This window comes from Patagioenas fasciata, chromosome 3 (genome assembly GCF_037038585.1).
Source record: "Patagioenas fasciata isolate bPatFas1 chromosome 3, bPatFas1.hap1, whole genome shotgun sequence".
Classification (NCBI taxonomy): Eukaryota; Metazoa; Chordata; class Aves; order Columbiformes; family Columbidae; genus Patagioenas; species Patagioenas fasciata.
Window position 1 is genome coordinate 51,294,229 of NC_092522.1, and position 121,896 is coordinate 51,416,124.

The 121,896-nt window shown below is 43.5% G+C and overlaps 1 protein-coding gene across 4 annotated transcripts; it reads left to right on the forward strand.

The window, feature by feature from the left end:
• Positions 1-77,380: 77,380 nt before the first annotated feature.
• FRMD1 (FERM domain containing 1) lies at positions 77,381-121,645 on the forward strand. 4 transcript variants are annotated; one of them, XM_065835592.2, is made up of 15 exons: positions 77,429-77,510; positions 86,989-87,130; positions 88,060-88,224; positions 94,088-94,178; positions 103,398-103,477; positions 105,595-105,671; positions 107,328-107,514; positions 110,030-110,185; positions 112,490-112,555; positions 112,764-112,832; positions 113,019-113,193; positions 114,866-115,201; positions 115,342-115,470; positions 116,193-116,272; positions 118,275-121,645. In XM_065835592.2, the coding sequence occupies exons 3-15, from the start codon at positions 88,129-88,131 to the stop codon at positions 118,560-118,562; spliced, it is 1,830 nt and encodes a 609-aa protein (XP_065691664.2). In that variant the 5' UTR covers positions 77,429-77,510; positions 86,989-87,130; positions 88,060-88,128; the 3' UTR covers positions 118,563-121,645. The 4 variants fall into 4 exon arrangements, with proteins under 4 accessions (XP_065691663.2, XP_065691666.2, XP_065691664.2 ...); XM_065835591.2 differs by lacking the exon at positions 86,989-87,130 and having other exon boundaries at positions 77,381-77,510; XM_065835593.2 differs by lacking the exons at positions 77,429-77,510; positions 86,989-87,130 and adding an exon at positions 77,625-77,643.
• The last annotated feature ends 251 nt before the right edge of the window (positions 121,646-121,896 follow it).

Genomic DNA, 121,896 nt, shown 5'->3' on the forward strand with positions numbered 1-121,896 from the left:
CCCTTGACAATTTATGCTTTCTGTGAAAATGACTGAGAGCAATAAGTAATTTCAATCCAAACTGAGCTCCTAGCTCGTTTACCTTTCCATCTGCATATCTTTTAAATTCTAATTATATGTAATCAACAGTTTAAGCAACATGATTCTTCTTGTAGTTGACAAATTTGGGGGTTCATTTTGCCTACTTTCAGAGATGTACATACCACTGAATATATACATTCTTTCACCTCCGAGGGTTTTACACCAGGTAATTACAACTTAGCTCAACTAAAAATGCTCTCAAAATAAGTACAGCGTCTTTTAGATCCATGAAGCTAATTTAAGAAGCCAGTGGGCATGATTAGGTCAGCCCAAAAATGAAAGCTGGCTGGGAACTAAACGGAAGGCCACAGATGCATGACTTTATTTTTGGCTGGACTTTCCCAGCAGGGTGTTTCTACATTACAGCAAAACTAATAATCCATCTGGGTGCAGAATGAGACAGATCATCCCTTTTTCAAAGTGACCAGAAAGGTTGTATTATGAGTGCATCATCCACATGTAGCCATCAAAAACAGGGCCTGATTTTTAGGGTTTCTGAGTATCCACCCTTTTAATCCCCTCTGCTCTTTGGGAGGAGCCCAACACACCAAAGAGGAGATGACTCACCTTGAAGGATCATCTACACTGACAGGGATGGAGACCAAGGCAGACCATTGATGTACCATGCCGCTAGATCTTCCTCATGTCTGTCAGGCCGCAGCAGCTGCTCCTACAGGGTGGGTGAGCCAGAACCAGAGGTGACCCTGGCATTGGCCATGCCCTCACCCATGGTGACCATCCCCTGAGGGCTGAACACAGCGGCAGAGCAAGAGCTGGTAACAGAGCCCATGGGCAGCCTCAGGCATGGTGAGGGAACAGGTTAGGTCCAGGGTCCAGCCAGGGACTCCAGCCAGGAGCTGCCAAGCCGTCCAGAGGTTGCCTATCCAAAACTCATAGTGACATTTTGATTCAGACTTAAAAAGAAAAAAAAATATCTGATTATAATTAACTGGTCAATGCTGAGAATCCATGAAATGAGGTTTCATTTTTTAGGTAACTTTTGAATGCACAGGTTAAAAGATAAACCTCAGACAACTCTCAGGATATTATCTTGCTGTTTGCAAGCTGTTTTTCACAGGCAGAGGTAAAAGCTCCAGCACTATTTCACTGCTCTTGGCAAACCAATTTTCGTCTTAAGAATCATAATTAACCCTCTGAATTTATGACAGTATTTTACATGTTGTAACTGGGGTGAAGACATCAACAGGTCTTCACAGCACTCCTTGCTTCTCAAGTATTGTGATCCTGATTCTACAGGTGAAGAGGCTGAGCATATTTACCTCAGCAGTTATTATAGCTTCAGAGAGTGAATCAGATCCCACCTCGTTAACCACCTATGGGTTTTGTCTACATCAGAATGACAGTACAGTGGGAGAATGTCAGGGAGGACATAAGTTAGGAAGCCAATTACTGTCCCATTTTTGTAATATGGACCTCTTCAAAAGACAAACTCAGCTTTTCACCTACAAAAGGGAATATAGTCACAACATTAGATTACCCTGTGAATCACATAAAGTACAAAGTGTTAGGTTGGTGAGCTCAGTTCTGTCCTCATACTCTAGACAATTCTTGCTGATTCTTCTCCAATACACTGGGATCTCATCTGGTGTTTAACATTTTTTTAATATAGCTAAAGAATTCATAAGTGATGAAGCTACATCCTGGCACAATGTACAAAATATGTACCTGCCATAAAATAGTAGTGTAATGAAAACATTCACGTATGTCTGACTATAATGTCTGAATAGAATATATGACCATGTTGAAAACAAATGTAGATGATATTTCGTGCATACTTCAGCTCAAATTTCCCTTCAGACAAAACATTTGCTGTTTATGAAGCTTGAAAAATAAAAACTTACGCAGTGGATGTTATGAAAGTCTGGTTCTCATTTCTATATGTCAGCTTTTCCACATCCATCAATTGTCCAGACTTGTTTCCACCGCACTTCCTTGGAGTATTCTTCCAATTCTGGGCTTGTCTGCACTTCTGATTAATACATATATGACTGAAAAAACTGACTTATTTTTAAGTATCTCAGTTCAGACTGAAGAGCATAACTGTAGGCATCTGAGCTTGAAAAAGATTGGCCTAAAGGCTGAAGCATTTCTGGGTTTGCTTAAGGGAATCAGTATGTTCACTATGCAGAAACATCTGCAGAAAACCTGTCTGATCACTTCAGGAGTGCTGAACCAGTTTTTCCTGGACTGGGCCAAGGAAGGTGACAAAAAGATTTTTGGACCCTTCCAAATCTGTGTCACGAATTATACAGTTAATCTATTTAGCGTAACAGGTAATTGACTTGAACCTTCCCTTGTGCATGGTCTGTGCACTGGGGCTGCTGCTCATGCCACCCGGTGTAGCACAGCTTGTTGCAGAGTCCCCAGCACCTGCCCCACTCATCTGGCAGGGACACCACAGTGGTCACTGGAGCTGTGGGGGACAGCCAGAACCAGGTTTACCTGCCACCCCACCTCCCCTTCCACTCTTCCCTGCCATAGTCTCGGCATCATTGGAACTCCTAGTGAAACACAGTGGGTAGCAACTGTAGCACCATGAGAAGGAAAAAAATCAAGTCCCTTGCTCCTCTACTACTCAGTCATGCCTAGGTCTGCACATCAGGAAGGTGAAAGCACCAAGGCATTTGCTCCTCTGTGAAAGCTTGGACCTGTGGGATTAAACAAAGAATAAGCTGGATCCAGTCAGAGCAGTCTCCATTAAAAAAGTTGGTAGATTATAGTGAAAGTGTTTAATATTGCACCTGACAAACCCATACATTTTTGCAACAGGCTATAAAACCAAAGCTCACAGCACCCATCCAATGCAATGGCCATGAGACTGTAGCATACTAAATGTTGCATTGTAAAGTAGGAAACGCTGCAGCCCTTGTAGGCCCCAGCTGAAAGAGCCTGAGGTAGATTGTCAGACTTCTAGGCTCTTTCCCACAAGAAAACAGCATTTGGTGGGTCAAAAGGAGGCCAGTGTGAGCAAAGTATTACCTGCGTTGTTTGGGTCAGCCCTGGCCTGACCTAGGTGCCCAGACTCTGAAACCATGCAATGGGTTCTCCTGTTGCTAATAATTTATAGTCACCCATCCATATCCTTGATTACATCCTGTTTGGACCTGGTTCTATGTATTTATTGCATCAGTGAGTTAAAATTATATTCTGACTAATATCAGTGGTAACAGGTAAGATGTTCCTACAACTATCATAAAGATGCTGTATACTTTTGACTGGGGAGAAGGACTCTGAAACCACGTGTCTATGATAAATTATGAAAACCCTTTGTGGTAAATTATAGGTAATATTTTGGGAACACTCTGGATGCTGAGAGGAAATAGCTCACTATCCACCAGAGCAGTAAGCAAGGAGAAAAATAATTATGCACTCAATCTTACTCCTGTTCATCAAGCAGCTTGACTTTTCAATATGAAGTCAGGCATCAGCTAGAGGGCACAGCAGAGTCTGGTTCTCCATGCCATTTCTGGAGCTGCAGCCAGTTAGTACTGACAATGAACTGCGACGTGTCTGCCTATACGGAACACTGGTGTGGTAATTTAGGTCTTGCCTGGAGGAATCCCTCATGATCGCAGGCTCCCTTTACTAAGCTCTCTACAGGTGCACACTATACATTAGCCCTTTCCACACAGATCTTCCTTACTAAAAATAACTGTATGGCACTTTATTACCTTCCTCCCAAGCAAATATGCTTAACATGGTTACTGTGTTTACTTAACTCAGTAACCTCTATGTGTACGCATGCAAATGATCCTGCATGGATAAGGTCATGTTTATGATGGTTGACATCCTCTTTGATCCTGTTTCAGGGATGATGGAGAATTTGGATGGTGCCTGGGATTTGTGTGATCACCTCTTAATTCTTTTTCTTATCCATCTTTGGCTCACCATCGGTGTGAAAAAAATCCAGTACTTGCATGATATCAGTTTGAGCTACTGTTTTCTCTCATGAACAATGCGTCCCTCACACCTGGGTGCAGGTGCTCCCAACGCTCCTTCAGTGACACCCTAACACTACAGTTCTTTTTCTCAGTTTTGTGTTTCTTTCATGGCCACTCACACCACCACCACAACCACTCTGATATCAGCAGATCAAATCGGGCAACAGCTGGCTTTTTCCAGGGAGTAATTTATTCTGATAAGAAAAATGATGGCTGTAAACAGAAAGGCTGTCCCGTCCTCAGCAGCTGCTGTTTCAGTTCATTTAGACAAGGGTTAGTTCATTTTTAGTTTCTTTCAAAAGTGATCTTCACTTCAACAAGCTTGTTTTTTTCACTTCCTTCCTAGTCTATGTCCTTGTGGTTCAACCAGGAATCCATAAATCTTTATGACCTCAGGCACTTCTCGTTCTGCTTTCACCAAGTGTTTATTTGTATGATAATAGTTCAATACCTTAAATCACTGCTAGGTCATTTATCATAATAAATGGCAGTTCTTTAATGTTATGTCCCTGTTCTCCCATCTTATCTGCAGGTTTTTTTTTTTTTTGGTACAGATTTTAATCTCTTAGATATTGCAGCCAGAATTTCCAAGAGAAATTTGTTATTTTTGTGCTTTTTAACTCAAAGAGGGTTCAGTATAGAGGTTTACAACAGGCTATAGGACAGCCCTACCATTATGCTACATCAGGCTGTATGAAAAACAGTTTAAAACACAGAAGTGCTGCAGCAAGGCTGCAGCTTCTCCCCATCTCCTACCTACAGAGGAAGACAGTGTGACCAAGAAAGTCTTATGAATGATCTGTATCATATTCTCACTTCCACAGGCAGTATCCACAAGAGATTCCTGGCTTACCAGGTATTGTCAGTAACTGCCAGGGACAGGTGGAGAACAATAAGTGATCCTTCCTAAAACTAACCAAGATTACTGAACATGTCTCTTGTTTCCTCATTTGAAATATTTCATGAGGAATTTCCTTGTCTGGGACCATGAAGAGTGATGCTCCTCTGAACACAAGGGAATGGCACAAGGAGAAGCTTATTAAGAAACATAGGAAGTTCATGATCATTTGGAAAAAAACACGGCAACAACCCACCCACAGCAGGAACTAACAAAATGCTTTTTCTCCCTTCTCCTTCTTCCATATTTGCAGCCACTGCATCTAACAGCTCCCTCCCTGCCCACCAGTGCAAGCATCTCACAGACAAATATGCCTTCATCACATCAAATTCCCTATCCACTGAATCTTCTCACAGTTTGTCATCAGTGGTGGCACTTTCCCAGACCCTGAGAGACAGAGCTGTGCTCAGTCTCTGGAGAGGTTCCCTGGTCCTAGTCTTCAACTCCACCTCTTAATTCAGCTGTGGATGCTTCAGCTTAATGAGTGATGTTCGTAAGAAGAGGTTGGTAAGGGCTGATGCACCACTGCTGACAATTTCTGCCATTCTGTAGTTTCCACTTGTCCCCAAAGATCTTGTCTATACCAGCTATTGCTGAGGTGACATCTGCTCAGAAAAGCACCTTGCCCTGTCTGCAGCCATCATGACTGTGACAGCAAAGCTCATCTGTGGGATTTGTCTTCTTTCATAGCAAAACATATGAGCCTGGTGAGCCACCACTGCAAAGGACCAGAGTGAAAATCTAAATGGATAATCAGGGAGTACGATCATGAGCCGCAGCCTGCCAGGACAGCAGAGCTATTCTGCCTCTACCGCAGACACGGGCTTTGGGGGAGGGAGGGAGGAAAGGGAGTATGGAGGGACACGGAAATCCTCCAGGAAATCACTCAACCTTAGGAGTGGCACCTCGCTCTTACCTGAGACCCTTTTTTCCTCCACTGGGCTTTGTAAGCCAGTTGGTTCAGCACTAAGGTAGCAGTTTCAGTTGGCTCCATGTGCATTGCAACAGGAACTCTGGAGAGTATCTGTAAATGCATTTCTTTGGTCCTTACCTGTATTTCTGCTCACTCCCCAGATGGCACAGAGAGATCCCTCCCCTCAGGAGCTGCAAGCCACAGGCCTTACCTATTTGCATGCTTTTTCTTCACTTTAACATGAGAGTTTGTTTGCCATATAATAAAGATGGACTTGACTAAAGCGTGTTTGGACCTGGACTAGTACGTCATTGCAACCCCTTGGAACTGGCAGCATTAGACAATCCTCCACACCCCAGGTGGATCTTCTCTTATTGGCCTAATTATACCTACTTTGCTATCCACTGCACTGACACGAATCATAAATGTGTTTATGGGCTTACACGCTGATGAGCTGCATAACTGAATTAGACACTGCTCCTTTTAGGACAGATTTTTCTCTGGTGAACAGTGCTGGCTGTTTCTGCTGCTAGCAGAGAAAGCACAACATGGCAGTCCTGCTCTGCTGCAGTGAGGGATGTCAAGCAGGCAACAGCACTGATTACACTTGCATGCTGTGTGAGGAGGGGCCATTTTAACAGCTGCATTTCACCTTCTCCTGAAAGGATTTTATCTTGAAAAATCAGTAGGGTTTCAAGATGTTAAAGCCCTGATTTCAGCTCTGTGGCATATGAAAGGGAGCAGATGGGCACCCCTTTTAGATACTTCCAAGCACCTAAAAAAACTTCACCTACTGCTTGTTGGCAAATGTCAACATGGTTAACCAGCAACCTGTAAATATTCACACTCCAGGGTCCAGGAAGAGCCCACATGTCTGCATATGGCTTCTGTGTCTTCCTAGAAGCCCCAGAAATAAAGGAAAGACTGACTCTTCTGGATGTAAAAAAGTAGCACTGTCCTTAGATGGCTGGAGGGAATGAGACGTACATCCACGGTGGGTCTGAGGCTGCTTCCCAGCTGATCATTCATGGAGGGTGTACAATGGAGAAATAATCACCACCAAGGAGCACACATCAGGTTTCCTGTGCACAGGACTAGCAACCATCAGCTCTGGGTCATAAGGGACATTTGTCTTTGTCTCTGTCTTCACTGAGGCAAGGCAGGGGGACAATTGCCTTCTGGAAGGAAGGAGCTTGGTAGGACGGCCACCAGCCTCCTTCCGTCTCCTTCCAGCAGAGTCCTTGCCATGCAGAGAAATACTAACAGGGACAACATCTCCTGAGACTCAGGCCCCTCAGTGAACATCTCCAAAGGGCCAAAACAGTTGATAAGCTCTTTTGTGGGTTAAGGGCCTGATGACAATGCTGCTCCTCATCCTTCCCTGAGCAGCTAGACCATGTAGCCACATGGTTTAGCAACTGGATCTCTTATTTTCTTTAAGAGGGTAAAGGAAGCTAACCAGCATATATCAGTTGTAAAAGGTTCGTGTATCAGTTGTCAAAGGCTTATGTTTCAAGATCTAGAGATGCTGTGGTAGAAGTCCAGCCTTGAGGGACACAAGGGAAAGGGACTCATTACATGAAAACTGAAGTATTTCAGGAGACCGGGAGTTACAAGTGTCAACACTTTTTTCTGTCACTCAATATTTGAATTCTCAGCAGTGATTTCAAGGTGAAAATATCTGAGGCCTATTACTTATTTCCTGAACAACTAATATCTCTTTATAAACACTCCTATTCAACACTGTTCCCATACATGAATACCCAGTAAAGTCTGGAATGCAAAGAACTGTGTCCACCTGAATAAGCCCTGACATTTATGTGTAGAGAAGTCTCTAAAAATCCCAAGCCAGGGCTTTCCAGAAACAGGGAAAGGAATGTAACCACTAAAACAGGGGTGTCAAACTAATTTTAAATTTAACTACTCCTGCCTTTATACAGTCCTAAAAGTACATTCAGCCCTTTGAAGGCAACCACGAGGTTGATGTGGCCCCTGGTGAAAATGAATTTGACATCCCTGCACTAAAAGTAAAGAAGGTGCAAGTGTTCTTCCCAAAATCTCAAAATACTTCAGTTTGCTCTCTATTGATTTATCAGTCGGCTTATAAAGATAAAAGATAATGAGACATTTTTTACAAGAGATATTTTAAATAAAGTTTTAAAAATCTATCATTCTTCTCTCCTATATCTTTCTGACATAAATATTACGTTTGTAAATCTAGATTGCAATAAAATCCTCTCCTAATTTATAGGACTGAGTCCCCAGAAGACACTGTTGCCTGTGAAGTTCTGCCAACTATCCATCTAAGCCTGGCACTCTGAGCATTTGACACCACTTCTTGTGGATTGCTCCATTCCTAAATGAGTTTTAAAGTGTTGTGCCTCTGGTGCTTTTTCATGAGCTTTCCTCAGGCACAGCTTCCATAGAGTTTTATTTAAAAAAAAAAAGCCCGCTTACATAGAGGCAATTTACCAGCCTCTAAAGAGAGGCATTTCCCATAATATCCTGCCCTATTTAACCATCCTTTTTGTCACCTTGATATTGAAAGCAAACAGAGAAATGCATGATTGGAATAATTTTTAACAAGCTGCCCTTACCAGTAAGTGAGTTTGACTCAAACTCACAAGTCTTCAGTGCTTGCACTACTGGCAAGCCTGGAATCTGAATCGTGAGACCAATAAATATTGTAAGATGATTCCCAGATCCAAAGACTCAGGACAGGCTTTGGGAATGAGAACTACCACAAGCAATGTACAAATTCTGCACTCCACCTTCCACAGAAGACAGGCTAGTTCCTAGCTTCCCTTGCTCATTTCAACTCTATGGCATTTAAACATCCTTTTAAAAATTACACAGTTCTTGCTGTTAAATTATGAATAAATAATATGACTTCTCCTGCCCTTTAAGAAATTTTTCATGTATATAACTTGCTTAGAAGAGCCATGACTTCTTATGGAAAAAAAATGTACTGAGAATTTATAGTCAATTTGATTCCGATCATTACCTATAAATGTCCTTTGATGTGACTGTTTCCTATATAATACTTTCCCATTAGTTCAGCCAAGGATCCAACTATCTTGGTTGATTAAGCTACTTATGATTTCACATCTGATTTTTTCTTTTTCTTCTTCTTCCTTGTCATACATCTCAACTTTACACTATCAGTGTCTAGTCCCTAATCAGTATGCTGAATAACATTCACTGAAAGCCTAGTGTCCACTAGACACCTGCAGACTCATCCCCATTCCTCTGTGGACCTCCCAGTTCACCCAAACCGCACTCTTTTGATAACTAGATGCTTCCTAACTTTCAAAGACCTTTTCTTCAGACAGCATATCTCCAACCTCTCAGAACGTCCTGAATGATGCTGCCTGATATGTCCCTCTGAAAAGCAGACAAAGCAACATTTTTCACATTATTCTCCCAGCTGGTTATTGAGTTGAAAGAAATGGAAAGGAATCTTGGAAAGCTCTACAGTTAGATTTTCCCCATGTGTTTTCTGTTCCCACTTTAATGGAGTTACCTCAGAAACGAACTGGCAGTAATAAATGTGATTTTAAGCCTGGAGTGAGGCTGACCTGCATGAGAGTGGAGGTGGTGCAGATCATCTTCTATTAACACATCACATCTAACTGATAAAAATAGGGGTGAGGGGGAAAGGGAAAGGGAAAGGGAAAGAGGGAAGGGAAAGCAAAAGGGGAAGGGGAAAGGGGAAAGAGGAAAGGGGAAGGGGGAAAGGGGAAAGGGGAAGAGGGAAAGGGGAAAGGGGAAAGGAGAAGGGGAAGGGGAAGGGGAAGGGAAGGGAAGGGAAGGGAAGGGAAGGGAAGGGAAGGGAAGGGAAGGGAAGGGAAGGGAAGGGAAGGGAAGGGAAGGGAAGGGAAGGGAAGGGAAGGGAAGGGAAGGGAAGGGAAGGGAAGGGAAGGAATATATAACATGCATTAAGGACCATGTTGTAAGGAAAGTGTTAGACGTTACCCGAAGTACCAGCTCACATAGATTATGTCAAAAATATCTCTTTTATGGCTTTATCGATTGTGATTAATCGAGACCTTTTTCACACAGGCTAAGCCTTCTGCCTACAGTGTGCATGGCAAAAGAGGCACATGGGCCACTTAAAATGCTGCCAGCCCAGGGGCAGGAGCTGGGGGCCAGAGTGTCCTGCAACATGCAGTGACCTGAGCGACTTCACACTGAGCGGGAGGTGGGATCTCAGGCCTTGCACAGAAGCAAGCTACAATATTATACCTCCAGCAGCTGAGAGTGGAATATTTTTTTGTGGAAGACGTCATCTCCAGAGTCCTTCCAAGTGCCTATGCATACACATAACCACTAATATTGGGAAAAAATATAGTCCCTTATACCACCTTAAAACCTTTTAAACCAGGTTTATGTCTGTCAAATACAGGGCAAATACATCATGTATAAGACAGCCAAGGAACATAAGGTTGATTGTCAAGTTATTATAATCCAGACTCTATTTTCTAACCTCTCACTTCTTCAGGAATGAACATCATAGTGTTACTCATGTCCCTTTTTTCCCCACTGAAGCCAATAGCAGCAAAACTCCTACTGATTTCAGCTGAAAGGACACTGCACTCGCATGGCTGATGAGTAAAGCTACACTACTAGTCTCAAACATCCAGCATTATCAACTCTCACATCTCTGCCACAAATCTCAGTATATTTAGGAAAGAAAGCTAAAGCTCTAACATTTGCATGATCAGAAGAGGAGTTCAGCTTTTGTTAAAAAAAAAGGAAACAGAAATGTAAGCTTGGCTTTCCAGGTTGCAGAGGAAAGCTAGAAAACATGAAGCACCAAACACAGTGACAAAAGTTTTTAAATTTCTTTCATGTGTCTTGATTTTTAGCTCAGTCTCATTAAGAGACCATGCGTAGAACTACAAAGCTCTGTCCTTAATGAATATGCGTGTGACAGACACTCAGTGAATAGTTTTCCCACTAAATAGCAGATTTTGGAAGTGTAACAAGAGCACCCTAATCACTGCTACCCAATTCAGTTTATGCATAGTGGCCAAACATCCTAGCATGACTGAAAACCCAGGCAGACCTTAGGAAGGGTTGAATGTTAGCAGCAATTAGAAAATGTATCTGGTTACAGTCTGTCTGTGTTCATTATATACCAATGATATTAATTCCCTAAGATCCCACTGCCTTATAAAATATTGAACACTTAATGGTAGGAAAACTGTTCCCATTAACATTTTTGTCCAGTCTGATTTTTACTGCCTTTTTATGCCAGTTCTCTTTAGACCACTTTGGCAGTAAATATCCTCCCAAAGACTTCTTATACTGCCACTGGAAGTGTAAAGAAGTCTGGCTGTAAATGAAAATCAGGTCCAGTGAGCCCAAACAGACATGCAAAAAAGAAACCAAATACTTTTAAGGTTTAATCACCTTTAGCATAAATCTACCCCATACAGGAACAATAACAGCATGTTTCCAGCCATCTAACACTGGATTGTTTTTCCAATTGTCCCCTTTAATTAGCCTTTCTGTCCCCTGGTGCTCTTGGTTTATTACTTCAGTTGTAAACAGGACATTATTCAAGACTGTTTCAGGCTAATTGCACTACAAATATTAAGAGTCTGGCTGTTAAGTGGTCATAAAAGAGTCTTTGTAACTACTGGACGGTTAGTAAAAATAATGAAATGCAATTGTTCCATGTAAATACAAGTGACTAGTGTAATATTTTGTAATTATGACTATTTAATTGAAATTTAGGTCCAACATTTCTGTATTTCTGGTGGTATTGCCATATTTGTAGCAACTGGCCTTTGAAAGTCAATTCTGGTTTTATTCCTCCACAAGGAATTCTGTGTTAGATTTAAGCCCAGGTACACAAACTGAATGCACCTAGACAACCTGTTGCCTTGAGAAACTCAGCCTTGTCTCCTCAGCATAAACATCTTACTTGGATGAACCTGAGTCTCAAAGATACTGACCACCCACAGAAGCTGTGAGCTCTACTGGTACTTAGCATCTCTGACAAGGTCTAAAGCTCCACTCTGCTGTAGAGAGACCTCCTGGCCTTCTGCCAGGGCTAAACTTGGTTAAGAGACAGTACTCCAGAGAACTTTTTCAGTAAGTTCTGGAGGAGGGTAACGAAGACATCCTGTGCCTGAACTAATCCAGTGTGTTCTGGGATCGTCAAACATGTTGGCATGGTGCAGGCACGGCCAGGTTTGCTCAACCCAGCTCCATCAGCTTTCATCTCACCATTCTTTGCAATGCTGTTGTATGGCAAACATAGGCTATGCTTTTTCTTAGAAGAATTCAGTGTGTTAGACAGCCAAGCAGTGTAGGATAGACAGACAGCTGTGTCACAAATTTCTTAGGCAGCAAAATAAATAGCCAGAGCCACAGACTAACGAGGATTCTGTGTTTTATAAAGCTCACTAACATGTGCTCCAGTGAAAAATGTAAATGCCAGCACTGTGATAACACAAGTAGTCAAATATACATTCCAGTAACTGTCACTAGTGAAAATTTTCTTCATGTGACCCTGCCTTAGAACAAATTAGTTGACAACTAATTATGTAGCGACAGCTCTTGAGTTCATATAATCCCTGTCAAATTGCACCAAATGAGGAGAGAGGACCACAAGTCATTATACAAACAAACAATTTAATATGTTGTTCTGTTGTATTTAACCCAATGCTGTTGCAAGCAGAATATTTCACTGAGTAAACCCAAGTATTTTAAACTAGAAACACAATCACATGAAAGGCTGGACAAATCCCCAAAATAAACATTTCTATTAGAGTCTTCATTTGTGAAAGGACTTGTTATAATGCTGACTAATTGGTTTGTAAATTTTGCTGTGTATTCTTTTTCTTATCTCACCTACATTTTGTTGGTAAAATCCAAACAAACATTAAGCTCTCAATGTAATCAACTAGTTGCTACAAGAAGCTGTGACCCTTTAAACTCCATAATCCTTACGGGTGTGGCAAACTCCTCTGTTGCATAAGACTTCTTTTTTAATTAGAATTATATTGAATGGACTAAAAATCCTGATCTCAGCTTCCAGTTACTATTCCCATGGAAAACAATATGGCCCATTCCCACTGCCTAGAGGAGGAGATTTTTGGCTTAGCACCTGGCCAAAGGTTTGATATCCAACAGGATGCAAAGTTAAGCCCATGCCCACAAGCTACTACAAAGTGAACCGAAGTGTGCTTATGAAGCCCGAAGTGCATGTGTTACATTTCTTTTGGGACTTCTTAAACAATCAATGGGCAATTCTTCAGACAGCTATCGCCACAAACCCTTCTGAAAGCAGAAATTGTCACAGAGACAGACAAAGTATCAGATCATTACAGTTTCGTGACTTGCATGATTTTCCACAGGAGTAAAATGAAACACCTCTAATCATCTGGGTCCAAGGGATCTGATTGCACAAGGAGGCTTTGTCAGGAGTGGGATTTGTGGCCACTCCTCTTCAGTCCCAAGCTAATGGCATAACCCACTGGACTGTCTTTCCTTACCCAGAGCTTGCCACTGAATTCTAGCTTTGGTATTGCTGTGGCAAGTACATTTAATAACTCTAAAATAAATTAATAAAGAACAGGATCTCCTGCAGAGTTCTCGTCTCTAATTAAGTGGTGGGGGGGGAAGCATGGAGTGCATTAAGAAATAATTGAAACAAAGAACCTTTCTTTTTTATCAAGCTATTTAGCATTTTGGCATCCCTCCAAATACATTTCCTATAATTGGAAACATTAAATTGCTTGATTTAAATCTGCAGCCCCCTTTCAAACACACGGTCACATTGAAGGATATGGCATTGTTCATGAGTCAGGCTCTAACAGGAGAACAAATTGGGAGGATATGACACTATGATGTTCTACCGAAAGAGCTAGGTGAGGGGTTTTTGCAGAGAGCAGTTGCTTTCCTGAAAAATATTGTTTCAGGGATATCCCTACATAATGCAAAACAAACCAAACAAACAAACAAGAAAAAAGAAAAAAAAAAAAAAGACAATGAGAAGAATTGGGGAAAAAAAAATCTGAACAATTTATCTTGACCTATCCATTTCAAAAGTGCAAAAGCATGTAATATTTTATCCAGACTAGGAAAAGTACTTTCCATTCTACCCTTTAACCTCCAAGACTAAACACTGTGCAAAATAAAATGAAAGGTATGAAAGAAATACATTAGTCCTACCTGGGTGATTTCCTTTTTCTTTAATTTCAGTTCCCCAGGAAAACTAAACATATTTTGTTTCAGGTAAATACAAAATGTTTTTCTTAGACAAACAAAAAGTCCATTGCTGCAGAGGTCTAAACCAGATACTAGTAAGAAACCTTTCCACTAATTCTCCAGGTGCAGTAATGTGCTGAAAGGTTTTTGTGTAAGCATGGTGCTGTTGTATACAATGGGATGCCTCCAGCATCCATTCAGTCACTGACTTCTCTATCTGTATTATGTGCCTTATTCCTTTGACTCATATTCTAAAGTTTGTGTCACGTACCATAATTCCTTTGGCTTTCTGTTCTACTAGAGGAAATAACATCAGCAAACTTCGACTTCCTCTATTTGCTCATGTACTGATTAGTAGCACAAGTTCATGGAATGGAGCAGGATCAGATGTGCCATTGCCATGTGATGTGGGGGAAAATGTCCTAGAAAGAGATGAAGTAGAGGGGGACAGGAGTCAAAGCTGTAGAAGAAAGATGCTGTGGAGTAACAGAGACAGGCTATAAATGCAGCCACATGAAGAGCAAAAAAGTCAGGGAAGTGTTTGTAAGTAAATATGGAAAGAGTGGGAAGAGTGAAGACAGAAACAGCAAGAAAGGCATGCACCCTTTCAGACAGATGGCCACAGCTTTGGCTAGTGAAACTTCAAGATGGATTTGCTCTGAACTGAAAGGGGAGGCTCAGCAGGGAAACATGCAGTCACCGTTTCTCTAGAATATCTCAGCAGTTATGGCCTCCCCAGCACATCACAAATGCTGTTTATTTGATGAAATTGTTGCCGGAAAATGAAGAAGTCTTCCTGCGAATGTGCACAGTGAGAAGCTGGTTTTGTAGCTAATTCATAAACCACATTGAGGAGAATTACGCTGTTTGTCCTAAAGTTTGGTTTTAGTGATTATGAAATGTTGCTACATTTTAACACTGTCAAGTCACCTAAAAGCATCTTTTAATGATTACTTACCATATCTCAAGAAATAGAACAAGTCACAAAACCTCCTATGTTTCTTATGAGATGGGGAAGCACTCCAAGAAAGAGGTCTGTGAAGGAAGCACTGAGAGAAGGAGATATGGCCTTCTTTACCTAAGCAAATTAGGTCAGATGTAGGTCTGGGTATAAATTAAATTTAAAATAAAGAAAATTTGACTATTTTCCTACAGAAAATCTTTGCAAGCTGAAGTCTCTGTCATAAAAAAAAAAAAAAAGAAAAAAAAAACTAAAAAATACTGTTGTCTTGGGAAAGGAGGAAGAAAGTTGCTTTGTGGTTGTACTCATTAATCAGCCTCAGGGATTACTCTCTCCAAGACCTATTCTGCTTCCTTTTACACATGAATTTGTTTTCAGAAAGGGATTTTCATTTCAAAACTGACATTGAGTAGCATTACTTGCTCAAAATAGTAATATTTTTTAAGTAGCCCCTTGAGTAAGGACATCAAGATTGTGTTGCTTTGGATCTCAAAAGTCAGGTCTTTAGTATGACTTTGCTTCTCTAATGCTTTTCTGCAGAGATTCATTATCTGAATTTTCATCTGAGTGAGCAAAAAAAGGTTATAATTCTTCAGAACTACAAAACTCAGGAGGACCAGAGCCTGGGCACCTCAGGAGATAGCTAATTGCTCACTAAGCTTTTCACCTCTAACTCTGATTATCGGCTGGTAGAGATCATAAAAATCCAGTAATACCTTAACTAATTATTTCTCTCTTAGCCCTTCATCTCATCAAAAAGATCTGGCTGGTCTGCTTCTTTGTCACTTCTCAGCATCTCAGATCCAGCTTCTGAGGTCTCCCTCACTCACGTACCAGCTGTTCCACCCTGGTACCTTGAAGAGGGGATGCTGTCTTGGTGGGTAAGGGTCACTGCTTGGAAGCCTGCTGCCCCTGAGGGCCCCTGTGCCTTCCAGCTGGGCTCATGACTGATTCTGAGAAGAAACATTAAAAACATTCACACCACCACAACATGCAGCTACTGGGTAGTTGCTAATCCATTAAGCATTTTGTTACAATCAAAAATACTACTACCTAGGGAAACAGCTGTGGAGTTTGTAAGAGCTGGACTCCCCATCTCAGAGCAAGGGCATAGCCAGAGAGACTGCACAGGAGCCAAACTCCCCTGCGACAGCACCCAGGGCTTTTTGTTCATTAAGTGAGGAGTCTGCTTCCCTGTGAGATTTTTAACATGCCACCATAGAGTTTCTCCAATACTTAGAAACAACAGTTATGAAACTGCATAGTCTACAGCTGAAGAAGAAAAGGTGCTTTATTTACTGTTATCCTTGCTTTCATCTTCCTACGTTGTGTTAAAATAAAAAGTATACAAGAGAACATATGTCAGAGACAGTTTTTCCTAAAATGGACCCACAATGCCCACACTTGTGAGATTCTTTGAATTTCAAAGAGCAACCTCAAAGGGCACCAGCAAGAAAAGATGATATAGTCAAATGGCTAAGACATAAATGTTTATAGTTCAAGTCCATATTTACACGTACATAGTAAGACATTTCAAATTGTGAGACATATTATCAGCTCAGGAAAAAAAAAAAAAGAGAGAATGACTGAGGAAATTATTTGGAAAGTGTCATTTTTTTCTATTCAAAGTTCATGAGAAGGAAAAGCCACTGGGCTTCAGAAGACTCCTAAGAACATCTTTAACAGTTCTGTTTTAAAAAATATTATGTTCTTCATATATGTGCTTCACCTTGTCACTTCTGTATGGTAGTGTTTTCCTACATACACTTTTAGATGAATACATGCTGTTTCCTAAGGTAATCCTACCCATGCAAAGGAAAAGCAATTTAGAATCTGTACTTAAATGTATGTCAGAGGAATATTTAGAGTTGTATCTATGATTAACTAAGCAAACAACTTGCTCCACTTGTCCAGGGCATCACTAATGATCTGGGGGTGTGGGAGTGGTAGAACAACCATGGTGCTGCATCTGCAGTGGGAGGACTGTGCTGTATTGTGGCTTGTCTCAAGCATCACATCAACATCTGGAAGATGTCACTGGTAGGAGTTCCTTGAAAAGATGGCAGGCAGATGCAAAATGTACCTTCAACTGTAGATTCCAGCCTTTCAAATGTTAGTAAGTTGAAGACTAAATTGTGTTTCTGGCTTAGGTCTATAGGGGGGGGGGGAAACACCAAAAAAAAAAAACAAACAAACAAAAAAAAACAACAAAAAAAAAAAAAAAAAAAAAAAAAAAAAAAAAACGAAAAAACCCACAGAGCAAAAACTGACCTTGGCTTAAAGCCTTAAATAAAAATTCCTTATATCCAGAAAAAGTAGAATGACTGTTTTTCTACTTTCCCTACATAAGCCTGTTTTCTCTAACCACTCCTAAATACGACACCTTAGGAGTACTATTAGAATTTTCTGTTAGAAATTATAATGAAATATATGACCTCTGCCTCTAACAGAGGTTATTCTGATGCTTAGTCTGGATACCAGAATATAGGTAAATGTGAATGCCCGGAATTGTTTCATTTGTTCATTTCAAACCTATCATTTGTCATCTTTCATCTTCTGTTTTAAGCCCATGCAGCTAAAAATACCCAAACACAAATAAACACAATTACTGAAGCAAGAAAAGCAGTTAATTTTTAGAGCAGAAAAATCCAGCCAATAAAGCATAAGTCATTCTGCGACTTCCACTGAAATACACTAATTCTATGATAGGAACTACATTGTCACCTGTGTATCAGTGCATCCAAGTTAAATCATCATCCTCTGATTCAGAAGTTTATTTAAACCCCGGAGACTGATGCTGCCAAAGGGGAAAGGGCTGCTGCCAAAGGGGAACAGGCATTATCCCCTTTAACAAAAATCTAATCAGATTTACTATTTGAGAGATCTTATTTATTATTTAATTAGATTAGGATCAGCTGCTCTGAAATAGAAATAAACAATTTCAAGGGTTAGTCTGCTTGATACTTTTCCTCAATTATGTTGTGTTGACAATGGGTGATATTAAATGTCAATATTAGTAGCTTCATTATTCAGAAAATCATGCATGAATGCCACCTCGACTGCTGGCACCTGAATATGAGTTTAAGTTGAAAAACTATGGTCACTTGTTAGTGCTGTTTGGGAGCACGCCAAATCATAAAATGGTCCCTTTGTTTCTAGTTGCTATTCTGCACTAAAAACAACCAGAAAATGAGTGAAAACTCAAGTACTTCTCAATCTATAAGCTGCTGGCAGTTGGAAGGATGCCTCTTGCACTGTGTATTTTGGAAGCTGGGAACATAACCACCAAGCATATAACAGTTAACTCAATTACTCAGCTGAACAAAGGTACTTTCTTATGACAATTTGCTTCCTTCTGATTTTACTTAGATAGGTTAACCACTCTGAAAATGTCTTTGCATACACAGATGAGATGGGTTTTTTAAAGTTCATGAGTGAAACAGAGCAGTGCTTTCAATAAAAATGATGTATTTTCAAACAGTGAATAATATTTAATGTATTTGCCTGTTCAGCAGAACTGTGGCTTATAAGAAAACATTTTGTCAAGGTGGTTGTGAGGGGGAGAAATTAAAAGGTTCATTTCTCTCTAAAAGCAACCTCTGCTGGGTTTACTGCAGGCTCCAGAAGAGAAATGCCTCTGTGGTGTACACATGCATGGGTGAGGAAAGGTGTCAACTCCCTTGTTCAGCTGTTGGCATCATGTCATTAATGGAGTACAACACTTTCTCTAGTTGACAAAAAGATTTCTTCTTCTATATTTGGAAAGTTAAGACTTAAGCTCAGATCTTCTCAGCTCACTTCTATGAAAAGCATGCTTTACTCCCACAGCAAGCTCTGGGGTAATGTTCCTTCCATTGCCAAGAAAGAGAGAAAGAAAGCAAGAAAGTAAGGAAGGCAGAAAGCAAAGAAGAATGTAAAGAAGAAAAGCATTATAGCCTTTTCGTAGAATTTCACAAATGTTTTGGAAGGTGTAATAAGTACAATATGTGCAGCTGCTGGCAGTCATCACACTGGTTAGTACAGGCCAAATCAGCTTAGAAAGTGATTGTGTAGACACTATAGCAGGAACAGCACAAGCTCTGCTTATTTGATGTTCCTGGGCTTTTGTTTTGTTTCTTAAGGAATACAAAAGGCACAGTCCACTTTTAGAGTGTGCCTTCATATTAAATTCATTTCAGAAGATTAAAGACATTGATGAGGTGATGATACAAGCGGGTATAACACCCTGACTCACAAAGGAAACCTGGGCAGAACCAAGAGCATGAAACCTGAGCCGGCAACACTAAACTGCAGCACTAAGGAACCTATTGGAAAGATTAGCAGAGAAGCCAAAAACTACCCAGCTCAGATGTAGTTCACATTGAGTCAGAAAAGGGAGATCAGATCTTCAGCAAAAGTCAATGAGAACAGCAGTCATTTTTCTATACCTCACTTTAAAGTGCAGACGAAGGACTAACCTACAAGAGGTCTTCTCCAGCAGTCCTTGTGCCCCACTTTCCCACTGAAATCAACACAGACGCCTCCCTAAAGAAGCTTTCAATTGCTTGAGGGAGTCATCAGAAACCAGTGCTCATGTCCACGTGATGACCCTGTTAAGTACCTGATGCAAATACAGCCAGAGTCATCTTCTACAAATCAGAAGAGTGAAAAATATCACCCAATAACACAAATCCCAAAGATCATCAAGTACATCAGCAGCAAAAGGCTAGAAGACAAACACAAGGGCAAGGATTTCAAAGCTAATCTCAGTGCATCCAAGACTCAAGATGTCCCTATCAACACACTATAATCTTCTCTCTTTAGATGCATCAGTCATGCTAGAAAATCAAAATAGGATAGATCAGGATTAGTGAGGGTATTTGTGACTGCTGGGGATACTGCAAACTTTTTCGTCTCCTGAGCAGTGTTTTACAAAGTAGACAGGATTCATCCAAAGGCAGTGATATAGCTGCAGGTAAACAGACCTTGTTTTATTTCAGTTCTGGGCAATAGACGTTACCAGCTTTTCATACAGGTATGCTTTACCATATGGGTGAGCTTATTCATTCCCCTATTTAATGTCCTGACATTCTTTAGAGACATGCAAGACATGCAGAACTCACCAGGACAGCCTGGATGCTGAGAAGCTAAATAAGGTACTTCATTGGGAGGAAGGGTACATGGTAGTTATCTGTGCCAAAATGAATTGGTTTGTTCGATTCACATACATAAAAACTCCTATTGAAGCTGATGACAATATTCCCATTATCTCAAACAGAAACACAATTGCACTTATTACAAGCTTAACAAGCAACACAATGTTGATTTTATTACTGAGTCAGTCAAGAACATATTATACTGGAGACAGCAATCTTCCCAGTGCAATGGCTTAGAGCCTTTCTAGAGTTGAAGGACATATAATGCACTTGGAATACAAACAATACAAAGATATTTTTTCCCTACAAAAATACAAGAGCTGTTTGGGATTCATAAATATATTCACAACTACCCATCACTTGTCCAAATTCTCATAAACATCAGCAGCCCAACCAGAATAACATCAATTTGAGTGGTATGCATTTATGTACAGTAATGTTTGTGAATGTTTCTTTTTATTGTAACCATATGTAGTCCCTGAATCTGATAATTTAGCTTTCAAAGAATGGTGGTTCTTGAAGCCAAGGCCAACATTTGTTGTTAAATTCAAAGATCCTGAAATGAAGGTATTAAAATTGTTTATGAGAGACCTGTTCATACAGTTTGTCGAATGTCTTCAACTTTTCATAAACAGGCAACTGCTGAAAGTGGTAGAAAGTCTCTTCCCAAAGAGTGGTTTTCAGCCCTCAGTGAAAAGAATACCAAAGCCTCCAGTGCAAAATTCAAGATGTTCTTTGTTCAAGAAGAATGCATTCTAGGCTTGATACATTGCTTAAATTTCAGCAAAAATATTGAAAACAGCAAAACAGAACATGTTTCAACCTGGAAAAGGAACTATTCTAGTTTTATGATTTGACTTTTGAAGAATGAGACATTCAGAACTAGTCCCCTCCATTTTTCAGCAGAAGCACCGTTCCAAGTGGACCAGGAATATTCAGTTCTTCTAATTTGCACCTAATTGGGTTATCTAGTGCTAAACCACAGAATGAAATACATGTATTTCTTCCAGTCTGAAAACAGCCCCAGGGAATCCAGTAAAGAGAGGAACCATTTTTAGTGCACCAAACATAAGAGCATATGGTTTATATTCCTTTCATTCTTAATGCATCTACACTAGTATTTCATTAACAGAAACCATCTTTGTGAACGAAGTTAAGTTTCTGAAGTATAACCAATTCATTTTTAAAATATCTTTCTCAGAAAAGAAGATGTCGTTTCAAAATTTAATTAGAAATCATGTATTTAGATGCAAGCTAGAACACTAATTTAAACATGTCACACCAAAATTAAAGCAAAACAGATCTTGACTGTTCTATGTTAGCTGCATGTTTGTAAGACTTTTTGGACCTGATTCAAGAAAGGACTAAAGTGTGTGTTTTCTCTCCTTTACTTGTGTGGGACTTCACATCACTTTTCCCAGTCCAACTTTGTTTCTTCCTTCCACTTTTCTGTGATTTCCTGATGTCTCCATCTGCTCTTCTGGGAAAAGTAACTATCCTGCACTCCTTGTCAAGAAAGTCTCCCAAGTACCTCCTCAGTCCTTTGTACCTATTGACTTGTGTTTGATGCTTCATCTTGGGATTCATGACTTAGTATCTGGGGCAGAATTAGACCCGGTATCTCCTTCTGAATCTGGCAGCTATTAGAAACACCAGATGGGATGAGACTTCAATACGTGCTTAATGTGAAACAGAGGAGAGAACTGTTAATTGAGGAAGGACTGCAGATCCATTTTCCTGTGTCACGAAGGTGGTCAATAAATCTCGTAATTCAAATGCTTTCACAAACAGTGTAGTTTCCAAAATGGAAATCCTTATAGCAGTACAGGGAAATAACTACTCTTAAATTAAGATGTCAAGCAAATGGGCCAAGCTGTGTGTCCATTTAAAGAAAGGTAAAGATCTCCTTTTGAAGGGATTATTATCTGGTGAAAAAAGACAACATCTAAGTAAAAAAATTGAAAACTTGATACAATCTTACCTGTGTTGCTAACCCCTTCTTTATTACATACAAGGGGTGTTCAAAGACAGCAACCATTCTCTAAATAACTTCAAAACTTATTACTTTCAAATAGAGGCAGGCACACCATCTTCTGTCTTCCTAACAAGCAGATAATCCTGTTTACCATCACCTGCCATGGAAACCCTGCATCACCACCAGACCTGTGCTCCCAGATGTCAGTCACTAGGAAGGCAGCCCTAGGCCACACTCCAGGACATTACAGGTTACATTCCACCTTTAGGCTGCACTGTGGGCACCTCTGCTATTTCAAGTTGTTTCTGAAGTTGCTAGGAGGTAATATTTCCAGCATCTGTGTTAAAGGGTCTTTTGATGTTTAAGTAATATTTTCCAGACAGTTCTTGGAAGCAGCATCTCCTAATCCTTCAAAAGGAAATGAAATTTTGGCTGCAGTGGAGAACAGAGGAAAATAGCCAAGGAGGACATGGAGGACAGGTGTTTATGAGCGAGGACCTTCTAGAAATGATATATTAATAAATGAGTGCTAAAATTCCCTTGGGCAGCCAGAAGGATTTTAGCAGCTTCCCAGACCTGCCTTACAGATGGAGCCCAAAATGATCTCTTGTGCTTTACCAGTATGCCAGCAAAGGCACCGAAGCACAGAGGTTTCGTGGAGATGGTCCTACCTTAGGGAAGCCCCACGGGGGGACACCAGCTCAGCTCCCTGCAGACAAACCTCACACCGCGCTCACAGCCTCAGACCCCCACAGCCCATTGGCATGCCGTGCTCCAGCACCCCAAGATCCCTGGGGTCTGCAGGTCCAGTGTAATGGCTCAGCAGGTAGCCCAAGGCCAGGGCTTCATCCATGCACACAGGGAACACATCCTGGATGGCTTCTAAAAGGAAAGCAAAACCTGAACCCAACAGGACTGAAATCACTCGTTGAACACAACGGCTTCTTTCCTTCCCATCTCTCTGCTGAACCCTGGGCTCAAGGTCTGAGGGAGCACACTCTGAATGAACACTCCACTGACTGGTAGCAGCTTTGGAGATAAACTGTCAATAGCTGGGGGAAATAAATGCTTAGAGCGGGATGCACGAAGGAAACCAGACAGCAAGTTTTGGATTCAGACTCATGACGAGCACAGGCAAGTAATTCAACTCACAGCAGCCAGCATGCCAAGGAGCTGCTTAGGTTAGCCACCAGAAATTCAAACAAAAAGGGCATAAACTTTACTGGCATAAACTTTGTGTTTTGGAAAGGAATTAGGTCTGGATTTTTGAAAGTATTTTGGCATCCAACAGCTTCGATGGGGCAAGGGGACAGTCCTTACCTCAAATTGCTCCGAAAGCTGTTTCCCAGGATTTTCTCCTGTGAAGTAGAAAATGCAGGTTTAAATCCTGTAAGATTTAGGAAGTACTTGAACCTGGGCTTATAGTCCTGTGACAAGGTGCTTTTCCTTCTGATGCTACTGGCTGCCCCATCAGTGCTTGTCCCTCGCCAAAGGGATGCTGTGCAGTGCTCACAACATTCAGCTTTTCTATGTGCCCTGGTGCTTGGCATTGCCAGTCCCCAAGCTGATCTGGTCTTTCTGACCCATATCTGTATCCTACACAGAGAGTAGAGTCAGCCCATATGATATTTTTCCTAGGACAGTCACTAGGACAGTTTCCTATGGTTACACAAGACACTGCAGCCCTAGACTTCAAAATCTCAGGGAAAAAATTAAAAACATAGAGTTTGAAGAGGAGAAAACAAACTTAAAAGGCTTCAGAAGTTGTTTGAAAAAGTAACTTCATGATGCTTGAGCAAATCTACAATGCTCTTCTTTATGACTCCCTTCTCATGCGCGAACTGCCACAAGCCATGCCGCAGACACCAGACCCCATGTGTTGCCAGGTGAGTTTGCACCCAGAAACCCTGGTCTGTGAGCTCCCCTGGGACCCACAAGTAGTGGCTGCTAAACACACCCAATGAATGAGGAGTGGCAGTTCCCCATTTAGCTACTTTTGCCTATTCAAACCTCCACATGCAAAGACTTCCTCCTTCTATTCATTCAACTGAAAGCTTTTATAAAATGATCAGGCAACCAAATAAAAGCGAGCAGCCTCTGCATGCTGCAGACTCTCTGAAACTCCCCCCAGTTTGTAAAAAAAACACAAATGTGTCTTACCAATGACGGGAGGAACGCCTTTCCCAGCTGTATGCCAGGGTGTGCTGAGCAATTACTGGAAAACACTGCAAGGCCCTTTTCAGAAGAACAGAGACCAGCTGGTCCTCTGAATGAGAAGGGAACGAGCTGACAAAAAAAGGATCTACACCAGAACAAAAGAAAAGGCAGCTGAGAAAAAAAGTCAGAGATAATGTTAATGAACTGATCTCCAGGCCTGGTGTGGAATACAGTTTCCTTCCTTGTGTGTCAGTGCAAAAAACTCAAGCAATGCACACCAACCTCATCCCCTTCCTGAAGTGGTTTGGGTGCAAAAAGCAGTGAATTACAGGTTCTTCAAAACGTCTCAAACAGTAACTTGGAAACAAGATTATTATAACTATGGCCAGTTTGTCTGAATCCCCTGGTACCAAAACACTATTTTGCATGGGAGCTTTCAGAGAGGATCTTGAAATGGGAAAATTTGCTTGAAAATCCTTTTTTTTCCCATGCTGTGGATTGGCTCCCTTGTAAGAGTGATGCCAGAGAGGCAACATCTACGGTGTTACCAGACTAAACCTGGCTGGGCAGGTTGTTTCAAAATAGTCTTCAAACTAGTGTTCCCATTTGCTTTTGACATTAACACAAATCTCTTTCCCTGGTGTCTGTCCTGCTGCAGAGCAGTTCAGCCGTGCCCTGCGTTTAGTCTGACACAATCACTTCTGCTGTAATACAGCATGGCTTGGAGCAGCTCTGGGTACTGAGGCTCTGGCAGGAGGATAATACAAAGGTGACAGCTGTAAATCATGCATGCTGCTCAGGATTAAAGTCCTGCTTATGCCCAATGAACTGTGCCAGAATCAGAGCATGTACTCCAATAACAGCCCAGGGCTCTTGACAAAGACAGGCTTAATGCTGCCTACTTGCTGCTCCTGTCTTGATGATGTTATGCTGTCCACACAGCTGCTGTACAGACAAACCATGAGACAGCAATCGCCATTAAAGCCCTCCAGCACCAAGGAGGAGGGAGAAAGGAGGAAGCCTGCCCCAGCTGCAGCGATGGGGCCAGGGAGGGAACTACAGAAAAAATTGAGGATGGTCCCTCTCCATGCAGCTTTGCCATTCACCCTGTTCCATTGCTTGCATGAAAAGCACATTTGTTAGCTGAGGACCTGAGTCCGAGAAGAACCAGTGTCCCTCAGACCACACCTGCGTGAGGCCATCATCTTCTCTGAGCGCTGTGGCCAGCTGTCCTGCCTACGCGGTGGCTTTGGCAAGGGTTCACATCTGGCACAAGCCTGGCTGGCTCTCCTGCACTCAGGAGTGACTGGCTCATCTTAACACTGCACCTTTCCCAGCAGGACAGGCACAATGGGGGCACAGCAGCCTCTAGCCAAATCTTCCCCAGCCCTCAACACGTCACCCAGGACATCTTGCAGACTCATAGTGTCCTTCCAGGCTGTAAACCCAGGGCACACAGCACCTCCCCGCCTCACGCTGCACATCTCTCCTCCAGCATGGGTCCACACACTGGCAGTGACCCTCTCCAATGTGAGTCAGCCTAGTTTCTGGCATGGTTTTGGCTGCCTCGAGGCAATGCCCAGGCATATTTTGGGCCAGCACGGATGCCACTGACCTCTCCCCATGGGCTGTCTGGCACAGTGCAGGCAGGCAGTGAGAGCACATCTGGCAGCAGGAACTGGGCTGGCAGCAGGATGGGTGAACTGGTGAACCTGAGTTTTCTCATGCTGAAACACCTCTCAGGTGCAACGGGGAGCAGGCAGGAATGGGATAGCACTGAAAGACAGGTGAGCTCTGCAGACACAAGTCCTGCCTGGGCACAAATGGCCTGGGCACTGTCCACAGAGATGGCACACACTGTGGTCTCCCAAACTTAAAGCAACACATTGCTAATGACTAAAAAGTAGTTCCAGTGACTGTTATGGATCAGACACAAGCTTCCTGTTGAACCATTTAATCACTGCCACTGCTGTCACTGTGATTAATGATTTACTTCAAAATACAATTTCATTTTTGTGACAACCCCCTTATTCATACGTAATAGAATAGCAAAAATTGGGCTTTCCAGGTAGCTTACTTGGCCTCAGCCACTACCCAAAATAGGTCCAAAAGTCACTGCAGTACATAACTCATTTCTTGGGTAGGGCTATAAAATTTAGCAGGTGAAAGCTGTTGTATTTACCAAGAGGTCAGCACAAATTGCCTTGGTTTTTTGGTTGTTTTTGGTTTGGTTTGTTTTTTTTTTTCCTTAAGCCAAACTATGTAGGCTTTTCCCTCAATGCCAACAGGCAGCGACATTTTCTTTATCTGTATGATTTTGTGACTGCTGAATGAGATGGAGCTCAGTAGGTACAGCAGGTTAAGAATTCCCTCACCATGCCATGCATGAAAGCATCATTCCACTGTCTATCAGAACTTAAAAGTCTGAGGGAACTGTGCTGATGATGAAGACAACAACAACAACAACAACAACAACAAAAAACACACCAAACTCATTTCAGAGTATACTTAGGAAAAGCAAATCAGCAGGGAGAAGGAGGGTAAAGAAAAGGTCATCACCTACTGTGTAGTTTTTTAGGTGTCTGAGGAACAAGCAGAGGAACAGGAGTATCAGGAGAAAAGACAGCCAACATTGAAATTTCTGTTCTTCATCTGCACTTTCATAAAGCTTGAGATTGGTTGAATCTGGGGGATTTAACTCAGGTCAGTCTCAGGTCAAGAGTGATAGTTCCTTAAATAAACTGCTGAGCACAGACAGTATAATTTCCTTAAATGCCAGTCACAGGCTTGATATCTTTTAAACAAGATACAGAAGCTCTTGGGAGAGCTCTAAAATCCCGTCCTGGAAAGGTACAGGATCAGCGACTAGTGCTGGTAAAGGCTGCATGAACAGCACGACCCTGCCATCTCCTGGTCAAAAGCCCAATAACACCGTTCCTGGTCTGCATAAATATGAGAGCTGCCAACAGTCACTTGCATTTTCATTGCTGGATATTCATGTTGCTTTAATTCCTGGTAGTCACATGCCCCGGGCGATGTGCAAGGTGCCCCAGACCTGCAAAGTCTTACAAGTAACTGTGTGAATGCGACTTTCCCATAGTGTGCTTTTGGGGAGGGTCCAGACCATGAAAACCTGTGTCACATTTGGAAATGAGGAGAGCAATGACTCCATAAATACAGTGATGGGGAAAATTGACTTATTGTTATCTAAAGAAAAAGTGCCTGTCAGATGTCAATCAACCATTTAAAAATATTCATGAAGAGCAAAATCATTCACCAACTGCCAAACCTCGTCAGCAACATGCAGTTCAGCGAAAATGCCTACAGTGATATGTTAGCAGGGAAAGAGGCTTAATCTTCTAATTTACTGACTTATGTGTGAGTTCTAAAAATTCCCTAATCAAGCAATGCAGCATATTTGACTTCTCTTTCAAACAGCTCTGTCTGCATCTATTACTCAGTCAACATACACGTTTAAACTTCATCTTTACCATGAATACAAGAGTACAAAGAACTTTTCAGTAGGACTGCATCGGGATTCAAACCTAGTCTTGATTAAATTGATGCCAAAACTCTTGTTTGATTTCACTAATGCCAGGATTTCATACTCAGTAGGATCAGAGTCTTATATCTATTAACTATCACAGCATGAATTGTGATGTGCAACTGTGCTATCGTGAACGTGCAAAGATTTGCAGAGTCATTTACTTGAAGAAACCAAATGAATGACTATGAACTGCAAGTACACTGGAAAAATCCAGATCTATTTGTTGTCTCGCCATGAACAGAAATAAAAGAATAACTTAATGGCTATTTCAGCTCCCATTCAGATTTTTTAGCTGGGGCATTAGAGTTCACCTTAACCACCTATGCGCTCATTAGTTACTGTTGAAAATACACATAAACCTACCGCTGAGGCATTTTGATTGTTAAACAAAATCCTGTTTCAGCCACGACTTTAGAGGTTCTCTTGCCAGGAGCTGCACTGCAAAGGGGAAATGGACCTGTCACTCTCACGTGTTACCATCCTCAGCTACCTGTTATGACTGCCAAACCTAACGAGAAGGTGTCCCAACACTATCCACAAGCTGCAGAGATCTCAATACCTTTTCATGGGAAAAGCCCAGACCCATATCTGTCAAGTCAGTTATGAGTGCAAGACCCTGAGTTAATCCCTCCCCCTCTTCCTCCTCACTGCCTCCCCGCAGGGCAGCTCTCCCCTGCCTTGGCAGAGCAGCACCAGTGCCTGCCCTGCTGCAGCACCTATGTGCTGGCACCAATGACCACCCTGAGTGCAGAGCTCCACAGCAGGAGGCAAGAGTTATACTTCAACAGCAGCACCCTGCCTTGAGAAAGCATCCTCCCCTGGAGCAGCCACAGCAGGTCTCACCACATCTGAGGACTTGGCTGCTGTCAGGATGAACCATCATGTCACTCTTCACTGGAAAGCAAATGTCTTTTCCCTGTCCCCATTATCCAGCCTAACTCCTCCAGGCTTCTGATAACTTGAGAGAATCTCAAATATTCCCTATCTGCTACTTGATGGGACATCCCTAAACTTGGAAAAATAAAATGAAACTTTGACGGGAAAATCATGCAAATATGGAGGGAAATAAGTTTTTTTTTTCTGCCAGCCCTCCTTTAGACAGCAGAGCACAAGCCCGGCAAAGCAGCTTCCCCCATACCACATAGACTACAACACCCTGGACTGTCTTCTTCTATCAGCCACTGTGGGGGAACAAATCCATCTGCTCTGACAGCCTCTGATCGAGAGCGAACCTAATTATAGACAAACTCCTGAAGTCCTTACCACTCTGATTAGGTGGAGGGCTATTAACTCCACTGAAGTTTAGCTTGAGATAGGACTGAGGAAAAATATAAGGCCTAATTCTGTTGTTTAGATTCACAATGAAGAATCAGTTATTCCCCAGCAAGAACTGCAAGCACCATGCCAGTGAGAGAGCAGCCCCCCATGAGGCACGTCAGTCCCCTAGTGGGAGGCTTTGTAAGCTGGTATTCTCATCGATTCTGATTTCTCATGCCAGATTTATCTCACGAAAGGGATGATACCAGATGAGTTAGAGGGAGTGCTCAGCCTGCATGGTGGGGAGAGTGCGCATGAAGCTGCTCCTCATGGCAGCAGATTGCCCACCCTGCTGATCTGGCCGCCCTCTTGGAGAAGAAGCTGGAGGCTACAGTGCACTGCTAGTCCTTCATGTATCCTCAGCCTTTTCCAGACATCAGGGAGAAGGTTTTCAAAGTTATTTAGGTGGTTGAAAGCAGCAAGAGATGCCTGTCATGATTGTCAAAATCTCTTAAAGCAGACAATGGAATTTAGGAACCACATCTACCTACAATCTCAAACAAATCCCACATCTTCCCACACTTATGCACCTTTGAAGATCTAGCCCACAATACTCCCACAGAAGTGACACTACACCTACTACACAGCAGCTGAAATTTTGGCCTATTTATACATATTTAATAAATTATATTTTTATATAACCCATCATTCATTAAGTCTATTTGGAGGTTTGTTCAAAAAAGAAAGACATTTTAATTCTTCTCCTTCACTACTCATGACCCCAGGAGGTCTGAGGGGGACCTTGCACTCATAGCTAGAGGGGTAATTGCTTCCTGATGACAACAGCCACTGTGCTGCTGTACCCTGTGGTACAGATACACAATGCTGCTTAAGGCACAGATAGATGGAAGAAAGAGTTTGGTTGTTTGTTTGTTTAAAAAAAAAAAAAGGTCTAGAAGTTTTGTATTAATTTTATCACTTTTTTACGTACTGCTTTTCTTTTAATATCAAGCTTCTCGATATAAATCAAATAGGTGGTTCCACCAAATGACAGCAATGGTGGTGCCCCTTCCTGAGGATGTAAGATCCCAGCCAAGGGTCACTGAGATCACAGGACAACACAGGAACTGCTTTTGTGCCACAAACTTGTTTTAATTTACTCAATCTGTAAAGGCCCAAACTCCAAAATGCTTCAGGCTGTTAAAGGAACTATGACTCTCTAGTTGGACAGATGTCCTGTTGTAACTGGAGCCCTCTCATGAGAAAAAATCCACAACAACAAGCTGGAGATTGAGATTCAAAAAGCAGCAGCTTGGGCTGTCATTTTCTTTCATTTACAGCCTTAAAATGCTACAGAATAAATAGATAGATAGATAGATAGATAGATAGATAGATAGATAGATAGATAGATATAGATAGACAGACAGACCGATAGATAGATAGATAGATGATAGATAGATGGCTAAATAAACAAACAAACAAAAGAAAAGTAAAAAAATGGTATGCCTGCAACACACACAGGCTTCAGCTGGTATTTAACTGTCCTTACAGCAAAGTCTTTCCAGGAGGGAGAAGGGACATTTGGTGCTCCTTGAAGGCAGGCAATACAGAGCATTTAGGTTCTGAAATAGAGAAAAAACGTGTCACTTGCAGTAACACTGTTGATAATGACAACAAAATATTAATGCCCTACTTCATATGCTTTTAACTAGACCTCAAAGAATTTTACAAATATGGGAAACTATTAGCAAAAAGAGAACTCAAGCACCAAGACAAGATATCAAAATACACAGCAGATGTGTATCAGAGCTATTAGTATTTCCTACTAACTTGCTGATTCACAGTTCCTCCGTGAATGGTTTTTGGTATTACATGCAATTTGAATGTTTATTATTTTATTTTGGTTCTTGATATGTGAAGATTATTTTACAATTTTATTTTTCCTCCTGTGAATAGATGTGTGGGAAAAAATATCAAATATTCTGAATTACTGGTAGACTTGATTATTTTCAAAATATAGGCTCCTAGGTACTACCGTTTGAAAGTGTGGTTTAAAACTTTGCTTAAATACCACAAGTTATAGAATTCCATGGTTGACGGAGTATACAAAAGCAAGTGACACGCCTGGCTCTGCAAAAATATGCTACCTCAGTGTACTATGGAGTGTTAAACACATCTGAATGAAAAAGGCCTTAACATGGAAACATCAAAAACATTTCTCCAAAGCAATGTACCACAAACATAATATTTTTCACTGTTATGAGACAAAATTCCAGTAAATACTGATCCACCCACTTGAAGGCGAGAAGTGATACACAATTCATGCTATTAATGTTATAATTATGTAACTACAAATGTCCAGTAGTTTAAGCTCCTGTAATTGTGAACTGACTTTTCAAAACCATTACTTTGCTTTTAATTTCAAACCAGCTTTGCTACACAATACATCTAAACTGCTTTCTTGCATTATAAAGACAAAAATAATGTAGAAAATTATACAACAAATATTTGTTTCCTTTAAATTTTTTTTCAAGTCAGCTGAATGTAAGTAGTTTGTTTTCCTAGTTTGGATTTTTTTTTTTAGCACAGCCTGTAAACAGCAAATCAGTTATTTGTACAGTTTTACTGCAGACTTAGCACCTCAAGGTTTCTAAGTCCTCCTATTACAAACACAGCAGCTGTACGTTGTAAAATGCCAAGATTCCTTCCATAGCACTTTGGCTAACAAGGAAGGCCACTCTGCAGCTATTATTACCACCTCACCTTTCCAATATCTCACTAAAAGCTACTTAGCTGTTTCAAAGAATGTATATTGCCCTTGTGGTGATTGAGACACACACACACACAGAGCCCTAAGAAAACTTAGCAGCTGAGCAGCTATTGACTAATACTAAGTACATAACGTTTGAAGCACATACCAAGGTCAGTGGGGCTTTTACAAGAGCTGTCTGTGCAATCTCACAGATGAACCTTTATATCAGCACAGAGGCTGTGATCAGACAAAGTGACCAATTTGCCTTGGGGTAAGAGTTTCAAAAGTGCCTTGATCTGTTTAAAAAACTCTCAGAGCTCCTGCATCAGTAGAGGCAGTGACAAGTGATAATAAAGGTCTCATTAAGCCTCAGTGGAACCAAATACAAATTCCCCTTGTTGCTGGTCTCCCCAACTTCAAACAGTCACTTGAGGAGAGCCCTGGGAAGAGGTGGGAGCTGGGGCCAACAAAGGTCACAGCTGAACCTCTGTTTCACTAAGAGAAAATAAATGCCTTCTTATACGTGGAGAAGGTCTGCATTTATACACTCAGCTCAGGCCTGGCAAAGGACTCCAGTATAAATAGGTCTTTGAACCATAAAGATGTTGTATTGCAGCAGAGTGTAATAGTACCTGATATTTGATCTCACAGTGGTTCCTCAGTTTACATGCCCGTTAACTACAGGGTATTCCTCCAGCTATCAGGTTTCTGCTCGTGTTTTGGTCAAGCTCTCATGCACAACGCTTCTGTATCCAGGCTCTGGCAAGCTGCCTTATTTAACAACACCATGTCAGACTTGGCTGCTTTTCCTGAATGTTCAGACAGTTAGTTTAATGGCCCGAAGGGTCAACTAAATATATATCTAGCGATATCATTATTTTAAGCGACAGAAAAAAAAAAAAAAAAAAGCTAAGGAACCATTAGAACACAAATGTCTGAAAGTACAGATATATAATTGCTGGAATGAAAGGCTGCTGGATGTCTTCCAGAAAGCTTTAGAGAAAGGAAACGTTAGCTTGACCTATTGCTAGCATGAAATGCTCTAGTATACTTCAAAGAGTTTTTATGCTGTTTATCACATTTTTTCTCTTCTTGTCTGAGCAAATGTTACAGTGAAAACAAATATGTTGGAAAAAACTCTCAGGATTAATTTATAGGATCTAGCTGAGCAGGAGAGAGGGCCACCAGCTGCAAGCACATCCTCCCTTAGCATGTTGTCACTCTGAAGAATCAACTCTACCCAAGTCCTATTATTCAGCAGAATGACCTCTTTGTCATAAGCACCAGCTACCTCCCTAGCTTTCCTCACTTTTTTCTTCTTTAGAACTTTTAGAAGGTTTCAGATAAATAAGTACATCTGTTGCTTTCCAAAACACTTGGAAATGGTACTGGCAACTTCTGTCTTAGCTGCTATGTTGACTTCTGGGAACTGTACAATGGCCGAAAGTCACTGATTGTCCCAGCCACCATTTTCTGTGCTAACTCTGCCACAGAAAAAAGCCTCTCTTCCATATCTGGGGGGTCATCCAGAGACTAGACTGAAACCGTCATATCACTTAACAGAAGCAAATGAAACATCAGCAGTAATACATACTGGTCTACACTTGGGATACTCAGCTGTGCCAACATCTGGACTGGTACCAGCAACCTGGCGAAAAAAAAATATCCAGTCTCTTTTCTGTCTTCTCAACCACTGAGGTCTTGGCAACCTGTTATGCATATGTAATGTATAGTTCTCTTCATAGTGAAGTCTTTCTTAGAAACAGTCCGGTTTCCTGAGTAACAAAGTTGAAAATTCACAAGGAAGATCTAGTCAAGACATGCTATTTTAAGTCCATTTCATCCTTCACTTACCACACTTAGAAAATAATCACACTCCTCTTCTGATGACTTTTTCATGCTTTTACTCACCAGTGTTCTCAGCAGCTCTCCCTAGTCTGTAACACACATGAAAGGAAGAGAAAAACAGCTGAAAAAACAGTGCAGTGGGTCATTCTGGTAGGGACAGACAATGGGGTTTGCTTGACCACAGTGAAAAATAACAGCTGTCCTCTGCTCTGTGATCCACGAAGGATCTCATAGGATCTAGGAAGGTGGTAACAGGTCTAGGGAAATTTAATTCTGCTTCTATTGTGCACCCATGGCCTTTTGTCTGCTCCCTCCTACCCTTTGTGACTTTCTCCCTCCCCATTTCTGCAATCTACTCTTCCAGTCACCAAGAGTATTTCAGCCTTGAGTCAAAGTGTTGCTGAGTGAGAAGCTCATGAGCCTGAGTATGGAATTCATAACTATCAAAACAACCCTTGCTCCAGTTAGTCTTGTGCAAGGCTGATATCTCCAATGTATTAATTCAGAGCACCCTTTCAGGGAAAAAAAAAAAAGAAAAGGCCTCAACAGATATTACTTCTTTTATCAGATTTTGTGAACTCAGATGAAATCTTGCCTGTTGAACCAGTTCAATCCCTGAGAGTGCCCAAAGGCAGATGAGAAATCTCTGCAAATGGGCAAACTGCAACATCTACTTTCCATTCTGTTTGTGTTTCCTACCTACCATAGGCAGGCCCATGTGGCAGAGTTGTCACTGTCTTCATTTCATCTGTGATGCAGTATGCACATGACATAAGCTGAATGGTTTAATACACAACCGCTGTGGCCTCTATTCATCCTGTGCAGATTCTTTTGACTTCCATGAGATTTGCATGAATGTCTGGCCCCAGCACTGAGCATTAAAGTAATGAATCAGTATTAAAATCTTCTCAGCTCTATCTGCACCTGAAGACATTTCTAAATTAAAGACTAGTATCATAAGTTGTCTATGTGGGAGGCAAACTCCTTCTGTCTTTACATCTTTCTAATGTCTTCTGCTGCCCTCCTGCAAGATAGGTCTGGAAAAGACTCAGCTAGGCAGAAAATGTAACTCCTACCCATCATGTCCTTTGAGCAGGGACAACCACATGCTGTCAGCTGCCTTCTGCTTGTGGAGTCTCAGCTGACACTTCTGTCCATGCTTCACATAGCAACATTTCCCCAGGAAATGTTTGAGGAATTGACTCGGAGCCAAAGCTGAATCTTGATAGGAAGGACCGAGTTTCATCCTGAGCAAAGAAGGATGGCCTGCAAATGCAGGATGGCTTAAACTAACTTTTCCTGCAGGGATCTTGATAAATCTGCCCTGCTGCATACAAATGAGCATGCCATATCACGTGTGTTAGTCTGAGGCAAATGAACCGAAGAAGCCTCGACGATGTGGATGACTAATGGCAACTTCAAGCCATGACTCAGATTAGTGAGGATCAGCACTCTGAGCTTTATAGGTTTTGAGTGGTCAGGTCAGCCAAGCAGTCACAGTGTAGAAGTCTTCAGTGTAGCCAGTTAACTGACGTTATAAAATTGGCATTAAAAGAACTTTAATGCATTTGCCTAAATAAATCAGATGACCATTACATGGACCAATGTGTCACACTGGATTAAATCAGCAATATCAACCATTTGCTAAGAGCTTCCTAGCTCCATTTTATTTTGTACCTCAATACAAATATTGCTTCTTCATTTTCCCCTGCCTCCACCAAAGCCTGCCCACCTTATCCCTTCTTCTTTTTAATATATCTGGATTGGTTTCTTCACATTTTCCCTAAGATGTTCTTTTTCTTCCTCCAATCCATTGTTCAGGATCACCCTAGGCTTAACAATATCACTGTGAAGTGGCAAAGCTTCAGAAATATTTTTTTCCACAGGTCTACATGACTCACAAGCACAGAAATCTCAATTGAGCAACATGAGTCACTATATATAAACACCAATAAAATGCATACCTTTCATCACCACTTGTCTTGTTTGACCTATACACACCAATGCCTCAAGTGGCAGAATGTACACTAAGGGTATTTTACAGTGTTTAAAATGGCTTGTTATCATTAATCCATTTTTTAAATTCCCCTTAACAATTACTTCCTCCAGCACTCAACAGAATCCAGAATGAGGTTCTCAGAGAATAACATGCTCTGAAAAATAGAGCACCAAATCATTGAACAGGGGCTTCACCAAAAACTGCTGATCAGCATGCCAATTTTTGGAAACTAGTTACAAAGAAGACCAGGTTCTCCATTTCACTACCCACAACCATAATAGGAAGGAGTTGGAAATGAATGTCTAAGCACTCCCTCCACTTTGCAGAACACAGTCTGGGACAGCCTAACGGACTAAAAATTACTGATGCCATTTATTCAACAGAAGCAGCAATAGGTGTGGGAAATTTCTGCTGCAACATGGACTTCTGTTTCCCCTTTGCAAGTTTTATTGAATCCAAAGGCACCATTTTGACAGGATTGTGTTTTGAGCTGACTAGAAGCAGTTCCTGCTGCTGACATTTATCTAACTACACTTACACAATCAAAGTGATCCAGTTTTCCCTTGCACAACCACCCACTCATACCTCACCACACACACAACTAGAGCTTAGACACAGTTACATGTTAGTCTGGTAAACATACTTTAGAATGATATTACAGTCCTCAACAAGGAAGAAAAATGATCTAGCTATGAAGGATGCAGAAGTATCCACGATGCCTACATATACACTGGTTACAAACCTGAGAAGAGAAGGTGACCTTAGAGGTGAAATTGGCCACAACTCACTCATGTTCCTGCACACAAAAACCCACATGGTAATTAATTAATCCCTGCCACTATAATACCTGGTATGTATTACTTACATCTTGATAAAACTGTATCAAGGCTTGGGCTTTTACCTATCTAAGCATTTGGGGTGTATTTTAGCAATTAGATCTTTAATCAATATATTTCTGCTAGTCAAGCTAATATGTGGAGCAAGCCTTGGGGATGGAAAATGCAGTGGTTGGAAATTCCACTGAGGATTGCTTCTATGGATTCAAAATGCTGACACAGTGAGACTTGGATCATCAGAAAAGCTGGCCCACTAGTCTGCTTTTGATGAGTGGTAAGTGCATGTGTGTGTACATCCATCCATCCATATATATATATATATACATGGGCACAGCTATTGTGTTCAAATGATTTTCAGGGCTTCTGATTAAAGTTGCTAGAAACACTAGCAATTACATAGAAAGTGATTTTGTGTGCACAGCTGCAGGAAAAGGGAGTAGAAGTTATCAACATTTCTTTGAAGCATTCAGAATTTGAACTCCATGTAGCACTCAGACTTTTATTTTTATTTGGTTTCAGTAAAAGTGGTCTATGGCAAAGCCAGTACAGTATGTATAAAAGTGACATTAAAAAGATATTAGCTCCTAAAACTTGTGGTCAGAAAAAATGTAAAGGCTGGCTCAAGCCCTCAAGAGGCCTGCAGAAATTCAAACACCTGCAAACCTAGTTCAAAGTCCAAATTATCCCAAGCAGAGCTCTGGCCTAAACTGATTCAGTATAAAACATCTCACTTTTAGAAGATTTTATCCAGAAACACATTAAAGATTTGGGGTTTGAATGCTCAGCTGAGTTGAAGACAGATCAACTGCAGGAGGCACTGTCGCACATGTACTTACTAGACCCAGAATAACAACCTCACAGAGGTTGTGCTTCCTAGAAAGATCCAGTGATGAGAGAAATCAGCACCCAGTACTAGAATTCAGTACTCTACCACTCAGGATAAATTCTAAATGAAAGAGCGGAGAGGATGTGTCGATTTGCAGCAATTTGCAGCATAGAAACCCTAGATGTTAAATAATGAACCTCTCCATATTTTCTGGTGTGGTAAAACCTAAACAACGCAGAGCAGGTGCTGAGGAAGGATGAGATCTCATGTATTTCTCAAACCAGCTGGGGGAAGGGGGTGTGTCTGTTTTGTTCAACAACTATCCAGCACTGTTGATATGATTTGACAAAAATCTGTCAGTGAGGTTCAGTGTGTTCAGTAGAGGCAAATAAATCAAAATTCACAACTCCAGGCAAATATATTCCCCAGTTTATTAGCTTACTTGGCTTTGAAATATTGCTTTTCCAGGGGCATTTACCGTAACCACTGGCTTTGCAGACCTCTCTGAACACAGAGGGAAAGGAAAGCAATTATACGGTCACAGCTGCCTGCTGTTGCAGGAGACCAGACCTGTAAACACAAAAGGTCTGTCCCAGTGACAAGCAAGGCTGGAATTCATGTATCTGAACAGAGAATGGGGTAGTGCCCTGGAGCTCTTTCCCAGGTGGACTGACATCTGTTTCTTAAATAATTATAGTAATGGGAGAATTACTCAAAGGATGATATTTATAAAAAGGAAAAAAAAAAAAAAATCCACCTCCAGCACGCTAACATAATTTATGGAATATTCAGGATTATTAGAATTTCAAAATGCCTGATTTATGGATGAGGATCTTCTTCCTGCCTTGCTAGGATCTCTCTGGACCTGAAAAGTAGACAAACAACTATATCCTAATCCAGGGTTGACAGAGAACTGCCACAGCTGAATTAAATTCAACAACGAAAAAGGGTAGATATTAGAGTAGTTCACCACACACTCTACCTTCTCTTAATCTACCAGCCAAATTCACACAGCAAAACTTTCAGGAAGTCCTGAAGCAAAGGTTTACCAGGATATGTGAGCTCTGGGGTAGAACCAGGAGGTGGCACTGTGGGCCGGCGAACAGGGAGCTGCTCCCGGTTATGTCTCCCAAGGCGCAGGACCATGCTCACCCCCCCAAATAAAAGCTGCTTCTCGTGAAAGAAGAAGATCACCCAGGCGTGCTCTGAAGTGACAGGGCAGCCTGTGAATCCCCCTCTGCGGGACACCAGCACAAGGGCAGTCCTTCGCCTGCTGTAGTGATCACCTTTGTAAGATGATAACAAACACTTTTTGATTTTTTTTTTTTTTTTTCCACAGCAGAGCCACACAGATAAAAATCAAAAGCCTCAGACAAAGAATTTAGACTGGTTAGGAGCTTTTTTCCCATTTGTGGCAAAATCAGTAGTCCAGCTAAGCACTGATCAGGCCAGCACCAGTTTCACAACCAGCTTCAGCAGCAGGGTGCTGCTCTCTCACCTGTTGGATGGTAGACATCACTTCGAAATGTTTCCAGGCAGTGAAACCTGAGTGCTTCAGTGACTCGTTACAGACATTTTATCCTTGTAGCCTGTGACCTGATCTGCAGAAACAGTCATGGTGCTGCTGCATCCAAATTAGTCTTTTTCCAGCTTCTGGAGTACTTTCTCCAAGTCTTATTTTCTGTTTCCTACTCAAGCGTTTTCTGACTTACTGTGGCAGGATTTTCTGGACATGCAACTCTTCCTGAGGACATGTCTTTCAGTGAACTCCCACTGCAGAAAGATAGGCCTCATAACCCTTGGATGCTGACTGAATCCACTTCATGTTTTGGTGTTTTGTCTTCATGCTGCTTTCTCCCTGCAGGGCAGGGTCCAGCTGTCCGTTCTGCTTACCCATCTACCTTGTTTGTGGCTCTTCCTATCAGCATGCAACTTGAAGCTCTTCATATTCTGGACCTTTTCCAAGCTTCTGGCTAGCAGACACCACTGTTACTGATCTTACTGTCACTATTGTTCACAGTCCCTTGCTATCTCATATGACCTGTGTTTCACTGGTGCTCCTGCCTTTGTTTTTGCCTCACCAGGCTGCTAGCCAGTGCAACTCTGACCTCCTCATGTGTTTGTGGACTCCACTCTTCGGCTCCATGGTTCCCATTTACTGCCTGGCGAGGGCGGTGGTCTTTTGGCTTCTGTGGCCTGTGGGATGTCATTCCTTCAAGGCTGTAGCAGGCGAGCTTGTTGGCAGAAGCAGCATCTTGGCCACACAGCCCACCACAGGCTGGTACATTAAAAGGAGATAGTAGATTACACGTAGCAAACAGCAATGGAGCAAAACTGTCAGGAAAATATCCCTGCCTCACTTTTGCCACGAAAGATTTCCTTGTCTGTGTGCCTGATTCATTTTTGTCATCCCTTGCAGGGAAGCATCTTTCCTTCATGTGATTCACTGTTGAATCATATGAAGTCATAGGTGGTTTGTGGCCTCAACATAGCACATAAGTTCTCCCAGACACTATAAAACAGACCTCCTGATTCCTGACCACAGCTTTTGATTGAGTGTCCACCAGAGAAGTCCCTTCCTGGAGACTGAACTGTGACCATGCCGTTCTTGCCATTAAGAGGCCACTGGTTTATTCTGGCTTGTATGAAGCTGTAAAGTTTCATTTTGGTGTTTGGACTTCACTACTGCATTGCTTTGCACAGGTCATCTACTGTATATACAAGCATTGTTTTCCACAGTACATGCACAGCCCGTTTGGGTTGACCCATCTCTCCTCTGCTTCCCAGTTCCTTTAGTTAGATCCCATTTGTTTGTTTTGCACGACGAGGCTGTATTCATTGCTGTCCTTCCCCAAGCTATTCTTCTTTCGTGCTGCAGAAAAGGTTTTTCACCCAGAGGCTGATGGAGCACTGGAACAGGCTCCCCAGGGAGGTGTCACAACCCCAAGCCTGACAGTGTTCAAGAAGAGACTGGACAACGCCCTCAGACACATGGTGTGAATTTTGTGGTTGTCCTATGCAGAGACAGGAGCTGGACTTGATGATCCTTGTGGGTCCCTTCCAACTCAGGACTTTCTATGATTCTATGGTCAGTGACACTGCCAGGTAGGCTGTAGCCTTTCACACTTACCCCCAAGCCTTGCCTGGTAAATATGAATCTAGATCAGAGACTGAGATGTAAGTTTAGAACCTATTTTACTTTCCTGCCTGTTCATGAATCCATAACTTCAAACTTTCCTAAGTTTCAAGCTTCATGTCCTGCATGAAGCATCCCTTCATGCAGGCTATCATCTCCTCTCATTTTCCATTTTAATTCTCAATTAAAACAAACTATTTTCTCATCATATTCCTGGAAGACACACTACCTACTTTATTTCAGAGAAAATGGGAAAAAGTTCTCTTCAAAACTGGATGTAAATTTAACACTTTCTACTGCATTTTTGCAGTACAAGGCCCTGTGTTTGTCAAATGGAAATCTGGAGTAACAAAGCTGAGGTCATTGTTTAACTAGTGTAATTCAAGGAAGATTTTGACTCACTAATTCCAACTTTCAGCTGAACAATGCAAAATTCCATTGGGTTATAGCTTTAAGAAATGAGCCCCCATAATTTAATTGGTTCACTAACATGGTGCCACTCAAGATTCAGCCTGTCAGCAGACTCAATTTTCCAAAGCCTCACATGCCTCAGCACATTTCTTCATGGCAGTGTTGCAATTTTGCTAGATTCATACAGCTCTTAAGACCTGATTTTTAAAGGTAGCTTAGCCTTTTATGCCTAAAAATAATTGCAGGTGGGGTTTATAATTGCTAGGACAAGTTGCAACTCTTACACATTAAACTGACTGTCTCTGCTATGCTAGCACCAGGAAATACTCTTGCACTGCAAGAACATTGTTAACAAGTCAAACACTCAAAAGTAAGGAAAAGTGAGAACAAAAGTAGATTGTTCACATCTAGACCAGCTGTCTTCTGAATACCACATGGACATTGAAATTACTTCATCATGTAACAACCTAACCTGACATCACAGCTGGCCCTGCTTTGAGCAGGAGTTGGACCAGATGACATCTGAGACCCTCTCCAAGCTGAAGTATGCTATGATCTATAAATATTTTTTCTACAATTTTTGCCCTAGGGCATAGGTTTTTCTCTGCACATGCAATAAATTGTGATCACCTGCTTAATGAGTAGAATTTCATAATTCTTATATTTTGCCAGTGGGTGTCCTCCAGGCTTAATCAGTGTAGTTTGATGTGTGGAGCAACTCTATGCAACTCCAGACATCTGAGTTCCATCACTCCCATCCAGCCTGTTTAGTTCTGCATGGTGAGAAAAAGTATTTCACTCCATTTCCTTTTAATTTGCCACCTGATCATTTTAGTAGATGTCTCTTCGTGCCTAATGCAATTAGTAGGTAAATAATTGTTCTTTTTTCCATACCACTCATGGTACTTCATGGTGTTATTGTATTTCCTCTCAGTCACCTCTTTTACCAGCCCAAGAGATTCATGAAGAGCTGAATGCATCACAAGTATTATCGAGTTAGTGTTGGGCACAGTCAGGTGAACTTGCATTCCACAAGTAGTTAAATTAGGATACACATTTCCAACTGACGCTGGGATTAAGTCTTTCTTCTCCATATTTCTTATCCCTTCCCTGGATATCACCTGTGGCTGATATAAATCTGCCCTGAGGTAATCCCTCTCTTTGTAACTGCCTTGTTTTTGCTGTTCCTCTGCCATGAAGCCACACTGTCAGTTGCCATCTGCTCAGGGATCTTAACCAGCAGCAGACTATTTGCTTTTATTTGTGGAGTTATTTTTTTAGCCTGTTCAGGTTTCCAAGCTAACCCACCAAGGGACAGAGGAGCACCAGTGGGGAGGGCAGGGATGCATGGAGATAGATGGGCAGGAGGGAGGGAAGGACAGGACTACAGTGATCCTCACAGACCTCCTGCTGGGATTCCCTTGTGCCACCAAGAGGTCCTGGCTTGGCAGGAACTGCTTCAGCAGTTCCTGCCTTTAACACTCAACCCCAGCTCTGCCTTCAAAAGCATCAGCTGGACCACAAGCACTGTTCTGACACTCATGGAACATCAGCCAAAACAGTAATTGACAGCCTAGCATGTAAAGCACTAATTCCAGGTTAACTTTAATGAGCCAACTAGGCTACAGCAAGTCCGTACATAATAAACTTCAGGAGAAATTAACTACCTTTGCTCCACCAGCTGTATCTATTAATGACAATGGTGCTTCCAACCAGTGTAAAAAAAATAGTCTGGACATAATTTATATAGATAAGGCACCTAATTTCATCAGAATTGTGCTGCTGTTTGTTTCCCTATGGAATACTAAATGACACTTGGCTATAATTTTGACCAAAGCAGAGTTGCCTTTTAATTGTGTTCATATCTTTTATCATGTGTAGCAGGGAAAATGAGTGTTAAACAATTTGAAAAGCAGACCAGAACCTGCCAGATGTGTCCAGCCAGAATAAGATGCTCCATAAGCTCCTAATTTTGGCCCATTTCAAGTTAGGACAGAGACCGTGTTGAGTATGGCTCAGAGGGATATGTCATACCTTCCTTCACAGACCAGCATTCTCCCTTCAGAAAGCTCATAGCATGATGAAATAAAGTCAGGAAAACTGGAAAAAGAAGCTTTTTTTATTATTTATTTACGCTATCCCAAGTGACTAACAGGCACTACTGAATCAGAGCACACACTTGAAAATAGAAATGGTGAAGTCTCACAAGGAATTCCACCATGCATAAAGGAGAAAGAAATGTGGCCAAGTGAAGCACAGAGAGACACAGGTAAGCACCCAGCTGGAAAAACAGGTACTCACTGTATATTTTACTAGCTCAATTTAAGTAAAACTGTATCAGCTCAAATGTCAGCTTGCCGAAGAGAGAAAGCTTTCCGGAGCAGGATCATCCTTTTAGCCTGTGTTTATAGAGTCCCGAGGTTAAGAGGCACTTGGTTCATAGCTCCTGGGAGCTACCACAGTACTGAAAAATAAACATAAATAATGTCATTAAGAGACATCTTCAGAAGTCTGCATCTCATTGTGGGAGCCCTGCATGATGCACACTTCCCTCTGGGATTAATATTTCCATTAAATCTGAGCCTCAGCATTTGGCCTCCTGTACAGAGTATTTATTTAAAATTTCCTTCAGCCTCTGAGGCAAAACCAGTGGCAGTCCCAGCTGCCTGGCTGAAGGCCAGCAAGACCGTGTCTCACTCCTGTGTCCTCAGCCACGAGAGCTGTGACAGCTGGGGCAGCAGCCCTGGTTACACACTCGCCCAGCTGGATCATCTCTGAGCACTTCGACAGACCTCCAAAGGGAAAGAGGCCAGAATTTAACTGCAAGGCAGTGGAGGCAGCAGCTGATCCCAAACCAACCGGAGTCTGAAACTATGCAGTTGTGCTGCCTCCCAGAGCAGGAGGTGACTTTATCTGGTGCTGTTAATAACAGTTTGCTGTTCTACTTCTTTGTCATCCCCTCCTATTCAACTCTTTAAATAGATTATCAGGTCAAAGCCAAGCCTGAAGGAAACAGCTTCAGTAATTTGCTAGTAACTAAGTACAGATAGATAGGGGCTGACCAAATAAGTCAGGCTGCAGATGCAGCGCTCAGTGGCACTTCAGAGGGGACCTAGGAGAGGACATCCCAAAGAAGTCTGTGGGAGACCTCAGGAAACAGACATGCTGCCTTCTCTTCCTCACCCAGCCTCTGGCTGAAAAACTGGCATCCCCTGAAGCAGACAGATGCCATATCTCTTCCAAAACACTCATTATCAGTAACTATAACTCTTGGTAGTCTTATTATCCATGATCAGCTACTCCATTTGCACACAGGCCTTAGGAGACAAAAATGGCAGCTGAGGACTATTTCAAAAGTGGTTAGCAATGTCTGGACCTGGCTCCCCATTGCAAATAAACCCACATCCAGTGCAAACTTATCTAACTAGAGTAACTGTTTGCTTAGGGGTCTGCTATTTCACATTTCAATACGTTAGTACTATTATTATTAACGTTGTTGTTACTGTCATTAGTTTGAATGGTGTCTCTCCCTGCAGAGCATGCATCTGCAAACAGCAAAACCCAGCCTGCTTTTGTTTGCTTGAAAGAGGCCTTCAGCTTTAGTTTGAGGGGCTAGACCTAATCCTAAACTTCAGACATGTCCAAGTGTGTTATATCTACTGGTTGTGTCTGTTGACTGAAGCAGTAGTCCTGACAACTGGCTAATGATGCTTTTAACTGGATTGTCCAGGTACAATTAGCTTTATTGACTAACTTTACCCCATGTTGTTTGCCAGTAGAGAATAATGCACACTATGCTATTTTCTGTCTTATCACTTGGTTGAATAAGGCTATAAAACGAAAGGAAACTGTAATGCATTCAATGCATACTGCCTTGAACCATCTTTACAGCTAAGAAGAGTGGTTCAGCATTTGGCCACTCCTTCAGTAAATCTCTGGAGATGCCCATATCCTGTTTTGAAGAGCACTCTTCTCACCTACACAATATGCTTCCACTGGTTATCAAAAAACAAACATATTTATTATCTGACTTGTCTAATTTCCATCACGCTGTTGTATCTTCTTAATATTAACATACTTAGCATGTTTCCACTTAGTAAACAATACTTCTAAAGAGCAGTAAAATGATTATAAAAAGCAAATAATTAGTAATCCATTTATTGATCTGTGATTATTCTCTGTTGAAGGTGGACATTGTGTATTTGGTTAATGATCTCTCAAACGTATTAAAAGAATCAGAAATAACCTGTCAGCACATAAAGCAGGTTAGCACCTTCACAAAATGCTGCTAAACTAATCTACAATAAACTAGAGTGCACAATAGAACAGTTTACAAGAAAGAAAAGGGGAACATCACATCCCATTGATGTTTCAGGGTGATTTATATTAACATAGTGTTCAGATTCTATTGAGGATTGAATTTCCACCAGGAAATAAAAAGCAACAGGAAAAAAATGGAGTAGATTTTGAGACTACCGCCTTCAAGCTATATCTTCAGCTGGGATCAGCTCCATTGACCTGAGCAAAGCTGTGTTAGCCCACATGCAAGGAGGAACCTATGTCCCCTTGTGAAAAGGTCACTTCAGCAGTAGAATAGCTATATGAGCCTGAAAATCCCTGATCTCCGAGACATGTGGGTTATGATCGGTCTTCCCCAGCCATTCCTCCAAAAGGAAGGGCCTTCACTAGTCTGGGAATAGTTAAAAACTTTGCTATGATAAGCACTGTATCTTCCAGTCTTTTCCAGTGTCTCCCTCTGAAAACCTTCCCTGGACCAGTTCCACTCAAGGGAGTGAAAAGGAATGCCTTCTTTTCTCATGCAAGCTTCCTCTCCCTAACTTCCAGAGCCTGGCAAGTAATTAGTCAACCTAAAATATTCTTTAACCAGTATTAATCAACTTCAGCAACCATTCAGGTGCCACAGTGTGCACTGCCAAGGCAGTTATTTTCCTTATCAATCCCATAAGGATTTAGACCAGGATGCATAAACAAAGGAGCAAGGAATAAGGAGGTGGAGCTGGGAGATGGGTGGACCCCTGAGGACACTGGTGTTCAAACACCATTTAGAAAGGGATTAGCAATATCAGCTCCTGGAGACGGAAAACCACAAAAATGCCACACATAAAAGATTTTGAAAAAGATTTCTTCACAGTTTCCCCTTCACCTCTCCCACTTTGCAACTCTAATCTAGTGAGTGGCTTACCTCCAAGTCTCTTGACTGTGATCTAGCCTCTCTCTGTAAGACAGAGGATGCCATTGTTCCTCACACACTGTTGCAACCACTCTTCCTTGCCCCAACTTTTAGAAATATAAATCAGATAAGGGATGCTTGAAAGAATAGGTGTTGCACAGTACTGACAGCCTTTTCTTACTTACCATAATGAAATGTCAGAGAGAGTAGACTGAGAATAATGAAACTATAGGAGGAATAAATCCCAAGCAAAAAGCCTGGAGAATTTCTAAAACAAAAGAACCTAGACATGGAGGCAGAAGCAAATGTTTATGAGACTCAGATTCACACACAGTGCATCCATCCTTAGCAGAGTTGTATGAAAAAATGACAAATTGTGCAGAATATGTATTAATACTTTGAAATTGACATATTTTATGGGCCTTTTTAATGAAAATGGGGCAAAAGATTAATGGCAGAACAAGCAAAAATTGTATGAAAGAGGAAAAAGGATAAAGAGATAGCAAGTGATCCTTTTGATTCACATTTATCGTGGGAATAAAAATCTGAGAGATAAATACTTTGCTCCATGCTGCTTTTACAATCAAGGTCTGTTAACCTTAGTTATTCCCACAAGCACTACCAATATGTGGGCAGACCTGCATAGACCACAGAGCATGGATAGAGAATTGCAAAGACTTCGCTAACTGGCTGAATTCTAAACAAGAGCAAAAAGTAATGGCAAAAAGGGATCATAAGACAGCAGAGCTGGGTGGATATTGCTGCAGTTCTCTTTTGCAGTCTCACAGCACAGAGGGTACCTGATCAGCAGTGGATGCCCTCCATGTGTCCTCCGAAGCACTGCACAACATGCTCCTTCTCTCTTTCTTGCCACAAGGCCTCATTCCTGCAGATTTGTTAGAAGTAGGAGGTAAGCAAGCTGAAGGTGTCTACTAGATGTATACAATATCCTTTAACCTGTTTGTTGGCTGCTAACTGTCTTGTAATTTCCATGGCAGCATAGCCATATGATGTTTAGTGCTCTGTCAATAACTGAGGATCTTACTGTTGACCAGCCAATATGAACAGATTAAGACTGAAGTAAAAACATTCACCAGGAAAGGATCTTTAGAGCAAGCAATCTTTCCCTCTTTCAGTTTTTGTGTAAATGTGCAAAAGATGCCAGCTGGAAAGCTGTAGAGATTTGACTTCGCAGCCTACTCTGCCCCTGTGCCAAAAGGTGACCTGGTCTAAAGAGCCATGACTTGCACTGATGCACTTAGACATTTATAAGGAACAGATGCAGTCAGCGGCAAAGTGTTGTATTCACGCTGCCCTTCAAGGGCCCCCGAAATGGGGCAGGAGATCAAGACAGATCACTGGCTACTGAAAGCCACCAGAACACGAAGATACCTGGAGCCCAAACTCCACCATTTCGAACTGATACATTCCTAGATGGCAAAATGAGCTCTCCAAGACATAGTTCTGAGTGTTTCTTAGGTGCTAGACACACTGGAGTGTATATAACTTTGGCACCTGTTAGAGGCATTTTGAAATGATTGAAGCCAAGTTTTCTTAATCTGCGGTGATGGTTGAAGAGAGCATCCCTACTCTACATAATGCTGTTTTCTCAGTTTGGTTTGTATCTAGTAGAAACGCAATCTTTTCAGGTTTAACAGTGAATTACTATTAGCAATAACTAGACACAACTTCCCTTCTGGTTGTAGAAGTCCACTCAATACAATCATTTCACATTTCTGGGAGAACTTATCCGCTCCATCAAAGCCAATTATTTATGACTTATTAATAAGATCTCTGCACACACACACACACACATACACACACACACACACACACACACACTAGCTTGTCTGGCAACAAGGCTGTAATTATTCAGATCTTCATGTGGGTGTGGTGAATCAGTGAAGCATACTCCCTGTATTTATTTAACAAATAAGTATACCTCTAGTGCATTTAGCCTCCAAATTGCAATGATAATGAAGTTTGTTATTGAGCTAACTCATCTTGCCTGAGGACCGACAAAAACCAGATCAAACACACTTGAACCATGCTGCCCTTGCACGTTATTGCTCCAAACTTGTTGAGGTCCAGCTCTCTTTGGGGAACGATGCAAGCTGCGTGCAAAGATGTAATCTTTGAACACATCTGCTGGCCCTAAGTCTGGGTGAGCTGCTTGCACACCAGGCAGCTAGCACCCATGAGCAGAGCCATTTAGGTGGTAGCCACATGACACTGGAAGGCACACCATATAGTTACTGCCGTTGCAGTAAAATGCAGAGCATTTGCTTTTAGCTTCTGGAGGCCAAAACCAGATCTGTCACGCAAAAAATTTTCAGGATTTATCTTACAACACATCTAATTTTAGTCATTCAGCCTCATTCAGCAGAGGGTGTCCTGGGGGTAGGAGGTTATGTTTTAAGGTTTGTGGTCAACCCTAATCTATACTGAATCAGAGATGTCCCTCTTAAGTAAAATATGACTACACTGAGATATAGAAAAGAACTGCTGTTTGTTTTACCAAGCCAGCCATGTCATTCACATAATGTGCTCACACAGCACCTGCACATGTATGTGCCATGTAGGCAGGTTGCACAAAAATGGAACAAAGGTGTCTGTTTGTGCATGGAATAAACCAGTTGTCCTATGGTGTTGGTGATTATCAGGTAGGTGAATTAGAGACATGAGTGCAAGTATCATTTCAGCAGGTGTTCTGTGCCTCAGAGCATGTGCTGCTGTAGTTCATTAAACTCTGAACCCATTACATTCGACCGGGAGAATATCCTCACAGATCATGGGGACAGAGCAGTTCTTCACATGTATTGGTAATGCCTACACAGGTGTGAGGGGAGAACGGGTGGAAGAGTATCCAGTACCATGATCCTATGACATCCCACGCTATGGCAATAGCTCCTCCTGAGCCCCAAATAGAAATTTTACAAACTTCTTATGTAGTTGTAAAAGAAAACTACACGTCTTTGAACTGAAAATCAACTAAAGCCCCCATGTAAGCCAGCACAAGTGACACCTAATGCAGTTCTCTCATGGAAAGCCTTATGTCATTCCTGGAAAAGAAGAGCTACTGAGCACATGTGATTTTCCTATTTTAGGATATTTTGAGATGAAAAGTCTCTTGAAATATTCAAAAGCCACACCTCTTGAGTCTTTTCCGTATCTCAGTTAACACTTATAACAAAATATGCATTGCCTGTAGTGGGACTTATAGCACTGATCTGCAGCCATTGTCAGATAAAGCTGCCATAGTTCAAGATAACCACCTGTAGTTGTTTCCCTGCCCTGCTGCTGTGATCACATGTGAAGATCAGTGCTGTCCATAGTGGTCTGATCCCAGTATTTTGATTCAGAGAGTCACTGTCAGATATGACAACACAAGCTGTCAGTGCTTGTCTCAGTCTCTTAGAGATCAATGTTCCCACAGAAGAAGTGCTGGGAGAACAAGAAGCCTGTCTGTCCTCTGCTGAACTGCCCCATTCACCACTCCAATCATGAATTTAACACATTAATTCAGTCAATCATTATTAAAATAGATTTAGCAATGCCAACTGAGGAGTGAGCACAGCATCTGTCCTGCCATTGCCCTGAAGGGAGGGATGCTCCCTGGCAAAAGTGGGAGCAGATGTTGGGAAGAGCTTCATCAGGTGGCATTGCTAGTGCTGACATGAGTGATGAGTTGGAGTTCCCGAGGTCAAATTCAACCCAGATCCCACAGAGGGAACTGTTGGCTTTGTGTGATTCCAGCAGAGATTGTTTCTCCTGGCATGGCAGTGTGCTGGCTCTCCTGTCTATTCTTCATTGTTTTTCTTGAAGTTTGCTGCTGGAATAGGAAAGGTCACAACTTCTAATCAGACACAGACATGACTTGAGCATTATTGGTGTGTGTGCATATAAGCTAGGGAATGTATTCTCTAACAGAATTCATCTCAGGAAAGTATGAGACTGTGTCTACTAAATGTTTCCAATTTTTTTTTATCTTTAAAATGATACATACATTTTGCACTCAAAGGCTGACAAGTGTTAGCCTCCAATTGCCTCTAACTCTACCCATGCCAGCATGCTAACACAATAAAAGGTTTGTCCATTCTAACCTGCTGCTGTTCGTAACATCGTTGGAAATACATGGCTACAGAGTCACCTAGGAGACACGTGTTATTGTCTAGACAGGTTTGGTTTAAATTTCAACACAGAGAGGGCTTTAACTCTGGTTTTGAGAGCTGATTTCAAATTAGAACTTTAGCTTGCTAACTATTAATAGCTATTCTAGTTTAACACTCTTCAAGGGATCCGTCTTTGTAAGAAAGCTGCGCAAAGTATTTAAAGATAACATTTATTGTACCTAAGGTGGCTATACTTTCCCTGTTGAGTTTCAGTACTGTGCCTCTTTGGAGTTTTATTACACTTGTTTATTCCTTATTATCTTCTTCTTCCTTTCCTCCACTTCCAATAGCTGAAATGGGTATCAGGTACACAGCACAGACAGCAAAGGCAATGCACAGGAATTGGGATTTATGTCTCCTCTCATTGGCCCTCCAGTTACTGAAACATGGAGGAATGTTCATAGTGACAGCAAGAGGTGTGTTTGTCCCAAAACTCATCCTGGCAGACAACAGGGGTGCAGTGTACCTTGACAGGGCTGGAGCACAGCTGTGGGAAGGGCTTGTCTGCACATTGCTCATTCCAAACTGGGATGTGTCTTGGTGAGAACAGAGTTGCTGGCACAAGTACTGGGCTGTCTGGTAGCTGAATGGGTTAAGTGACTACAAACCTTCCTTTTTCTAAGTTCTCCTCTTTTTCCCTGAGATATTGCAGGCAGTACAGATACATTTGAGAGGTGAGGTGATAAAAATACAAATAAGATAAACCTGCTGAACAATGCTGTCCTGAGTGGAAAACAACTGGCCATTGTTTCAGCCTCCTCCTCTGCTTTCTTATCTTGTGTGAAAAATACCTGTGGTTCTCAGAGGACATTTCAAACATGAAGGACAGAGTGAGGCCAGCACAGACTTCTGCTTGGCAAAGCTACATCTGTCAAAGGTGTGAAGAACAGTGTTCTCTGACAGACATAACTATGCTGGCCAAGAGCTTCTACATGAGCATGGCAACATCATCAAATATGCGTTTTCTCTCTCTAATTTTAACCACAGAGTTTCTGACAAAGCCAGGCTTGTATTAGTGCTTTAAAGTACTGGTCTTCTGAGTTAATTTAGAAGTACTGATTGGGGGGCTGTCAGTCCAGTGCAGGTGTTGCCGCTGCCATGATGTTGTTAACTCCTCCAGTAGGTCTGGGAATGGGCATGAGGGGAAAGTGGGGTGTTCATTCATCTCCCCTGCTTCTCCCTGTGAGCCCTCATAGAAAGACAAAGCATTTGTGCCTGCCCTGGGTAGACGCCTGTGAGAGTGGAGACAGGGGAGATCTGTGTGAGAAACTGGGATGGCACTGAAGACAGAGTGTGCTCCTGAGCCTGTGCATCCTCGTTCTTGACAAACTGCACAGGCACATGTGTGGAGCTGCACATTCACATCAGGGCAGCTTGCTGTCTTGTGGGTTTACAAAACCCAGTCCTCGCTCACACAGATTTCACCATCTGTCAGCAATCTCTCCTTATTCTGCAGAAGCTACTTTTTTCTCTCCTCCTCTTCCACTGCAGCCCCAGAGAGCATTGTTCCGTGTGAAATGCATCAGCCCTGTGCCAGGCACAAATCACAGAGAGCTGTGGAGAGCAGCAAAACAGAAAAGCCTTTAGTGAAGGTACTGCAAAAAAACTTGTATCTTCACCCATGCTGTAAAAATAAACAAACAAGAAAACTAGCTTCTTGAGCTCCTTTAAGCTGAAGTCTGTGGGTGACCATGTCTTATATCTGTAAGACTCCCAGAGGGATTGAATAGTGCAGCTTCCTCAGCAGCCAAAGATTAAAGAAAGCCCTATCTCTGGCTTCTAAATTGTGTGATTTTCCTAGCATCTTTAAACATAATATCATAAAGTTAATTTTATTTCAGTTATGGTCCTGCAGCTGCATCTGGGAAGAGGCCATGTGTCACCAAGGAGAGAACAGGGGAGTAGAGAACCCCTGTATAGTGTACAGAGGTGGGAGAACTGTATATGCTAAGAAGATGCTATAAGGTGTAGCCTGGAGCACCTGCAGTGATCATTGCAATAGCTTTTCAGTGTTAATTTCACCACCTCTGGCAAGAGGGACTGAGCGGGTGCTGGTTTTAGGCGTGTAGAGCTGGGGTACTGCCAGCTCTGCCTGTCCCAGTCAGACCTCATTTCAGCCCCCTAGGGCTCCCCCTACCCTGCCCAGGGCCCAGGAGCCCCATGTCAGGCCCCCAGGGCTGTCAGCCCCTGCTCCCAATCTCCCCACAGCCCTGCCCTGCCCAGCCATAGGCCTCAGCCTGTCCTCATTCCCAGACATAACAGGATAGTTAAAGCTCACAGCCAAGTTTCACTCCCCATTTGGCTCCTCCTGACAAGGACATTCAGGCTATGCACTCACCCTCACCCTGCTCCCAACTGAGTACCTACACCATCTCAAAACTGGATTCACAGCACATTGTGAACTAGGCCATGAACCTAACTTGTTCAGAAATTTGTTTCTAGGGAAACAAGTGTGCAATCTTAAACACAAAAACAAACAAACAAACATAAAGGCAAAAACTCTGTATGAGACAGACATCCTCATTGTCTTCCTGCAGGCTGGATAGTGGGGCTGGGTAATGAGTGCCATGTCCACCTCAAGCAGTAGCAGCTACAGCATTCACCTGACATATGATCTGGGGCAACAGAGGCTCCCCAGAGTAAAATCTCACGTGTGTTCAGAAAGCAACCAGCAGGCTGGGCTGCAGGCTCAGTGCCTGAGACCACAGCAAATTACGGGTGACCCAAAATGAACAAAGTATGGGTTAATGCTCTTTTCCCATGTGCTTCGTTAATGTGCAGCGATGCTGAGTAAATAGTGTAAGCTGAAAGCAATGACTGTTCTGATTCCAGCCTCATCATTTTCATAGTCCTTGATATCTGAAAAACTCTCACTATGTGAGTAATGGGAGTGTCAAGCTTCCACACCTCCCAAGTGACAAGCAGCTCAGATAACCCCAGTCCAAATAACCATAATTTTAACAAATCTATGAAGTTAGTGAGACTTGAAGGATTTACAACTTAACTACTCAGAGTCTTGAAAGTCATGTGCTTCAACACTGTATAGGCCATTTTGAGGCATCACAGGTAACAAAGAAGCTCAGTTCTGGGCAAAGGCAACCAGAGCTTCGGTATCCCAAATTAGTCATCTGATCTATTACTTGATCACCTCCAAAGAACACCTGAAAGTGGCTGGGGTGATTTTATTACATGTCATTACATGATGTATCTGTGTTCTCCTGGTGGGATGTCAGTGCCAACAGTGCTGCTACCGACCGCACGTAGCCCTGACCTCACTGAACAGGTACCGTAGGTGAGCACAGCAGGTAACTTGTGCTGGAGGCTTTCATCTTGGGCTTTGAAGAACAAACAAAAGATGGGGGAAGAAAAAGCCTTGGAACTTCTCCATTAAACAGGATCCGTAGCTTAGTATTTATCTCTTGGTGTGAGGCAAGAAGAGATTGGTTTGTAAGTTGAACGCAGAGAGAGGCAGGGAGGGATTTGTTGTGTATGGACATTCACCACGTTCCCAGTGGTCAAACCACAGGTATTTCTTTAATTCATTAGAGCTTACCTACAACTCTGCTTAAGTATGCAAATATATAAATAATACACAGCTCATACTCCAGGCTTTGCGCAACAAATACTGTCCAGCACAGCCAGGAACCTCTCTTCAGCTCCACTGATAAAGTATGAATCATAATGAAGCAGCAAGAAAAATCCACCTGGCTGTCTTTGACGTCTGTGACTATAAAAATAAATTTTTTCTTCCACCTCTGCGAAATCTAAACTTCAGACAAAAATCTTTTGAAAAAAGAGCTGAGTCACACTGCCTTTTAAAACTTAATAAACTGATGAAGTTTTGATAATATGAAGCACACGGCATGAAGGAAATGCTTTATATAAGGTGAAATAGTTGAAAGTGCTACCGTATCCATAAGCAGCCTTCAGTAACAATTGCTCCACACATCTCATCCTTCACGTATTTCCTTCCTGGACTACAGAATAGCAGCATCCCTGGCTAAACCATGTGTAAAGCAGGGCCAGCTGCGAGGTGCCTGTCATCTTGCACCTCATTCTTTCAAATTCATTCAGCCCTCTGGTGTGGCAGGCAATGGGACACCCATACTGTTGTACCATCCCTTTCAGTTTCCTAAAAGACCCAGCCATCAACAGAGCCTGAAGATGCCCAACACTGCCTGTGGCATTAGCCAGGCTCTGGGAACACCCTTCATCTCTGATGGGACTTTCCTTCCACCCTCACAAAAGCCTGGAAAAGCAGCATGTATGAAAAGGCTGATGGACAGTCTTGTTGCTTCCTCAATCAGAGAATGAAAAGCAACTTCTTTCTCCAGGCATCAACAGTTCCTTAGCCATCTAAAATTTGGGTGTTAATTTAGTTATCCAAGCTTCATCTACAGTCAATGGAGATAGAGTTAAAGGCACCTCACAAGTACAGACCTTCCCATATATGTTAGACATCTACTTTAACACAGGATCAGTCACTACCTGGAGGAGCATTGATTAAAAAGTAAGGCAGACAAGTAGCACAGACTAAGTGCCTAACTTTCAGAGAGAAAAGCTAGGTAAATATTATCTCTGATCACATATTTTTTACCTGAGGAAAGAAGCAGAGAAAAATCCTATAAAGATTAAATCTATGAGGTATAAAAAAAGAGAAATTACAAAGATAAATTTGTTTGATGCTATCCTTCCCAAGCTGAGAAGGAAGAAAGAGCAGGCTTGGCTTTTATGGGTACATTTGCTAAAGGCTCAGTTCGCAGTGTAATCTCCATCCCAAGCTAAGCACCCAGCCTCCACAGGCATTTCTGATCTTTGCATCAGAGGCACCTGCAGGAGCAAAACTCATTGAAAGCTCATCCCCAGGGACCTGCCAGGCTCTCTGGGGTTTTGTGTTCCCTGTTCCAATGCAGAATGTAACGGCAGCTTGGTTTGCAGCTTCGTACTCCAGTGGACTGGTGCTATACCAGCAAATCACAACCAGGCATAGCTAGGTTGTACCAGGCAGGGACTGCATAAATCCAGGCCCTCTGATTATATCCCAAACCCTGGAAGGGGACTCTGAGAGGCAAGTGATTTACAGCCTAGGTAATAACATCTTTCTCTCACTCCATTATTTTTATGGCATACATAGACAACTTCTTACATTATTCATTTAAAAAAAATGGAACAGCAATTCTGTGATGTAGGAAAGGCTTTTAGGCTGGTGTGGACAGTTTATCAGAAGCTGTCATGGGAGTGGTGAAATAGCAGGAGGGAGGCAGAGATTACTGAAAGTCTCATTGCAACAATGCTCTACCATATTGTCTGGGATTGCTGTAGCCACTTCATTGTCAATACTCTGCCTTTGATTATGGAGACCTTTCATGCATGGATGAAGATGTATAAGAAAAAAACTGCTTTCTTGAACTATTTTGAGTAATATGGTCAAATGCTCCCACTCCAGGAGGGTCTGATCATGTGCTAGATCTCCCTACAGGTTCTGCAGTCCTTGAGAGAAATTCTGCACTATAAAATCAGGACTTTGGCTATAGCAACAAAACTTACCCTCCCCTCTCCCACTTTTCACGCCTGCAGTCCTATTTCTCTTTATGTAACAGAACTCAAAGCATTTTCATCTGCATTTTTGTTTGGTTTTGTAGCACCTCACATGTGCTTGACTTTCATTTACTTCTCAACCACAGGAGATACTGCTGGTCTACAACTTCTCACAATGATCTCTGTCATACCTGAGCAAACTCAGCGCATCACAACCCCACTGGAGACCTTGGCCTTTCCTACCATTCATGCAGGACATTTGCTATGAGGACAGGTCATGCCTGTTCACTCAGGTGAGGAACTAAAAGTCCCAGTCAGGCCTGTGATGGGTCCTACCTGTCCTTCCCCTCAGGGCCATGAGCACCCTTGGTAATCTCTCCACAAAAGGAAGTGAAGACAGGGGCAGGGATGCCTGGGTTTCCTGCAGCAAGGCCAAAGTGCTCTTTGTCTTCTCATCCTTTACAGAAGGCAAACATAAATGGGATATGGCAGTAGGATCATTTTCATCAGAATGCATGGAAAATACATTGGCGGAAGAAGAGGGACCATAGCTGAGAGGAAGAGGTCTCCTTACTCCTCTGTACCATTCCCTAATACCATATCAGCCTTTCACTTTATAGCAGGAGTTTTGGGATCACCTTTTCAAAACACCGCTTTTTCATTTCACTGACTATCCCTGTATTACACACGGAGGAGTAGAGGTTTATCTGTACAAGGAAAGATTAATTTGAGCTCTACCTTCACTCCTTGCATGTCTTCCTCCTGTGCTGCACCCCTTTTCAACTGTCTGCCCATTTCCTGAAAAAAATAATTTCCTTATCTCTCAGTCTCACTTGAGACATGTTTCCCCCTGCATGCATGGCTGGGTTTCAGCAGCAGGGGCTATGCTGGGGACCTGAGTGGAGTGAGTCCATGAGCTGCCCAGTGCCAGTTGCAGCTGAGTCCAGCCACCTCTGAAGCCAGTGTGGGTGACCATCAAGCACCACAGCTGCCACCAGGCAGAGGATTCCACAACACCCTGGCTCAGATATATTTCAGGAAGACCAGCAGCGATTGCAGGCAGGAGACGGACAAGGGACACTCTTAGGGAGACAGATGGCAGGAGAGACAGCTGCAGAGATGCAGAGCTGGAGATGAACTCTTAGAAGGATGAGCTTCATGTCAAAAGGGGACATCCTGTGGCCTGTAAGCGACCCCCACTGGGCTAGGATGTCCCTGAGGAACTGTGGCTATGGGTGACCAGCACCAGTGCAGCAACAATCCTGAGGGACTATTGCTATGGGTGACCAATGCTGGAGGAGGGACCACTGTGAGGGACTGTGGTCACCAGGCAAACCAGGAAGAAGCACAAAGGAGTGAGGAAAACCAGTAAGAATGTCAGATGAACAAAGGAACCCCAGTAAGAAGCATGGAAGAGCAGCAGACCAAAACCATTACAAACCCAGCCTCAGCCTCCAGAGCTGCCCATTGTAACCCACAGCAAAACCACAGGGAGGTGAGTTCGGGAAGGATGGAGAAATTTAGCTGAAGTTGTGCCTGAGGTAAAGAAAACTGATTACCCAAATGTTTGTTTAATTGCTCATGTTTTCCTTTTCTAATCAGTGATTAGAAGGTTGTATTAATTGGCAATAAACTAAAGTAAGTAAAAATTCTCTGAGCTGAGGCTGTTTTGCTAGTAACACCATGTCATTTGGCATTTACTTTCTTTGCCTCTTTTCCCTCTCTGCGAATAATCTTCCAGATGCTGTCCTGGTGACACCAGAGGACCAGTGTTTCAACAGACCCACCAGCTTTTCTACCCTGTCTTGCATCTCATCACTTCACTCATTTATTCTTTGTTCTGCCTGACCTGATCAGATTGGCCTTGTGAGAGCCCAGGCTTCCAGCTAACAAAAGATAAAGTCACAGCAGGAGTCTGGTGAGCAAAGAGCACCTGGACACATTCAACAAAAGAGGGTTGCCTCATCTTTGTGCCCATGTTGTGAACCTGGCCAGCTCTGACAAAGAACAGAGTGGCTGAGAGCAGCTTGTGCCTTCCTGGCTGCTGACTGACAAGCTAATGGAGCCCAGGAAAAATCTCAGTATGATGCTTTCTGCTGCACTGAGGCATATCATTCAAGTAGTATGAACAGTATTAAATACAAATAGGAAAGAATTTGTTTGCAGTATTCTGCTTGCCTGCGGCATCTCTTCTCCATTATTCACAACCAATTTCAGCAGATTAGACTTGTGCTGACCTTAAGAAACCACTGAACAATATTTTGGCCCTTGTGCTCCAAAATTGATAGCTTTATCCTCAATGTTGTATGTTCACACAGGCTCCTTATTTCTCATTTGAATTTATCTGCCTGCCTTTTCCACTGTGGCTCATCTAACACTCAGTATTCAACAAGAGAGGGGGAAAAAATTCACACAGTATAAAATGCACCATGATCTAATTGCAGTTTAGCCAGAGAAAACCACTAAACTGCACTGTTTTTATTCAGACAGGAGATAAAACAAGCAAGCAGTGATGTATTTGAATAAAAAGAAAGCAATGGATTTCACTATTATGCAGGGAGCCCATACAAGCCTTATATATTAATTGCACACTTGTTGAGATTGAGTCTGAAATCTCTTGAAGAGGCTATGTATTGTACAAACTTTGCACCGGCTTTTACACTCAATTAAGAGTTTAACCCTTACAGTTTCTGCCCTTGAAAAGAGTGGACCCCTCCCTGTGAAAGCCATGGGTTCTCCCTGCCTGGTGAGGGTGGTGGGTGCCCAGCCCTGCTGGGATCTGCACTGAGAGGCAGGGAAGAAAGAGAAGAGCTGCTAAGTCCACTAGTGAGATCTGCTGAAAGACATGAGCAGCCTGAGGGTAAGGACATGCTGAGAGAGCCAAGAAAACTCCTAGGGAGTGGTCGAGCTGAACTAACAAAATTCTTTCCCATGCACATGCCTGATACTTAAAATAATAGAAACACCTTTTGGGGACTACTGAGGCATGGGAAAGCCAAACAAAATCTGGTTTGGATTTGCTTTAGTCAGCAGCACAGTAATATCAGAGACCCTGCTACATGAACTGGAGATTTAAATACTACAAAATTCCAGATGATGCGATAAAGATGGACTTTTATTTGCCAAGAGAGAATGTGTTTGTGGAATGTTCACAGCAAAGGTGCGTTTACCCTCCTTTATGGAGTGGCATGGTATATCTCCCAGAACTGGTGGGATTGCCCCCCTTACTCAGCACTCCAGCCCACTGTGGAGTACTGTAGAAAGAGATTTCCCATAGACCAAACAGCTCACTGATGGCCCAGCCCAGTCTCTCCATACAGAAAAATGCTGGGACTGGCACAGTTCATTGACACAGTTAAGAAAAGAAGCTTCTAGATTTCGCAATAAATTTTGCTTCAAAATTTTTGTGGGCTTTCTCTGAGCTGCCTGTCACTACTACCTGCAGCACTGCAGCCAAAGCTGGACCTCACAAATGCAACAGCCACCACAGGTAAAAGCTCCAGCCTTGGGGTAGGTTGCACAATTTTGTCACCTCTGAATAGTAATAGCTGGAAAACGCAGCGGGCCTTCACAGTCACTGGGGAAGTGTTTTGTGGAGAAAATGTGTTCTTCAGTATGTTTCCCTCTTGTTTGGCTTAGAAGCAGATTTTGCCTGATGGTAACACTCAGGCAGATGTCTCCATGCATTCCTTTTGCTTAATGCAAACATATGTTGATTCTTTGAAAGACAGCATGTTTTTGCTGATGGTGGCTTGGGTGGTGGTGTGGAGACATCTTAAGGAGGAGGCAGGGAGTGGGACTGGCAGCTGGAGACTTTGCTCTCTGCCTGCACTTTGAACAGGATAAATCCTTGATGCTGCAAGTGCTGAGGGCAGAGGGTCCTGGAGGAAAGGTTCACCTTGCATGCTACTTGACCTTTTCCTTTAGAGAGTGCTGTGAACACCACAAGACAGAGTTCGAGTCTGCCTTCACCCATGGGAACAGAATCAGGCATGACAGGGAACACGATGCAGTGACATCTGAAACTGTTAACTCAAATTCAGCACAGTGTAAACATTGCTGGACTGCTTCCAAACTTGTTGTAGGACATCTGTGTAGTACTGCAAATAGCCGGACTGGGTTTCTCACAGCTCAGGAATCCTTCCTTCGTGGGGAAGGCAGCCTGCAGAAACATGTGCAACCACTCAACTGAGGAGCAACTGGATGAAGAGATGTGTCAGAAGATGAGGAACAATAGCAGTATTCAGTCATGACCAACATGGTTTGAAAGTACCGAACTAGAGATGAAAGAGATTTACTACAAATGTGTCACAGGTTATTCAGAACCCCAAGAAGAGTCAAGGCTATAGTTTGATTATACCGTAAATCCAGTTTTAGGGTTCTCATTAGATCAAAAATGTTGCATCCTCATGCCAAAGGAGACAAAAAAAAATAAGTTTAAAGTAGCAGTAAGTGCTGTATCACTTATCAACTGTAACAGTTTCACTGGCATATGGCACAGTAATTTCTCTCTTCAGATGCTGTGTGAAAGCAAGATATAAAGAATCTCCAGAACAAGTCTGCAGGAGGGGAAACAGCTGAACTGACAATGCATAACATTGTGTTTATGAAGTAAACAAACTGGGGAGAAAAAAGCAAACTTCCTCTCAAATCTTTAGTTAAAAGTGCCTTTGTGTACAGCATGCAGCTGTTAGCACGAGCACAGCACAGATGAGACAGAGAGATTTGAAACCGATGTTCCTTTAGTTTGCCATGTGCTGCGGTATCAGTAGCTATCTCTCAAAGTCCTGGTTTAAGAACAAACACTATTTACTAGATTACCAGGAGGCAAAGGCCTGTCACCAAACTAATTTCCAGTAGTCGCATCAAGAGGCACTGAGATGCAGCATCTGAGAACCATTGTCAGCAGCAGACAGAACCTGCAGCCTCAATGGTCAACAACTGCAAACCAGCTATGCAAATTCTGCCCATCAGTTTCTCCAAAAAATGCTTCCTGAAGCAAACACAGCAGGAGTTGGGAGTATTCCAGTGCTCTTATCCTCACCAAAAGTACTTGCAAAAGGATGCAATCTGCCTTATGCAACTGCAGTTTGCCTTACACAGGTGATGCTGTATATTTTTCTGTGTGTAGAAAAAGAAACACAAGTAACTCTGCTGCGTGCAGACGCCTTGTGCAATTAGAGGGCCATGAACAGTATTAAAACTGGACTCGCAAATGCATTCTGTCAACAGGATCTCCACACCACTGATCATTCTGCTACATCAACGTGCTACAGAGATATGGACGCTGTGTCTTGAATTACTTGATAAATTATAGAATCATTTTGTTTGGAAGAAATCCTCAAGATCACCAAGTCAAACCATAACCAAACTCTGGCACTACACCATGTCCCAAAGGACCTCATCTTTTAAACACCTCCAGGGATGGTGACTCCACCACTGGGCAGCCTGTTCCACTGCCTGACGACCCTTTCTGTGAAGAAATTTTTCCAAATATCCAACCTGAACCTTCCCTGGCACAACTTGAGGCCATTTCCTCTCATCCCACCACTTGCTACTTGGGAGAAGAGACCAACACCCCCCATGCTACAACCTCCTTTCAGGGATTGTAGACAGCAATAAGGTCCCCCCTCAACCTCCTTTTCTCCAGGCTAAACAGCCCCAGTTCCCTCAGCTGCTCCTCATAAGACCTGTGCTCCAGACACTTCACCACTTTCATTGCCCTCCTCTGAATACTCTCCAGCACCTCAATGTCTTTATTGTAGTGAGGGGCCCAAAACTGAACACTGTCTTCAAAGTGCGGCCTCACCAGCAGGACAATCATTTCCCTAGTCCTACTGATGCACACCAGAGTGCTGTTGGTCTTTTTGGCTACTGCTTAGCCTCTTCTTGATCAAAGATGAATCAGTTCTGTCATGTTGAAGCCAGCTCTGCCCATAAGAGGGGATAAGGTGAGAACACCATGCACAAACACACTGATGCACTCACACTTACTAAACCCAGCAGTGAGAAGTTGTCCTCAGCACCATTCTGCTTTCCTTAGCCTTGCATTTTTCCCGCAAAACCTTTGTGGTGGCACCCAGAACTACCACCGTGAGGTAAATAAGCAGGCTGCTTCAGCATGAATGGGGCTCTGGGGCAACAAGGTAATGTTGTGGTGCTATTATTCCAAGTGGTAAGCTGTCAGTGCAGAAAAACAAAGAAAGAAGGCCTGAGAAAGATGTTTGTCTCATGACATTAGGTCAGCTGGTGCTCCACTTGTCCCAGGTGTTAACCTTCCACAGTAGAGCCCAGCCAAGACTGCCTGGCTGCACCAGTCTAAAAGACTGCATGAAATTACACTTAAGACATTCAACACTAAGGCCATTCATCTCCTGAGACATGGAAAATTCACTCTTGGATCAGAACATATCATTGGTTCATTTTATTGGCAAAATACTCTGGAGTATGAACCTCCCAGCCCTCACACAAAGGTTCAGAGCATTTTGGTTTCAGAAGGGTGGGTAAAGGCAGTGGGGTTGGGGGGGTGGGGGCGGGATTATGGCTGGCTGTTGTTCTGTTGAAAGTTTGTTTCTGTCTCATAAAGTATGCAAGAATGTTCCCATGCTCTGCTCGGGCCAGCCCCCAGCAGCATGCTTTGCACATTAGCAGCTGATGCTGGAATGCGGCGTTCCCAGGGCAACTATTAACCCCCCATTGAGCAGAGCCAGCCCCCCGCCATTGTGTGGGCCTTGGCTGGAGGCCGCTTTGTTGGGTGATGTAATGCCGTGTATGCAAACTAAGCCAGGGGCACAAATGGCAATTGGAAACTGTTCCCTCACTTCAAAGGGTGGTCTGATTGACTCCCACTCAGGCTGCTTGGCTCAGGCCTGCAACTTTGCTGCCATATTTCACCTACTCTCCCACCCTACCATTACTACTACCATGGCAAAAGCCCTGGCAGAAGCCTGGCAGACCTGCAGTGGATGGGAATCAAGTGTTGCTACCACTATGTCAGCCTAACTTGATCACCCACGCATCCCCCACTGTACCTCTGGGGTACAGTCAGGAGGCTTTTTTTTTGAAATATTTTTCTTTCTTGCTGATGGAGTATGGGACTGAAGAGAGCACCTCACAGTAAGAAAGAAGAATTGTTCTCTCAGATCCATATCCTGGCTATGGACACAGCTGAATTCTTACCCACCGTCTTCAATAATTCAGCTAATTCTAGAGCACTATATCCTCAAGTGATATGGCTTCATATTGATTAGAGGTTTAGGCTCCAGGGGCCCATGAGTTGATGTAGACTTAACACTGTGTAAATGTTAGAAAAACATTATTCATGTCCCTGAAGCTTTGCTGGGTTCTACAGGTAGTGAATACTGAGAGGGCAATTGGAGGTTTGCCACCAGCTTCAAAAAGATAGAGCATTGTTATTGTTACATTTTAAAACCACTTATTAGATGGCTGACTAAATTCAGTTACATCAAGTGCAGAAATAGAATACATCAGGGCATTGGGGGGACTAATCAATTCTCTAACAACAACTCGGGTTCAATGAAAATCTCAGCTTCAGACCACTTACATGCCAGATTGATTGAGAAACAATGGAAATGTGTCTGTTCCGCGAGCCTAGTTTCTGTTCTCAACAAGAAATTGGGGAAGGTATTTCAACAGCTATTAAAAAAAAAGACAAGTGGAAAATATGCAGTGTTCAAAACAATCTTTACAGCTCTCTTTGGTTGTGCAACAGCAAACCAATATGTAACTCCAACTAGGACAGAGAAAACTCCTGCATCAGAACCAGTGGCATCCCTGTTCCATACCTATTTGCAGACTGCAAAATGCTTTAATACTGACATCTTGACCTACTACATTTTGGCCCAGTTGTTTGAAGATACATAGGGTGCAGGAAGATGCATATAAGCACCAGTGAGTTAAATGTCTAACAGTTTGTGCCGTGCTTCTTTGTATTAGCACCTTTCAGTAGCAAGACCTTGTCAAATTATCTCAGACATTTCCTGCGGTGCTTCTGAGAGGCAGGCAAGTCAAGTGCAATGATGATGTTTTTATCCAGTGCAAAATCAATATGCAAAGTGGTTAGTATTTTGGCCACTGTGGTGACAAAATCTGGACAAGAAGCGAATAGATGCAGAGGGAAGAACTCTTGATTTCAGGAGGGCCTGGGCCAAGGTTGCTCCTGCAGCCGCCTAGCTCACCTGCCATACGTCACAGTGATTTCATGATCACACTGGGCCTCTGACGGGAATGGAAACTGAAGTACAGTGTTCTCCACAATAAAGATAAAGCAAAATAAAATAAAACAAAACAACAAACAAATAAATTATTGAAAGCCAAGAAATCAAAAGATACTCTTAAAACAACCTTGTAATGTGGAAATAGAAATTAATATAAAGCATATAACCTTAAGACTGTCAATGTGTCACTACCAAAACTGCAGCAAGAGGACTGCTGCTCCATTCATCCAGCTCCCAAAAAATGAAGCTGAGTAGAGAAACTTCCTGACCTGCTCTAGTGAGACCCAATCTTGCTTCCCTTCAGGTTATACAAAGCTCCCATTACTTTCAGTGGGAACAGCTTAGCAGTTCTAGCAGCGTGAATGAATGCATTATATTGTCAGTAATAACAAATGTCATGCACATTCCATGATTAGCTAGAAAAATGATTCTAGGGTTAAATAGGCATGTCTTATTCAGATGCATGTCACAGAGCTGGGCCTATCACCTAGGTACTGGATGCCATCTCTCCCTTTTTCTCCTTCTCCTATTGCTAAACATGCTAATCCTGCACAGCAACCAAACATCATTATTGCAGGCCTGTTCAAAAATTATGCAGAGACAATTAGCCTCATTGAAAAAGGTATCAAAGACCTCACAGTATCATTCATCTGTCCCTCTGTGCGCACGCACACACACAGGCATCCAAGGGATTTTAAACATAGCTAAAGACAGTGTTTTCATTAGTTCACTGTGAATGGCAGTGACTTCATGCATTAAAAACTCTGCACCTCCCCCTGTGGTGTAATGCCTGAGCACTGAGATGAATGGCTTCGTTGCAGCTTTTTGTCCTGAAAGGCTAGGAGAGATACTCACCAGTCTCGAGGGAGACTGGAGCTCAATGTGCCCTATTATGATGATGCTGGCAGCATCTATTGATTGTAAAAAGCAGGTGATTGCATCCCCATCAAAATAAACACAGGGGTAAATCAAGCACCTCGAAGTGGATGGCATGGCAACTGGGAAAGGGGCACTTAGAGGAACGCCACTGTGTTAGCTTCTCCTATGGTAGAAGTAGCCAGCAACAGCAGAAGTTTGTACTTCCAGGATGCTTGACTAGTATGAACAGTCACAGTGCTCCTGAGAAATAGAAATGTCATCCTTTGTCTTCTTTATGTTGTAAAGGTAAGAAAAAGAAGCATAAGGTGTGTTTGATCACAATAATTCCAAATGTAACCCTCAGCATCCACACAGTGTGTGGGGACAGAAAGACTGAAAGGTAGACAAGTGGGTGCAATAAGGATCCAGATGTTTGCAGGAAACTGTGTAAGTAGTCCACTGTGGCTATAAAGTTTCTGCAGTGGTTTCCATATGAAATTATACTATTAAAGGAGTGTTTCTTGTTAAAAAAAATGCTTTTCATGTATTTTGATATTGGCTTTTACTACAGCAATGCATATATCTTTGTCCTGTATTAGTTATTTTCTTGTTCACAAGTGTTCAGTGCATATTTATTACAAATACATGCTGTGATACAGTTGTGAGAGAGTATCTGAAACACTGCAGAGCGATACTGAGTGAATCAGCCCACTAAATGAGATAAGAAATCACTTCACACTTTATGTTGTCAACACAGAATGTGAAAAAAAAAACTACAGTTGTAACTTTTGTTGGGAGACTTGGCAGAACAGCCACAGCTTTACCAGTCTATCAAAGTTGAGCTCTCGGGAGCAGCCGATGACAAAGAGCCTCTGGGCCCAAAAGCTCAGCCACTTTTTGCAGCTGTACAGCTGTTACTGCCTCCGAATAGCACTTCTCTGGATCTCCAAGGCTGCAGCGCTTTCAATGCTGCAACTCTTCCGACCAGTGCCTTTCACAGGATGTATCAACTGCCTGATCCAAAACTGATAGCCACAAACAGAAGCACAGCCTTTCTAAAAGCTTAGCTCTTGAGTCTGCTTGAAAATGCAAGCCCAAACTTTCCCAGATTCTTTTAATTAAAATATTTACATGCTCTGAAATAATCTATAGACTACTATCATCCCTGTAAAAGCCCTAAGGAAAATCATTGTCACACCAGATAAATACATTTTTAAATCAGGCTGCTTTTTAAGGGTGAATTAAACCCCACGGAAGAGGCTTCGCACAGCCTTTAGGAATTCGTTGCTGTTAATGATTAAACTACACACCATTCCCTAAAGTTGGTGCTGCAGCCAAAACGCAGTCCATAGGTGGGCAGCAGAAACCAGGCAGAGTAACTGTTCTTCTAATAAAGAACGATTACTGCCTTCAAGCATAATGCTTTTGACAGGCTGGTCTAAACTCTTGTCGGGGTCACAAGGTTAATCTCACAGCAGCCACAGGCCCCCTTACTGCTGAGCGTGAACAATATGGTTAACATTTTTGGAATGGAGTTAAACTTCTTTGTCATTCCTAGCCTACACCTGACAGACGCAGCCCTCTTCTCTGCTTTCATAACCTGCCATCTGGAAGATAACAAATTCTTATCTAGCCCGTTGATCTTTTCTTCAATCGACATGGAGTGTTTCCCACTGCTGACCAAAAGACCAGAAAACAGAGTTTACCCACCTGAAATAAACTCTGAGCTTTCCTGAGGCTAATTCCTTCAGATCCTAATGTGACTGCAAAATACAGGAATGTGTGACACAGCAAAGAGCTCTCAATCCCAGCAGCATTCCTCCGGCTCATCACCACAACCACCACAGCTCTCATTCCTGGGCTACTGACTAAATGCAAATAAATCTTGACATTGTTTTTTGTTCATTATCTCATCGTATTTGGCTTCCTTCATTGGTTTATCCTCTTGTAAGACTAAGGGTAGGTTAATACAAGATGGATGATGCCGTTTAGCTTATGTCCCAACAAACAAGAGGTTGCACTTTGCTTGAGCACCCACAGTGACGGTGCAGTATTTAGTGTTGGTAAATGAGCATCATCAACCATCTACTGACAATTTCAGTAAGGAATCTACCTGTTCTCATGAAGACTTGTGCCCCATGCAGGGGGAATTCTGTAAACCAAAGTATTTAGACTCAATAGTGAGATCCTTAACCTCAGTCCTTGCAATCGTCTGCAAGTGTCACCTACAGCCCAACATCTTATTCAAATGTATTTGTGGCTTAGCATATTTTCTTGGACTCAAGCAAGATTCTTTTCATTCTCCATATTCCTGTCAGGAACTCAAAGGTGTCATGGCCATGGTTTCATATCCAAACATCTCTCTCATCCTACATACAATTAACCAAGAAACTGCAAATTTGTCAGCAGTGCAAACCAAATACTCAAAGTCCAGCTCTACATACACTGAGGTCTTACTTACATGCACAAATTCATTCAAATAATTGAAGTCAGGTGTGCCATGAAGACCTGGACTATTGACTGCCATTTCTGTTGCCTAATTTTGGGTGAAGCAACCTGTACAGTCACAGAAGGGAGAGAAGACCCACAGAGCCAGTCAGAGGTAAGGTTTTTGGTCTCCTTCTCAAACCAGCTGATGCGGCCCATCCACAGGAAGGGGAAAGAGAATGTACTCTGGGAAAGGTGGATGTATAGAGAGCCACAAAACTCTCCCAGAAAAGAAGAGGCATGGTATGACAAATTCAAGAATCCTGTCTCCTAAGCAGCATCTTCTGTTGCCTCTGGTAGGAACACAGACTAACCTGCCAGATGCAGCAACCCTAGCTGTCCACTCTTACTCTCCTGCTTCTCATCAGATCTAATGAGTATGCAATTGCCCGGAGATTTAAGCCTTTTCTTTCCATGGGTTAGGTGTTACTTGATGTTTTACTAGACCTCATTAAAACGGTGGGTTTCTGTTGGAAAAGGTGGTTTGCAACTGCAGTGTCTCCAACTGCCGTGTCATTGCTCTCTCCCATATCCTACAGGAGCAAAGTGCTTCAATTCAGTTGCCTCAGAGTGATGAAAACCATTCACTTTTTCCACAAGATTAGTCTTCTGGGGTCAGCCAAATGGACTGATTCACTTTACAGCTGTACAATCACTAGCCTGCACCCCAAAGAAGCAGCAGAAGCGTACGTTAGAGAGAGGAAGAGGAGCAGAGCGTTCCTTTTGGCTGGACCAACTTCCCTGTAACCTGAAACCATACCATAAATTAGGTGCCTTAAACACAGATAGCAGGAATTTGCCCCCTTGCCACCCAGGACCAATGCTTAGGCCACATGGCAGCGACATGGTCAGCAGAGAGCTGTGCTATCCATTTGCCTCCTCAGGAGGTCATGACATTCCCGCTTTTAGGACATGTGTGGGCAACAAAGAAGAGCAATCTTTACCATGGGCATCCCCAGTACATCGGTGTCAGTGATGCTCACCTCCTCCTTTGAGATGTAGGACATGCCTGGACACATGCACATACGTATGTATGCATAAAGTAAAATGAGGTGACCAAGTCCAAATTATTTTGGAAATACTATTTTCTGTTTCAGACAGATGAGCTTGCAGGGAAAAGAGCAAAGTAGATAGATTAAAAATATTGTACATGTCTGAAAGTACTTTCTACCTGTTAGTGTAGGGACTCTGGACTCTCTTTCTACACCTGACACATGACTGAGGGGGTAACAAAGGTACCTCTATTAACTTAGAAGTACTTATCCTACTTATTTTTACCCCTGTGGAGCAACAATACAGTAAACTAAAACCCTAATGAGCACAGATGCACACAACTCGCAAATGCATGGTAGTTGTAAATTAATACCTATTTCTACTTTTCTTAGAATGCTTTTCAATGCAAAAATTGATGGAAAACAAAAAGCATTTGTCATCTAAAATCAAGCCAAACAACTGAAAAAAACATAGGATGGGCATTATAATGTGCTATGTACCTTACTTATCAATGGCCTGAAAAAGGAGAGCCTGCAGCCTAAGACACCTGGTTAAAAATCTTTTGACTTTTGCTGGAACGACCTCTTCCAGTAGTGTGGGTACTTCCCTGTACCTACCTGACTAAGCACTATGTCTGGGGCAATGTCCAGAGCCCGCTGTATCCTCTGAGAACAAGACACCCCCCATGGCACTCTCTTCCATGCTAGCAAGGCTTCCCTCTGCTACAGCTTAGCTTTACCACTGGAGATGGCAAACAGTAACTCTAAAAATTGCTTTCACTGCTATGAGATGCTTATTTGTTCTGTCATTTTAATGGATGGAATAGAACTAGCTATTTTTAAATAGTACGACTCAGTTCTTTATGGGATCATTTCTGAAAGGCTGTGGACATCTTCCTGCAGAAAACAAACAAATTAACAAACAACTAAAACAAACAAACAAAAACTAAAAAACAAACAAAAAAAAAAAAAAAAAAAACCAAAACCCACAAAACAAAACAAAACACCACGTCAAAATTCAAGCCTCAGCTTGAAACTAGAAGATTGAAAATAATCAGTAGTAGTAACACTTTTTATGGGACATAATTGATATATACAAAGAATTAAAAGAACACTTCTTAGTTTTCAGAGTTTTTAAATGCATTTTGGAAGCAACTTCACGTGAACGAGGCTTACTTGTGTTTCTCATCTTTACTCGACATACGATGACAAAAAGAGATAACCTCAGTATAGATAGCATGATTTATTCAGAACCAAAGACAGTGAGACATGCTTGCTGTCATTGCAGATTAGTAACCCTTGTGTGTACATTTTTTATTACTTGAGGCTGTTCTCTACCTCTCACCCTTCATCTCCAGCTTTTACTTTGTCTTTGCCTGTCTTGAAGTAATGTCCTTTCTAAAGGACAGAAACCAATCCCACGAAGGATTATATTTCACAGCCACATTCTCTATTTACAAGGGGTTTTCACTCCTCAAGACTTTTTATACTTAAAATATACTTCAGTTGTTTTTATAACTTGATGAAATGTTTATAATGTGATGAAATAGCTTTCAGTTCAGAAATACTTTAACAAGAAGAATTACAGCAGACATTTTAACACCTCCAGGCAGCCTCCAAAACTATTGTAGTTTGGTGAAATGTGATTATATCTCTTGATATAAGCTTTTAAATCAGCTCTGATTTTTTTCAGGAACAAGTCATTTTCTCCTTCCTGGAGAAAGACAGGCTGAAACATTCAATTCCAAGTAAATTGTTTTGATCAGGCACTAAAAGACCCACCAACCCCTCCAGACTCAAAGCAAAACTACAAATTGGCAGGAGCTGCTATGAAAGGCAACCAAGCCTCTGAGGGGAGCGGAGCTGCTGAAGATGGGTAGGGGAACAGCCCTGTGTGTGAGTGAGAGGGGGGGCTGTGTGGAGCTTCTGGAGCACCCTCAGCCCTGACCCCCTGACTAACTCCACCCCAAGGCACCCACCCAACCCATCAGAAGGCATTTATGAGAGGAGACCTACTTGCCTCTTTTAGTCATTTACTTCAAAATGCGTTCTCTGAGTGGAGTAAACCCCATATTTCAGGCACTTTTCCTGATGTCAGCTCTTGTATGGGCAGGTATCACAGCACTCTGCCCAGGTATCTCTCTTGGTTTTGCACCGGAGCTGGGAGTTCATCCAGACCTCTGTTCAGTGCTCAGGTAATGTGACAAGGAAGGAAGCAGATGGGACCTAAACACCTTAGTAATTTTATCCAAAATATGCTGGAGAGCAGAAGAATATTTATGGAATTTATCTGTGCAAGAGATGAACACACTACAGCAGAAGATACCTTTATGTGAATTTTAATAGCTTTTTAAGTCAGGTACAGGCAATGCCTTTTCTTCATGTTTTGAACTGTTTTGCCCCAAGCAATGCAAAAATTAGAAACAGGCTTTAGCTAAAGTGACTACATTTGACCTCCATTTGCACTGACATTGTTGTAAATTCAAATGATTTCACTCTAGGATCTTAATTTGCTAGAACATAACTGACTTCTAATAATCATTTTACAAGCCTTTGTTTACAGATTTCACCAATTCTTTGCTGCCATATTATATCCCATTCCTGCTGCCTAATTTCAAAGCCCTTGCTGCTTTGACACAGCATACCAGTGTTAATACATAACTCATGCATTTACTAAATGGGCAGGCCGGAAAAACAGATGAGCAAGAGCAGGGTAAGCGCTTGACTGTAATTATCTGTGAATAGGCTTAGGTCAGCAGTGATAATGGTAGAAATAGATTTTACATGTCAGGCTAAATTCATCTTGTGGGTGATTCAAATCATCTTAGTGCTGTTACTTCATGGAAATGTTTAGGCTAAATGTGGCTTTTTTTCTTCCCTTTCTTCACCCATTTCTCATTTAAGAAGCAGGATGACCTAGCACATAAGGGCTATATCTTCCCTTAAACCTGCAGTATCGTGTCCTCATTTTTGTCTTTCTGCCCACTTTTATGCAGTGCTTTCCCATCTAGGCACAAGACTTCCAAAGCGGGGGGAAATCTGCAACGCTGCCTGGTAGCAGGAGGCAGAGAGAAGGGTTGAGGCATCTGCAAGCGGTGGCCTCTGTTCAGCCAATTGTTTCCTGTACATAGGATTCTGGAGCTTGTGGAGCTGCTCCGAGGCACGTTTACCTCCCCAGGCACTCCAGGCCCCCTCCCTGTTCCCCCCATCAGAAACACCAGCTCTCCTTTGTGTGGAGGTGCATGGTGCTCCCCAGGCAGGGGGCTGCAGGCAAGACCCCAGCAGCCAAGATTATGTTTCTTTCATATCCCAGTTGCTGGGGGTTGGATCAAAGGGCGCACAAACAGCACTTGCAGAAAATGGGAAGGGGCAACACTTTTGGCATGAAAGAAAACTGATTTTGTAAAAACGTCTTTCCTAGTTCTACTGCCTCTTTATTAATACTATAACGCTTTGTAATTGCAGACGCTTCCATTAGTTGGCCTAGGGAAGAACACAGAGATGCAGATGAAAAATATGAAAAAGTTAAAACACTGAAATTCAGATGAACAATGAAATCTGCATTATATATCTATATATATCTATATAGATATATATAGATATATATATAATCTTAACGAGGGAATATTGTTCCAAATATGTCAAAGGTCGATTAGTTTTTGTAACCAAAATCTACCCTTTCCCATCACGTGGTGGTGTTATTTTTCCTTTTGGATTAAAAGTATTGAGGTAAGCTAGAGAGAAAAGGAATAAATAGGAAAATAATATTTCAGAAAGTAATTCTAATCAGAGCAAAAATAAGCACATACCTGAAAGAAAATAAAATCAAGATAAAAGCTCTTGTGAAACACATCTTCAGAGATACTAGAGGCCATTTACTCCTTTGGGAGGTACAGCTTTGGCAGGATTGTTGCTGTCCTCAGGGGGAGAGAGGAAATCTTGCAGGGAACAGACAGTAGGAAAGACTTTTCTATTAAGCAGCAAATGATAATGTTTGTATATGTTTGCCATGCAGAGGACATGCCATTATTTCAGCATTATGATTGAAGTCTAGCACACACATGATAAGTACTAAGAAACTCTGAACAGGGATTTAACAGCTCTGGAATAGTTTCAAAGTCATCTGAAAGTAAGTAAAACTTCACAGGTCAAACTGCAGCTTATGGTTAAATAAGGAGACAACTCCTTTGTCATTATGGTATTAAACACTAACAAACTCCACTAGGGAAAGGCTGTTATAGATCTATTACATTATATTTGATAAAGTACATGGAAGTGGCATTACTGAAACCCCAGAACGGGCTTCATACCATCAGTTTATGCACTTTGTCTGTATTCAGCTACAGATACCAACTCACCAGAGCACCTGTATAGGCAAATGTATGTGAAATGGGTTCTGTTAGAGAGAATGTAATTTAAACACCTCATGGCCAGCAGCTACGTCAGCCCTAGCTGTGATCTCAGGAGGCTGTGTAATGAACACAGGTTCAGGCTTGGTTAGAGCTTGGGTTAGGAAATCTTGAAATGAAGGGCCCTGGGAATTTGGTCAGATTTAGAATAAAATAATGAGCCTGTAATGGTGTTAAATGATTTAGTGTTACTGGAAGACTCTTATTTCTCTGTTTCACTTCAGAAGTAAAATGAAGGTTATGACCATTTCAGTAAATGCAGTCCCACGGAGACTCTGCCAAGGGTAAGAGTTACAACCTCTGGGCTCTAGGGACAAATTCGACTTAGGAATCCATTCTCCCTACCCAGATTCCCCAAACGGTTTCCAAAGGCTGTTGATGGGGCAACGTTAAGCAGCTGTTTCCTTACCACCTGAAGGTGTCTCTGTTCCAATGGCAAATGAAAAAATTCCCTTTGAGGAAGCGCATCAGGATCTGCTGGGATTAATGAAATAATACACAGTGCCTATAAGACACAACAGGGTGTGATGCACTGTGCTGGCAGTCACACGGCACAGCCCTGGCACAGGAGCCATACCTCAATTGCCCACAACCAGTTTATGGCTCCAGAGCTGTACCTTGGCCTCATTCTCAGCCTAATGTGGTCAATGATCATCACAACAGGCATCTGATTTTTATTTATTGTAAACTGGTGTCTCAAACCTCACAAATTATATCTATACCCTGTACACAGCTTTTGGTATGATAATGACTAATTATTACTAATAATGTAACCAATACTCTTATTAGCATATAAGCCACCCTGTAACTTTATAAGTGTTTTTTGTTTGCATGCTATTGTAGATAGATTTGATCTTTTAGATGTGACAAAAAAGAAGAATTTCCTGTCCCAGAGCTCAAAACTAAAACTGATTTTGCAACATGCTAATCATGAAAGCCCTGGCATGATGACTAGTCCCACTGAAGCTATCAATAATTTTCCAGGAATAAGGCAAGAGCCAGCAAAATCAAGCTCTAACATGCACTGAAAACATCAAAAAGTAAGAATTTGCTTCAGCATGTATGCTAACAGAAAGCAGATTATTATCATTTCATCTGTAATACCTATAATGACTGTATACACAATGACAAATATTCACAAATAATTATTACTCCTGCAAGAGCTGTGTTATGGTTGGAAGGTCTCTGCAACATGCAGCTGGTTAAATCTGACTGGTTTAAACTGAGAATGCAGAGTTCTGCAAATAACCTTTCACGTAAGACTGTTAAGTACTTTTTATTTTAAAGGTTTCCTGACTGTGAGCTCACTACAGCCACAGCAAACTTCCTTTAGGATTCATTTCATACCCTCCTTTCTGTTAATATCCCCGAGATCAATCCTTTCTCTAATGAATAGCTGACCTATTCTTCTTCGATTTACCATTGATTTCCTCTGCTTACCTCCCAATGCTTTGCCTGTTGATTAAACGCTAGACATAAGAATGCCTCAAATTTCTGACTTCTGAGTCATCCTCTCATGACCTGAACAGCTTGAAGCCAGCTTCAGCTCCCCGAGATCATTAGTGAAAACTCCTTTTGTTTCTAGACTCCACAAACAAACCATTTCTCTCCAAGCTTAGGTGCTGCTTGTGAACTAGATAATAAATAGCAGCAACAAAATTATCTCCTATATACATTGCTAGAATTATTGTAAGAAATGGAAAGGGATACTTTTCCAAGGCTGTGAAGGAAAACCCCAGTTTTCCCTTTTGCACTGGGAAATCTTTGCATCTACATGCAATGCAGACAAGACCATGAGCAAAGACATCTACTTATGGAAACTTTTACTTCTGCATAGGGTCCCTCTGAGTTAGGCATGTCTCTGCATGAGACACAGGCTTGCAAAAGGGGCTCTATTTTTGATTTTTCTAGATCAAGACACTGGTTTACAAAAACCCATTCACAAATCTCCCTCTCCAGCTTTCACTTTACAGAGCAAGCTGGATGAAATTGCTTATCTGCACTGAAAGATGGAGAGCTACAGTTGATCCTTTGAAAACGTGCAGTGGTATTTCCTTGGAACGCAGATATCTTCAGTCTCCAACACTTTGATGTTTCCTCCAAAAACAAACAGACTAACGTTATCTCCATTTTCCTGCATTTCTGATGTTTCTCAAGATGCAGCTTGTTTTCTCTGGGCTCACACACAAGGTCTGACAATCCTAGGAGACCAGCTATGCAGGATAAATACTACACTTCTAAATAAGGTAGTCACTAACTGACATACTGTACTATATTCCATTCTGATCATGGCGAGATGGGGAGCATCAGCTGCACATGACCCACACTTTTCTCACTCTCCTACTCAGGTTTTGTGGGAAAGGAACACCACCCTAAGGTGAAAGCCCTGAGGTTTCTGATGGGAATGATGAGGACAGCAGGTTAACATGGTGTCCAATGAAACACACCCCCATCTTAACAGCCTAAATAAGGTCCTTTGCTCCTGTGATAGCTAAAGCACAATGTCACAGAAAGCCAGGCTGTAAGTTTGTAAGCAACTGTAACATATTCTTCTTCAAATGATCAGAACCAAGAAGCATGCAGCAACTGTTCAGAGCTGTTTGCTAACATTTCGAGTTCTCCACTAGCTGTCAGGGCATGACAGAAAGTCCTGCTGTGACAGAGCACTGTGCTGGCTCTGCTGCAAGCCTCATGTATGGTATTGGGCAGGTTAAATAAGAACAAGTTCAACAATAGAGCCTACACTTGGGCACCAGATTCCCTGTCCTTGCGTTCAATCCTGCAATCCATGTTGGAAAGTGAGGAGATGTAGGTGATGATATTACAAGATGCCAATTCCAGCACTGTTTGGACCACTCTGTGATACAAACTAATTCACCAATACAACAGACCACTTGTCCAGCAAAAAAACATAAAGCTGGAATTTTCTGTCCCTTTAGTGAGTGTGGCCAGCTTAGCAGTCTGAAGTGCTCCAGCGCTGGCATGAGGATGGTGCTACAGCCACAAGCAAAGGGAGTGAAGGCAACAGAATACTGCAGATGGGAAGGAGTAAAAAGGAGAGGACAGTGAGACATCTTTCGATAGGCAGAGGGGAGCTGTGATCCCAGCTTAGCTGCACATGAAACCACACATTAGGGGACTCAGAACAGCATTAGAAACAGCTGGCATGCTGAGAGGGTAACTGCATAAATCAGCCTAGGTTCAACAAAAGGACAAGCCACAAGGGACTTAACCTTCATAACTGGGGGTTGACTGTCCACCTAGGGTCCACAGCCCTGGAACCATTACTGAAATTAGATGCCTACACACTTGCTCAGATAATGAGTAAGATGCCAATATTTTCTCTCAGAATACCACTGTGGGAAGAGAAAGGGTTGGTGATGAGATGTCCCCTGCACCCACAGAGCAGCCCCACTACTACAATCCAGCCGGGAAGAGGCAGAGGTAAGCTATCGTCCACACTGGCAAGGCTGAGATTTATCCAACCTAAAACACTGCATAAAAACCTGCAAGCAAGGTCAGGTCACCCAGTGTTCTACTTCCCTCACTCTAACAGGTGGCCACGTCACACCAGCAAGTCAGGCTTGCTCTTGTGCTCTTCCCTGGGCAAAATTCAACTCTTGCTGCATAGCTGTGCCACACCACACAAAAGCCTTCCCACCTGCCCCCTTACAGCTTGCTGCCACCCCAGTTCCCACGGGGGCTGCACCCTCAGAAACAATTGGATATGGTGGGAAATTCAGCAGCAGGCTACTTGTGAGGAAGAGGGAGCAACACAATAGAACTTGAGATGATGTCAGCCTTCTTTAGGAAATTTACTCTATTAAAAAGCAAATTATTGCATAAAAGAGGGAGGGGCCAAGAAGATTTGTAACACGTGTGCAACACAGCACCGCGTTCCCTAGCAGGCTGCTCCTGCACACGTTGGCCCCCAGGCCCGCAGGGTGTTCCCAAACCCGACCCCGACTCTTCGGCTGCACCTCTTCACACTTTGTGCCATTTCCCCCGCTGCTCATCCAGCCTGGTTACGGCAGAGCGACACAGCCTGAATTCTCCTGCATTGCTGCCATCACTCGTAATTAAAATTTCACCTCCGCAGACTTTATTGCTGCCAGCGCAGAGCACATAGTTCGCCGCCAGGATCCAGAGTGACACTGAAGAACCGGGGACAAAACCCCCGACAGCCCCCGCAGGCAGCCCCTCGTCACCCGCCCACACGCGGGCTCCCCCCGGGCAGTCCGTACAGGTCCCCCCCACCCCACCGCCCGTCCCACCGACCCCGCTTTTCCCTCGGCGGCCACTACCGGCCACACGCCCCCCGCCTCGCCCTGCGCTCCCCAAGCTCAGCCGCCGGCCGCGGCCCGGATTGACGGCCACACTGGCAAACCAGAGGCCCCGTAGCGGGTCCGCCCCACCCACTCCCTCCTCGGCTCTGCCAATCAGCTGATGGAGCGGCGCGGTGTCTGTGGAGGGGTGGGGTGGGGGAGTGTGGCGCGGAGCTGTTGCGGGTGTGCAGTCCCGGGGCAGAGCGGAGCCGGCCCGGGGCTGGAGGGCGTGTCCCACCACGCCCGCCCCCGCCCCCAGCCCCGCTCCTCCTCCGGGGCACCGGCGTGTGCTCACCGCTTGCCTGGGTACCCCGCTCGGCTCGGGGGACGCTGGATACCGCTTCGGAGAGGACGTCGAAGCCCTGCGGCTGGGGCCACCCCGCGGTAAGTGCGCGGGCGGCGCTGTGCTGCCAGCAGGGCTCGGGCTCCGCCGCCGGGGCAGCGGCACGGGGCGGTGCTGGTGCTCCCGCGTCTCCCCGAGGCTCCTCTGTCAGCGAGGGGGGCGAGCGCGGTCCCGGTGAGCAGCCGGGGGACAAAGGACGGGCGGGGGCCGGGTCCTGAGTGCGGGGCGGGCGTGGGGCAGGAGTGGCACCTGCCCCCGGCGGGCTGCGGGGAGCGGTCGCAGCCCGTGGGGCCGGTGCGGCTGCAGACGGGGCTGTGACCGGAGAGACAGGCGAAGCGCTCGCCGCCCGGACCGGGTGAGCGAGCCCTTTGCACCGGGGCCGCGGAGGCGCTCGGAGGGGTGCGTGCTGTCCGGGGAGCTGCGGAAGTGTTTTTCTGTGTGTGCCTTTTTCTGTGTGCACCGATCGGTCTAACCCTACGTTAGTGGCTGCAAAAGTCGACTCACAACTTTGTCGATAAAGGGAGGTCTGAGTTTCGGCTGGAGTGCCCCGGTGATTTCTAGTTGTATTACGAATTTTGCCGTCAAAGGGGCTGTGAGCGCTGGGCTGAGGCCGTGGGTGTCTCTGCGAGCGCGGAGCTGCGGCTCCCGAAGGCAGCGAGGGTGGGCAGGCACCGGCTGGAAGCGGGAGGGGATGTGGCTCTGGGAGAGTTTTGGAGTCGTGGCGACTCCTTCATCCCTCGCTGTCGTCCTCCGCCACCAGTGCGTCTCGCCGGTGCTAGAAGACGAGGTGATGCAGTCCCACCGGCTGCGTGAGACGAGGAATCTGCGGCACGCCCGGGGCAGCTGCCCGTGTCCCCAAGGGCTTCTTTGACAGCCGGTAGACACTTGTTTCGCTGCCACCTGCCTTGCAGGTGCTGAGGGAGAGTGCCATGGCCCAACGGTGCAGGACGGCTTCGGGTCCAGTGGGGTGCAGGTCCCTGCACGCCGGAGCACCCCAAGCAGGGTAGCCCCTGTGAGGCAGGTAGCCGAACACCTGGACCTCCTCTTTGGAGGCAGCCTCAGGGTGAGGGGCTGGACGGAGGCATCCCGTGGGGCTGGTTTGGGTGGTCTGGCCAGGGTGATGGACTCAGACACTGGCACAGGACAGGACGGGGGATGGAAATGAGTGTCCCAGCAGGTATATGTGCACGGGAGAAGGGGTGGGTGTCAAAAAGGAAAAAGTCTCCATACTTCGTTGTTTCTCCATCTCTTGAATTCTTTATTGGTACTGATTTACAGGGAAAGGCTCTGGGTTTCCTGTGCTGAGAAATTGTCGTCCCCTGCATCCAGAGATGTTTCTCCTGCTGCTCGGCAGTGACAGGCTCTCAGGTTAACTCCCAGGTGGCATTTAAAATGCACATCTGTTTTTTTCCACCACACCAGGAAACTGTGATGTGCTGTCTGAACCTTGTCCCTTCTTCAGAGAACCACTGTGATGCTCAAGCCTTGACAATAAATACTTAAAAAGCGTAGGGCACTTTCCCAGAGAAAATAATGAGGATATATTTCTAGCACCGATTATGTCTGGAGTAATGTTTTAAAAAGAACAAAACAAAATAACTTTTTGAACATTAGTTTCCCATTCATTTGTCTAACTTTTATCTTTGCGGTTGTTCTTCCTGAAATACTTGGAATGACAACAGAATGACTTGACCTCACTCTGTTTATTCCTCCAATTTAGTTGTGCACTTGTAATCAAAGTGTTCTGTTTTCAGTACTGATGATATTGAGAGTACGTGTAGTAGCCAGTGTTTTGGCTTCATGTAAGGAATGTAAAATCAGAAGAAAATGGAAACTAAAGGGGGGGGAAAAAATGTTTTCTTGCAGAGATCACCTTAAAAAAACAGAGAGGAGAGGGAAACAAAAAAGGATAATAAGCAAGAATAAGTCTACAAAACAGTATTGAAGAAAATGAGTTGTAGTAATTCTCTTTAGTGGTTTACCAAAAAATACTGTCTGTACTCTTCGGACAGCTGGGTTTTTTTCCCCATTTGTTGTTGTTGGCTAGATTTTTATAGGAAATTGATAAAGTGGGATAAACACTGATGATTAATAAATTTGTGAAATCCTAAAACAAACAAGCAAAAATTATATTGTATGTATACAAAAAATTGTATTTAATGTGTCTTTCCGATTTAAGCATCTTGACAGCGGGCAGGAGCCATGACATTTCATTTTTTTTATTTGTTTGGTTTGGCATTGGTTGTGGGTTTTTTTGTGTACTTGTGGGGGGTGTTTTGTTTTTGTTGTTTTTTAAAAAACAAAGCAAACAACAAAGCTGATAGTTCTTTAAAGCTACAGCCTTCTCTTCTGTTCCCAACTCTACAGGTAAAAAATACATGCATCCAGTGGTTAACTTTGTATCAGCTTTTGTAGTAAAGTAAATGTTCATCCTATCGTTCGTCCAGTGCAAGACAATGCAAATTACTGGCATGCCTACTGTGCTCCAGGGTTACACCTCTCTTCTTGCAGAAAGTCCTGTGTTATTGCACCACTCCTTGATTACCTTGGTGTTTAGCAGTGGTACCTTAATTCGTCATGTGTGATTAGTAACTGAGCATGGGCAAATGATGGTCTCAGCCCAAAAGAAGTCCTCTGACAAGGAGGAGCTGCTCTTTGGAGAATCGCAGGAGATAATTTGCTTCTTGTTAAACCATTTCTTATGCTTGCTTTTTCTTCCCTCCCCCCCCCCCCCAATTTCTTCTTATTGCAAAATTTGGCATCACCTCAAAAATACAGCACCCTCTGCAAAGCTGTTTTTTGTTCTGTTTCTTTTTTTGGGACATGTCTTCCTGTTTTCCCTATTGCTTTGCTGAAGTCAGTGCCCAGCAGTACTGTGTGTAGTCTCTGAAGCTGCATCTAATGGTAAAGACCCTGCTGTTGGTGTTAATTTTGTCAAGGTGTTGGCAGGTTGGCATTTTCACACTTGTAATAGAAGCAAGCTGTGTTGCAGGGTGAGTTTTAGCTATTATTTCTACAAGTCCCTCCACTTTGTGTAAATCAATGTTCCTTTCTTTTCCGAATATGTTCAAGACTAGCTATATACTTTAGTGGGAGGAAGTAAGAAGCAGACCAATGTGGAAGCTGGCTAGTTGGTCTAAATATTTAAACAGCGATTCAAATGCCATGAGATCAGTGGTGAACCTTCTTCTTCCTCTGGGGAAGTAAGCGTCTTTTTTTGTTGTTTTTTTTTTTTGTTTTTTTTTTTAAACCTGTTTATTACTGATAGTTAAACTATTCCTGCTCAGAAGAGTTCTTTACATGATATATTGGTAAAAGCATGTCTGTTCTTATTTGTCCCGCAACTCCATGTATGGCCTGTGAAGTTATAATGATTTTTTTTTTTTAATAAAGATTTCATAATCTGATTGCTTCTAGAACTGTTACAAGATCTTGATGAGAATAGAAAATGAAGGAAGAGTTTATTTGCACTTTTTTTTGACAGCTCTGCAAAATATTTCAAGACGACTTGGTGATCTGTTCCAATTTAGTCCAGCCCAGCTCAAATCTAAAAATCCCATCACAATGCAATAATTTCTGCAGAGACAGTCTTGTAGAAGAGTATCTCTCAGCTGTTGTGCTTAAGGCAAGAGTGTAATAGATCTGCTTGGGAGAAATCCTTTTTACACCCTTGGTACACTTAAAAAAGGGAAGAAAAAAGAGTCAGAAGACCTTGCACATTTGCAATTTGCATGATATAGAAAGGTTCTCTCCTGGGTTGTTGGTAGAGAGACCAGGTCTTGCTGCTGCTTTCCACGCTGAAGCTTCCTGATGGTTACAGGACAGGAAGCCTCACCTCCCTTATTTTAGAGACCTTGCTGCGGCTCTCCATCTTGCCTCTCCTGTTTCCCCTAGATACAAAAGATGGACAGTCTCAAGTAAAGATTGCACTATGTGGCAGAAGTGTGTGAGGAGAGCACTGGAGCACCAAACTGAAGTATCTTCTGTTGCTGTCCATCAACACTGAAACACCAGACTGTGGCATTTTCTTTATTGTGCTCCTGGCTCTGCATATGTATGCCCATGGATAAGCTTCCTGTAAGGGTCCCTCTCAAAATAGATGTGTCCACGTGTTTGAGTGGAGGCAAGCTTGCTGTTATTGAATGGCTATTCAAGCAATTCACTTCCCTTAATCTTTGCGAGATCTCATGTGATGCTGTCTTGGTCATCCAGCTGAGAAAACAGAGCTTTGCACTTGTAAGCAGGCTTCCTTTGCATCTGCTTTATGTGCAGTGTAATGGACACTGAGGCTGGCTTGGGTCTTGTCCCATATTTTGCTGGTTCTTTCTTTTGATTCTGCATTTGTCTAGGCCAATTGATACTTTCCATTGCTACTTACTCAAACTTTAATTAATGTGCTTGATTTATGAAGTATGAGGAGGCCCTACATGTGGTTAGTAGTCAATAAACAGGTCCAGTAGTAGATTATGCAGAAGTAAACAAATACATTGTAATGAGAAACTTTGTGTTGGTAGTCAGATGTGACAGGATACATGCTACTACTTTTACCAGTCACCGAAGAGGCAGGATCAGTTGATCCATTGTTCTTCCTGTGTTGCAAGAGGATGTTTTTCCCCCAAGAAAAAGGCACGCTGGAAAGGAATTGCATGCTCTAGCTTCAGACTTTACTGTTTGGGTATTGTTCAAAGTATGTACACTGCTAAGTTTTGCATATGCTTCTGATACAATAATGTATTTTAAAAGGCTACATGTTTTTTGTATACAAAAATTCAAAGGCACTTTCCATCACTTTGAAGTGATGGAAAGACATAGTCCCTGTCAGCTTAATTCATGGCTTTTGGCCTGGAGCCTTTAATGATCATTGTCTGTTTCTCTCAAAAGGCTCCTGAATTCACTTTTGGTTTCAGAGAAGGATGAAGCCCAGATGATTCACGCTGGACTCTCCTCACTGGGAGCAAGATGCTGAGGAGCTTTTTTCATCCCATGGGAGAGCAGGATGGAAGTGTGGCAGCCACTTTGCATGGTCCTACCACTGCTGCCCTGCTGTTCAGCTTCCATGCACTATCAAAGCACCTCCTTTGGTGCTCTGTCCTCAGCTAAGACTTCTTCCTCCTCTTGAGGCCTAATTCACAGCAGTAAGGACTGATGGGTGCCGAAAACATGTGTTACTTTCACTTGGCTACCAGAGGATGCTGCATCATCCATGGGTAGGAGAACTGTCCCCCATCTTTGAGCATGAAGACTAGGACGGGCTGCAGGCAGAATAGCATAACAGTGTGGAATGGGGTTAGGAATGGGTGTTCCAGGGAATTTTGGGAGGCCCCGTCTTCCTGAGCACATTGGCCGCATTACGGGAGGTGCGGAGCAGAAGAGTTACAAACTCAAGAGCACATTTCATGTTCTCGCGCTCACTGGTGCTGCTCGACTTGAGGCAGGGAAACTTTACAACACCAAGGTAGAGTGCGGGCAGTCATGCTTAAGTAAGAACTGTGTCTAATCCTATGATGAAGACTAACAAGAAAGCGTTTTTCTGTCTGTTGTTAAAGCTTGTTGTCACCAGGGAGTGCTGCTTGTACAGAAGGAAAATAATAAAGGATGTCCGTTGACATCTAGCACCAATGCTCAATGCTCAATTTCTCCATCTGTCTCAAAAGGTACAGGGCAATGACTAAGTCTGCTAGAGCTGCGCAGCCCTGGAGTTTTTGGAGGCATCTCCCATTGTACCTTTTGAAAAATCCCAAAGGAAAGGTAGGAGCCAGGCCCACATCCCATCTCTGTGAGAGGACTGCCCAGGTATTGCCAGCTGATGCCCAAGGCCTGCTGCCATTGGATCTCCCGCTGCTGTGGACTGACAGCCAGTTGTCTTTGCTGCCAGTGGTGCACCTGCCCTGTGGCCAAGCTGCATTGGTTTGGGGATCCAGTCCTTTAGAGCACCCAAGTGACTGAGAGGTGTCTTGGTGTTCCTGATTCAATGGGGCTTCCTATTAAGGGGCGCTCAGTGTCTGAAGGCAGGTGTGTGTTGTATCCCAAAAGCAGTATGTGGACGCTGAATTCAGGACCTTACCTCCTTGTGGCATTCTTACCCTTGGATGTGTCATGCTAGTCCTAGAGTGATTGTGAGACGCATATGTTTGAGAAGTCAATGTCCTTCTGGGAATTGGCTGCAGGATGTGACCTAGTTGTCCTGGCTGTTGGTTGCAGGTGACACTTTTCAGATCATCTGCAGCCAGTCTTGCTTTCTGCCCTGACAAGCAACTTTGTTTCCCTCCCTCCTGATTGATGCGTCTTTCCAGAAAAACTTCGATCATCTCAGGGGGTAGTGAAAAGAGATGTGTTTGGGGTCTTAAAGTTACTGGGAAAGTTGCCTTAATTACATCTTTTACTCACACAGGCTTTTTATTACTCTGCTTTGCAGATAGTACTGGTATCCTACTGGTTTGCCTCTGAGAGGAAAAAATACCTGGTAGTTGAGAGGGGGTTCTCGGTTTTAAGGCCATGTTTCATCATCAGTACGAGGCAGCCCAGGTGTGGGTTGCTGCCAAAGGCAGGTTTGTTTCCTGGCAGTTGTCTGTCTGTCTGTCTGTCTTGCTGCAGGGCTGCCTTGATTAAAGCTGCTTAAGCTGATTGTGAAACTGCAGCCTAGGAGTCTAGTTGTCTTAGGAGCCTAAGACATCTCTGGGTAATGTCTGGAGAGCATTAAGAAGAGTCTTAACGTTTCTGGACATTTTTTTGATAGGACTCCTTAGGGCTACTCTGGTAAGGTTTCATCTGGAAGATGCTCAATGCTAATTTTCTGTCAGCTCTAGCAAAACCAGCTTTCCTAAGATATTTTACTGTAATAAACCTAACAAAACATGTTTCCATTGTTTTTGAGAGCAGCACAAAATTCCTCGTGCTTTTTTCTCAATAGAGGACTTCTGTTTTTCTGTTTTCAGTTTGCTTTATCGCCTTGACAAGTGATTGCGGCAGTACCTAGAGGCAGAAATCAGGATTAGGACCCAATTCACTGTGGCCTTAGAACTGATGTGCAAAATACACCTGTGCTTATAAAGCGACTTGAACCAACATGCTGTTTGGATGTGACCTGCTTCTGGACAGACTGGTTGTGGCACGGCCCCAGATTCAGCAGTGGCAGGTCATCCTTGCACCCTTGTTGTGTACATGGGTTGTATGAGGTGGTTTACCTGGCCACGCTGCTGACATCCAAAGCAAACAGTCTCCTCCTCCTCCCTTGGATTTCCCTGCCACTATTGCCCTCTTGCTGGGGCAAACCTCAGCAATTCCTGCTTTGACCCAGTGAATGCTGAGGTTCTGCTCTGATGCTGGGAGGCAGCTCATGGGGCCGTGGAGAGAGGAGGGGAATTATTAGGGTTTTCTTAATGAGGTTTTAGGGGTGTGTTTGAGCTATTTAATCAGAGGAGTCTCAAAATCAATGACAGGCAAGTTTTCCAAAGCTGTAGTGCATATGTGTTTAGGTAAAATAAATTCTGCTAAGTAAGCTGTACCATTGTTCTAGGCACGAATAAGTCTCCGGACTGATACCAGAAGAATACAAATAAATAGCGCCTTTGATGGTTTCATTGATAGACTGCAAGGACTTTGACCAAGCAATTACATCTCAAAATGTACTTCTCTGTGAGCTGAAACATGAAGTCATGTTATTTAAGAAAAAAATACAATAAAAACAAACAACCTGTAGGGTGTCCCAGAGGCTGGTGATTGACTTCAGCTTTTATTAATTCATCTGCAGTGTGTTTGCCGGAGCTTTTAGGGTTTAATTGAGGTTAAGAGGTTGGGATCTGTGGTAAACAAAAGAATGGCATATGGGCAGTCTGAAATTGTGTATGTTTAAGTAAGAGCATTCCTTCTGGCCACTTGTTTTCATTGGGCAGTTACTCTTGGCTCACAACTTTTTTTTTTTTTTTTAAAAGGTGTACATGCAATCCTAGCAAGTTAATGATTCATTGTGTTTTATCACATCCTAACGTACCTCTAAAGAAGGGAAGGCTGAGCTGGGCTTGTGTTTGACCTCCCGTTTCAGATTAAGGACATTTCTTCTATAACCTCTTACCTGCTGTGACGGGGTCCACAAGCTCATTTGTTTTAAAATGTAAGAAGAAAAAACCTCCCTCTCATTTCTCATTTCCTTGCTCCCAGGGTCCACAATTGTTCTCTTTAAAATTCGAATGGACAAACCAGGTATGAGACCAGATGAAAAGCTTTCCAGAAGCTTTGTTTTATAGAGGCCATGGGGGAGTGGGATTTAGTTTCCTGTGTTATCCACAGAAAACTGTGTACATGTGTTTTTTACCATTGCTACTTTGTCCTATTTTCACTTCTGTTATGAGCTGCATGAACATCTTCACTGGATATGATCTCCCCTTGCGAGTGTGAATGTGCACCAGCCAGGGCAGTGGCTTGGTAATTAAGACAAACCTCCTTATGTTGGAAAGCCTGAGCTCATACTCCTAGGTCTTCATGCTGCTGATAAAGTTTATGGTGCATATGACATCAGCTGGCAATAATAATGGTGACCTGTTGCCCTCGAGTCATTCTGTAGACGTCTGTAATTTATATACATCTGTTAATAGTGTGTAGCCTGGAGCTTAAGAGAGCTCATCACTATAATTATATTGATAAGAGAGAGGATAAATCACAGTTTTTCTCTTAATATATAATTTAATAGAAGCTTTCACCTGACCCAGGAAGTCAAATGTGTCTTTCCTGCTTGGTTATAATTTAGAGCAATCTTCTTTTTAAAACTCCTAGTTCTCGTTGAATTAAATTCTGATTTTTGCAAAAAAAAAAAATAATTAAAGCCATTAATAACTCCCTCTTTTAATTAATACAATAAATACTTTTTTTTTTTGTACTTCTGTCTCGTAAGGGGTGCTCTACATCAATAACTTGTATCAAAAAACGCTTTATTAAAAAGTGTTGTTTATGCTGGCTCAGGGAAGGAGGTGTATGGAGCAGCTTTTGCACTTGCAAGAGGACACTTATAGATCTATTTTCTTTGATTAAAAATAAACTGTAATGTTTGAACACGGAATTGAGAGGAGGGTAAATCCAAATTTGTTTTTCTTTACTGTACTTTGTTTTCCTGTGATTGTTTGCTTTTCTCATCTCCCACAAAGGACAAACATGATTTTAAATACCAAATGTTTTTCAGGCTTGCATGTAATGCACACATCCGTGCGTACATATATGTATGTACGTCATGTGTTAGTGTAGCGTGACCTGCTTCTTTGCTGGTTATGATCCCTCATCCTTTTTGGAGGGTGGAAGAGGAGCCCACTTGTCCTTTCTCAGCTTATCCCTTATAGGCACGCTGTGCCGCAGGTGGTGGGAAAGGGCAGCGCTGCCAGAGCTGGTACATTTGGCTGCCCTTGCTGCGGTACGTGGGTGTTGCTGCCGAAGGGAGTCATGCCAGGGTGACTTTGGGGCAGCCAGGGTTGCATCAAACCTTGTGCAGGGATGGAGCAGGTCCTATAACTGGTTGCTGTCCTGCTGGTTCAGGTCTCTGCTGGCGTTCATCCCTAACCTACAAGGAGCCTCTGCACTTGCTTCCGGATTCGGCAGGTGCCGTGGGATGCTTCCTTGCCCTGGAGAGTGTCGAGGCAGAGGGCTGTAAATAAAACATCACAAACTATTGAGCAAGGTGCGTCTAACCTAGCTATAATGTGAAGATGATGTTTGCTACTGTGTTTTTGGGCATAAATTGAATTTCTGTCTCTTATTTCTGTTATTTGTCTCAGTAAGGGTAACAGAACATTGGAACAGGCTGCCCAGGGGCGTTGTGGAGTCTCCTGCTCTGGAGACATTCAAAACACATCTGGACGCCTTCCTGTGTAACCTCATCTAGGTGTTCCTGCTCGGGCACGGGGATTGGACTAGATGATCTTTCAAGGTCCCTTCCAATCCCTAACATTCTGTGATTCTGTGTGTGATTCTGTGATTGTTGTAACTTCAACTCTAAGATGCTCATGCAGCTTGAGCTTAGCCCTCAGAAGGGGGCTGGCAATGCTCATCTTACAAAAAGTACAAAACAGCAGCTTGGCCTTGTGAGTTTGTGTTTCCACCTCCTCCTTTGAGTGGAGGTGTAGAGGATTTGGGTTCAGCAGTTTCCCAGGGACTAGGAGCGGAGAGATGGGAAAGACGGCCCAGAAGAAATCCACTGCAGTGACAACACCTGCTGGTAGCTCAGTGAAAGCTCCACTTTGGGCAGGAGCGAAGTATCCAGTTGAAGGACAGGTTACTCTCCTCCCCTCCCTCATGGGTGTTTTTGGGAAGCAGCCCATGGTCTCATCTGCCTTGTCACTTACATGCATCTTGAAACCTTGAGTTTGGTTTGTTATTCTAAGGTGACCTGATTGCTTTATGGCACTCTCCTGGGATTCATGGGCTGTTTAAAAGTTGACTCTGCCCGGTTTGTGCTGCAGTGCTGGTGGAAACATTGGCCGTGGTGCTGTAAAATTGATAAGTTTGCTTTTTTTAAACAGCAAGGAGGAAAACATCCCATCAAACATGCTGCAGGCTGCTCACAGCACCAGCGGGAGCGCGACACTGATGCTCTCACCTTCTTGGCAGGTGCGTGGGATGAAGGGAGCCTGAATCCTGCCTGGAGAGGAGACCCTGGCCCCAGTGGAGCTGCCCACCATGAGCAGGGTGCTGCTGACCGGCAGGATGCAGCCAGAGAGCCGGAGCGTCTGTGTGTTCCTGCCTACCCGGGAGCAGCTCAGCCTCGACGTGGGGGTGAGTGGCCGGGAGGTCGCAGTGTCGGGGCTGCTGCTGCGGTTCTGTTCTGTTAGCTCCCTTTGTTCTCCCCAAAACCTGGTGCTGGTCTGCTGGCCAAAAGGCTATTAGTCAGCTTAGGGTATATGGTGTTCCATTTTTCAATTGGGCAGATCCAGCTCATATGCAGAGTTCCTTGAAAGTCCCTGTTGTGTTTTTGGATAGGGATCCCCTCTGCTCTTTTTCTGTTGTTATTCCTCTGTTTATATTTTCTCAGTGTTTTTACCCCTAATAAGTAGCAATTTTAAAAGAACTGAACCTGAAATACCTCGATGATGTAGGAAGCATGCCCTACACATGACCATTTCAATGGCATTTTAGCTATTTCTAGTTTTGATAGTCTGCAGATCCCTTCAAAGACTCCAAGGCAGAGTAAACAGCCATTGAGCATTTTTCTCCTTCTTTTGAGTACTTTTACACAAAAAAAATAGAGGTAAGTCACTTCATTTCTTTGATCACTTCTTCAAATGCCTTAAGTGTGTGCTCATGAGTGACAGCAGAGCTGGATCAGCTGGCAGCCCAGCATGGCACAGTGTCCAACACAGTGTGGTGCCTCTGTGCAATGCGGGCTGCACCTTGAACTTGTGAGAAACTGAGCTGACAGAGGCACTTCAAGTTCAGGCGACAAGCTAGCCTCGAAGATAAGTGCTCTCTTGTCAGCGTGTGTGCACACTCACGTGTGGGCTAGGGAGTTTCTTCTTTGGTTTTGGTTTGTTGTGGTGGTTTCCCCCCTCGCCTCCCTGCTCTGGGATGGGGAGGGGGAGAAGACAGTTGAGGTGAACTGTTATTTTTGAGCACTTGACTGAAACAGTGGCTTTTGAAAGCATGCATGCTAATCTTCAGAATCCATGTAGGAATTTTCCTACCTGCTGTGCTTAAGTGTGGCATCGTTAACTGAAACAGTCACAAGGGCTGGACCCAAGAGAGCTTTAAGAGCAAAATGTGGGGCGCTCTTCTAGGTCACCAGTTCAAACCCAGCCCGTGTACTTCTCCGGAAGGCTTTTGCAATCTGCTGGCTTTTGTGCAAGCCGCAAAATGATCATTTAATTAAGTTCTTGGTGGCAGGTGCACAGGCCGGGGTAATGGTCTGTTGCGACTGACTGTAAATCTCACCGTCTTAGAGCTTTTATCAGGGAGGCTGAAGATTGGAGATAGTGGAGCCAGTCCTGCCATGGGGAAGGTGTGATGGGGAGCAGGAGGGCAGGTGGCAGGGCTGATGCTGTCGCCGCTTGTTGCTGTATGCGGTGCCTGAGCTGGGCAAATGGCTGTGCCTCCACCACTGAGTCATGCTCCGCTGTATTAAGTTGAGGCAGCACTTAGAACATATGGTATAATAAAACGTGGATACTTGCAGTTTATCCTCCCTGGAACAGGGGTGTCCTTCTTGGTGGGGGAAGTGGAGCTGGAGGCATGAGTGGGCTCAGTCATCACCATTTAGTTTGGCCTGATGTGAAGTGAGCACTGGCTGAACCAGAGACACCTGAAACGCTTTCTGGTCTTGCTCCTCCAGCTTTGGCCCTGGTATGCGGCTCCCCCCAGGTTTGGGGGAGCAAGGTTTCCCAAGAAGCTGGTCAGTGGGGCATGAGGACCCCTGGGTGAATGGCCAGGAGACGCCTTTGTCTGCACTCGGCCGTTTGGGCAGGGGTGGGAGCTGGGGCTGCCCTGTATGTGCTCACCTGGGCAGGCAGCAATAGCTATAACCTGTATTTAAAACCTTACCATGAGGCGCCCCTATGCTACTGCAGCTTTATAAGCCTAAGAAATGGTCTTTCACATTGAATGCTGGCAGGTATGGAGGGAAGGTGCTCTGTCGCCCAGGTTCCTGCCTGCTGCCCCTCCAAAGAGTCACGCCACCCTGAGCATCGCCAGCTCATCCTGTGGAGGGGTCTCTGCCATGCCACCCCTTGGTAGCCCTTTTAAAGACATTTTCCCTCCTCACTTATGCCACTCCTTGCTTTGGTAGCTGGGAAGTTACGAAAATATGTATGCAGAGATGCCTGCGTGTGAAAGGGAATAGCTGCCTGGGCCAAAACATGAGACCGCACTGCACAGTTTTGTCCTAATTGCATAAAGAGTGAAACATGACCTGTTAGAGCTGGGCAAGTCACCAAAACCAGCTTTTCATTTGGCTTCTGCCTTTACCACAACACCCCTTCAAAACAACAACAAAAATTAAGACTTTGCATCTGGAGACTTTTTTTTTTTTTTTTAAAGAACATCAAGGCAATAATTTTCTAATGATGTTGGTAGAACCCATATTTAATTAGCACAACCACAGATGATACTTTGTGCATTTATTAGAATAATAATGCTACTACTTAGTATTTCCAAAGCCTTTTAACCTCTTCAGTGTGGAATGCAAATACTAAACAAGCTTGCAGCTCAGTGAGGTAGGCAGGAGTCATTATCTTTCCAGCAGAATGAATTACAGATCCTTCCTGTGATAAGCACATTGTTTATGCAGGTAATTCCTTTTTCTTCCCTCCCATGCAAATTCCACCCTTCCACATAAGAATTTACCTATATGTGTTTTATGTGGTCACATGTAGATTGAAGCCTGATCTTTAAAATGGGTTTGTCTTATGTCCTTCACATAAGTGTTGTTGAAAACAGAAGAGCAGGAACCGTTTTAAAGTCTCTTCCCCCATAACTGGGTATCTGTTACTTTGGTGTCCACCTTTCTGGATGCATAGATGAATTTGAGGGGAGGATGAGGAGGAAAACTGTCTTCCTCGGACTGACTGTGAACATGATGAGAAACTATGCAGTGCAGAGGACTACTGGGTTCTGCAGCTCACCAGGTGCCCTGAGGATGGTGAGGTGAAGTGGAAGGTTTCTGCTGGGGAGGCTGGACATCAGAGCATGGTACAAAGCAGCTTGCCTTGCTCCAGGCAGCCCCAGTGGGGAGATGGAGGATGAGCACTGGGAAGCTTAAGCAGGCTGTGAGTGAGAATGGTGCAACTAAAACCTGCATTGGTTGCACCAAAGATCTTGGAATAGTATCCAGTTTGTTCAGTTTTACCGATCTGCCAGCATTGTGGCTTATCTCCCTCATAATTTTGAACCTGCTGATCAGTATGAACTAGTATTTATGACTAGATTTTTGAAATTTTTCTGGGGTGGTAGCAGCTGAATGAAGGAGAGAGAACTGTGCTAGCAAAGGTCTGGCTGCCAGTGAAGGGAGCAGGGCAGGCAGGCAGCCACCCTGCCTGTGCTTGGGTAGGTCAGGAGAAGCCACAGCAGACGCTGCTCCTTGCGTAGCTGCTGGAGTAAGGGTGGAAGCGTGAGGAGAAATTTTTGGAGGGGAGGAAGTCCAGTGAGGTCCTCTGTGTTGGTGAATGGCAAGAGTAGATATGAAGTCTTTCAGTTCTGTAAGCAAGAGAGATGATATTTTAAAGCATAAGGACCAAGAAAAAATAGAGATAGGGAACCAATATGTGTGTATATTTGCACACACAATGACCCTGGAGTAGCAGTTACCTTCTGTAAACTTGCACTCAACTTCACTTTGGATTAGATTTCACGTGTAAAGAAGGCCTGAGTCTGACATGTGGCAAGGCTGAGTATCAGGGGAAGGAATGATTCATGGCGTGTCTGGGATGGAGCTTGGCACAGGAACCATACGCAAAGGGAGGAAAGTCTGAAGAGAAGAGCACAAATGAAAAACACAAAAGGAAGTGTTGGTTGCTGTGAGCAGAGGGGAGGTCAGGAGGGAGCACTGATTGCAAGTGTAATCAGTATTGCATAGCCTTGAAGGCCGAGAGTAAAACTTGATACAGAAGGGAAATGCCAAAAGTAGAATGGACAAGGTGGTAGCTCACATACCTGCTGTGCAAGAAATCTGATTAAATCAGTGCTTTAGAGCTGAGTATCACAAAACACTGAAGTGTTTGGTTCCCTAGAACTAAGTATCTTAAAGCAGGTTTTTCTTCCCTTAGGAGTCACTTACAAAATTTATCTAATAGGATAGCTTTTACATAGAGTCTTGTGCTGCCAGTGACTCTTGTATGCACATAACCATTCTGACTAGAGGTAGGTCACCTCTTCCTTAGTGAGTCCTTCCCAGGTAGGAGAACATGCTCAGAGCTTGGTTCCTTGAGAAATGACGCAGATCCATGTTCACCTTTCCTTTCCAGCTGCTTTTTCTCAGCAGCTGAGCAAATGCTGCATTTAGGTGTGAGATTGTAAGGGCGTAGTCTCACACAGAGATCCATAATAAGACCCTGATGTGGTTTTGGGTCTTACCAGAACTGTGTACTACCTCCTCCCCTCCCAAAGCAGGTATATGCACACATGTGTGTATTGGTGTGGTGCAGGTTTCAAAGCTCCCGATAAAAAGATAGCAAGTGGCTGGCTAGTGATGCCTTATCAAGTAGAAGAAAATGAGTACGTAAATGACCTCCAGTTTCCCCATTGTCCATGTCTAGTGACATGGTACATCCTGGGCAGGAAGGGGAGCACAGCCAGTTTCTGGGGAGTGTGGCATGCCTGTGCTGAAAGGGTTTGCAGAGTTATGGTGGCAATTAGTTTGATGGTGGTGATTAGTTTGTAGGAAAGTTCTCCTGTTGGCTTCTGCCCCATCATCTTTGCTGCTGTGAAGCTAGCAAAGATGAAGATTCCCTCTCAGGAAGGCTGCTTTTGCTCATCTGCATCATCCAGCAGTGGCGTAACAAAATCCAGAGGTTCTGTCCCATTTTGCAGCTAATACCACCTTGGGCTGGGCTGAGCTTGTTTGTGTTTTGTTCTGCTCTCCCCATCTGCTCTTGCTAAAATCTCATCCTCCATTCTCTGAGGGTTGGGGTTTGAGAATTTTTGTTTGTGCCTGACGGGCTGTGCTCTGGGGGTGGTTTGATGGGGCAAGGGCAAGTGAGGCTATAGGTGGGAGGACATATAGTGTGGAAAATTTCCAACCATGGTATGCATCCAGGTCTGCACATACAGATAGCCAGAATCACACTCTTGCTGGGGGAGCCTATGCCCCAAGCTGCCCTGCTAGGAAAGTGCATTCGGTAGCTGTGCCACAGTGCTGTGGCTCCGTCCTGCCCTGTGCCCCTGGCAAACGCTCCCCAGCCCCTGGTCCCCTGCAGAGGCATGTGCTGGAACCTCTGCTTCCCCAGTGCTTCCTCGGTGCATGTGTGGCGTTATGGGGGGCAATGGGATGGGCAGGTCTCCATGTGGCATGGAAATGGGCAAGAGCTTATAGGCCGCTGGTGACAGCTTCAGAAGATGAAGATGTTAATTTCTGTGTGACCAGAAGTCAGCAGGGGATAGAACAAGCTCTTCTGTGTGTGGTAGAGAGCAATCTCCTCTCTAACCCAGGAGCTGTTTCTGCTCAAGCCGTGCAGTCTTGGGTTTGTTTGTGTACTTTTGTTTTCGGCTCTCCTGAATGAAATGTTTCTTATTTCTTTATATTTTATTCTATTAACCTCTCAAGAAAAAAAAATTGTAAGACAGTAGTATTTTCATTTCTGTAGTTACAAATATGCTTTTTTATAAGAGCACCTGTACTGTACAAAACTAGCGCTTCAGCAGCCCTCCAAATTCTTATACAAAGGTGCTAGTAGATAGGAAACTTTACATTCATGTCTTACTGAGCTGAGCTACTTTGCACTGTGAAGGAAGGAGGATGACACGTTGATTATTATTCTGTGATAATAGTAATAATACTGGAAACAAAGCTTGTTCTGTGGTGTGGAGTTTTTTTTTGGTTGGTGGTTGTTTTTTACTATGATTCCCAAAAATGTATTGGCCAATGTAAAAAAGGAGAATTGCTCCATCCAGGTGTGTGAGCCATCTGTAATGTTGGATTGGTTGTTTCTTTCAGGTCAAAGCCACTGGACAGGAGCTCTTTCAGCAAGTTTGTGATTTAGTGAAGATTAAAGAGCCTCACTTCTTTGGCCTCAGCATTGTTAAAAGTAAGCAAACTCAGTGCATGGAGCAAATGACTTGGCAAACATCCACCGACCCGCTTGTGTATTTACAGTGTGTGCATATATACACAGTGGCTGTGCCTGCGGGGAATTTGATTGTAATAAGGTCACAAAGTATGTAGATTATGCACAGGCTTCTCAGAGCTCTTTTGATCTTTGGTATGTGGGCAGACAAATTGGGAGAAGGGGGAGCTTTTGTCCTCCTCCTTTGTTCTTATGTTCCACCTCTTTGTGGGGTTTTCTTTCTCTCCTGTAGCCGAGTGGCTAGCCAGCATATTTGTCACTGAATTCAAAACTGTCAGTAGTTGAACAGGAGGTGAATTTTAAAAAGACTTTGAGGCTGAAAGTGTTACTTCTCTTCTGAAATCACATGAAAAGAATGTAGCGGGGCGGGGGGGGGGGGGGGGCGTGGAACTCAAATCTTTTGAGGGGACTGGGTGCATGTGTGGGGGACATTGAGTTTTGAAATATTGCATGAGAAATACAAAACTTCTTGGTCTGTAGGCTGAAGTCCAGCCTGCTTGGTCCTACAGCTTAGTTTTGACCAGGGGACAGTGTAAGATGATGACTTATAGGAGCAAACTGATATGAGATACTGCATTTCTAGGATGATGTGTGCATTGGCACCTCCCACAACTCTTACTAATTAGAATTGTATCTATTGTCCTCCTTATCCTGCATCCCTGCATTTCCAAAAGCATGGAAAGGACTTTTCTTCCCTCCAAAATTTTTCTCAAGTGTATTATTATTTACTACTGCAACTCTAGATATTGTTTCATTGATGTGAGAATAGTCTTTTTTTGGGGCCCTTCTAAATGAGATTTCTTTTGTCTCTGTATGAGTATGTGGGATAAAATAGTTTATTTTAAGTTTACTTGTCTCATTTCCTTTCTATTCTCATTATTAATAACTTTTTGCTTTTCTTGAGCATAACACTCAAACTAAGACTAGAGTAAGCTGTTTATCTCCATAATATTTATAGAGTCTACGAGAGATTCCATCACTGCAACTAAACTGGTAGCTAACAGATATATGTGCTTAAACCAGTGCAGGGTTTTTTTAAGTGAGGAAGACCTGAATGCTCTTAACTTTTTTCACAAATCGACTGTGTTCTTGTGAGTCCCCACTCCACACCTTTTTTTTTTTTTAACAACTGTTTTTTGCCTTTTTCACTTGCGGGACATCTCAGGTGAAATTCAAGCTCCTGTCCTCCCCTGTAAAACAGGGTAACTTCATTCCCATTTTCTTTGAAGTAGATGCTCTTCTCCTGTTCTCCTTGTGTTTCTTTTACTTTTTTCCCCCTTTATATATATTTTTGTTTCATATTTTCTGTACCCTGTTCTTTCTTTCTCTCCCACCTCTGGCTCCAAAATACCTTATTGTGGCAGATGCCTCTCAGCCTGTTGGAAATGTAGTATAACTGCCCCATTGTGTATGTTTAAAGCTATTGGATATTGCCAGTAACTTTAAATGTAAATAATCTTCTCGCTTCACATAAACGTTCTTCGTTTTTAGAGAAGCTAATTCTTTGCGAAGCTCTTAGAAAAATGTGAAGGAAAAGAGTCGCAGGAGCCCAGTAGCCTGAATTAACCTCTCTTTTTTTTGTGTGTGTTGTTTTCGTGACTGTTCCTCATTCCTGCTTGCTGTAGCTCGCTTTGTAAAGCTGCTTAATTTGAGGTACCGCATGCTAACCCTGGCTCCTCCTGACAGCCATCTCCCTCTGCCACCCAGGCAGGTGCCAGCATTTTGGTTAAGGAGGGAGGTTTATTTTTATTTGTGCCTCTGTTTAAGAAACTGTTGGGGCCAGACAACAGGAAAGTGTTGGCAGTGAGTTTCTCAGCCCAAATGGCCACCAGGAAGGCTGTAGCCCCCCTCACCTCTCTCTCTCTCGAGCAAACCTGGTATGTCTACTGTTGCTGCCTCTGGTCTTCACCTTTAGTCTGTGAAAGTCCAGTACACTGCTGGCTGGAGTCATGTGGGGTGGGCTTTTGGGGTTTCTTTGTTTTGTTTATAAAATAGCTCCAGGTTATTACTGTGGAGCTGTAGCAAAGGAAGTATTTTGTTTTCTGTTCCCCAACCTGATCTTTTTTTTCTCCCCACATTTTGTCCAACAGACTAGTGATCTTCTCCCTTGCTGCCAGTGGTAGGTGGGGTCTTGATTCCATTGCAAATGTAGCACTCTCCATCTCAGGCATTTGGACGTAGCTTTTAAGGCATGGTCTGCTTTTCAGGGATTTTTGGTTTCACAGCAAGCTATCATCTCAAGAAATGGAAGCAGTCCAGTCAGGTTGTGGGGAGGCCTGGTAAGTTTTCCATTGCCCAGGGTTGTCTCGTGGATTCATAAGTCAAGCGCCTTGGCCAGGCAGCAAGTCGCTGTAGAGGCTGCCATAGGGAAGGTGTGTGGCTGGTCTGTGAGGCAAGGGTGGGTTAGATGTTGGGAAACTGGAGAGGAAGCATTTGCATTTCAGACCAAAGTACTCCTTTTCTGCATCATGCTTTCACCTCTCTTTCCTGCAGCTCTAAGATGTCATTTTTTAAGAAACAACCACGCTGTTGTAATAAGAGTATATTTCTAATTTTCTTAATGTGTATTTATTTTTGGCAGTCTGCTGCTGCCACATGCAGAACAAGATATTCAATCCGTCTGCATCCATTACCTTGCTGCTAATTTGTCAACAAACCCCTGACTGTCAACAGTGGCAAGAGAATGAAAATTAAGGGATTTCTACAGAACTGTAACCAATCACATTGGGTGGATTATCTGGATTAGGAGCCCATTTGACCTGTAGACGTTGTACAGATAGACTAATGCTCAGTTGGTCTCATAGTAAGTATGTGTGTGAGGGGGAGAGGTTGGGGACCTTAATCATAAACAGAAGTTTAACCCCTGAGTGTGGCAAAAATGAAAACAGCACCACAAAGCACTGGGCAAACTGCAAACCACAAATGCTGTGAGATTTAAGGTGTAGGTCTTGGAGCATGTCTTCCAGCATTCATTGCTCAAATTTGTTGCTTTTACTTCTATTACAGATCCTGAGGGCAAGCTTCAGGATTTAACAGTAATGATGTCAGGACAGGATTTTTCACCCTTTTTGCTCTTGAGCTTTTTTGATTCTCAAGATGCAAAACACTGCAGCCAGATGCACTGGGGGGGGGCAGGGAAAACTTGTGACTCTAAGAAGAATTTGAACCCTTTGAGAATTGAGTTCAGGAGTGTATATTAATGGGAAGCCAAAACGCACAAAGCTTGGGACATGTTGCTCTTCTACTTTTGTCACAGATCATCAAGCAGCTGTATCTTGTGTGCTCCTGCTGCTGCTTAAGTGTGTTTTTTTTCCTTCTAGTTTGCTCAATGAAAGACGCTGCAACCCTGCCAGGTTCAAGCTGGCTTCATAGGCTTCAGCAGCTGGGTCTTACATTGCAGCTCCTCCTGCAGGCTCACCCTTATCTAGTGCTCTGCGGGAGGTTTCCCACTCTTTATCAGAAAGGGTATGCAGCAACACAATTCAGTCTTCTAAAACAAAACTGATTGTCAGCAGACAAAGAACAGCCAGGCCTCCTTTGTTGTTATAGCTCGGATCCCTCAGATCCTGAATCTTGGGCTTCTCCTTTCTAGGAGCAAACCTTGCTCAACCCAAGAAGGAAGCCTTGCATTGGGAAGGAGCAAGCCTGCAGCTGCTACACCTTGCCAGTCTCAGTTTGTCAGGTTGGCTTTCTAACAAAGCCAAATCACCTTGCTTCAGCTCCCCTGCCTCAAGGATCATCGTGCAGTTATTACAGCTATGGCTGTTCACCATGCCAAACCCAAGCCTCCCAGCCTTCCTTCCTTGTGTGCTTTGCCAAGGAGCTTGGTGGTTACCTCTGCCAAGACCACTCTGCCTCCAGTTAACTCTTCTGTGTCTGAGTATCCTCCAGTATCCTCCTCATGGGCAGCGTATGCTACCATGTTATTTTTGTATTGTGTGGCTATCTATTATAAGAAAGGTTCTCTTAAGAAGACTAGTGACAACGGAAGTTGTACAAAATACCCTCGGATTATTTGTATGCTCCAGTCCTTCCCCACTGTCCCTGCTTCTGCCTCTCCTCCCTCAAATATGTGCTTGGATAGTTACATTTCCTTTATGAATGGCTTCTATGTCCTAACCTAAGAAGGTACAGCTCTGTTATAATGATTTGGATACCTCCAAAAAGAGTTAAATGCAATGTAAGGAAAACATGGGCAGAGATGTGCCACCTGGAGGGAATTGCAGCAGTTCAGGTGTTAAAGTGTATAATGCTCCTCCAAGGGCTGTCCTGTCTGACACTTGCAAGGGGTTTGTTTGCTTGTGGACGAGCAGTGCTGGAAATGATCCTGCAGCTCTTGTACAGAAGAATCCCCTGTGACACTGCCAAAAGTCCAAAGAGCTTTGCTTGGGCATGCCTTGTTGCTAACTGTTAGATGCCAACATAAAATTCCTGCAGTGCCTACCCATCGTCTGGAATGACTGAGTCTCTATCTCAGTCTTCAGACCTCAATAGATCCTAACAGCCACACTGCCTTGGTCTTCTTGGTATTACTTCCTTTCGCTCTTCATATTGCTTCCGTCTATCCTGGGTAAAACAATCTCAGCCAGGATCTCCCCTGCTTTACTCTCAGACTCTGTTGTGGTTCTTCCCTTCTTCACTTGGAATGCATATACTTCCCAGCTAAAAACACAAGGTTATCCTGAACCAAGTTCTTCTAGACCCTACAGTAAACTAAACAACCAGGTATTGAAAAGTGGGCAAGATTTCTTGCTGTTGGCTTGAATAGTAACAGCAGGAGCATCAAGAAGTTATGTAGAGGTGGTGGGAACAGATGCCATGTGGATAGTGATGTTCACAGGCCACCAGCACTTGGAAGCCTGGGGAGCTCTACATGCAAAAGGAGTGTGTACCTGGCTCTTCTTCAATAAAGAAACAAAAAAAATCCATGCTGGTATTCAGGGAAGCTAAACAGGTTATGTGAGGTGTACAGCGTGCATCAAGAGATATTTCTGAGCAGTGTTTTTTGAATTATTTTTTTTTCTTTAAGCTGTATCTCTTCCCTTACCCCAGCCATCCCTCTGTTCTGCTCCTGGAAATAGTGGTGTTACCACAAGGCTTCTTGCAGCACTTGGGAGAAATTAAGTGCTATAGCCAAGGATAATTTTTTTCCCTTTCTGTAATGTGGGAAATGCTTGATAGGTGGAAGTTTGGCTTTGCACTAATTTGTGTTTTATTTGAATCCTGTTCTTCTGGACTGTGTGAATAGTTATAATATTAAAATACACTTGACTCAGCTAAAGGAGCTAATGGGGCATTCCTGGCTGCCAGCAGGGCCTGAGCTCTCCCTCTTGGTAGGATGGGTAAATACTTACATTCATGGAATTTCTCAGTGCTCCTAGCCCAAAATGGGCACTGGAGAACAGGTTATTTGCCTTCACCATTACTTACCTATTCTGCAGGGAAGTTACCCTTCATAAAAAAAAATGAAATGGGGAGGCACTGGTTAATGTAAAATAGTGGCTTTTAGAGTAACAATGACTCAGAATTGATTTGACCCTGTATTACAGCCATAATTTTCTGTTCCTGTTTTCCCTACAGTGTAAATAATACCTATTGTAAATCTGCATAACTCCCTGGAACTGTGTCACTTTTTTTCTGACTGGGTACCTGGCCCATTATTTTTTTGCAACAATGCATGCCCTGTATTTGCTTAAATATGTAAATGTGCTAAGCTAATTTTTCAGAGTAGAAGCACTTGAATGTTTGCATTTCTGGTGGCTGCTTCATTTGAAGTGAGATTTTTACAGCACAAACTTTCCAGTTCATTTGAGAGTTCTTAAAAGCTAAAATTTGGAGAAATGTGTAAAATGCAGTGCTGCAAACTAGCCAGCTGTCCAGATGCGTTGTTTGGGATTGCAGTGCAGTGCACTGGTGTGTTGTGCCAGGCCTGATATCTTTGTGCACATACGTGAGGGAACCTTTTAAGAGAAGCTGGTATGATGTATTTTTAAGCTCGTTGCCAGCACCAAGATGAGATTCATGAGTGTAGTGTCAGTAGCTGCTGGTGGACATGTGCGTATATGCATGCATGCATCCTTCTAAGCCAGCTTCTTAGTACCTTTCAGTTGTTCTTCAGCTGAGACCAGTGAAGCAATGACAGTTCATACCTGCTGAGTATCCAGCCCTGCTTGGTTCCACAGATCGGACGTGTTCTTCCCTGGAAAGGCGATGATCTGTGCATTTCTATACTGTCTTTTACAGCACTGCTCTAAAGTGCTGCAACTTGGTGCCCTCATCTCTGTTAGAGATACTTGTTTTCAAACCAAAGACAGTTTTAGCATCTGACAAAGGTCTCCAAGTTTCACCACTAACCCAGTTTAAGGAAAAAAACCTGCAACCCTCGTAGGACTGGGGCAGGAAATAACCTCTTTGTTTTTGTAAGATGGAGGCTTACGCTGCAGGTTGACATTCCAGCAATATTAACTTCATTAAGACAGGAATTCAGGGCTGCATTCCTGCATGGGAGGGAGGACAGGAGGATGCTGGGCTGTGGAGGAGCAGGACCCCCAGGGAGAGCTGGAACATTGGGGTGTCCTCCTCCTTCAACCTGCCTGATTCTTGGGGTTTATGTGCACCTCTCAGTGGACGTGATAATGACCTGGAGTCCTCAGGCTTGGCATCTGGCCCTTCCAGAATCATCTCTCTAAACTAGTTAACATGATGAAGATAAATAGCAGCTATGGGGTGTGGGTAACAAATGGCTTTGCTACAGTGGAACTGCTCTGTCATCCTGTTCCCCTTTCTGTCCTGGTCTCCATGTGTGATGATAGTCTCAGGCTATATCACCATGCTTGCTGTTGCCATCATTCCCTTGTGGCAGAGGAATAATTCATGCATTTCCCTAAATGCCTCTGGGCACAGGATCATTCCTGAGTGAGAAGGGAAAACTGCCCTCACAGCTGGTTACAGCTGTGCAGGTCCCCCACCCTCTGCACCAGATGGTGCTGGCAGAACCAGCCGGGTGCCACTAGGCGCAGGCCCAGCCCAGCCTGTAGTGCCCTGCCCAGGAGCTGCTGAAGCCCAGGGAGGGACTGGGTGCTGCGCTCGTGTTATCCCACTTCTGTTGCTTGCTGTGCAGTTGCTTTCTAAATGAGCTGTTATTTACTTTTTAAGAAAAGCTTTACAGAGGGATGCTTATCAGCTTGGCAGCTGACAAGGGACAGAGACAAGTCCAAGAGATGGATCAAACTCATCTCTCTCACTGACTACCACTTATATCAACCTTTTCAAGGCAGCATTATCTGATGTTAATGGACTTAAAAACTGACGCCAGTGTAGCCCCCCCCAGCTACCTTATCTCACAGGCATAAGTGAAGAGGCAGGTACAAGATGCAGTCTCTGCGATGCTAAAACTTCTTCCTCTCCTTGTCAAAACAGCAAAACAACTTCTGTATCACCTCGTGTGCTACAGCACTTAAATCCCTACCACTAACATTTTCAGGATTTCTGTACAGCAATTTCAACACTGCCATTAAATAGCACGCTGTTTATGTATGTGACATGTCAAGCAATGTGTTAAACAGAAATATAGAAACAGAAACAGAAAAAAAAAAAAAAACAGAAACAAAAATTGTATAAAAATTACAACTGTTATCAGTGCAATGTAGGAAAGACTGTAGAGATGGAAACAGGATTTTTGGGGGGATTGTCCGCTTTATTTGTGTCTGATGTTACTGGTATTTTACACAAGGCTTCCTGTTAGTGTGCTGTGTGGACCAGTTCTGGCTAGTAGCAGCTGTGGTTTCTCTCACTTAAGGTGGGAGCTGAAGGAGGTGACAATAGCAGGTTGTTTGGCTTGCTTGTTTTTTAAAACCTTGCAAAGGAAATATTTCCTGTATCTGCCCCTGTAAGGGACTGGAATGCTTTGGGAGGATGGCTGTGAGGTAGCTCAGAGCCCCCTTGAATGATTGCTGTGATGCTGGCCTCTGCCAGCCCTTCATCTGCTGTACAGACACGAGTGTAGGTGCTCGTTCTGTTGTAAATATCCGTTAGTAAAAATTCACTTCTATTCTCCCTTGGTTTTTTTTTGACATCAGAAAGCAAAAAACAAAGCTTGAAAGTCTGGGCTGGTCTTCAGGGCAGAAGGTTGTTTTGCAAAAGGTTCTTTTTTATTATTTTATATATTTTTCTATATTTTTTAATTTTATTTTTTTCTTTTTATTTTATCCTTTTCTTACTGCTCCTTTCATGTCTAAAGAATAAGCTCTTCAACTTGACACTTACGTCACCTGTCAAAACACTTTCCTGGGCAAGACCAAAAAGTAGAGGGACTGGTCAGATGAATGTGCTCAGCTGGCATTGCCACTGAAGCCTGAAACATCAGTCAGGTCTTTTTTTAAAGAGACTGGAGAACGCTCAGGGAAAAATCTTTTTACTGACTGGAGTTGTTAGGATTTGATAATTGGCAAGCAGTGTTACAAAACATTGGCTTTGAAAGCAGCACAAAGCTCCTTTAAGACGATGTGCTGCTCAGGCTGTCTCGTATTCACCCTCACCTAGGTGGAGAGCAAGTCCTGGTCCTTTGAGGCCAGTTTTCCCTTCCTTTTATTCATCATCTTGCTCTATGAAAGAGGTTAGGTGTGAGGAGAAGACACCAGACCTTCTGAGGAGGGCATTTGGGTTTGGTCCTCTTTCTCACCGTTTTAGAGGATCCCATTCATATGTAGACAATTAAATCTATCAAATACCTGACTCTGTCCACTTGCTTATGCCATGTTGGACGATGGTGTCACATGATGGCAGAGTAGAAGCTTGGGTAGGGCTTGCTTGCTTAATAATAATAGAAAACTGAACCTGCTAAACTGACAGTACAATTAAGTTGGTAAGATGATGTTTCCCTTTTGTAAGTGCCTTCTTGCTTATAAAGCAAGAATTCTGCATTTCTGGGTAATGGGCTTGGGAAACTTTAGCTCAGCATCTCTTGAATCAAGGTGTATCTGACGTTCCTTCCATACTGGCTGGAGTAGCACATGTACTTGAGAGACTTGGTGCCCTCTCTTTTTCCTGGCCTGTCTGTTTCCTGGCCAGCTTTGTTTTAAAGTGTATTGCTTGGAAATAACGTGTGTAGTCACCTAAGTATTTAATAAGTAAGAATTTCTAATTCTTTAGCATAAAATGCTTTGTCCTCTTGTCTTTCAGATAATGAATATGTTTTTATAGACCTGGAGCAGAAGCTTAGCAAATACTTTTCAAAGGAATGGAAGAAAGAGACCACCAAAGTAAGACAGATGTTTAATTTTGGAGACTACTGCTTTGATATTGGACTACTCAGTGAAATAAAAGCTCTGAAACTAAGGTCCATAAGGCATTTCTTGAAGATGGTCTGCAGAATGCTGTTTAGCAGCAAGATGTAGTGAGTTATGCACGGCTGTACAATTGATTAAAAGAGCTAAAACAGCCCCTTACACAACTTTACCTGAGCAATAGCAGCCACTTGGTTGCTGCTCAGCTGCTGGAGTGGAGAAGGTCAGGTGGTCAGTCTTCCTTTTGAGCTTTGCCAAGCCCGTGAGTCTTCTTTGTTATCCTTAAGCAGAACAGCCTAAAATGCCTTTTTGTGACTTGAACCTTGTATGAAGGAGAGGACTAGAGCTCTGACTCTTCCGAAGTACATGCAAAAGGTCAGTGTAGTGAGAGGAAGGATATTTTGTTTGTGAAAAGTTTTAGCCCTTTAAGGCTAGTGAGCCCTGTCAAGGGAGGGAAAAACTACGTGAAATAAAGACAAGCTTATGTAATTGTTTAGTGCCAGTCATTCAGACATGATAATGCTTGTTTGTGTGTGTCATTATTAGAGGAGCTGCAGTCTAGAACAAAGTGTAGTATGCAATTACATTCAGATATCTTAATTAGCTCGTTATGATTTTTCCACCTTCCTTAAGGGTTTTCTTTTGCAGACTAGGCACGCTTGCTATTTCTGCTGCTTAGAGAAGTTTGTGGATGACTACTGAGGTTTGGAGATCTCTCTTATCCCATCCAACTTCTCCCAGACAAGTGAGGGTTACTTCAAAGACAGCTGCCAGTCATGCAGAGGGCTGGCTGTCCAGCCACTGTGGGTGTCCCAAGGCAGGTGTTTCTGGTCATGTCAAGATGGGGTATGCTTTGTGGTTGCTTTGAGGCTGGATTCTTGCAACATTTTTTAAGTTAGAATCAGTGTCAAATTTCTGGTGAAAGACGAATCATGAAAGGCTGAATGAGTTACCATTGGCAGTACTGATGTCTGAGAGCAGTTAGGCTGTTGGACTGAGTTAGCAGACAGGGATATTATTTCTAAGAAGGGTTTCAGGTGGGAAGCCCAGTCCAGCTGATAAAATAGGGTGATTATAAACAAGTTCCAGAAATAAAATGTAAGTATTTGCATGATGATCAAGAAGCTGCTGTCTGTGTCAGATGTGCATGTCATGCCACGTACCTTGTCTCAGTGAGATGGGTCTGGCCAGCAAGGTCTTAGAACTGCCTGTGTGAGCAAAGTTACCTGTGTGAACATTTAAAAAAGTAACTGGCAAATTAGGAAAGATGAGAGAATAAGCTAGTAAGACCAGATGTTGCTTTTTTTTTTCTTTTTTTTTTTTTTTCCTCCTGTTCAAACAAGTTTGTAAGTCTGAAAGGTAGGCTGCAGTTAAAACAACAGCAGAACTCTTGCTGGCTTCCTTCTAATAGATGTGTTCGGTATGAAGCAGACATCAGTGTCTCCTTTTGGTCTGTGGCTGCAGGAAGGTGTGAACAACTAAATGCTAGCCCTGCCAAACAAAAAGCAGGGAGTTAAAACATCAGGGTGGTGCACCTCAGCCTGGGGCAGTAAATGCTGAACACAGCAGCAGCAGCAGCAGCGTGTGTGTCCCCACTCAGTGATGTGGTGAGGCGCAGGCATGGCTGGTTACTTCCAGGTGTGCCTTGGCAACATGCCGCAGCCGTGCCGGCGTGGCACGCTGCCCTGCTGCCGCGGCGCCCTGCCTGCTGCCGTGAGGGAGCCGGTGCGCAGCTCACCGGCTGCAGCTCCCTGCATTCAGCACTGACACCTCTGCGGTGCTGCCAGGTGCTGAGCCAGGCAACTCCGGGCCAGGCCACGCATCCCCAGGCTGTGCTGGGACCTGTTCATCCCCACTGTCCAAAATCTTCCACCCTCCCCTGGATGTTTTGGCTTTCAGACAGTGTAAATGTTTTGTGGTACCTCACTGTTGGGAGCCTCAAGACAGTCAGATCGCCCCATAAAACTTGCCAAGAGCAGAAAAAGAAAAGCAGTATGGGAGAGCGAGCTTGGGAGAAGAGAACGTTACCAGACAGGGTAACAGGAATTTTGGATGCTGAATGTTGTTTAACATGTCTTCTGTCTCTGCTCTAGGGAACAGAGAAATTCAGCCCTCCTTTTGTTGCATTCTTTAGAGTACAATACTACGTAGAAAATGGAAGAGTAATAAGGTAAGTTCCCCTCTGTGGTAGTTAACTGTGTTTTGAATTATTCACTGTGTTCTTAAAAGGCAAGAAAAATCATGTTTCTTTGTTAAGCTCGTATCTGCGAGCTCACAAAAATAAGCTTAAAAAATCCACTTTTTTTTTTTTTTTTTTTAAAAGACCTTCACAGACTTTCACACCCAGCCATGAATGTTTTCCTCCTGAATCATACTCCTTATCCCTAGGAAGATTGTGGCTGTTTTTCCATCTGTGTTTAGAGAGCAGGTTGAATGATGACAGTATCAAAATATGTTTGACACTCTTTTGGTTGTATCTTTTGTTTGTGTGAAAAACATCAGATGAATATACGAAAAATAGCTATTTATACTCCAGAATACTTGCTAGTAATTTTGTTTCTGTTTTTTGTATCTGAGCAGTGCCGTGTGCAGTCTGCTTCTGGAAATGAACTTCTGTAAATGGACAAAAGAAATGACTTCATAAGTTAGCAAGTTTTGCCTTTGAGTGTAGTCCATTCACATGGAATATGGCCTGCACTCAAAACACCACCACCCTCACCCACGGTACAGAACAAAGGATGAGGCAGTTAAAAATGAACAACTGACAGAGTTAATTTACATCAGCACTTCTGGTGTGGCTGTGACCCCAGGGCAAGCCAAGGGCTGGGATCATTCGAGTGGATTAAAATCTTTACCAAATTTTTGGCATTTGTTCTCATCTTGAACAAAGTTTTGTGGTTTTTTGTTTTTCTCGATGCATAGCCTTTCATTTTGGATACAGAGGAGTCTTTCTACTGGAGTCTGTTTGGCTGCTAAGTGTTTTTTATTTAGTTTTGCTTTTAGGTACAAAGGGAGATTGCATATCATTCTATCACCCCCCGATGTACATATCCTCTAGCATCCCAAGCAACTTTCTTTTGCACTGGTAATTTAATTTTAGGTTTGTGGAGCCATGCAGAGGTAGTTACATGGCCCCTTCAAATTATATACACACTCACGCTTTTATGAGCAGACTGTCATGTCCAGCTCTTCATCCATATGTACATGTCAGCAGCCTGCTTCCCATGAGCTCTGACAGTGGGAGGTGTATGGGTTATCATTGCTTATTCCTTATCAGACTGTTCCTCTTTGGCAGCTTGAGGAAGACAAAAACAAGCCCAAGGCTCCCACATCTTTTGATCTACCTAGCAGGGAGTTAGCTGTTGAAAAGTACCTTGAGCCTAAGGCAAGGTGAAATGAAAAAGCAGTCCCAGGTTTAGAGGGGAAAGGAGGACAGGTGTGCGAGAAACAGAACTGGGAGTCAAGGGAGTTGACTCTCCTGACTGCTAGAGGCTTTCTAGAGAAACAGAAATGCTTGATGTCATACTTGTTTTGGAAACTCGCTACATGGTTTTTCTTTCATCTGCTTTCTGCCCTAACTTCTTAGATCCCATGCTCCTCAAGATAGAAGCTACCATTTCCCATGTTTCTACAGCCCTTAATGTGAGAAGACCTTGATCTTGGCTTGGTGCTTCTTACATGCACATAACTGTATTGGGGGGTATTGGCACATGTCAGAGATGTTGAAGTTTAATCCCTCCTCTCACAAGGAAGGTGTGTTTGGGGGGCCTTATCTGGACTGACCTTTCTTTTCTTCTTCTAGTAAATTTGCCTTTGTGTCTTGCAGCGATAAGGTGGCACGGCAGCTCTACTACTGCCATCTCAAAGAGCAAGTACTTATGTCTCGGTGCAACCACAAAGAAGAAATCTACTTCTTGCTAGCTGCCTACAGCTTACAGGCAGACTTGGGTAACTACAGGGAGAAGGTCCATGCTGGCAAATATTTTGAACCTCAGGCTTACTTCCCGCAATGGGTAAGTTTGGGGGGGATCTTTCTGTCAACAGATTGCACATGCAGCAGGAGCTAGGTCAAAGTGGTACTTAACTGCAGCCATGCAACTTCCCCAAGTCCACTGCAGTGATTAGGCAGAGTGGCAGAGCATCACCCTGAATTTCCCTCAGGAGATATCTCCTCTCTTTCCACTGGATGTAGGTGCCCATTCCTCATCAGTGAGGTGGGTGGTATGTGCCCTTCCTTGGTGAGGGAATGTGTTGGTATCAAATGAATAATTCTGACAGTATGGCTGTCTTTGGTTAATTCTTCTATGACATATAGGGTTGTGTGTTTGCAGTGGTACATCAGCAAGATCTGCACAACCTAAGCTCTACAGAAAACCTCAGGGCCATGAAGCCAAGTCCATTGCCCTTTGTTCCTGTCTCTGTAATGCTTACCTCTGGGATGGATAGACCCAAACCCTAAGGGCTAGTACTGCTGTGCAGCAACTGTGGTGCTTGCTTTGTCATTAATCTTTGGCTCATCTGAAGTAAGAGAAAAGGGAAGGGCCTGGCAATAGGTTTGTGTGTTTGTTTATAAGCATATGCACATAGACTTGTGTCCTTCAAGACTTACAAACAGCATAGAAAGCTGAGAGTTCTGTTGTCAAATGAAGGCAAATTAGCTAAGACCCTGTTAGAATTGGTTATTTGCAGAGAGTTCTTCTCTGGTGATAAAATGTCAACAAAACTGTTGATAACACTTTAGTATCCATAAAAATAGAAAGGGAAGCTAGCTTTGTTACAGACATGGCACTGTAATGTCTTCTGGAGCAGGATACTCCCTGGGACCTGGACAGACCCTCCTCTGCACCCTGATTTAGTTCTGGAGACGCCTTCTCCTCTGTGACAATGGATTTTAGCCCAGCTCACACCTTGGGATAGCTGTTGAAAAGTCGAGATGCCTCTGGTAGCTGGCTACGTGTCCCTAGTCAGGTCGTGTCTCCCATGAAGGGTGGCACTGTCCCCTGCTTTGGGCAGAAGGTTCAGAGCACTGACAGGGGTTCTGTTGGGGAGGCAAGGCTGGTAGAGTCTCCTTTACACACAACTCCGAGCCTGCCATGCTGGGCAGAAATGTGCCTTTCTCCCAGACAACAGGCCTTCGTCCCATGCTGTTCCTGGCTATGGGGCACCTGGCAGGAGGTGGCTGACAGAGGGCTGGGAAAGGTGGGTCTCATGCGTGCTGTTTCTGGGGCAGTAAAACGTCTTATCACTGACTGTTGCTCATCTGGCAAACATTGCAAAGGCCAAGGCAAAGCCTGGCTCACCTGTGCCGAGCCACAACCCCAAGCAAGTATGTGGGTGATGCATGACATCATTACGAAGAGGGAAAGCTGGCAGGCATGGGGACGCTTCTCTCCCCACTCCCAGGCTCCTGTGGGGAGATACTGAGCAATCTCCTCCTCCAACGCGATCTCTTCCTCCAACAACACGTGCCTGGTATCACTTGGCCGAGCGCTGCCCCAGGCCTCGTGGTAGCAAGGAGAGGTGGTGCTGCCCTGGGGCGAGCAACCCAGCTTTGAACTGTGAAGCTGGCGTGTCTCTTTTTGCTGATGTTGCATGGCTGATGGCATCACTGTTGTTCTCCACCGAGCCCAGCCTTCCTTGTGGGAGGGCAATTAATCTGGCAAGACTTGCAGAGAAGGGCAGAGGTGTTACCAAGGAGAGTAAATGAGGGGTTTCATTTAAAACGGAAGTGGGAAATGGGTGGTGGGGGGGTCTGGTTGTTTTGAGCCAGGGCAGATTGTTCTTGGCAGGATGGTCTCGGGCATCTGCTGGCATATAGTTTAGGTGCCCCTGTGGTGGGGGATTTTGAGAGGTGAATTCAACCAACACTCATCTGTCACTACTGCTCCCAGCCTGGAATGGGCCGGTCTGACATGGGAGGGGGCTGGGCTGCCCTGTAGCCTTGTGCAGAGAGGACGTGTGGGCAAGTGGGGGAACTGAGCACTCGCAGGGCGAGAGCAATAGGCCCAGTTTGGGCTTTTCAACTGCTTAGCAAAGCCATGTGCCTGCCAGCCGCTCCTGACAGATACAAAATACCAAGATAGTGTTATCCAGCCCTTTGAGGGTGGGAATGCTAAATAAGCCTAAAGTGTAGTTTCTGGTCTTAAAAGGACCACCTGGGATTTCTGCACTGTTCGGAGATGTTGCTGTTGATTGTGTTGGCATGCAGAGCAGTATTTGTTATCTGCCTATAAGCATTTATGGATGCCAAGAGTTAAGAAAACTAATTCCAGTACTTAAAATTGAAAGAGCACAATGTCTATAGTCCTGGTCTGTTATGATTTTGGAGAATCCCTTTAGAGACATCGGTATCATCCATGTTGCTTTAAATGCTTATCCTCCAGGGAGGTAGAGGTGAATGTGGACTAACATCCTGAGGGACCATATGAACCTCCTCCACCTCCATTCTCTGCTTTGCTGTTGATCATCACTGCCTCCCATGGGGATCGCTGAAGAGTTGCTGATCTGTTTGTTTTCCTTGTGGTTTAGATAATTGCAAAGAGGGGGAGCGACTACATCTTGAAACACGCCCCAGAGATGCACCGAGAACAGCAAGGGCTGAGTGCTAAGGAAGCTGTGCTGAAGTTCATTAAGGAGTCCTGCCTGCTGGAAGATGTGCCTGTCCACTTCTACAGGCTGCAGAAGGTTGGGCAAAGAACTACTTCTTTTGAACTTCTCCCATCGTTTAATTGGATGCACCATTGCATTTTTCACTTTCTGTTTACTTGAGAGACTGTTACCTCTGATTCAGAGAGGCCAAACAAGTCTAAAATACTCAGCAAATGAGGCCTGTCCCCACAAAAAATTCTGTTGCCAATATACAAGTATAGCTGGAATCTAGTTTTGTCCCTTGGCCAAGAAACTGGCCACAGGAATGGCAAAACTTAATTTTTGTCCCTGCCTGTCAGTAGACTTGCACCAGGGAAATCACTGAGAAGGCTTTTTCATGTTTGATTTTTTTTTTTTTTTGGTTTATTTGTGGTTTTTTTGTTGTTGTTGTTATGGCAGCTTTCCTGCAAATGCAATCTAATAACTGAAGGTGACACTGAGTCATCCTGAGTTTCTTACCCCTCTACGTTCAACCTTGTCAGAGTGGTTGGTGGTTTTTTTCAGCTGTATGTCAGTTTTTTTATTCCTGGATTATTGTTTGTCCCTCTGTCTTAGACTCCTTACCCAAGCCTGCTTAAACAGAGTGTCCTTTCTTTTCACATGCTAAGAGAGTTTAGGTCTAGAAATAGGACTACAGAGAAGTTTTCTGTTTCACTTAGGTGGGTGAAACCTCCTCATGCAATTAGGAATGCCGTGAACCCTTTTTTCCAAATGGAGATACTCCACTTTGTCAGCCTCATAATTAAACTTCTTGGTTGTTTGTACTCAGTAGAAATTATGCCTGGCAGGTGTCAGTGTCCTTTGACCAGCTCTAGTTCCTGGAGAAACATGCATTTTATGGAGGAAATAAGTTCCAGTTTGGTCTGTAGTCCAGGGTTAGTTCTAGTTCCTCACAAACCATAGGTGCTCCCTCAACTTCTCCTCTGTCCTCTCTCTTTTGATTCTAATGCTGTTAATGATGCAGTCATAACAGGGTTGTTTACACTTGAATGCCATAAGAAATCCAGCTGGCAGGACATGATACAATTTATATCAAAAAGCACTGGGGCTGTGAAATTGGTTGCTCTTAATATCCAAATTCCTGTCTGACTTGAACTTATATTTTCTGCATTACTAACTCCTTCATGTGTTGTTTGATCCACAATGTGCTCCTCTTCCTGCTGTGTGACAGAGTTGTCTCATCTCATGATGAGATACTCTCCTCTTGGATGACACCTGGGTCACAAAGCTCCTGATCGAGCACTTGGGGTGTCAGGTGGAGATGTCAGTGCGCTGGCTGCCCTGAGACTTCAAAAGCAGTCACTTTTGCCTTACACCTTCCTCGTGGCTGCTATGGAGGTTGGGAACTCCAAAAAAAGCACAGCACTACACCCTGTATCTCAACTTCAGACCAATAGTGATTTATAAAGCTCTTTGCTCTTAGAAGGCAGAAAGCATTTCTTAGTGACTTTAAACTGGAGACATAGATTGGTACCAGAGGCACAGGGTGGAGTAATGCTATGGCATAAGGCTTACATCCTGACCAGCCAGATGAGGAGAGAAAGTTTTCATATAAAGTTTTAGTTCTGTGAGCCCATAAATTTTTACCCAAAAATTCTTCTGCTCCTCCTCCTCCAAAAAAAAAGTGTTCCCCTCCCTAACTCTGCCATGCCAGGAGAGACTGAAAGAACTAGTTTATGATATTCTTTGGTTTTCAAGCAAAGGAATCTCATTAGAGACTGCGTATGTCATACCAAAATACAGCATGAGGAAAACCAAGGCAATCTTCCAGTCCAGATGCAAACATTTGAAACAACCAGCTCCCAACACTGAGATCAAAAGGTTAGAAGGAAAGTCACTTTAAATATGGGCATTGATCAGCTCCCTCCCAGCCAAGGGACACCTAAGATCCAGCAAATCCCTGGAGGGGCAACAGCAGCGTCATGGCCAAGAGAAGGGGACAGGCATCCTTTCTGTTTTGGGCTGTCACCTGGAGAGTGGGAGTGCTGCATGTTCATGGGAACAGCAGAGATGGTGTGTGGCAGTATGAGAGGTACAGGGTACCTCTGAGAGCAATAATTGTCCTTGCCCTCAATTCACTAAAGCTACAGGACTCCCTGTCCCAGGCAGCTGAGGCATTTTCTGGTGAAATGCTTGAGATGCCTGGCATGAGGGGATTTTAGGTGTAGATATTTCAGGGGTCAACAAGGCAAGGTGCACTTTACAAACACAATAAAAACCCAATGAGCTGATGGCATCTGCCTGATGAGCAGTCCTACTACCTCTCCTGCAGTAGGTGCCAGAACAAGATTGTGGCCTTTGTAGATTAACCTTTGACTCTGGGCTCTTCTGTTCTTTTAGGATAAGAAGGAGGATCGCCCGACAGTTATCCTGGGCCTGACCCTGAGAGGAATGCACATCTATCAGGTAACAGACCATCCTGAAAGCCTTCTGGTGTAGCATTAACTCTGGCCAGCTCCCCTGTCCTCCCCTCCACCGCAGCTTCTCTGCCTCCCCTGTGAGCACCAGGCTCCACATATCTCAAATTCTTGGTTGTTTGCAAATTCTTTGCACATCGCTGACTCCACCCTGTACCTGCCAGTCCCTGTGTCACTCCGAGTTTGATGTATTGCAGGAGGTGAATCACGTTCGCCAGCTCCTCTACGACTTTCCCTGGTCGCACATTGGGAAGCTGGCATTTCTGGTGAGTATGATGGAAGGGAGGCCATTTGGCAGCTGTCAGCCTGGGAGCTGGCAAAGCTGTTGGCCTGCCTGTGCTGCCACGTCAAGTCCTGTCACTCGTACACACAAGACCGCAGCTTTCTCTGGTAGCTTTGTGGCTGAAAACATGCTCTTGCTCATTTTGCTGGCATCTCTTCTCTCTGCACAGGGGAAAAAATTTGAGATCCAACCAGATGGTTTGCCCTCTGCGCGGAAACTGGTTTACTACACGGGTTGCCCCTTCAGGTCGCGGCACTTGCTGCAGCTTCTCAGCAACAGCCACAGGCTCTTTCTGAATATCCAGCCAGTGTTGAAGCAAATCCAAAAACTGGAGGAGGCTGAAGGTATGTGATAGAAGAGCAGATGACTTTGGTAAGGGGAAGAGTACAGCATGTTAGGCTCAGCTGGTGCTTCATGTTGACTGCTTTCTGTCTAATTAATGGTGTTTCTGCCTTATCAGGAAGCCAGTGAGAAAAATAGAGGTATTAGATACATTTCAAGTCCATTACTGGGAAGTGTTTGTGGCTCCTACATTGCTAGACTGTGATCAGAAAGCATGTGTGAGAGCAGTAAAGGGGGAATATCTTCCTTTGAGTACACAGATCCTCACTGTCTGTGCTCCCAGTCTGTGCACATTTGACAGATGCTGCTGAGTGGAAGTAATTTTGAATAAAAAGCTTTCCGTTGGTGCAAGATCTTGTATTCAAGCAGCAGTACAAGTTGTAAGCCCATGTCTTAATTTTTTAGTGCCCCTTACTAAACGCAGCACACAATTTGGTCTGTAGTGTCAGACAGTTAACAGCTAGGAGTTGTAGGTGCCAGGGGCAGCCTGAGAGCAGATCAGGACTCCCAGAATTTGTTTTTTCTGGTGGGGTCCCCTCTCCATGGGAACAGTGATTGAACTCTGACAGTCCCTGGTATCCTTCCAGGCAGACTTCAGTCATTTCATCAGCTCTCAGCTTGCCTCTTTCCATTTTCCAGCTCTGCAACCTGGGTCTCCTACAATTTCTTAGCCTACCTCTCCCTGGTGACTGTTTTTAATGCATTGTGCAGATGGTCTTTAAGAGAATTGTGTCCCTTTCCCACTAGCCTTCTCCGGAAGGCTTTTTTTCCTTCTTTCCTGACTGCTGTTCCCTGCATTCTTCATTCACACTTCCTCTGTCTTCTCTGGGGTTTTCAAGCCTTGCATCTTTACTTTCAAGGTCAGCCAAAGTCATACAGCAGTAGTTGGTCCTCTTGTCTGAGATACAGGCTGACTCTTTGCAGGGAGAAGTCAGGAAGAAACTTGTTTCTGCTTGCTGCCTATCCCAACCTACTCTAAGGAGCTTACATCCATCACTGAAGTGGTGATTGCTGTTTGTGTGGAATTTGTACAGGGCAAGGTAGCCCTTGGTCTCAACAAGCTTGGTTATTTCTGTCTTTCCCTTGAGAGGGGTTATAGGAGTAGCCTTGAGATATGTGGGCACAACCAGTGGCACTCACTAATCAGGGGTGTGTGGGCAGAAGGCCCTGGGTTGTTTTGTGTCTACTAGTGTCTTGTGGATTTCTGACCATGCTCAGCACACCTCTCTTTAGGTAACAGATATGAGCCACAGGAGAAATAATTAGTAAATCTTTAGTAAATGTCAGCCATGAGGATCCTGTTCTTAGCTCTCTCCATATGTTGGTGACTGTTTTAAAGAGTGAGCACTTAAGTTAGCTAAGTAATTCTCTTTTTTGACCTTTCCTTCATTCTGGAAGCTACTATTTTCTGTATCATAACTGCCTCTACCTGCCTGTTCTAATTCCGGAGATTCTGGATTTATTGCAAGTAAGACTAATTGTTTTACAACCAGCTAGGAATCCCAGGATCTGTTGAGCAAAGTACAAAATTGTCCTTGTATTTGCTCAGTACCTGCAGCAGTTGTTTCTTAATTGTCAGGTTGTGCCAGTCTCAGAACTTACTGATTATTGTTGCTACTCTTCTTTTGGTCTTGCTTACAGTTCCCACTGGTTTCTCTCATTTTTCTTCCTCAGAGAAGAAGCGCTACCGGGAGTCCTACATCAGTGACACGCTAGACATGGACCTGGACCCATGCGATAAGAACTCCCGTGGCAGTGGGAGCAGCGGGGGCAGCCGTCGGGACAACCGTCTCTCGCGACAGTCCACAGGGAGCCACGGCAGCTCGCACACATCGGGCATCGAGGCTGACTCCAGGCACCGGGTTTCGGTGGAAATGTCAGTGGATGAGCCCTTCAGCATCGACCGGGTGCACAGGAAAGAGAAATCCTGCAGCTCAACCATCAGCTACGGTAGCTCTGGCATTGACAGCGGCAGCAAAGGACGGGCTGAAGACGACTCTCAGGATGATGGTAAAGAATTTGGTGATGCGGAGCAACTTGTAAGCCCGCTCTTGCCGCCTCCTGCAGGAGAATGGGGAGTAAGAGAATGTGAAGCAGCTTGGAGCAGAAGCAGAATGCTAACCCTTCTCCTGCCGCTCTCTTCCTCCTAGAGCTTGAGCTGGCAGTAGATGAGCCAGAGGAGGTGCCTGTAGATGAGCCTGTAGAGGGAGACCAGTTAGAGGAGGCCACTGTGGGAGAATCTGTTGAATCTCTTCCTCTAGATGCTGCTAGCTGCCAAGGTGAGATGGCTTTCTGCTACTGCTTGGTGCTTTTCTTTAGGCTCTAACAAGAGGTTTGGTAAGGCAGGCATGATCTGAGGGATCTCAGAAAACTGTATCTGCTTCCAAACAACTGCCAGTGCTACTCAGTGCCCTACTGCAACAGGATTTTAAGTCAGATCCTCTAGAGCTAAAGGTCAGCACCCTGTATTGTACAGTGCTGCTCTCCTGTGTGCTCCTCAAGGTCTCCCTTCTCCAAATGTACCGACTTCATACTCAGTTAATCATAAAAAGATAACTGACACAAACCTTTTGTAGTGAAGGAATTTACTTTAAAACCTTGTACACAACAAAACAGCCACAGGGTTCAACCACAGGATAATGGGCTAGTCGCAGGAATTAGTAGGTGAAGTTTTGTGGCTTGTGATACAGGGAAATGCTATAGACGATGGAGTCATACAGGAGCTGTCTGGCCTTACAGTCTTTGTAACAGAGCAAGACTGGTGAATAAAGGGCAAACTGGGAAAAAGTTGTTTTCTTGTCAGTTTTTAAACATTGATCCTTAGGGGCAAAGAGGAGTACTTGTGAGAAAAAACTCCCAGAGCATTGAGGGTGCTTACTGATGTATACTCACGTTTATAGGATAGCACTGCTTGAATGTGGCTGTGAGAAAAACCTCCTTCTTCCCCAGCCCACAAAACCTCAAACCTGCACGCTTTCCAATTCTTCCTTCTCCTTTGCAGCTGTAAATCAGGAATCACTGTCTGTGGTGCAAGTCACACTAATAAAAATGAAAGGTCGAAGTGTGGAATCCCTTCACCAGGTAAGGCAGGGTGCTCGGCAGGGGGGGTCTGTGTGTGGACATTGAACCAAGGTCTTGTGTAATGGAGACAGCTGTAAATCAAGTGAACTTGATTGGTGTGGATGTGACCGATTTAAATGGTGTAACCAAAACCAGCTGTTGGCCAGCTACTGCTATCAGGGCAGGGTTAGGGTCCAGGCTAGTACGGAGAGTTTTGAAGCAACCAGCGTGGAAGTCTTACAAGCCAGCTGTCGTGTGTCTTAGGCTTTCAGATGGGAAATGCGAAATAAACCACTTGCAAATTTCCAGTGCAATATAGAGCCAAGGCCATCCATGCAGCTTGGATGTGGGTTGCAAACTTCATCATCTTCCTGCTCCTGAAGACAGAAGGAACTCATATTGGAGCAAAACCAGATGCTCAAGCTCTGATTACTCATTTGTGTGATTATACTATGTGTGTGCTGAAGTCTTTGTTGTCAAAGTTTTCTTTTCATCAAACCCTTGAGAAAAGGCAACTATATATGGTAAAATATCATAAGTTGTACTTGGAAAAAAAGCTTATTAAAATGCCTTTTTAAGGCCAAACAATATTTCTTTTCAAAATATAACTGTAGCCACTAGGATAGAAATGTGTAGGTTTGGGGTTTGTGTGTGTTTGTTTCTTTGTTTTTTAAAAGCCTCTACCACTTCTTTTCTCTCTGAATCCAAATTAGCCCTATCTGCTAAAACAATTTCAAAAATCTATTTATCATTATCCCCTTTACTCCAGAACTTTTCTGAACAAAGACTTCAGTCACTTCTTAAGACTTTTTTTTTCCTTTTTTCATGCTTCTTCCTGTCAAAAAATGATAAGGAATTTTCACTTATCAGCAAAATAGTCTGTCAAGTGCTATAGGAGATTTAAATAAAATCTTGCTTATTTTTTTCCCACGCTCAAGACTGTGCCATACAAATAATAATTAACTTATTCCTGCATTTGAGTGGAAAGACTTAAGGTGGAGAGTGAGCTTAAAGTAATGTTTTTACATTAATGCTTTTACCAACACATTCTTACGCTATTAATTGATCGGAAGGCATCTAAGCAATTGTAATTGTACCTGGCTGCCACTTTTATTTATCAAATATTCCTTATAAGGCCAGGTAACTAAACGCTGGAGGACCGTGTTTGTTTGGCATTGACTGGGCCATATAGCATGTGCCTGTTTTTGAGAGCACAGCTGAGCCAGCGCAGGGTTTCCTCAGGGTAGATTTTTCATTCCCATCCTGTGGAGGTGAGCAAGTGATACTGGGAGGAAGTTTTCAGTGTTGCCAACAGAAGTATCTTGGTTTAAAAGTGATGTTCCTGCAATCAGCCTTAATATTAGCATTTAAAAGCTGGTTATGAAAAGACAGAGCAAGAACAAACAGGTGGGGAAGTTGAAAATGTTTCGAATGGTAATTCCTCCACATAGGCCAAGTTGCCACAGCTTTTGTAGCAAGATGCTGCCTCTGGGAATTAACTGCTGGTTTGTTGCTTCTGTTTTCCTCATTGCTGAACAGTGTTATATAGATGAAACTGTATGTTGCACTTGGTGAATTTGGACACTGTCACCCGTTAGTTTTCATGGTTGCCTTCTGAACCTTTCCACCCATGAGACTTTCATTAACTCAGTGTGTTCAAGCATTTGGGGTAATTTTTTGTTACGTGCTCTTTATCCATTTGAGGATGACTGCATGGATCTGCCAAGAAGTGTGAGGTCATTCACATGTCAATACCTGTCAAGTGTTTTGTCTGTTGTACTGGACGCTGAGGACACAGTGTAGACAGAGCAGGATCTGGCTCAGCATGGCAGGGGCGGCTTAATGGACTAGTAATTCCTTAATGGTTCACAGCTCCTTCATTAAGCCAACATCCTTCGAAAGGCTAGTGGGGCTGTTTTGAAGGAATGTAAGAACAATTTTAGAAAATTTCATAGCCAGCATCCTTAGGCTTTGTCTGAGGTCATTGCTTTTATTCATCATGTGTGTCTTACTGAACTGGCAGGTTGGATCACCCAAAAGCAGGAGCTGCACGGACCAGCACAGCCAGAGTTTGGATGACATCCGCCTGTACAAGCACCGGCGCCCGCCACTAAGTGCCACACTGTCTTCAGACACATCCCACAGCTACACATTTGGCTGCAGCCTGGAGGACAAGCTGTCTATCTACGGCTGTGTTTATTCCACTGCGGACTGCAAAACCAAGTCTGCCCTTTATGGGAAGCGATCCATGAACTGCCTCTCCTTGGATCTTCTGGGAGAGGACCAGCTCCCAGAGGAGTTTGTGGTGTAATGAGATTGGAGCTCTTCCATACCAGGAAACAGGTCATAATGGAAATATATACCTCATTAACACATGTGATGTCACTCTGGTTCTTGCAGGAGATTGTGAGCAGCTTTGTTATTCAGCTCCGTAATCAGTAAATGGCATCAGTTCTGCAGACCTGACTACAGGGCAAATCAACGTGAGTTTAGCACTTAATGCTGGCATTTGAAGTGTCTGTCTGAGCAGAAAATCGAAGTGGCCTGCACCATTAGCAGTGACACAACCAACATAAAAACCAAAAACAGTAGACCAAAACTGGCTCTGAGCTAGTAAAGCAAATACTGTCTAAATGGATCTATCAGAAAGAAACTGAAAGTCTACATCAGTTTATCTTCCCACCTGTCCCCTGTGGTCTGTTTGTGTTAATGCTAGTATACAGATAGTGTGGGTTGTCTTGAGCTTGTGCTGCTGCAACACTGCCAACAGCTGTCAGGCCAGGGAATTCTCGGAGCACATTTGGAGGGCTGTGTGTGGAAACGTCTGGCCTGTTTCTGATGTAAAGAATGCAAGTTGCCTGTTTGTTTCACTAAGAGCAAGACCTGCTTTACCAGGAGTTTCTCCTTTTTTGTTGGTTTTGTTTTGTTGTAAGCATTCAGCCAAATACAATGTGTATGTGTTTTTTTTGTTTTTTTTTTTTTTTTGCTTTAATGCAACAAATGGAACTGTCTCTCAGCTGTCTACTACTGCCATAACGCAGACTGGTAAATAAATGCTTATATCTTGAGGAGATGTGGGAAGGGATAAAACAAATGACTTAGCTGCTTCTGAGAGTACAGCAAACAACTGAAGAGCGTTGTCTGGCTCTTGAAGACAGGACTGTGACTGGAGAATTTGTCCAGGCGTGATCACCCCTTACTTTGAGTCATACTTCTATGTTGTTCTTTTCTTTGTTTTTAATAAATCTGTTCCGTAGAATTTTTTCCTCTGCTTAGGAAGCAAGTATGGACTGGAGAAAGTCACTTTGGAAGGACATAGTGACTGTGTCCAACTTAGTCATGGGTAGGTCATGTAGATGTGAGCATGTGGTGCTGCAGGGCTGGAGATGGTGGAAGCGCAGGGTGTTTGTGTGCCAAACCAAGGGTACTTGTTTGGTACTTCTGAGTGGTGGAGGTGGCTGTGCTGGCTCTTCCTAGGAAAATAATAACTATGCTGTTTGATTCAAGTATTTGGTGTGGAAAACATTCTGCTACCTTGTTACATCCAAATAAATTTAAGTTTGATTTCCTTCCTTATCTTCCCCCAGTACCTCCTCCCCTCATCAATTCCCAGCATTTGGGAAGCTTTTACTTACAGGTGTGTATAACCTGTGCCCAGCTTTTTATAACCTTGCAGGTAGAAGCTAATCATTTCTTGGCAAACTCTAGAAGCAGACGGATGCGATTCTGCTGGTTGAGGAAGTGTGTGTTGTGCAGTGTCGATCACCCAAAAGCTGAAGATAGCCAAATTCAGGAAAGGAAAGAAGCCAGACCACGACGAGGAGGGTTTGAGCTGTCGGTTTGACAGTGGGCTTGCAGGCTTAGTAGTTACCTGGTAAACTGTGTTCCCGTAAGCTGTTAAAATAGCAAATCTGTGGAGTCTGTCATCTCACTGTTTCAGTGCAAGTGAGTGTGGTGTAGAGACAGGGCATGCAGGTGCATCTGAATTTACTGAAGTGGCATCAGTAGCTGTACGTCCTCTGAGATGAATCCAGCACCAAAGCCTAGCTGTGTGTTTGAGGAACGAATGATGGGCTCAAGCTCACTGTAGCCACGACTTAATTGACCGTGCCCTTTTTGATCACACTGTTCTTTCTTCTTGTAATGAACAATTAGGAGCTATGTGTTCACTGTAGCCTGCTCTCCTTTCTTCCAAGCAAAGCCAAGATGCCTTTACAGAGTCCTTGAGGTATGTTCACTGCATCCAAAATAAACTCTGCTGAATGGATCTATATGGATAAAGAACGTCTGGCTGCTCGTGAACAGTCCAGTCAAGCCTCCTGCTGTTGGTCTGTCCCTGTTACGTGGGGTTTGTTTGGCCACAAGCTGTGGGAGACGGGCATGGCCAAGGTCTGGGAGGCCAGAGGCTGTGCTGCAAAGAGCAGCCTTGTTCTTGCAGCCACCATGGAGCTGGAGGGATGGCTCTTACTGCAGCAATGCCCATCTGTCCAGGGAAAAGGTGAGGCATCTGGAATGGTGGCCCCGCTAAACTGTTGCTCTCCCACCCATGCAGATGTACAGTTACTCATTCTGGCAATGGTTGTTAACAGGGAAAAAGCTCAAAGTTCAGTGGGTATCGTTAGGAAAAGTGTCATAAAACACACACATGCCCCACTTGCTCACATCCATACACACTTGTCTCAAAGACAATCACGTTCATCAATGCTTCAGCCTAACCACCTTACTGAAGTGTATATTGCCACCAAGCAGCTTGGCATTTTCTTTTTGCAGTTACCAAGCATCCAATGGATTTGATGAAATGCTGTAATCCTGCTGTCTCCAGTCACAAAATATACCGATGCCTGAAAACAGTGTAATTGGGTCTTGCATGAGCATCCACTGCCTTATATGCACAAGGAGGTTTCTTGTATTTATTCATGGCTGGTGGGGTAGATAAACTCTCCAGGTCTGACTGTCTCCTCTTGGTCTGTGCAGCTCCCTCCAACACTGTGAGTTACATGTGCACATCAAGGGGAGACTGGACACTTTTGTGTGTAGACTGAGAATGAATATCTTATAAGCACTGTGAATATCTATTATGCAAGTTTTTGTATTCATATGAAAAAAAATTATTCCTGCTAGTAATAGATTTATTTTTTGTTTGTCTTTGGATTTAGAAGGTCTTTTGTTATTTTTGGTTTTGACTAGTTTGGTAGAGGGTAATGTGTAAGCATTTATCAGCTGATGTTAGAAACTAGTTGCCAATATTTGTACATATTTGTAAAATACTCATGGTATAATCACTCTATTTTAATGGTAAAAGTTTCTCCTTTCCATGAAAGGAATTTCTTGTTTAAAATGAGATATAAATAACTATATGTACACCTGCAATAAAGTATGAATAGAAAAAGGTAATTGTGTATCTGTATAATTTTCATTCCTCCAAGAGGTGCATGTCAGTGACATCTTCCATTCGAGACACGTAGATTGTAGAAAGGAATTTGCTGCCAGACTCTAATCCATATGAGTAGTGACTGGAACAGCTCCTTTTCCTCCCTGCCACTCTGAGGAGCACGATGCCAAAGGGGCCTCTGTCAGGCATTGCGGACCCTGTCGAGCAGGTTGGAATCAGTGGGAACACTAATGGGAGCTGAATCTAACTGAAA

What these genes read in the sequence shown, in the direction of transcription:
- FRMD1 (XM_065835591.2), top strand. Translation starts at nt 88,129, where the DNA reads ATGAGCAGGGTGCTGCTGACCGGCAGGATGCAGCCAGAGAGCCGGAGC. An exon ending in TGGCCTCAGCATTGTTAAAA is followed by an intron (nt 94,179 to 103,397) that starts GTAAGCAAACTC and finishes CTTGTCTTTCAG; the next exon opens with ATAATGAATATGTTTTTATA. An exon ending in TTGGGAAGCTGGCATTTCTG is followed by an intron (nt 112,833 to 113,018) that starts GTGAGTATGATG and finishes CTCTCTGCACAG; the next exon opens with GGGAAAAAATTTGAGATCCA.